Here is a 144,179-nt window from a genome sequence, read left to right as displayed (position 1 = left end):
TGTTCAAGGGTTGGTTTTGGTTGGTTGATGAACTTACTTGAGAAGAGACTCGCTCTGTAACTGATATGTTTTACTTAATCAAAGATTGTTGAAAGCTTGGAGACTGGATTGTTTGATGTGTTGTTAATGGTTCTGAGGAGTGAATGATGGAATTCTTGTGCTGCTATATGAATCAATAAGTGTTGCTTACCTCTGTTATTTCAATTTCATACATGCTCAAGTTACAGAACGAAAGACTGGTTTAGAATTTGCCTAGTGGCACTCTATGCTTAGTTTCTGTGCCTTCTTAATGTTTTCTTCTTGATTTAGGCATAAATATGGATTCCTTATGGCTCATATTTGCTCTAATTCACATATGAACGACTGTTATCTAGGAATTCTTAGCTGCTCCTAAATAGGGCTCGTTTCATCTTTCCTTTGCTTACCTGATTGAGAGATTCTCTGTTGCCTCTCATTCCTTGGCATTCAATCCATCTCCATTTAGCTTGAATATTATTTCATGAGCAGCTACCTTGCTCCTCATTCCTCTTGTGACCAAGAAAACGCACCAGTAGTCCTACTCCACGACTCCACGCCCAATGGTTTGAAACTTACCACACTATGCATTGCCTCTCTACTTGAAAGCATCCTCCTTCCCACCTTCCCACCAAAACACAAACAAACCCCTTGAACCCAATAACCAGCCTAAAATCATCATCAACAAAGCTAAATCACAAAGAGAGAGCCCTCTCTGATTGCAGGTGGGCTAGAACCTGCAGTCCAAAGATTGGTCTGTGGTTACCTCGGTCGTATCCCTTAAGGAGCCAAGGGACAACCTGAGTGTTAACATAATGGCGACTCCACTGGGGAGATCCTCTGAGGAAGAATATGACCTTTAAAAGTTTCTTTCTAACCCTTATATTCTTGAAAAATCCCCAAAAAACAAGCTAGAAGCTGGCTCCCAAGAAGAATTCACATTATACAAGATCAAATCCAGACCCAAATCCTCCAGCTGTTTTTGAAAATCCCAATTTAATCCCTAGAAACCTTAGCAAGCAAAAACAAGAAGACTTTACTGGTTCTAGTCCTGAAACAGTTCAGCCAAGCTGTTTTCCAACCCCTGTTAAAGTTTTGTTTCGTTCAACCCCTACTTCCCCTTGTTCATCATCCACCTCTCCAAGCACCGTTCCCACACCTCCATTCACTGCACATACCACCGTTACTACTCCTATTATCCCAGTTATCCCAGTTGTTCCATTTATCCTTGTTGTTCCACTTATCCCTGTAAATATGGCTAACAGATATGTGCCTTTACAGTTGCCTGCTAATCCCGGGGCTATGCCTCAGGATTACCAGACTAAAATAACTTATTTTGATGGCACAAGTACTTACACAGCCCTCCAGCATACAAAGAAAATTCAGGATTACTTTGAAAGCTATGAGATTGACGATGATAGTGTGAGAATGAAAATTTTTGTCCAAAGTTTGACAGGTGATGTCAGGACTTTGTTCAGGGCACTCCCAGCCAATTCCATAGCAGACCCAGAAGCCTTATACCAGTCCTTTATCAACAGATGGGAGAAAAAGAAAGACCCCTTGCACATACTAGCTGAATATGATACAATTAAAAGAGGCCCTCAAGAGACTGTTTTAAACTATTGTGCAAGATTCAATAATGTCTATAATGCAATACCACAGAACTTAAGACTTCCACTTGACCTTGCCTTGTATAAATTCCCTGATGGATTTGACCCAGACATGGCCTACCAGTTAAAGGAAAGAGCCCCTAACAGCCTTTCCGAAATGCAAAATGTGGCTGTCACTGTGGAAGCAAATTTAATTGCCAAAAGAAACAGAGCTAGAAATGAAAGAAGAACCACCTTCAAGGAAGAACCCTCAGCCTTAGAGCAAAAGCTAGAAGCTATTATCAACAACATGCATAGGATGGGAGACAGAGTAGAGAGTGTTGAGAGGAAATCATCATGGGAAGCACAGCAGCCAAATACCATAAGGAACCCAAATTTCAGAAAAATCAAAACTCAAATGTTGGAAGGGCTAGTCCCGACCATGATATTAGGCCTCCTTTCCAAGAAAACTACACAGAAGCATCCACATCTAGTGAGCCAATAGAGGAGACTCACATGAACTTGATAGATTTGAAGGGTGAGCAACAAATTTTTCAAACTCAAGAAGACCAAGATGACCATGAGATAAATCAATTTCAGACTAAGTCTGGAGAGTCTTTTGATTTTAAACAAGGCTATGATTCTGCTGTGTATGAGGTCCACAAACAATATAAGCTAAGAACTAGAACCATTGATATCCTTGTACCTAGCAAATTAAAAGAGGGCAAATAGCCCAACAAGATTAAAGGCAAGGCTATTATAACAGAACCAACTGATATAACTGTCCCAAACCCGCATCAAGTGACTGTACAGGACATAACAGACATGCAGCCTTCTACTGATCAGCCTCTGCCACCTTCTTCCCTAGAAGAAAATTTGAACAACACTCCTAAAAACCTTCCCAAGACAAAAATACCACAAGCTATCATTCACCATAATGCTGATGATAAAAAAGAAAACACAAAAAATACACTTGAAAAGGAGAAACCTGCTACTGCTAACACAAAGATTTCAGTGGAGAAACCATTTAACTTAGAGGCAGAGATTGCAAAACTTAAAATATCCATCCCCCTCTCATAACTTGCCAAGCATGATGTGTATAGGCAACAAATTCAAAAATCACTTCAAATGCCAGAGGTCAAGGATAATGTAAATGTTTTAGATGATACCCCTGAGCTGTTGTTCGGTCCAGAAGTTAATGGAAAATCGACATATCGATCTGTTCTACCCTTTTATGTCAGTCTGCACATACATGAAAAAATCTTGCATAATGCTATGTTTGACTTAGGTGCCTCACACAACCTTATGCCCAAAGCTGTAATGGAAAAGCTAAACCTTGATATAACAAGACCCTACAAAGATCTATTCTCCTTTGACTCAAGTCGGGTCAAGTGTTTAGGCTTAATCAAAGACCTTTTTGTGTCTTTAGTCCAATTTCCCAACAAGACAATCCTAATGGACGTAGTAGTTGCTGACATTCCAACAAAATATGGCATGCTCCTATCAAGATCATGGGGAGAAAAACTCCAAGGATCTCTTCAATTAGACCTCTCTTATGCCACTATATCTGTCTTTGGGCAACCAAAGAGACTGTATAGGGAAACACTGATGAAATATGTAGTAAGTAGTGAGGAAAAGCCCCAAAACTTCCCTATCTACTCAATCCATTCTGATATGGATTCATTCATTCTGTTTAATGATGATAGCTGTTCTCCAACTAATGACAAGTCGTTGGCTTTAGAACAAGAAACATGCATAAATGAAGAATCAGTTACCCGTACCCATGAAGCTGTCAAAACAATCAATGCGACCAGCATGCAAGAAGAACCTCCCCAAACAGAAAATCCAAATCTGCCCAATCTTAAAATGACTGAAACTCTTAATACTAACCACAAGCAAGAAATCACATGGTATTTAGAGTTTGATGGCTTTGTTAACAAGTTAGGAGCAGGGGTAGGGGTATGGATTCACAATACACATAACAATCATGCAGAAGGCCATGCCTACAGACTAAACTTCAGATGCACTAACAACATGGCAGAGTATGAGGCTCTCCTTTTAGGCCTTAAGCTGCTCAAAGCTTTAGGAGCTGCACAAGTGTCTATTCTAGGTGACTCTGACCTAGTAATCCAACAAATGAAAGGTAACTTCGTTACTAATGACAATAGAATGAGGGCCTATAGGACTGCTGCCACTAATATACTCAATGCATTCACTGAATCCAAGCTTGTTAAGATTTCAAGAGATCATAACATTCATGCACACAACCTAGCAACTTTCGCGAGTACATGCAAACTTCCCTTTGAGCTGAATCACCATTTCACTGCTGAGATAAAACACAAGCCTGCTGTCCCAAATAATGTTAAAGATTGGCAAGTGTTCGAAAATGATGCCCAGATTAATAATTTCCTCACTCTTGAGCATGAGTTTTCAAATATAAACATTGACATGGATGCCATGAATGATACCCAACAACAAACAAATGAAAATCAGCAGGCTGTAACAGCTGTAACAGCAAAACAAATCCTACACCCAACTACTTTTGACAACACAAACATAGAAGAGCTGAAACAGATGCATTTGGAGGAAATAGCTAAAACAGAGGCCGAGATCATTGATCTAAAGGATAACTTTCTCCCTGCTGGCCTAACTCCATTAGAGGATATGTTTGATGCTAATGATGTCCCTAAAAAGCCTAAAATGGAGCCTTTAAACGCTGCTATAGAAGAACACAACATAGGGACAGCAGAGAAGCCCAAAATGATTAAATTGTCCAAAAATCTGCCACCTGATCAAAAACCAAAGTATGTCGATCTGTTCAAAGAGTTCCAAGATGTATTTGCATGGAGTTATGAGGACTTGAAGTCCTATGACACTTCAGTAATTCAACATACCATTCCCTTAAAACCAAATCAAAAACCGTTCAAGCAGAAACTTAGAAGAATCAACCCTATGCTTCTTCCCTTGATTGAGAAGGAAGTAAAGAAAATGTTTGAAGCAGGTATCATAGCACCCATCAGATTTTCTGAATGGGTATCCAATCTTGTTCCCACAAGGAAAAAATCAGGTGAGATCAGACTGTGTGTAGACCTAAGAAATTTAAACCAAGTCTCCCTAAAAGACCACTATCCTTTGCCCAAAATGGATCACATCCTACAAAGAGTAGTGGGGTCATCTAGAATCTCTTTGCTAGATGGATTTTCAGGTTTCAATCAAATACTTGTTCACCCGGATGACCAAGACAAGACAGCCTTTACCACACCGTGGGGAACATTTAAGTATGTTAAAATGCCTTTCAGACTAAAGAACGCTGGTGCCACCTTTCAAAGGGCAATGGATATTGCATTTGCCAAAGAAATACATGATTTCCTAGTTGTCTACCTCGATGACCTCACCCCTTTCTCCAAATCTGATCAAGAGCACCTCAAACACTTAAGGCAAATATTCATGACATGTAGGAAATATGGCATTTCCTTAAATCCCAAGAAATCTTTGTTTGGCCTTGAGGAAGGTAAATTACTAGGCCACATCATTTCAAAAGATGGTATCAGAATTGATCCGGAAAGGATCCAAGCCATTCTCCAAATACCCTATCCAAGAAACATAAAAGAGTTGCAAGCATTCCTTGGAAAGATCAATTTCCTAAGGAGATTTATCCCAAATCTAGCTGAGCTGATAAGACTGTTAAGTAACATGTTAAAAAAGGATGCCAAGGTAAAATGGTCTCTTGAAACCAAGCAGGCTTTTGAGAGTATCAAAACTGCCTTGACTCAAACGCCTGTCCTCACAAGTCCACAATTTGACAAAGATTTTATCATTTTTTTGTTTGCATCTGAGCACACCATAGCTGCTGTCCTTTTGCAAAAGGACGATCAAGGAAATGAAAAGCCAATTGCATTTTTCAGCCGAGCCTTAAGAGATGCACCCTTGAAGTACCAAATCATGGAGAAACAGGCTTATGCCCTTGTTAAAGCAATAAAAGACTTCAGAGTTTACATTCTATACTCCCATGTGATTGCCTATGTCCCAAACTCTGTTGTAAAAGACATATTAACTCAAGAGGGACTTGAAGGAAAAAGAGGCAAGTGGATTTCCAGCATTCTTGAATATGACATTGAAATAAAACCCACCAAGCTGATAAAGGGACAAGGTTTAGCCAAACTCATGTCCGAAACAAATTTTCAAGCCTTAGATATTAACCAAATAGACAATGAACCAGAGTTGGCGACTCCACAGATCAGTGAAACCTTTTTGCAATCCCCATGGTATGCTGATATATGCTTTATATTGTTAAACCTGTGTGCTCCCCCAGGATTTTCCAGAACCAAGAAAAGATTTTTGAAAATGAAAGCTTTAAAGTTTTGTGTCTTAGACGGTGCCTTATTTTGGAAAAATCATGAAGGCATATTGCTTAATTGTTTAACTATGAACGAAACTAACAATATCATGAAAGAATTCCATGCAGGGGACTGTGGAGGGCATTTATATTGGAAGTCCACTGCTAACAAGATTTTAAGGGCTGGTTACTATTGGCCCTCTCTATTTGCAGATGTCAAGAAATTTTCTATTTCATTTCACAAATGCCAAACCTTTGAAGGAAAAAGAAAGCTATTGCCTTTGCCCCTTAAGCCCATCTCAACCGAATAGCCTTTTCAACAATGGGGTCTTGACTTCATCGGAGAAATCCATCCCTCTTCTTCAGGCCAACATAAGTGGATTTTAATAGCCACCGACTATTTCACCAAGTGGATTGAAGCCATCCCATGTAGGCAAGCCAATGACTCCACCATTATCCAATTCCTTGAGTGCAATATCCTTTCTAGATTTGGCTGCCCTGAGAAAATCATCACTGACAACACCGCTGCCTTCAAATCCAAAAAGATGATCAATTTTTTCCATAAATTTCACATTATCCTGGGACACTCTACAACCTATTACCCTCAAGGTAATGGCTTGGCTGAATCATCCAACAAAAGCCTCATCAACATCATAAAGAAAGTGCTAGAAGAAAACAAAAAGAACTGGCATAAAAAGCTCACAAATGCCCTATGGGCAGACAGACTTTCAACCAAGAGATCCATTGGGATGAGCCCTTATGAGCTAGTATATGGCATAGAAGCCATATTTCCTTCATCTTTGGGCATTCCTACTATCAAGCTGTTACAGGAGATTCAGGCTGAACCAAGTGACATTCAACGAAGAATTAATCAGACCATCCATCTTTAGCAAACCAGAGAGCAAGGGTATGACAGAGCTCAAATTTTGCAAGAAAAGCTTAAAAAGATGTTTGATAAGAGAGCTAAGGTTGAAGATTTTTATGTTGGTGACAAAGTGTTAAGGTGGGACTCACGAAGAGAAGACAAGGGCAAACATGCAAAGTTTGATTTTCTATGGAGAGGCCCATTTGTTATCAGCATTGTGCAAGGCAATAACACATATTTTCTCAAGTCTACAGATGGCAGCACAGCTGAAGAAGGCCCTATAAATGGCCAAATGTTGAAGCACTATCACAATCCCTTTTGATAAAAAACAGCCCAGTTGGGTTATATTTGTACATAAATATTTGTATATATAAGCGCTTTGTTTTATTTTTGTATAAGCAGTCCGATTGTTAGAGGAGCAACATCAAAGTTTATGAAGATAGAACCAAGCTAGGACCACCATTTCAGATCTCTGTCATTGCACTAATTTCAGCAAAAAAGCAGGCAGTGCTTCACGGTTCACAAGCAAATCAGTTGAGGGAAAGTGTTGTTCTTTTTCCAAAATTTCAATTATCTTACAGTCAGCACAAAGAAGTGTTTCTAGTCCACAACAACAATAGAAGATCAAGGCAGTTTGACCTGCTGTTCTCGGCTTTCCATATGGAAAGCCATCCCCAAGTGGAGCCACTATTAGCCTCCTGTTGCAACAGGTGTTCATATTTCATGATTGACATTTTTACATGCCAAATACGTCATTCCTTGCATGCTGCAATGCTCCATATTTCCAGAAAAGGCTAAAGAAGAGGCCATGAAAGTGTGTTAGTCTAAATGCTACTGTTGTATTCCAATTTTGATGAGTTATTCCATTTTTGAAGAAATTTTCAGTAGAGGGAGGGCCAAACAGCTTAATCTTGGTCTCCCTAGGTTTCAATTCCCTGTTGTAGAATATAGAGAATTGTTATTTGTCCAAACAGCTCAATCTTGGTAGATTTGTAGATAGGTAGAGAAGCAAGGGTGCGCAACAGCTTAATTTGAGCCCCTGGATGACATAAGTGTAGATGTAGATAGGAGGACAGTAAAAAGAAAAAGTTGAAAAGCTGGGTTTGCTAGCTCAAGTGCACCCAAACCAAAAAGAAGAAAAATGCTAGGTAAGTAGGCTGGGTAAGTAGTTTTGTGGTTGCAGAATCAAGCTATGTGATCCATTTCATGTTTTCAAGTGTTATATTTATTCAGATCACAGTTTTGAGGCACTTTTTCAGTTGGATCAGATCAAGCGAGGCATGTCTAGCTCCCCTTTCTTCTTATTCCACAAATCACTCACTAACATCCCTTGAGGACCTTGGGATCTGCCCAACCAGTCCTGTTATCACTTCATTTGTTGTAAAAATGCTAAGTCAAGCTTTGACTTTCTTCAGTCAAGAGAAGCCACATTTCTTGTCTAAAAATCACTTCTCCGCACTTCATTCACTTCCTATGTCTAAGTTTTGGTTCACAAACTTAGCCCCTCCCCTACACTTCACCTCACAAATTCATATTAACTCCTAACTCTATTATCTAGCTCCCTAAATCATGTCCTTATCCCCTATTATGCAAAAACTATATAAAACTCCCCAAAAATATTAAATAGCCCTTCCCTTTGGCACTATAGCCATATTTATCAAAGTCCGGGAAGCAGTAGTCCATCTGGGGCTTCTACTAACCCATCCGTGTCTTAACTGGAGTTAGTCTGACATCTGGTCAGACTAATAACCTTTTCCCCATAACCCTAACCCTACAGCACCCATGTTTCGCCCTTATCCTAAAGTTTTACATGTAAATATTTGCCCCGCTCGCTCATAATCCCATAAACCCACTTTCCTAAAGTTTTCCCCCCTCGCCGAATTAAACAATTTATTAAAAAACACCGCGGGCCCCGTCCCTTATCCCTCCACCGCCTTATCTGTTCCACCAGCCGTCCGATTGCCCACGCCCGAGATCTACGATGGGCGGGTCTTTTCCCCTCCGAACCTGTCAATGGTTAGCGTCCGGGAGATGGGCGGTTTTCCCGTCGTACTCCCGCCACGCGTCACCCTCTCGACTATGGCGGAGCCCCCTCCTCCCAAACTGCCTGTGCACAAAAGCGGTGCGCCATGAAACCAGTTACCGCCCCCTTGCGTGACGTAAGTGCCACGTCACCTGCCACGTCATCCGTCGTACTGGGTCCCACATGCCTGCGTCATGCTGACGTCACCGCCGAAAAGGGCGCGAAAGGCGAAATCGCTGCTTAGGAAGCCCGGAATCAAAATCTGAGGCAGTTTTTGATGCGCGATTAGCACCCAAAATGGAAAGCCTTTGTCCAGCGCAGGTTTGCAGCAGTTATTTTTGCCCGAAAGAGCTAAAAAGGAGTGATTTAATAGTTTTGAGTACCAGAGGAGCAGATAAACCCCAGTTTCATGTCAAAGAGTATCAGGATGCAGCAAAGAGTATCAGTGAAGATTTTTTCAGCGGCTCGAAGCAGATGAACATTAAAGAGCCCCCCAGCAAAGTCAACAAAACAATAAAAGCCATTTAAAGGCTCTCAAATCACAGTTAATGCACATCAAAGTCACATGAGATCAGTGGATCAAAGCCCAAAGCACAGTTATTGCAGAAGCATTGCACCGAGCCACCAAGGATGCCATATTAACTCATTTTGATGCGGCTGCCTCCGGCGCAACTCAATAGATATTTTCTTGCATTTAATTTCAGCACAAGTTTAGGTTAAAAGAACTTTTTTCCCACATACCTGTTTTAGGTCAGCTTTACTAGATATTTTTGATGTTTTTCTCTATATAAACGACCCTAATTCATTGTTCAAGGGTTGGTTTTGGTTGGTTGATGAACTTACTTGAGAAGAGACTCGCTCTGTAACTGATATGTTTTACTTAATCAAAGATTGCTGAAAGCTTGGAGACTAGACTGTTTGATGTGTTGTTAATGGTTCTGAGGAGTGAATGATGGAATTCTTGTGCTGCTATATGAATCAATAAGTGTTTCTTACCTCTGTTATTTCAATTTCATACATGCTCAAGTCACAGAACGAAAGACTGGTTTAGAATTTGCCTAGTGGCACTCTATGCTCAGTTTCTGTGCCTTCTTAATGTTTTCTTCTTGATTTAGGCATAAATATGGATTCCTTATGGCTCATATTTGCTCTAATTCACATATGAACGACTGTTATCTAGGAATTCTTAGCTGCTCCTAAATAGGGCTCGTTTCATCTTTCCTTTGCTTACCTGATTGAGAGATTCTCTATTGCCTCTCATTCCTTGGCATTCAATCCATCTCCATTTAGCTTGAATATTGTTTCATGAGCAGCTACCTTGCTCTTCATTCCTCTTGTGACCAAGAAAACGCACTAGTGGTCCTACTCCACGACTCCACGCCCAATGGTTTGAAACTTACCACACTATGCATTGCCTCTCTACTTGAAAGCATCCTCCTTCCCACCTTCCCACCAAAACACAAACAAAACCCCTTGAACCCAATAACTAGCCTAAAATCATCATCAACAAAGCTAAATCACAAAGAGAGAGCCCTCTCTGATTGCAGGTGGGCTAGAACTTGTAGTCCAAAGATTGGTCTGTGGTTACCTCGGCCGTATCCCTTAAGGAGCCAAGGGACAACCTGAGTGTTAACAGTAGGAGGGCGCGTCGTTGCACGACCCTTGTGTTGTGGGGAAAAGTATCCAACACGGAATGACCCTATCCCACTCTAAGGGTGACAGTTCCTTAGCAACAGCTGAAATCAAAGCTATCTAAAGTTTCTTCTTTATGACATGCAAGAGATAAAAGGAAGAGATCCACTTACCGATGTCTTGCGCAAATGGTCGATCCAATCTCCTTTGATTGCCGCTTGCTCCCAGCTCCAAGTCTTTTCACAGGCCCAGCTACACGAGATCCTGCAAATAAGACAAGAAAAGGAAACTACAAGAAGCATGCATTCATAATCGATTCAAGGATTAGCATAAATCAAAGACGCAAGTAAGACAATACACTATTGAAACACATGCGAATAGAAGAAACCTCAAATGCTTTATTAATATATGGAAGTAAGGTTCAGGCGGTGATACAACCATGAAAGGTCCAATCCAGCATCACCTTCCTGACGGAGAGAAATCTCTTCTTCACCTCCCTCAAGCAATCACCCAATACCCTCAACTGTAAACCAACAACAATTCTCTGCACAAAATTCCGGCCTCTAGATCCCATGGGATGAGATCCTTATATAGAGTTTTGGAGTGAAGATAAGTCAGCTTGATGTGTGACTTGTTGTCCTCTTCAACTCCAGTTGTTCTTCAGTCCTTCACTCAGAGTTTCTGCCTTCCACTTGGAGTTTTAGAACCTCTTAACTCATCATTAGGCGAATCTTTTGATCCAAGTGTCAATTTAGAAGCTTCCTGGGCACTGGCACATTGAGAAAAGATTCCTCCACATGTCCAAGTACGCTCAGCGCAGGTAGCCTTTGTCCTACCTGCTATGCAACGCAGGTAGCCTTTGTTGTACCTGCTATGCAGCGCAGATGCCTAGTGGAGCAGCTGCTTTGATCCAAAACTGACCTGTTTTTGAGTGTTTTTCAGTGGAGAACTGATTTGTAGTGCTGTGGTTTGCTGACCTTGTTCCTCTAGGGGTAGGAACAACATGTTTAGGGACTTTGGATCCCTCAGATTATTGACATTTCATGCTCTATGCTGTAAGGCACAAAAATGTCTATAACAATTGCCCCCTAAAGTATGAGGTCGTTTATCGGGTGAAATGCTTTATTAGGAGGATCCGAAGTTCATTCAATCGCCGGGAGGTGACCTGTAACAAAGTACAATACAATACATTATCTTTTCATACTTTCTTTTCATGATCTAGCTGATGCGGGCATTTCCCATGCTCAGCTTTATAAATACATTTGCTGTACATAAACAGACGATCGTCTGATAATAGACTGATAATTCTCTGCTTTTAATTATCATCCGTTTAGTAGGATGACCATCTGCTGCACATGTCTATGTCTTTATCTCCTGAATATATATCGCAGCCCGGATGGATGAAACTAGATCCGGGGTCTTCAAACTTCCGATCTTCACACTAAGTACAAGTCGATCCATGTGAGAATTTCTTGGAGTCGAACATGGAAAGACATCGCTTGATTACCAGTCAATAATGTAAACTGTTAACAAGCGCGAGAGGAATCACCGATAATGATGATGACCCTCAAGGTACTACAGCACAATTCACGTGGCGTGAATATAGGATCTGACGTCGAACACCACGCAAAGTCTTCCGGTCGAAGGTCATTAATGTATACCTATCGCCGGAAGTGAGAAACTTGCCATTGAGGCATGCAAGCTTCAAAGTACTGAGGGGGTGTTCCTAGATCAACTTCTTGGATAATGAGCTGATGTCGACAAGAAGTGATCCGTCAAAGGAGGGCCTTAATGAATCCCACATCAGTGACACGAAATGGAGCTAGTGATGATGGTGAAAACGATCTGTGAAATATGATTCAGGGTGGCGGTCATGGAAGGATGAAAGATGATGTATGGTAGTGGATGGGACCCGGTTGACACTTTCTGAATGACATCTCTTGAACATATAACGACACTGATGTGATGGATCGGTAGCATTGCCCCATGTATGGATGGTATGGCGAGACCATGGTGAAGGGACCGGTGAATGATAATAACCCAACCCGATATTTACGGAGGCAAAAGTGTCATGTTCAAGAGCGACCTGCTACCATTAAGCTTTGAGGTTCTTCCCAATTTTTCCCCAGTCATTTCTGACCAGTACCTCTTTATTTTTGTCAAGCTTGAGGAGGATAACATATGCTTGTTCTATAACCTGCCCTTCGGGCAAGCCCATCGCTATGTTTTTAATGAGCTTAGCGATAGGGAAACTCGTTCTTGCCTAAAGACAAGTTTGTCGCTATCTAATATTTTTAACGAGCCCAGCGACAAAGACAACTCGGTCCTTTTCATTTTTAGAGAGTCCGAAAAGGGTACATAAAGTAGACTCCAGGGGTCCTTTTTCGTCATCTAATCCCTTAAGTCCGAAAAAGTATAAAACAATACAGAAGGGATGAATGTTCGATATCTTTATCGAGCCGAACTAGACAAGCGCTCGATCTTTTTGTGCAATAATCCCTCAGGTCCAAAAAGATTAAAATCTAGAGGAGGGATAGCTCTTCCGGTTCTTTTAACGAGCTGGAAGGCCAAAACTCGACAAACTTTTCATATTTTACGAGTCAGTGAAAAGATCTCAAAGAAGACTCGTCTTTTGAGGAACGAGTGATAAACAGGGATAGCAGCAGATTCCAGGTACAGGTTGGAATTTTCCAATCACAGCAGTATTACAAGGCTGGCTAGGTGAAATCACTCTTCGCAGCTGTTCCTCAAAATAGGTAAACAATCAAGTGGATGTGAATGATCGGCCAAATGAAAAGTGGAGGTGACGGTGCACAAACACGACCAAGGCTTTTATGGCTGATGAATTTACGGTCTCAAATGGTTATTTACCGGTTCATTTTTTCTGAATGAGCTTGAACACTGGGGGAAGCCTGCTCACAAGCTTAACATTTATTTTTTAACGAGCATGAACTTCCGCATTAAAACTGCTCGGATCTTGTGTTTATTTTTTAACGAGCATGAACTTTGCCAAAACTGCTCGTTTTTACCAGTCATAAAGTAGTAGGGTCTCATGGAAGATTCCTATTTTTTAAAGAGCTTCATCTTCCTACGCTTTGCTCCATATCCTCTCTTCATGCAAGCTGGGTATTGGCCCATCCTACGGGTTAGAGGGGTTAGTCCTACCTAAAACTGAAAAGCCGCCCGCGCTTGCATTCCAAGAGGCTTGCATGCCCCCAGGTGTAAGTCGAATTTCAAGGTTACCCCTCAATTTGCAGGTAAAACATTTGTTTTACCGGGAGAGGCCTACCTCTTTCTGGTTACCCAAAGAATGGTTTTATTTGCTGCTGCAAATGAAACTCTTTCTTCGGCGATGTCTATCATTAGGGTACACAAAGATGGTTACAATCTGTGGCAACAACAGCGTCTCTATCTTTGGGGGCTGCCCCTACTTATCCTTTAAAACATTTGTTTTAATGGGTGAGGCTGGCCTTTTACCCAAAGCCGGTACCTACTTGCTGCCACAAACGGATTCCCTTCTTTGGTAGAGCCTACCTATTTAGACAAAGGTGAATGACCTTTGTCAAACAAGTAACCTTGACAAAAGAATCCTTTTCCAGAACAACCCCATCCCTAACAGCCCCTTCTGAGAGTCCAACTCTCTCTTTGTCTTCTTGTCCTTCTTCTCCACGAAGATGGCTCAGAGGAAGATTCACAAAGATGAAGGAGGGGGAAGGGGTACGGACTAGTCATATTCTTCCGCGGAAATTCTACTTTACACCTAAGGTTTTTTCTGCCTCCAGAGCAGAACAGGATGCATGCCCCCTGGGTTCCGGCCTTCCTTTCCCGAATCACTCGCATTCATCAGGAAGAAGAACCGAAGGTAGAGACCTTTCTTGACCAAAAAGACCATTGAGGATAGGTATGTGACTACTTACGATGCGTGATCCCGGAAGTGAAAGTTGGTCTACGAGCTTGACCATCCTTCCTTCGTATGGAAAACACATTATTCGAAAGAGTGAGGAGACTATTGCTTCCATGCAATATATGTAGTCTCGTCCAAGGAGTAGGTTATAATCCAAGGGTCCTTGGACGACCATCAAATTCATCTTGATAGCCTTCCCTTTCAAGGTAATAGGCACATTAGGCAGAATCCCTAATGGTCGACTGGTTCCTTTGTCAAAACCCGAGAGGCGCCTTGTCTCGGGCAAAAGCGCCGGGCAACCCAGTGCTTTCCAAGCAATAGAGGACAGGATACTCACAGACGCCCCTTAATCAATGATAGTTCCAGCCATCACCATTTTGTATATTTGGACTATAATTCTAAATGGTATACTGGCTGGTAACCGGGGTCTGCCTAGTTTGTTCCAATCAACGGACACAACCAGGTTGCTTGGTGGTGGGACCGAATATACGGCCGGGTATGATCCTGACGATGCTCCTTCCTGCGATAAAGGAGTGGGCACATTGCCCTGATGTTCATCAGAATCGGTGTTGATGAAGAGAACCTGGACGGTGTCATCTTTACTCTCTTCGGTGAGGGTGTCAACTGAAGATGAATCCTCAGTGACTGTGGTATTTGAAGATGAAACTTCTGAAGGGAGAACCGGGTCAACTGCCGTTTCGACCTTTGGACTTTCTTCCGGTCCGGATTCAGTAGGTTCACTTTCAGTGACTGACACTTCAGCTGGCCCTATGAGCGGGGCCGCTGTATTTTCGACCAACGAAGGACTTGGCGCGAGTTTTCGGTATCCAGGAGGAAGTAGCAACGGTGCAACCGGTTGATCTTCCAAAACTCTCTTTGCTTCGTCTAAAAAGGAACAACGGCGGAGGGTGTGATTGCCTTCACACAGTTCGCAGGGGAATCTCATTCCCCTTCGTCGTCTAGGACCTTCACTTTCGTTGGTCGACGGTAAGCATTCAATCTGGTTGTCAGAGGTTGACGCTTCCGAACTGTGCAAACGAGGGGACCAGTCCCTTAGTATCCGGGGAATACTGGGACAATCACGGTGGAGGTGGTCTCCTCTACATATGACACATGGTGATTTGGGCCCGGTCTGTGCTGTGTGTGGGTTTTCGTTAGATACCTTCTGCTTGCCCCCAGACGCCTTTGGCTCCTTCTGCTTCTTTTCTTTCTTCTTCTTTTCCTTCTTCTTTTCTATGGGAGCCGCGCTTTTGGCGGCTTGACCTTTTGAAGAAGAAGGATCGGAGGAAGGCTCATAAGAAGTGGAAGGCTGGAGGGTAGTTCTAGACTGGTCTAACTGTTGACTCGACTGTTCAGGAACCGTGGTGGTCTGAACTACAGCGGTTGAGAATAGCCAAACTGGCAGGCCAATTGTCAGTCCTGGAAGCGACAATGTGGCCATGTGGGGTGCACCAACTTCTCCCCAAGAGGAGAAAGGGCTAGGGGTCCCATCATGTGGAATCCCTTTGTTGGTGTGTTCCATGTTCTCAATTTTAAGATCAACGTAGGAATCAGGGGTAATTATGTTCCGTTTAAGATGAATTTTATATGACGATGCCTTAGACACAACTTGCTTTTTCACTTTTTAAGAGTCGAGAAAAAGCTAAAGATGACTCTAGTCTCCTTCGATGTATTAACGAGCCCGAAGTGACAAATGCTCGGATGGACTTTTTCAATTATAGAGTTTGAAAAAGGCCAAAAGAAACTACTCTGGAGTTCTAGGCAGAGGGTGTGCCAAACCTTTCGCGAAACCACAGAATACGTTTTACGGTACGAGTGGTTGATCTTCATGAATGCTGTGTTCACTGCATCGTGATCAGTAGGGCGGCAGACACGGTTTCCTATGGATAAAGGCTTTGTTCCTATAGGGGTCTGCCAATATACGCGATGGTACGCGGGGGCACAAATCTGTATTAGCGCTCTCGTCCCTCAGGAGGAATCACCCACCTTCGTAGAGATCGATAGTCACTATGTTTAACGACGCCGGTTCACGTCTCTACCTAGACCTCTACTGTGTTTCGTTATGTTTCAAAGCGTTGTTAGATAAATTCAGTTCTTTTTAGGTTGATCTTGCTTAGCAGTTTGCCTTTAATGGATCACCACGTGATGTATGAGACAACTCCTAAATGCAGTCTAAGAATGATAAGCAAGCTTTTTTCAATTCTTTCAACTTATGAAAACCTTAACTACTGAAGGAAAAGAAAGACATCATCTTTTCAAATAGATCATAGAGCACACACTGATGCACTTTTCCTAAATCGACATGCAAACTGTCAAAATGCACATGCACAATGCAAGTATTTCTTTTCTTCTCTCTTAATGTTTGGTGTATGACAAAAAGAAAGTTGTTGTACGATTTCGAATTCAACTTCAAGCGAAAGCAAACAAGTATTTGTCCAATAATCAAAAGAACACATTAAGATCTACTTGTTTTTACACAATAAATACTGAAATTCAAACCAGATAACGAAATCAAATGTTCAAGCAGCTATGAACAGCAATAAACTAGCTCTTAGAATCACAACGACACTTTCTTACAGGTCTAGATCCAAGAGGTCACAGCAAGACTAGTTTACTTTCGCTACGGGAAACTGTGAATGAAAGCAAGAAATACAATAAGAACAATCATGGTTTCTTCATACAACTGAGGCGGAATGAGGGCAAAGAAAGGTAGTTTCAGCTGGGTATACAGGTTGACAGCAGGCTGCAAAAACAATACTGAAAACTGGGCAACAGACAGTGGAGAATCCAAGTTGCACAAGGCAAAACTGGATCAGCGCAGGTGCTGCACTGTGAATCTGAGATGCAGCGCAGGTAGCCCCTTTGGGACCTGCGTTGCAGTGCAGGTAGCCTTTGTGGCAGCTGCACTAATGAGACAAGTCACGTCTCTGTCAGATTCCGAGTCACAGTTTGCTAAAAAATGAGCGGTTTTTGGCCAAATCAGAAGCTATCAGACAAGTATACACTAGAGGATGATTGAGGAAGATGAACACTATCACAAAGAGCTAAAAAGAGTCCTTGTGGATCAGCTTTTTAAATCATGAACATGCCCAGCACTGGGCTAGAGTAGCTGCCCTCTACTTTGCATTCGAAGGATTCGAATGCAGTTCGATTCGGTACTCCCTTTGTTCAAGAGATAAATAGCAAGAATACACAAGCTACCAACAAGACACGATCCCCAGCGGAGTCGCCAGTCTGTTGTGGGGAAAAGTATCCAACACGGAATGACCCTATCCCACTCTAAGGGTGACAGTTCCTTAGCAACAGCTGAAAGCAAAGCTATCTAAAGTTTCTTCTTTATGACATGCAAGAGATAAAAGGAAGAGATCCACTTACCGATGTCTTGCGCAAATGGTCGATCCAATCTCCTTTGATTGCCGCTTGCTCCCAGCTCCAAGTCTTTTCACGGGCCCAGCTACACGAGATCCTGCAAATAAGACAAGAAAAGGAAACTACAAGAAGCATGCATTCATAATCGATTCAAGGATTAGCATAAATCAAAGACGCAAGTAAGACAATACACTATTGAAACACATGCGAATAGAAGAAACCTCAAATGCTTTATTAATATATGGAAGTAAGGTTCAGGCGGTGATACAACCATGAAAGGTCCAATCCAGCGTCACCTTCCCGATGGAGAGAAATCTCTTCTTCACCTCCCTCAAGCAATCACCCAATACCCTCAACTGTAAACCAACAGCAATTCTCTGCACAAAATTCCGGCCTCTAGATCCCATGGGATGAGATCCTTATATAGAGTTTTGGAGTGAAGATAAGTCAGCTTGATGTGTGAATTGTTGTCCTCTTCAACTCCAGTTGTTCTTCAGTCCTTCACTCAGAGTTTCTGCCTTCCACTTGGAGTTTTAGAACCTCTTAACTCATCATTAGGCAAATCTTTTGATCCAAGTGTCAATTTAGAAGCTTCCTGGGCACTGGCACATTGAGAAAAGATTCCTCCACATGTCCAAGTACGCTCAGCGTAGGTAGCCTTTGTCCTACCTACTATGAAACGCAGGTAGCCTTTGTTGTACCTGCTATGCAGCACAGATGCCTAGTGGAGCAGCTGCTTTGATCCAAAACTGACCTGTTTTTGAGTGTTTTTCAGTGGAGAACTGATTTGTAGTGCTGTGGTTTGCTGACCTTGTTCCTCTAGGGGTAGGAACAACATGTTTAGGGACTTTGGGTCCCTCAGATTATTGACATTTCATGCTCTATGCTGTAAGGCACAAAAATGTCTATAACACCTTGCCCGTAATGCAACCCAAACTTGTTTCAATACTTCAGCGGGCGGGCGCCTTAGAACGCACTCCACTTGCGCCTTTGACCGCCCAACGTTTATGCCAAGTCCTTCGTGCAACTGTGCTCGGCGGGCGGTCACATAGCTCATGCCTATACCGTGCCTGGACCTCTATTCCTCGCACCTTGTGTTGAGATCGCAGTGTGAAGTGTGATGGTTGAAAAGCCTCCCTCACTCGCACATATATACACCTTGCTGCGTGTGGAGGTTGTGCCCTCTGCCGACCTTCGATACTACCTCCCAACCATGCATTCATTAAACAATGTGTGCCTTTGTAGGTCGGCCCACCCATGGCGTGGGACTGCCCCCCATTTCACATCCTTGTTTGCCTTATGCTCCTCAATCGGCTTGTGGAGTGAGCCTTCCCCAGCTTGCCTTATAAATTCGAAATGCCAACTCGTCCACACAATAATATGTCGCGCCCTTGGTCGCTCCTCATGGTTCTTCATGACTTAGTCGCTTCGCATGGCGGGTGGAGGGCGTGCCCGGTCGCCTGTCAACCGCAGGGTGTTACATCCTCCCCCACTCGAAATCATTGTCGCCCTCGACAATCCTGACTGTCTCAGTAGCTTCCTATCATACTTCTTAATCTTCTTCTTCTATCTCCAAAGTGAGTCCTCCGATTCCCAGCTTTCCTCCTCTGATGCATTCTTTCATCTGATAATAAATTCTCGTTTCATGTGGCAACCAATCCCTGTAGTTCTGAAGCTCAAAACCTTCTCCAACTCCAATCTTGGCTTGTCCACAATCCCGGCTGGTCCTCTCGGCAGTTCAGCTCTCTCTAGATGATCAGCATCAAGTCTGCATCTCTTCAACTGACTCATGTGAAAAATCGGATGCTTCATGTGCATATGGTGTGGAAGCTCCAGCTCATAAGCAACTTCCCTCACTCTCTTCTTCACTCGAAATGGTCCCTCATACTTCTGTGTCAGTTTGCTTGTAGTCCCCTTGGCTGGCTGAAACTGCTCCCCAGTAATCCTGAGAAACACCATATCTCCCATACTAAAGTGCGTATCTCGTCTTCCTCAATCAGCCCATTTCTTCATTCTCCTTGCAGCTTAGTGCAATTGCAACCGTGCCAACTCTAAGGTCTCATCCCAAGCTTTCATGAACTTATTTGCATGAGGACTCCTCAAAAAACCTCTTGTCACTATGGTATGCGGTGCAACCGACATCTGCCCATTCACCAACTCAAATGGACTATACCCTGTCGCAGAACTATTTTGAATATTGTAGCTGAACTGAGCAATATCCAAGAGTTCAGGCCAATTCTTCTGATCAGCCATCACATAATGTCTCAAGTAATCCTCCAGCAATGCATTGATCCTTTCGGTCTGTCCATCTGTCTACGGATGGTCACTCGAACTCATCAACAATTCTGTCCCAACTAACTTGAACAATGTGGTCCAAAATCTACCTGTAAAACGTGGATCTCGATCCGACATGATGCTTAATGGAATCCCCCAATACTTCACTATGTTCTTGAAGAACAACTCCGTAGTCTACTCAGCTCCACACGGCATATATGTTGGAACAAAGACAGCATACTTGGAAAAATGATCAACCATGACCATTATCCCATTATACCCCTGAACCTGTGGCAATTGAGAAATGAAGTCCATGGAGACACTCATCCATGGCCTCTGAGGAATCGATAAAGGCTGCAACAGACCTCCTTGCCTCTGAGTATCTGATTTGTCCTAATGACAAATGATGCACGTATGTACATACTCCTCTACATCCTCCCACATCTTCTCCCAAAAGAATCCTCTCTCCAACAATGCCAAAAAACGACGCTGCCTTGGGTGGCTAGCCCATGGTGAGTCGTGGAACTCCTTCAAAACGTCTCCTGATTCCAGATGACTTTGGAACATAGAGTCAGTTTCCAAAGAACAAGAACCTGTCTCGTAGAAATAGCTTTCGTGTCTTCCCCTTCTTTATCTACTTCACTATTTTCTGTGCCAAAGCATCAGTTTCAACACTTTCCTTGAGCTTATTCTGCATCTCTTCTGACATCTGAATTTGACTCCTACTCCTTTCTGCCCGGTCTTCACCTTCCAATGCTGCAAGTTGTCCCTTCCTGCTAAGGGCATCTTCTATTGCTTTGTGCCTTCTCGGTCTATACTCGATAGTCATGTCGAATTCTGCCAAGAAGTCCTGCCAACGAGCTTGCTTTGCAGAAAGCTTCGATTGTGATGCAAAATAACTTGCTGCGACGTTGTCAGTCTTGACAAAAAATCGCTTCCCAATCAGGTAATGCCTCCACACATGAAGACAGTGAATGATTGTATTCATTTCCTTCTCATGAACCGGATACCTCCGTTCTCTATCTTGAAACTTCCAACTCTTGTACGCCACCGGATGCCCATCCTGCATAAGAACCCCTCCTATGGCAAAATCTGAAGCATCTGTGTGTACCTCAAATGGTCTCTCGAAGTCAGGCAACTTCAGTATCAGTGCTGTAACCATCCTCTTCTTCAAGTCATCAAATGTTGCTTGACATTTATCCATCCAATTCCACCTCTTGTCTTTCTTCAATAGGTCTGTCAGTGATGATATTACCTTAGAGTACCCCTCTACAAACTTCCATTGGTAGTTGGTCATGCCAAAAAACACCCTCATTTCATGAACATTCTTCGGTTCAACCCAGTCCTCGATCACCTTCACTCTGCTCGGCTCCATCCGTATGTACCCTTGATGTTGGGTCCCTATAATACTAGTGATTACCCCATTACTATTGTAGTTATACCCCTTATTTATATTGCTGTGCCCCTGTTACCCCCATGTTTTTATTTCTGTGCCCCATAAAATCCCTCTATTGTTATTTTTGTGGCTTTATATTATTATTGTTAGGTCGGCTGGATTATATTGTGACTCCTTAGACTCCTATATATAGAAAGGAGGTTTTGTCATTTGTATCATCCAAGAATTGTTCATTTATGTAATGTAAAGGAGGTTGCCCCCTCGAGGAGGCTGAATTCTAAGGCGTGGATTTATCTTTTCTATCTTTTCTTGAGCTGGTTTCATAACATTTGGTATCAGAGCTTTGGATTCTAGGGTTTCGCTGCTCCAAACAGGTCATCGTGGAATTTTCGCTATAACCTTTTTTCTGTGATGTTTCAGAAGTTGCAAAAAAAACCCATTTGAGAAGAAATCGTGCTGAACCTTGGGTCCGAATTTCAGAGCTTTTCGCGTGATATTTTCGGAGATATGATCTGAGGAAGTTGGTCTTTTTGCAAACTCCTGAATTACATTCAAAACAGGTGACCTGGGGAAAATCGTCATAACTTTCTCTCTGGGGATCAGATTGAAATTTTGTAAGAAGTTACAGAAAGAGGACGGATTTTAGTTTCTTGTATGCATGTTTCAGATCCAAAGGTTGAAACAGTGACTCGTGGCATGTCGTACAAGCTCGCTCTACTGAACTAGTCGAGAAGCAAGTCACTGTGGGAGATTTCACATAACTCTTCCTTGGAGAATCCAATTTGGGTCAGACTTGTGGCATTGGAAAGAGGACGTAGAAGGCTACTACAGATCACAATTTTAGAACTGGATGATCTGAAATTACAGAGATACATCAGATTCAATATCAGGCTTCTACAAAGTGAAAAAAGGTGTGTAGTTTTTTTTTAAATTTTTGTGTAAGCTTGGTTTAACGGAATTCAAAGGGCATAGTAAAGCATTATTATCGGTAACTGATGTCCCGAGGAAAGAAAATGAAAACACCTAGTAAGGAACCTGAAAGCTCTAGCATGATTCATGAAGAAGAGGAAGAAATGCTACATGATATATCAAAATTACAAGAACAAGTGCAACAAATGTCACGGTCACAAAAGCTAACAGAAGCTAAGATAAATGGTGTGGAATCTAAGATAAATGGCGTAGAATCTAAGATAAAGGGCATGGAAGCTAAGATGGATGATTCGATGGCAGATTTGAAGACAGATTTGAAGACAGACATGGCAGATTTGAAGACAGATTTGAAGACAAACATTGTAGATTTGAAGACAGATTTGACAAATTTTCTACAAGAAATACTTACAGAGGGTGAAAAGGTTGTAAAGGAAACTCATGATGGGAACAAAATTAATGTTAATCATGATTCCATAGAATCTAATGTTGGATCGAAGACCCACCATATTCCAAAAATTGATATGAAGAAGTTTGATGGCAAGGATCCCGCCACATGGATATTACAGATGGAGCAGTTCTTCGATCTTAATAATGTGAAAAACACACAAAAGGTACGTATGGCAACTGTATATTTGGAACCAAATCAGTTTGTATGGTATCAATGGCTTTGCTCTCATAAAAATTTTATCACTTGGGCAATTTTTAAAATTGATAGCACATTATGAAGATACAAAAAGCAACACTTTTTTTAGCCAATTGATAAGTCTCAAACAAAAGGGTTCAGTAATGGAGCACATTGAGGAGTTCCAAAAATTGAACATAAGGGTAAAAGATATTCCAGAGGAGCATAGGATTGATGTGTTCATAGGGTCTTTAAAGGATAATATCCAACATGATGTTCACCTTTGGGAACCTAATTCATTAGAGAAGGCATTCAGGTTAGCAAGAAAAATGGAAAGCAAAATTATGGCAACCAGGAAGCATACCATTCACAACTATAAAGACAGAAGTGTTGTTGCCCCTAGCCTTCCACAACCTATAAGGTTGACACCACAACAATTGGAAGAAAAAAGAGCAAAAGGGCTTTGTTACAGTTGTAATAGCAAATAAACTAAAGGTCATAAGTGTGCTGAGAAGAAATTATTCTACATAGATTGTGAAGAGGAAGTAGAAAAGGAGCAAGAAAGGTCAAAAGAAGAGGATATACTCCAGGAACAAAGCCTAGATGAAGAAAAAATAAATCCAACCATATCTTGTAATGCATTGGCGGGAATTACCACTCCTCAAACCATCAAGATAGAAGGACAAATCAAGAAGAAAAAGGTAATAGTGTTGATTGATTCAGGAAGCACCCACAATTTTATTCATTGTAGGGTAGCAAAAGAATTGAATTTCTTCCTATATCCAGCACCAGAGTGTCAAGTGATGATTGCAAATGGAGGAACAATAAATTGCTTTGGAAGGTGCCATAATATCAAGCTATCCATGGGAGAATATGTATTGACTAGCCCAATGCTTTCCATTCCAATGGGAGGTGCTGATGTTGTACTAGGAGTCCAATGGCTACAATCCTTGGGTACAATAGCTTTTAATTTTCAAGCTCATCAAATTTTCTACGGAAGGAAAGGAAGTTGAATTAAGGGGTATTGCAGGGAAACCAGGAAAGATAATTAGCTCTAATGGTATGACAAAGCTTCTAAAAAAGGAGCAACAACTATTCGAGGAGAAACAATTATATGCAAAAAGATCCAAATGTTTCTTTGGAGTCCAGGAGGTGGAATATTTGGGTCATATTGTATCTCATGAAGGAGTTAAGGTAGACCCTAGCAAAATTAAAGCCATTAAGGAATGGAAAATCCCCACATCCATAAAGCATCTGCGAGGATTTCTTGGGTTGACAGGGTATTATTGCAAGTTTGTTAAGAATTATGGGAGAATAGCAGCACCTCTAACAACATTATTGAAGAAAGATGCATTTTCATGGACTCCGGAAGCAACAAAGGCCTTTGAACATCTTAAAGAGGCAATGTGCCAAGCACCGGTCTTAGCTACACCGGACTTCACAAAAACCTTTATTGTGGAATGTGATGCTCCAGGAAATGGAATTGGTGCTGTTCTAATGCAAGATGAAAGACCCATTGCTTTTGAAAATTGTCCAATCAAGGGAAAGTTTTTAAGCAAAGCTATTTATGAGAAGGAAATGTTGGCAATACTCCATGCACTTAAGAAATGGCGACCCTACCTAATGGGAAGACACTTCAAGGTAAAAACGGATCATGATAGCCTTAAATACTTTTTAGAACAAATATTATCCTCTGAAGAGCAACAAAAGTGGGTCACAAAGATGTTGGGTTATGACTTTGAAATCATCTACAAAAAAGGGAAGCAAAATGTGGTGGCAGATGCACTCTCAAGAAAGGATGAGGATGTGGAAGCATTGTTGTGCGCCATTTCTATTATCCAACCAGATTGGATAAACGAAGCAAGGGAGGAATGGAAGAATGATGAAGAAGTGTGGGCACTTATTCGAAAGCTACAACAAGATTCTAGTACGTCTGATACATTTAGCTGGCAAAATGATTCATTATGGTACAAAGATCGCTTATACCTCTATAAGAATTCCCAGCTAAAACAAAAGATTCTTATGGAATTGCACACTTCTCCCTTAGGAGGGCACTCAGGATTTTTAAAAACTTACCACAGGGTTAAGAAGGAATTTTTTTGGGATGGCCTTAAATCAGATATTCAAAAGTTTGTGGTAGAATGTTTGGTTTGCCAACAAAATAAAGTTGAAACAATTAAGACACCTGGTCTATTACAACCTTTATCCATTCCAAGCCAACATTGGGAGGAGGTTTCAATGGATTTTATCACAGGTTTACTCAAGTCTGAGGGAAAGAGTGTCATCATGGTGGTAGTTGACAGACTTACCAAGTATGCACACTTTTGTGCATTATCACATCCATTTAAAGCCAGTACAGTTTCTACTGCATTTATGGAAACAATTCAAAAGCTACATGGAAACCCAAAGATTATTGTAAGTGACAGAGATCCCATTTTCACTGGAAATTTTTGGACAAAATTATTTTCTTGTCTTGGTACTCAGTTAGCTCATAGCTCATCTTATCATCCTCAATCTGATGGGCAAACTAAGATAGTAAACAAATGTTTGGAAGGATATCTTCGTTGCTTTGTATCTGATAAACAAACACAATGGGTCAAATGGTTGCCTCTGGCTGAATGGTGGTATAACACTTCCTTCCATACAGCAACAAAAATGACCCCATTTATGGCACTTTATGGGTATCAACCACCATCCATCACATCATATTTAAGAGAAAATTCTAAGGTGCAGGCAGTGGAACATCACATCGAACATCAACAACAAGTCCTCCAACTCTTAAAGGATAACCTCGTGTTGGCACAAAATAGAATGAAACAACAGGCAGATCAACATCGCAGTGAAAGAAGTTTTGATGTAGGTGATTGGGTATTCCTACGGCTACAACCATATAAGCAAATGTCCCTAAAGCAAGCTAAGAAGGATAATAAATTATCACCAAAGTATTATGGTCCGTACAAGGTGTTGCAAAAGATTGGTACTATGGCATACAAATTGGAGCTTCCTGCAGCTTCTCGATTGCACCCAGTTTTCCATGTTTCATGTTTAAGAAGGTTATAGGCAACAAGCTCCCAGTTCAAACAATATTTCCAGAACTTGATGAGGAAGGAAAAATTATATTGGAACCGGAAGCAGTCATAGAAACAAGAACTCGACAGCTACAAAATCGATCAATTTCAGAGTATCTTATCAAGTGGAAGAACTTATCCGCTGAAGATTCCACATGGGAGGATGAGAATTTTATGCAGAAGTATCCAGAACTACTCAAGCATTGAGGACAACACTTTTTTGAAGGAGAGGGGCATGTTGGGTCCCTATAATACTAGTGATTACCCCATTACTATTGTAGTTATACCCCTTATTTATATTGTTGTGCCCCTGTTACCCCCATGTTGTTATTTCTGTGCCCCATAAAATCCCTCTATTGTTATTTTTGTGGCTTTATATTATTATTGTTAGGTCGGCTGGATTATATTGTGACTCCTTAGACTCCTATATATAGAAAGGAGGTTTTGTCATTTGTATCATCCAAGAATTGTTCATTTATGTAATGTAAAGGAGGTTGCCCCCTCGAAGAGGTTGAATTCTAAGGCATGGATTTATCTTTTCTATCTTTTCTTGAGCTGGTTTCATAACACTTGACCAACTATATGCCCAAGGAATAGAATCTCGATCTGAGCGAACACACACTTAGACTTCTTCAAGTAAAACTGATTCGCCTTTAGTTCCTTGAACACCATTGCTAAGTGCTTCTTATGATCCTCCATGTTTTCATTATACACCACTATATTTTCCAAGTACACTACTACGAACAAATCCAAATATGGTCGTAGGACATCATTCATCAAAGTGAAAAGCGTAGCAGGAGCATTACACAACCCAAATGGCATAACAAGGAACTCAAAGCTACCATACCCTGTTACTATCGTGGTCTTCTTCTCATCTCCTTTAGTTATCCGCACCTGATAATACCCATGCCTCAAGTCCAGCTTGGAAAACACTCGAGCTTTCGCAAGCTTGTCAAAGCAATCAACAACCAATGGCAAAGGATATTTGTTCCTTACCATCTGCTTTTTCAATGCACGGTAATCATAGCACATCCATAGCTCATTCGAATCCTTCTTCCACTGGAACAATACTGGAGCTCCATAGGGGGACCTTGAAGGTTTGATGAAACCTGCATCAACTAACTTCTTTAGCTATCGTTTCAATTCCTCCAACTCAGGTCCTGACAATCGATAAGGTTCTTTAGCTAGGGGTTGCTTTCCTAGCTCAAGCTCATTGCTATGTTCCACTGCACGCCTTGGTGGAAGTTTCTTTGGTAGCTCATCAGGCATCAAATCTGCATATTTGGCTAGTACCTCAGAAATCTTGGCTAGAACAGGCATCCCCACTCCATCGCCTTCGACTCCCTTGAACATTACCTCATATGTCTCCATATTTGACTCCTTCATAGCCTTCTCCAAACTTAGTGTAGAAACATGTTGCACCTTGACTTCCCGCCTTTGCCTATGAGTGGGCAAAGTCCAAGATTGTGACTGTCCAACTAGCACCACCTCATCACAAAAGGGGACAACAATAGCCCTGTTGCCCTTCAAGAAATCTTGTCCGAGTATCATATTTAAGTCATTCATCTCCATCACAGTGAATTCCAACTGACCCTTCCAGTCTTTTATCTGCACAAGCACTTCATGTGCCAAACCCGCCACTTTAGCTCTAGAGTTCACTGCCTTGACTTCCACATTCAATGGGAAGATCATCAGTCCAACCTCTTTTGCCAACCGTGTCGTCGTGAAGTTATGAGTGGCCCCTGTGTCCACCAGAGCTTGAATGGTCTTGCCATGAACCATCAAGTCCACGAAACCCAGACTATTCATCCATAATTCCTCCATAACTTTTACTTGCATACATGTTTGTTCTCTGCATTCATCAAGCAATGGCTTCACTAGCTGTGAACCTGCTCTGATACCACCTGTCATGCCCCCAATTCTTTTTTCGTTAAATTGGCCAGGTGCGACATCGTTTAAGTAATTAGCATCTTCCATTGTTAGCTTAGTTTATGAACTACGCCTTAACATTCATCATTAAACATGAATAACATATTAATGTACGAAATCCATTAATATCAAACATCAACAATGTAGAACAGCAAGAGAACAACAACACATGTAAAATCAATCTTTTATTATATGAGAGAATTTTTACAATGACCGGGAGTATAACTCAATCGGCGTGACACCCAAGTCGGGTGCCCAACCGTGCAAGACTGCACGGTGGTCTCACCACAACCCAACAATATTCATAACACAAGTCTCCTTTGCCAAGGTGGGAGGGCGCGCCTGTGGACGACCCTTGCCCACAATACAACTCGAACTTGTTTCAATACTTCAGTGGGCGGGCGTCTTAGAACGCCCTCCACCCGCACCTTCGACCACCCAACGTTTATGCCAAGTCCTTCGTACAATCGTGCCCAGCAGGCGGGCACATAGCTCGTGCCTATACCATGGTTGCATCTCTAATCCTCGCACCTTGTGTTGAGATCGCAGTGTGAAGTGCGATGGTTGAAATGCCTCCCTCGCTCGCACATATATACACCTTGCTGCATGTGGAGGTCGCGCTTTCGGCTGACCTTCCATACTTCCTCTCAACCGCGCGTTCATCAAACAATGCATGCCTTTGTATGTTGGCCCGCCCATGGCGCGGGACCACCCCTAATTCACCTCCTTGTTTGCCTTACGCTCCTCGGTCGGCTTGTGGAGCGAGACTTCCCCAGCTTGCCTTATAAATTCGGAACGCCAACTCATCCACACAATAATATGTCGTGCCCTTGTTCGCTCCTTACGGTTCTTCATGACTTAGTCGCTTCGCATGGCGGGTGGAGGGCACGCCTAGTCGTTTGTCAATCGCAGGGTGTTACATCAATAGTTGGGCACACGATTGAGAAAAAAACAGCTCTGGTATGTGGTTCATTACTGCGCTTCTTATTTCCTCGAGTAAATCAAGTGGCAATATACCTTAATCTGAACGATGGAAGCATGAAGTTTCCTACCAATTTCCCCTTCCTCCCGTCATAGCATTATTGACCATTCCCATCCATCCGTTCCTATGCGCAAAAAGCGTTTGGCAGACCTGCGTAACTGAGTTGATTTTCCTGCTCAAATCTGCTTTACCACACGGATAATATTTCTTTAGTTGGGACCCAATTCTTTATGCAATTTGGTAGTGGAGCTGTCCATTTGAATAGACCATTCATTTCTTTTGATTGCGACCTGATCTCAATGTGCATAAAAGTTGGCTGGTTTCTCTTCTTATTTTAGTTTTTGACTAATACCGTTAGCGATTGGATTCATCCTTTAGTTTGTACAAATATTCGACATGATCTTATTGGAGACGATATTTTTAAATTTAGGTGGTCTCTTAAAATGATGGTTGTGGTTCTTGCAACCTACCTTTTGGACGTCCTTTGCAAGTAATTGGACACTGTCACATGCTTATAGATATTTTCATTTTTTTGATTTTAATTTAATTTATTTTTTTAAGTTTGGTAGGACATCTCTGTCACGTGATTTACACCGAAAAATCTTCTAAAAAACTTCATATGGATTACAGAAGCCTAAATTCAACTATCCAAGGCCCATGAACAATTTTTATTTTTTATTTTTTATTTAATTATATTTATATATTTTTTTAAGAATATGTTTTTTAAAAGTAAATTTATTTTCGTTAGAAGTTTTATGTTTATTTAATTATATTTGTATATTATTTTTAGGAATATATTTAAAATTAAATTTATTTTCGTTATAACTTTTATGTTTATAACTGTTTTCAAAGATGTTTTTGATTTCTTATTAGAATTTGTTGAATTTAAATTGTTCATAATGCATTTTAAAATATATAAATGGATTTAACACCATGAAAGGGCACCCTATTTCTACAGATTACAACACTAAATGTAAGATTCTAAAATGTCCCTATCAAATTTCTGCCAAAACTAATCAAAATAATTGCCCAGAAAAGTGCAAAAATGTCCAATGTTTAAGTTGCTATGTTATATATAATGAATTGCAATAAATGAAGAGAAAATTTTAATAGAAATAATGAAGAGCATAACTTTGCACATAGCTTAGATTTTGCTTAATTCATTGATCAAGACCATTGATTTGCTTCAAAACTCCATGGAAAATACAAGTTACACTTCAAATAAAAATCTACTATGATTGTTTTGAATTAGATGTTTATTTAAGATGCATTTAATAGGTTCATGTATTAGAAGGAAAATAATGGGTTTCATCTCTATTCTTCTTCCTTGTGTATCATCAGATACCTTCTATTAAATGTTCATTTATGTATTCCATTAATCCCCTCTACATGTCCATCTACCAACTTGTTATCTCCTGCAAAGAAATTGATGTTTTGCTACTCGTCTTCTAATTTACATGTACATTTTGTGATTCGTCCATGTATCAATCTTTTGCCAAGGTCCCTAATAACTAGCTATTCTCCTATATAATCTTATAATGGCTATCAATTGGGATATCATTGCCACAAACATTAAACTCATGAATATTGAATTCTACCATAGTGCAAATATCCATTTAAATAGAGAAGCAACAGTGAAATAAAAAAAAAAATGAAATTTCAACGTTTTTTTAGCTATCCATTGTAGGTACTTAAGACTTGGGAAATCACATGAATTTGGGTCTTGTTTTGCAATCATCCACTAAATTTTTCTGCATTATCTTTTTATCGCAATAGATTTTTGAATGTCTCCAATGTTTACCTATCCAAATTAATTATTGAAATATTAATTCTACCAATCAAGATGTCCAAAACATGGGCATTGATGTTCTCCCTGGAGCTTAATTTTATGAATATGGCATTGGCACTCTAAGAGATGTCAAGCATCATGTCTACATAAACATCCTTGCTTTCCCAGCTAATTTTCCTTCTTCCTCTCAATTTTTTCATTGATAATATCCTCCCACAGTGCATCAAAATATTTGTGCACTTAATTATTCCCTTCAATGTCTACAAATCCAACCACCCTACACAAGGAATGAAATGTGTAATATCAAAAGTACTAGTTACAATGCAAATCTCACATAAATTTCCCCAATCCTTTAATGCCCACGACCTTAGCTACTAAGGAACATAGAAGAGAGTAAAACAAAGTAACATGAGGAGTTGGGCGCAGTGGCTGCACCACTAGTGACATATCTTCATCCATGCAATAACCCATCATCCCTAGTTCTTCGCTTCCATTTACAACCTAGAAAAAAACCCAAACCAATTTATCTTGCTTGAATATTAATAGAGCTTGTGTTTTTATAGTTGAGTTTATTTATTTTTCATTAAAGATTCATGCCTTAGAGCTACTCTTATAACATTGTCCATATCGACAACATATCAAATGTTTGATAATTTTTGCAATCACATGCAAAAGAGTCATCCATATGTCTTAGTGAGGGTTAAACAATAATTGAAAATTAAGCGCAAGAATATTTGTAACTTGACCTAAATAAACGTAACCTTATGTGTCATCTTGAGAAACCTAACACTATTGTCCTATGCAGAATTCAATCCAATTGTGGAGGAATGTGTCTAGTCTTGGAGTAATCATTGAATTTGGAAAGCCTATAGATACAATTCGCAACCTACAAACATCACATGGAGTAAAAAATGTGAGAATGGAAAATATGCATCTCTTTGGAAACAAATGTCATAGTGGTGAAGCTCATTTCTAAAATGAATGACAACACAATGGCACTAATATGCTCTATGTTTATGAAAATGGCATGCTCCATCTTAATAATGGTGGAAAGATAAGAGAGAATGAAAATCTGTAAATTTCGAGTAGGAAGGCCTTAGTAAGCATATCATGATTACATGGTGGGAAATGTTGCAACATATATCACCAATGATGACCTTAACATTCTGATCCCATTCCCTTTTTTAAGTGAGTGGAATTTTCTAAGTGGCAAATTTCATGTTTCTCTCACACTACAAAATGTTGTCTTTGGCATATACTTGTCACTTTTATCACTATAGCTTTAATGCATCATATAAAATATGTCAAATCACTTACACTATATGAGGAGGCAAGTGGAGATCGAATGTTAAAATAGATTAAAAAAAAAAATTAGAGAATGCAAGTGGAATCAAATGTCAAGATATATAAAACTTTGGAGAAGACTAGAAAATGCATCCACTTTATTGATAACCCTAGGAAACAAAATTAGCAACATGTCGACAACAATGGTGGATGAAGATAAAAAAAACTTATTCGAGAATGGGTTTTCGTATAATACCCCTAGTTTGATCCTAGTTGTAAGTGCATATGTAAATATGTTTTATTTAGGCTAGTGTGCCAGTATGGTTTGAGGCTAGAGAGCTTGTGAAGACTAATGTTGGAGAACCTAGCAATGTAAAATGTACATACACTCACATATATCAATAAAATTTTCCTACGCAGCTACAAAACACTAGACCAAAATAATATGAGTGACTAAGACTCCAAGAGAAACGATTTTAACCTAAACTAAGAAATGGTTTTAACCTAAAATCATAACCTTACATTAATCCAAGAACAATTTATGGAAATATATTTCTAGTTAACAAATCCAACCTATAAGTAGCCTTCAAAGAATTAGATCTTTAAAAAAAATTGCAAGCTTCTAAATTTCTATCAAGTTTCTTTTCCCCCATTATTTCTCACTGATAAGCGTAAGGATTGGTTAGCATAAAATTTGAGAACCTTAAGCTCGACATCTCACTATTTCCATAATACAAAATTGTGTGTCACTCGAGATGTTACATTCTTAGCAATACAAAACTTTGTATTGCACCCAAAAAGAACATTTCTTTGTGAAAAGAGCCATATATCATTCCAAAAAGTTTACATCCCTACAATGGAGTGAGAAACAACTCCCTTCCTTACTTTGTCGTCACGAATGTGAATTTATCAATGATGTTCCACTACCAAGTTTGTTCTTGTGTGGTGGATTGCAAAGACTCTCCCTCATCACCATAAATTCCAATTTTTCGTGTGATAAATATTAATTATCATGGAAGATGGTGCATATATGGTGTTATAGATAACATAGATCACTAAACAATGAGATAAATATAATGAATCAGGAGGGCTAGAGGTTCTTGGAAAATTGAGCTTGATTACACCAACATGAAGGCATTTATTTGGCTCTTAGATGTTAATCCTATAGCACTCAAACTCATTTGCCAACCTTCAAAATTGTCAACCATAACATTGTTACGTATGGTATCATTCCCACTCTAGAATATCCCATGCAAGGTATCATTCCCATGTCAAATTCATATTTGTATTCACCCCATTAACTAGTTGAAAAACTTTGATTATCTACGGATGTAACCAACATTCAACCACTAGAGGAAATTTCCTCTAAACAATGAGAGTGTTCCCATAAATTCGATTTCCCATGCTAATCTTTACCAATCTAGCAAAAGCATGCACCCAAAGTCATTTACACCTTAGTTTGTTGCTCAAGCTGAAATATGACCTTAGCCTAGAGCATAGTTTCCTGTTGAGGCTACAAAGTACATAAATTATGGCACCAAGTGTTATCATTTTGTAGTTTTGAGGTTGTCGGAGTAAATACATTAGACAACATCAAAACCACTTTTGAAGCTGGGATCTAGCCCTACCAACTTCAGAGAGGGATCTCTCTTTATGATTTAGCTTGGTTTTTAAGTTGATTTTATGCTAGTTATGATTATGCTTGGTTGTTTGTTTGAATTTGTTTGATTGGTTGGTTGGTTGATCTGATCAAATTACTTTCTTTCCATTGGGCTATGGAGTCAAATTAAGTTGGACACTGCATCAAAAGTTCCAAGGAGTAATCAAAAGGCAAGCTAGTTACATTTACTGGATCTTTAAATTGAATTATGGAATGGAGAAAAGAGGTGATTCAGTAGTGATTGAAAATAATTTAAGAATTTCTCAATTAGACTTCAAAAGAAAACACACAGATTGTAAACGCGGTCCAAATAAGGTGCTCAATAACATATCTTATTTTTCACATCTCTTGTTTTACAATTAGATTTCAGATCATAAACCGACATAGAATAACAATGGAAACACAATTACAGTAAGAAAAACATCACCAATATATCACAACACAAGTCTCCTATGAAGAGTCTTTTTATTAATGATGCTCCAATAGCATGGAAAAGTAAAGTGCTTTGATAAAAAGAGTTACAATGATCAAGGGCCGACCCTCAATACTTCGACTGAATGAAATATTTAAACAAAATTTGCAAAAAATATTACTATTAATGCCTTGTTGACATGGCATTCTATTATTAACTTCAGATTAACAGAAATGAAATAATGTGACCAAAAGAGGTGAATTGGCAAAGCGATTGGACATCGGGCACTACTTTGGTGGAGAATAGTTGCTGAGTGGCCTCTATTTGTGTGTTGCGCTTGTGAAGCTGGCCCTTTCTTTAATCCTGGAATTCACATAGTTTATCCCACCACTCTTCATCTTGACTGGAAATTTTTGTTACTCTATGGTAGATCTCATCTACCTCGGTATACTGAGTGAATGTGGGTTTTACTACAAAATTTGTTTTATCTCATGCTGGATGAAACTCGTATTACCGATAGCTTTGTAAAAAGCTCTCCCTATCATGGCACCTTTGATGTGGGAAGACTTGGTCGTATCCTTTACAATGTCTTTGAGCTTCTTCATATAATCTTCCCTAGTCATCAGCTTGTCATTGATTACAAATAAAGAAGGCATGCCCTTCTTATTTAATGCTTCTATTCTGGTGAAAAACCTATTAACTGCTATCTCCAAAGTGTGATATTTCTCTGTCAGCTGCATAACCAAGTTCTTCTTTGTCAGAACTTTATTTACTTATAAGTTATTTCTATTCTGTCATCTACTCCTATATCATCCAATTCATATTTGTTTTTAGAGTTGATAAATTTGATGATGCGGTTGGTTGTGGTAGGCATTTCTCCCAATTCATTGTTGATAGTGGAAATGATCTGCTTAGCTTTCTCCATCAACTCTTTCTACTCAAATATAATCTGGATACAAGGCTAGATTTCATCCATTGCCTCAATGATGTTGTTCCATATAATTTCTTTGACTTGGGCCAATGTGTGGCCAATAGAGGACTCAGTTGCTGATTTCCTCCATATTTCTATTTGGTTTTGAGCTCTCTGTAGCTTTGTTGCATGGAAAGTCTCATTCTTTGTCTTCTGATCTTGAAGAAGATTGACTTGAGCTTGCAATATTTTGATTTCTTAAGTCTAGAGAGACATGTTTTGCACTGCATTTTCCAACTGATCTACAACAACCCCTATTTTTGTTGTAGAAGATGTAGCTATAGGAATTGCTTTGATAGGGAGTGCTTCCAAAGGGACAACAACCATTTTTGAAGCATGCTCCTTTTCTTTGATTATCTTTCCCATCTCTGTCTCCATTTGCTTCAACTCTGCACTTTGGTCCATGATGAGCTTCATCATATCTGCCTTTTGTGTCTCTGTTTCTTTAATTTCCTTGGCCAAAGGATCTTCTATGGCTGGTAACTTCAATTGTTTCCTAATTGCTACTATATTTGTATTCTTTTCCTCATGAGCTCTTCTACATCATCGATATTTGCAGGATCATAACCTACTTTGATCACCAATTCCTCCAAAGCTTTGATCCTTGTGTCTTTGGCAAGTGCAGAGACCTTCTCCATCTTCAATTGTGATTGAACATTGACCAATGTAACCTGCAATTTAGACAAACTCATAGCAGTGTTAGTGAGAGTAGATGAAATCATCTGCCCAGTCTACTTGTGCATCTCCATTTGGTCAATGGGATGTATGCCTTTCACATCAAATTCAAATGATGTCTTCTTGTAGTCTGATGCTACATTGGGTTGGCGAATCTGTGCTTGGAGGAATGCCATTTTCATTTTACCTTTCTCTGAATCAAAGACTGACAACAACATGCTTTGATAACTGGAAGTCTACTTCCAGAACTTAGTGTATGTGTTGATCTTCAAGGCTTCATTCCTCACTTTAATCTCTTTGAAAATGTCAAATATACTCTTTTTTGTCTCCCTTGTGGTAGATGTGCTAGTCTGCATAACCTGTTGCTGATCTTGTGAAGTTGTGGAGCTAGTGGGAGAAAGTGTCGTCTGATCACCCACTAATGAGGAAATAATTGTTTCTTTAGTAGTGATAATGTTCTCTTTCTCTGAATCCTTGTGTAGGCTTAGTTTAGAATGTAGCTTGGCCTTATTTTTGTACATGATTTTAAAGCCTTCACTAGAAATCTCAGTCAGTGAAGGTGACTTCTTCCCTACTCCTCTTTGTTGTTTTCTCCTTTGCGATAAGAGTTTGAACTATTGAAGATGACACCAACTTTTCCTCTGCCTCTTGTAGGATGTTCTTAGTCCATTCTAACTGGTTTTTATAGTTTTCAATCTATGGTCTCGTTGTGTGAAAATAAGTAGTAGATTTGTTTTCTACCCTCAACTTGGAGATGAACCCCAATGGATTATATGACCAGGTGAAACTGAGGTTGAAATGCATCTCTTTCAGTAGTTTATTTGCCTCTTCCCCTGCTACCCTGTTGTTGCAAATGAAAGGCCCTATTTGAGTTTTGATTTTGAATTGGGATTTCTTCTTGGTAGCTACAAAGTGGATCTCATCCATATTGAGCATTTTCCTGATGTATTCTAGAGAAAAAATCCTCATTGGGAGGAATTTTGGCAGCTTGTAAGGGGCAAGCTCACACCCAAATACCCTCAGCTCTATGTAATTCTGATAAAGGTACCAATCCCCTATCTGGACTTGGTCTGATAGCTGCAAAACTTTCCTAATTTCTTCACTAATCCTTGGCTCTGTCCTGTTTCTTAGGAGACTGAGTGTTGGATGTACAAACATCTCTATGAACTGTTTGTATGAAAATTCCTTTTGTTCCTTCATTACCAGTGTAGTCTAGAAGATGACTGACTGTTGATTTCCTTCTTCATCCAGCTTTTGTAAGGCAAGCTTGAGGTTGTCTCCCTGAAAATATAAAAACATATAAACTAACACAAAAGCATATTTGAATACTTCCTTAGTCTGGAATTTGATAAATTGCTCATGGATAGAATCTGCAAGAAATTGGTTGAAGTTAAACAAGATGGAAGGCTTGGAATCTGTAGAGAAAATGGAAAGAAATCCTATAATTTCCTCATCTACCCACTGATCTGAGTAATAGCCAAGGAGGTAGGAGATGACTGTGATGATTTTCTTGGCTCTCTCTAGAAAAATGGAGGATGGATAGGGAGGATTTTTCTTAGGTAATGGGGCATCTTCAGTCAAGAAAAGTTCAAGGGTTTTGGCTTTTCTAGGAAAGTCCATCTTCCAATACAATTAAACGAATGCTTCATGGGAAAAAGGAGTGGCATTCTCTACTGTAGGGGCTTGCATCATTTGGTCTATAGCTTGAGGAGTGATAGTGAACAAAATTTCTCCAGTGGGGGCAATAATAGCTCTTTGGCTGGGTAGATAGCAAGCATGACACTTCCTAATGAATTCAGGGGTGTTGTGGGTACGGGGAAAGATATAGTGGGGCAAATTGGACTCCCATAGTTGAATATCATCAGATTTATCAATAAACATGTCCTCAAGCCAACAATACATCTCAAAAAGATCAAATTCATAGAGAGTTTCATGAATTTTATAGTCTCTGTCTGCCAAAGGGATGTGGTGAAAATCAATGGGAGGGTGGATCAGAGGACTCATAGGTTCTTCTAGTCCTTTGTCTTTTGGAGGCAACATTGGATAAAGTTAAGGACAATGGTGAAATATGGATTACAGGTTCTTATTCATCTATTTTAATTCGACATCTGCTTGCTTGATACTCTAGATCTCATATAACCCAATCCGCAACGGAAGAGAGGACCAAGGTGCCTTCTTCTTTCGATGTAGTCTAGCTATCAATCTTGCCAAGATGTGATATGCTACTTCCTGCATGACAAGTACATCCAAGGAAAAATTTGGCAGAACATGTAGAGGCTTCTCTGCACTGGACATTCGGATGAAAGTGTCAGACAGTGAGGCATACCAATTTGCAATGCCTATCAATGCCTCCATTTCTTCCTTTGACATGCAGGGTGGATCCTGTTCGAATATCATATTGTACACTGGGGTGACAAAATGATCAGGCAGTTGTGTGATTACTCCTCTAAAGATGCATTCAGACAACAACTTGAAATATGTGTTTACAACAGTCTTCACTAGTGACCATGCCCACTCCAAGCTCGAGAACTCCTTTCGGGCACAAACTGCATCTAAGATGTAGGTGGACATGTAAATATTTGTATGCATGCCTTCGGGTGACTGTCGAGCCTTAGTTACTTGCTCCTTCAGCAGATGAGCCAGTATGCCGGACCAGTTACATGGTTTTTCTTCTCTGTCCAATTGGTTTAGTGCAATCACCCAACTCTGTGGAAAGGTTTCAATGCTTGCTTGGCCATACAGTCGACATGCAAATACGACCAAGTATTGGTATCCCTTCCTCAGTATCTTCATCTTGTAGATCTGGTTGGGTGTCATCCTGAATCGAGCTGGCTCCTTTACCCAGTCCTTCAGAATGTCTCTGGAGTTAGTGTTGTTGTTGGGTAAGCTGAATGGAGTCTTCATGACAGTCATGGGCTTTGACATTTGACACATCTCATCATAATCTCGTGCCCAGTAGGTTGCAAGCGTCATACCACTAGCACTGCTAAGGGTCATAATCTCGGGATCAGTGTGAGAGATGATCCAGTGTATCATGTCCACGCATGGGAACGTGGGGTATCTGCATGCAATCCAATACAGGAAAGACTTGTGAATGTTCATGTACACCTAATGGTCTTTGAGGTCTTCCCAAAAGTGCCGACAAATGTTTCATTGACCTCTTACCACTTCAATTTGATGTCCTTGTCTAGATACAACTTTGTATCTTCATAGATCAATAGACTAGAGGACACTCGCTCAACTGCTGCTCCAATTGCAATTCCATCAATGTCCTATGATCCTGTTCTCTTGGAATCCATTGAGATAGATGAACACCTGAAAGATCTGGAAACAAGTAACATGCATGGCAAGAAATATATCAACAAAAACAAAGCAAATTCGGGGAATGACACAGCACATACCTGGGAAACTGATGAGCAAGATTGTGCAATTTCTTCTCGGAGGCTGGGTGACTGGGGCCAAAACTACACAAAAGGTAGTTTGGGTTTTCTAGGAGGCAAGAATCAATGCTGGATCTGCACAATGCGCAATCCATACTGGTTGTTGGCTATTGGGATTGCACAATGCACAATTCCAATTGGGAGTGACTGTAGGCTGAGGGACTGCATTGCACAATTTTTTGGGTCAACAGTCACTGTCCCTAAAAAATGTGCAAAACAGTCCTGGAGGACAGTGTTGGGTAGAAATGTGCATTTTTAGAGAGGAAGGCAAAGCCTTCCTTCCCGAGATTTCGCAATGTAGTTTGAGTGAAGGCAGAAACTGGGCCAAGGTTGGCCCAACTCACTGATGGGAAACTAAAAGAAAATAAGACAGTGAATGCATGGCAACACTAAGTGATAGCATAAGTGATTGACAATGCATGCAAACATGAATGAAAGATTCAAAAAATAGATCAACATGCATGTGGGTGAAGTGATTCGCCGGATCGATGAACGTTCGTGCAAAACAGTTTCATGCATGTGACATCAGTGAGATAGCAACAAAAACTGAAATAGAGCTAGAAAAAGATAGTATACATGTAAATGACAACAAGAATTCAAAGAAATCAAGCAAACAACACTCACACAAGTGAATACACAAAAAGCGACAGAAATGCTGAAAAAGACAAGTTGAGGCCACTTACCTGTGAATAACTGAGCCGAATGTGTCAAAGAGTCCTGGATGTGCTGTGGGATGTCAGAGCTCCAAGATCGATGTGAAAGAATGAGCTCTGATGCGTCGAATAAATAAGTTTGGACTCATGACGTGTATGCCACAAATCTAGGAAAAAATGATATTTGGAGGGAAGTTTCTAAAACAACTTTGCATGTAACCCCTGACTGCTAAAAATAGCTCCCTGAATCATGGGATGCCTTTTGCATGTTTCCTTTTTCTATTCCTGGAAAAAGAAAGTCATGCATGCATGCAAGTCAAGTTTCCTTGGTCCCTGGTGGAACTGGTCAACTAGACTGCTCATGCATGCAATTGCTCAACTGCTTGAGAAAAATGCACATTTCTTGTTGGGAGATGGGCTGACTGCCTAGGAGGTTTGCACAATTTCTAGGCAGAGAAACTGACTACTGCCCATATTTGCGCAAATTATAAGCTGAGCAACCCTACTAGGGAAAATTGCGCAATTCCTGCTGGGAGTGTTGACTGGTAGAATTGCGCGATCCTGGAGCCCAACAGACTACCAGACAGGATTGTGCAATTTTTGGAGGGAAGGCTGGTTGCCCTCAAAAATGCGCAATTTCTTTAGGGAGCTTCTTAGCCTGCAGCTTGACCAAGTCTGGGTGAACAACCTGTGAGGGGAATGGATCAAGCTATGATCGACACGTTATCTTTGTGCAAGAAAAACACTGAAGCTTGTGTACTTGACGAAGCAAGACAAGGTGATGTGAAATGTTGGTAGGGAGGCTACAAAACGAGGCTAAGGAAAAATTTTGGAGGGTGGTTGTAGCTGCTACAAAACTTGGTGACACATTGGTATAACTCCAACTCTCTGGATGGACATTGTTCATGAAAATCAAGTCTAACACCTCTTGAAGTATTGTTCAGTTCTTAGCTCATCTGGTTTCACACTAGCTTTATTGCAAGATGTAGCATTTGCCAAGCCCTTGGTCGATTGACACACATTCAAAATCAAGGAAACACAGTGGTTTCGATTGGGGTTGAGGGGTATATAGGTGCACAAGCAGCATAATTGTTAGAGTCTTAGTTTCATCTATGGTGTTGCTCCACTAAAAGTAGGCCTAGACATGATCCAGATTTAAACAAGAACGCAATAAATTACAGAGATAACCTTAACACATATATGCAACGGAAATAATACTTCATTTCATTAATGGAAAATACTGGAATATGCTTACAACCAGAAATGGAAATAAACCAGCTAGGGCGATGGCAGCTTATCTCTGAGAAGAGATATGGCGGCTACATGCCTCTGAACTGTTCTGAACTGTGTTACAATGAGGCTCGAAGGCCTATTTATTATTGAGAAACAATGGAAAACCCTTAACATTCCGAAATCTAACCCTAGAAGATGAAACGCCAAATTGTGGGCCCCGTTTGGGTAAATTGGTACATCAATTTCCCGGGGTCGTAACTTTGGCATACGATCTCCGTTTGACGCGTACAATAGCTCGTTAGAAAGATCTATCTGAGCACTACAAATTTGGGAGGCAACATCGGTCCATGGACCCATGTTGCCCCAGATTTCCCAAAAAACGTCATTTAGGGCCTCAAAACAGCTCCGGAAGTTTAGGACCTGAAAAACTGCTAAAAATAGTAAATTGTGCTACAATTTAGGAAACTGAAAAGACTGAAAGAAACAGTTGTGGGGGTCCAAATGGGATAGGTGGGTGGCCACCAACATCCACCTGGATTAAGACAGTACCTCGGTGGAGTCACATATGAACACAAGCATGGCTTCGTTGCCAATGAGCCTGGTCAGCACCCCGACAGAGTTACTTGAATCACGTACCTATGCAGGAAGCCTTTCTCTTCTTTCACCTTATTCATCTTTCATTTTGAATTTTTTGACTTTTTCTCATTTCTTTTATTTTTCATTTTCAATTGTGCATAGCACTTATTCATTTCAAACGCGGAAGAGGGATCCCAACTTATTGAGAGTAGAAGAGGATGTTCTAGTAGAGAAGTAGTTTATTGTATCTCTAATGTGCCTGTTAAGGTTTTTCCCCACCTTACTCTACTTGACTGAGCTGACATGGGTTAAACCAAAAAAAACCAACTAGAGAAGGTGACACTAGTTAGCGTGCAAGCATTGTGTTTTCACCAAGGTTCACTTCGAACAATATGTATTTTCCTTCTACGTATCATGGAATAAAAGTAACAAGCTCTTCATACAAAGGTAAGATGACAGATAACCAAGTAGTGATAGTTGTACAAGCCCTCCTGTACTTCACCCAACTCATTTCAAGAGTCATACGTGGTTTCATGCGAAACTAACCAATGAATGAAACGAGTGAACTAAATGAAACAAGTGAACTAACAAACAATAAAGCAAAGCAAGAGCAGAAGCAAAAGTGAAAGAAAAACTAGTAAGCAAACATGCAAGAAAACAAAAAAACAAACAAAACAAGTAAGAAAACAAGCCTACAAGCAAACTGACTGAAAGCAAACACTACTCCTACTCCTACATTAACAGTACATGGGCCTGATCATGTGAAGTGGTATTTCCAATGTAGCCACCCGTGGATTGGTTGACCCATGTTGGTCAAGGCTTGGATCGTGAGAAACCTAGTTGTGGGAACCAGCAAGTAAGAAATATATAACAATGAAGACAACCACACTTCGGGTTTCAAAGTGTCCACAGGACATAAGTGAGTACAAGTGGATGACGAGTAGTCTGTGGACTTATCATGATGCTGTGTGACACTGCGTGCAACTTTGAAGCATAAGCACACTCTTGACTGTGACATGCAAGAAAACGAAAGAAATAAAGACAACTTGCGTCATGAACAAGTGCTTGCAATGTAAGCTTCCTCCAATGCATGAGTGATAGGATCGTGCAGTTTGAGTGGAGGAAGTATGATCTATGTGTGAGATGGATCTTCAATGCATATAGATGAGTGATGAGGAGCCTTGGGTGATTGAAAATTTTCATGATTGGAAGTGAGACTAACCCCAAGAGAGCGAGGACCTAACATAACCATCAGCTTGGGCTGAAGTGCCTCAACAGTCTTGGGTGTTTCTCAACTTCATCACTAGATATCATAAACTGATGGATTTGAGAGATCAACTATGATAGGGTCATGATCGTGATCAAATATGGAAACAAATGGATCACAACTGCCACAATCGGAAAAATCAATAATTTCATCAGCATCTTCATGATTAGATGAATCAAACAGAGGGGTAGATGAAAATTGAACAAACTCATCCTCTGTGTTTCCGGAAAAGACAGATGAAAGGTCAAGTGGATTTTCAACAAATGACTTATCCTATCCATTGTCGAATGATGGACCATCATCCAGTGCATCCTATGAGTGAGAAACAATGGGTGCATCCGTGGATGAAGACACACATGCGAAATCATGGATGGAAGGTTCACCAAAGATGTTGGGAAAGAATAGAGGGAGCTCAGACGGAAGGGAGTCATCCTTCACTGAGTGTTGATGCTCAAGCTTCCACTCATACTCTTCATGAATGATAACAAATGTTGGTTGTGTAACACCAACTTCGTCAATGGGTTGTTCCTCATTCACAACAAGTGAAGAGTCCAGAATGGACAGACACAAGACAACATCATCTGGAGGAACACCTGAGTGAGAAGACGAAGGTCATAGAACATAATGCATATGAGAACTCAAAGGACTCACAACCAAATCTGTGTGAAAATTGAGTGAAGTCATGTTGGGAGGATGTGAAAGCTAATCAATTGTGAGAGCATAATCCTTAACATCACTCAGCAGTGGTGGAGATGTTGAATGAGAGGAATGCAGACAGTCAGTCGAGACAATGATTGCATCCGCATGAGATTGTGCAGCTCCATCAGTGAAGAATGTTGAGCGAGGCTTGAACTCAAGATTATTTTTAGGATGGGCATATTTCTTAAGGAAATACTCGAACTGGTCCCAAAGATAGGCAAATTTCATCTAGCTCCTCAAAGCTTGAAACTACAGGCCACGGAAGCACTACCAAAAATCAATAACCGATTCATGCGGAGCCTTCCATTGTTGTAAAAGTTTATGGTCAAGATGGTATGGATCAAAATGATAGAACATGTCTTCAATAAGATGAAAAAAGTGCTCAAGTGAGTGCACGTTGTCAACCAGTAGGCTGAGCAGCCATTGACGTGGAGATTCACGAAGTGTGTGTGTAAGCAACAAGCTGGCATATTTGTCAAAACACCCATCTTCCTCATGAAGCATGGAAAGAAATTCATGTAAGTACTCAGTCCAGGCCACTTCACCTTCACCATCACAAGTGTAAGTGGGCAAGAGATCGAAAAACTCCCCCATGATGGAGACATCTTCACGATTCGAAAAACATCGCGGAGGGAGAAGAGTGCAAGAATCCATGAAAGGTATGCAAAGTTTCAAAATTGGATGAGAGGGAACAACTTGTCATCAAGCCCTCCTTCTAGTGCCAAAAATGTTGACAGTGCTAGACCTGCCAACATGTCAAGGTGATCTCCCTGGTAAGAAGTCCCAATTAGGCCTCAGACCATTTGGTGTAGGAGTCCCAGCAGTGGGTCGTAAAGAAATTCCTTGATAGTGATTTCGCATAGAAGCAAGTAAGATAACTCTATTGGTAGCAAGGGTGTGACAACTGCAGTGAGTCAAGGAAGGTGCATGGGAGGCTCTAACACATGTGGGCTGAGATGAGTGCACCCCTTGGAAACCTATAACAATAATCAAATGGGAAGGGAACACACGAGCGAAGATGCATCACAAGCTGGAAAGAAAGTCAGCTGAAAATCCAAAGTGATGGTTAAACCAACAATGCATCTGCAACAAGATTCATATAATTGCATACGAAACAATTCATACACAACTACGTAAGTTAAACAACATACATTGCTCCAGCAACCAGAACAATCCAACTACAATAAAAACATAGGCATGAAAACATGTTGGCTCTTATTATATAAAGAAGTGAGTTCCAATCATACAATATATCCATGTAAACCTGCTAGCCCCAACAGTGGAATGTTACAACCACATCCACCTACTCCTCCAAAGAGATGAACTAGCTCCGTGCATTAGAGAAGCCAAGGCGCGTTACAATACTTGTAAAAAATCTGGTGCAGGTTAACCCGATCATGCAATATAAATCAAATTAGAGTACTATAACCTACTTCTACTATCAATTTGTGGAAGCTTAAATATCGAGTTGAACAATATAACCAGAAGAAGAAGAATCAATCACACAATACACATGAAAATACTTTGGGGAAAGCCTCAGCTAAAAACCCCACTATTTGTATTATCATACAAGGTGGAAATACATAGAGATTATATAAAGCCTTAGCTCTCACAGCTAGCCAGCTCTGAGTACAATCCTCATAGATTCTCACAGGCAATCCTGGCTTCTCTCAAGCCTTCCTCTCTACCCTCCAAGCTCATATTTCCTTGTGTAGTTCCTGTGGGATGATTCTCCTTCAACCAAGTGGAAAACCTCTTCTACCCAGTGGATGATCACCTAATTTCACACACTATTAGAACTGCACAGTCCTCAAGGAATGATGCCTTGATTGCATGCATGAGTTTTCTTTATAAGAAAACACGTGCAACTAATAGTACACTGTCATTGACTTTAATCTCAACTGGGTCTTTCTCAAAATAAACATGAATGAGTTTCTGATGAGGGAATCTTCAGTTAACTGGAGTACACTAGTTGAGTGCATGCATGCATCAACTAACTGTTAACTCTCTATTAGTTCCCCAAACAGTTCAGAACTAATTTAATTGGACTTAACTCAGTAGAATGAGTTAACTAATTACAACTCAAATATAACTCAATCTTATCTCCTTAATTAAAGACTTATCTCCTTAATTTAAAGGATAACTCTTGCATGACTTCAGAAATACTTCTAACTTGAGTTTATCCAACTAATTAAGTCAAAATAACTTAATTAATTATTTCCAAGTAGATGTTAAGATTAAATTCGATTTTAATTCACAATTTAATTCAAGGACAAATTAAATTGGAATATTCTTGTTGTGACATTTCAACACTCCCTCTCAACAGTAAAGGAATTATACTGTAGCAAGATTATCCTGCCATCATCAACAGCTTTCTTTACCTTGTAAAGCCAACGAGAACTTACAATTGACTTGTTCTTTGGTCTCGGAACCACATCCCGAACACTATTACGAACTATGGAGTCATACTTCTCCACAATAGCATCAACCCAAATCAACTGCTGCACTACTTCCTCAAAGGTAGATGGCTCGATCTCAACACCTTCCCCAATAAGAGCCATGTATCCAGTGTACCTCTCAGGTGACCTCCTCTGTCTGTGCTGAGAAGATGGTGCTCCCACATTCTCTCTCACATCCTTCAACAATCTATCAGCTTCTCTTGTGTGCTTTCGTCCATCTCTAGAAGACTCTGCTTGAGTGGATGTCTCCACTCCTAGAACCTATGCATGTAGCTACTCCACATCAGTCTAAGGATCCTCCTCCTTAGGAACCAACAGTTCCTCCATAGCCTGTAGTCGGAGCTCCTCCCATGGGAAACTCGCATGGCCTTTTGCTCATCAAACTTGAGATCTCTGCGAACCACTGTACTCTGACTAGTAGGAAAGTACACCCGATAGTTGTGAGGTGTATCAATGTACCCCACAAGTATCCCCAACTTTGCTATCATCTCAAGCTTCTTCTGTGCATCCTTTGTCACATGGAAATATACCGATGAGCCAAAGATCCTGAAGTGACCCATATTTTGTCTCTTACCAGAGAAAGCTTCCTCTGGTGTCTTCATCGCAAGTATGCAATACCGGCTTCTATTATGCAAATAGACTGTTGTGTTGCATGCCTCAGCCCACAAGTGAAGTGGTAGGCCTCGGTCATGCAGCATTTCCCGTGCCGCCCCTACAATAGTTCTGTTCTTCCTCTCAGCCACCCCATTCTGCTATGGGTTATGAGGTGTTGTCAACTCCCGTTTAATTCCTTTCGCTACACATAAGTCCTTAAACTTTTGAGAGACATATTCTCCACCATTGTCACTTCTCAAGGCCTTGATATTCTTCCCTGACTCTTTATCGACCAAAGATTTGAACTCACAAAAATTTGTGAAGGTTTGGTCCTTCTTTTGCATGAAATAAATCCAGCATTTACTAGAATAGTCATCAATGAAAATCACAAAATACCTTTGCTTCGCTGTGGATGCCATCGAGAATGGTCTACAAATCAGTATGAAATTAGTCTAAGATAGCCTTTGCTTGACTGTCTCGATCATGAAAGGAATACTTGGTGTGCTTTCCAAAGGTACAACATTTGCATGTGTCAACTTGCTCAAGTTTACCTTTGGGAATTCTTGTAGATATCTGCTGCATTATCTTCAATGCCCCATGATGAAAATGGCCCAACTGCCTGTGCTACAACTCGCCAATGTATTGGCTTTGCACCAATTCTTTTTTTGTTCTTTCTGCACAATCATCTACCTTTAGTTTATAAAGATTCTTCACCTGAATCCTTATCCTCTTGGTCTGACCCATGGCTATGTGTCTTAGGAACACCTTTCCTTTACTGAAGACAACATTGTAGCCTTTGTCCTCCAACATCGTGACCAATACCAAGTTCTTATTCAACCCAGGCACATACTTCACATCTGACAAGGTGATAGGAGCTCCATGCTCCCTCTAAAAAGCAACCGTGCCCACTCCCAAAACACTATACTTTTTGTCATCACCCATCTCTATGCACATCTTGAGGTCTTTCTCCTCCAAGGCATTGAATAACTTTTTATCACCGGTCATGTGGAATGAGGCTCCACTATCAAGATACCAAACACAACCCATCATCGATGACACCATACATACAATGAGGGTAAAGTCCATTTCGAACGGAGAGGCTAATGCCTCACCTTCTGATCCTTTCGAGGATCCCTTCTTGGACTTCTTCGATGGGCAATTAGTCACATAATGTCCCATCTCGTGACAATTAAAACATCTCATTTTAGACTTGTCACCCTTCTTCCCTCCATGAGAAGAATTCGATTTGGAAGGAAGCCTTCCCCTTCCCTTTCTTTGCCTTACTTGCTAAGGCCATATTTTCTTCATCATCATCCTTGGATGAAGAACCATCTCTTCTGCTCCTCCTGATCTCCTCCTACATTAGATCTGAACACAATCATTCCCAATTTGGTAGTTTCTCCCTTCCATTCACAGAGTCCTGGTAGCTATTCCAACTCTTTGGAAGGCCAAGGAGAGCAAGGCTCAACATATCATCATCAACAATAGTTATTCCCACACTGCTAAGCTCATCTCTGTAGGTGGTGAGCTTGTTCAAATATGTGGAAATAGTATCACCCTTCTCCATCTTGATTCTTCGAAGCTTATCCTTGAGTGCCAATTTCCTCTGGTCGCTATTGTTTTGGTAGAGGTCCTTCAATGTCTTCCACATTAAAAATGGTGTATCCTTCCCATTGAGACTCGAGACAATATGGTCTCGAACTCCCTCAAGGATGGTCCGTCTCGTCTTCACCACACACTTCTTCAACTTAGCCAACTCTTGTGCATTAGTTGAAGCTGGCTTTTGGATTTCTTGATCAATGAATTCCTTCAAGCCATTGTCTTCTAATACAACCTCCATTATATCTTTCCATGCTATGTAATTCGAGTTACCTTCCAAGGCATACTCGAGTCTCAAGCCATAGAAAGCCATTGGCCAACCTTGAAGTATGATAAGAATTTGATTTTCACCTGCAACCCCAAACTTCAAACTTCAAATTCTCTCCTCAATATACTGTTCACAACTCTCTTACTATGTATAAAATTTCTACACATTAAGCTCCAATACCGTGATGAAAATTTGGTGTAGGTTAACTTGATAATGCAATATAAATCAAAGAAGAATATTATAACCTACTTCTATTATCAATTTTCGGAAGCTTAAAGATCAAGATGAACAATATAACCAGAAGAAGAAGAATCAATCGCACAAAACACATGAAAATACTTTAGGAAAAGCCTCATCTAAAAACCCCACTATCTGTATTATCATACAAGGTGGAAATACATAGAGATTATACAAAGCCTTAGCTCTCACAAATAGCCAGCTCTCAGTACAATCCTCACAAATGCCCATAGGAAATCCTGGCTTCTCTCAAGCCTTCCTCTCTACCCTCCAAGCTCTTATTTCCTTGCGTAGTTCCTGTGGGATGATTCTCATTCAACCAAGTGGAAAACCTCTTCTACCCAGTGGATGATCACCTAGTCTCACACACTGTCAAAACTGCGCAATCCTCAACGAATGATGCCTTGACTGAATGTATGAGTTTTATTTATAAGAAAACTCATGCAACTGATAGCACATTGTCCTTGACTTTAATCTCAACTGGGTCTTTCTCAGAATAGACATGCATGAGTTTCCAATGAGGGAATCTTCAGTTAACTGGAGTACACTAGTTGAGTGCATACATGCATCAACTGACTGTTAACTCTCTATTAGTTCCTCAAACATTTTGGAACTAATTTAACTGGACATAACTCAGTAGACTAAGTTAACTAATTACAACTCAAATATAACTCAAATAATAATAATATTTATTATTATTAATTTTTCAATTACTAATTGTAAATTTCCCTAGATCTATTATTATACTCCATTTGGTAACTTTTCCCTTAATATAACACTTGATAGGCATTGAAATAATTTTTATGTTATCTTATTAATATTATTATAATTTAAACAATTTGAATACTAAAATCTAGTCGTTTCTTAGTCAATTTTAACCGTTTATCCTATCTGACCTAATATAGCCATTTTTTAGGCAAACCTGGCCGTTGGAAGATCTTCTCTCCCTATTTAATATGTAGCCATGATTGGATTCTTCAACTTGTCTTGACGATGAACCAAAATCATTGGTTCGAAACGCGTCGACAAATGTATTATCATGTAATTTATGCCGAAGAACTTTTCATAAACTCAATCTTATCTCCTTAATTTAAGGGATAACTCTTGCATGACTTCAGAAAGAATTCTAACTTGAATTTATCCAACTAATTAAGTCAAAATAAATTAATTAATTATTTCCAATTAGCTATTAAGACTAAATTCAATTTTAATTCACGATTTAATTCAAGGACAAATTAAATTGGAATATTCTTGTTGCCACATTTCAACAGTACTCTCCAAGATAAACTTATCAGAAGCTTGGATGACCAAAAGCCCTTACAATGAGTTATGAGGAACTGTTTATAGCAAAGGGTGGGGGTGATCCTTGACATTCCCCTTTGTGACAGTTCAATAAACCTCATGAATCTTCATCTACTTTATGACAGTTATATCCACTATTGACACTTGACTTACACTTGACATGACTTTACATAACAATGCACATGTACCCATGTGAACAAAATGGCTTGAGAAAGCCATGCTAGACATCACTCTGACTTAGACAACCATAAAATTCCAACTGCTCAACATCCTCATGCTGATCAACAATAACATATTGATGCCAAGATCTGTAGTCCTTGATGGTGTCTGTGTGTTCCGCGGTGACATCCATCTAAAACCCGACCCTTGCCTCCATAGCATCCAGGTACACTACTCGGGCTCCTCTTTCCAACTCATTTGAAAGCATATGCATCATTGTCTTCAATGTGGTCAGACCAACAACATAATTGTGCATGATGTCTTCTCTAATAAGCAAGTCTGGGCTGGTGGCGATGTGCATCAACACGTCGAAGTACAAGTCAAGCTCTAGTTGGACTTGCTTCTTTGTCTTCACCTGGGTGAGAGTCCCAAGTGATGGGATCACATGTGTGTGCACCAAAACATCCATGATCTTGAATAATCGTGCATGGGAACCATGTATGCTAGTGATGAGTTGTGTGAGGTCATCATAGTTCTAGATTTGACTTCGGATATGTGCTTTCAGCTCGACCACATTGGCCCTTATCATCTTTGGCAAGTGAAGCGGGGCTCCCTTGTACTTCATCGTCCATGTTTGCATGTCATCAACAACAACATGCACATTCATCAAGATGCGTGTTCTTCTAGCACATTGTTGCTGCCATCTGTTGAGATAGGCGATTACCTTGTGCACAGAACCAAACTTGGAGTACAATACTCACATAACTGTATCAAGGGACAATACTTCATCCATTATTGCCTTCTTTATTTCAGCTCGAACAGACATTGTCACCAAGTCTCCTCCTTGCTTGGTCACTTTTAGTTCCTTCGCCATTCGCTCATTCTCAACTATCATAAAACAAACACTTGAGCTAGTGGCTTCAGCATACACTCTGATTGCATTGACCAAGGCAGCTAGATGTTTATGCACGTCAATCATGATCACTCGTTCCTCAAATTGCACAAGAGATGTATGATCCTCTAGAGTTGGTACTCTGTGAGACTGCACAACTCTATGATGAGATTCTTCAAATGAGATGTTGTGCATCTCTCCTTCTGGCTGATCACCAAGGATCTCAGTGCCTCCTTGGTCATTCAAAACTTTCTCATCACTAGATGCATTGAAGCAGGTGAGTCGACCTCTTTGTGGTGAGGCATGAGGTTAGTGTCCTATTCCAACTCCTGCTGCTCCATGTCTACATCCAACTGTTGAAGTGCTTGTTCTATCTCATGAGTAAAGTCTCACTCCTATGATGAATCACCCTATTCGCCTGATGCTAGATGTTCAGATGAATTAACTACTTGTATGGGCATTGCTTCGTCTGTCTGCACATGTTGCGCCCCTTGCTATATCTGCTATTGTTGTGCTTCCTCTCTTGTTTGCGTAGTTCTTGTTCCTTTCAAAGTTGCTCCCTCATCTCATGCAAATCCTTCTCTGCTTCTTCCATTCTCTTCTTTTCCCTCTCCCTTTGCACGATTCGCTTGTCGCGCTAGTGTTTCTTTGCCTCTATAGCCATAACTACTTGATCTACAAGTGGATCTGCTTGAAACTTGTAGCTTTGCTCTTCCTCCATGCGATTGACAATCTTCCTCTTCCCTTTTTCGTGCACTGGTATGCTTGGCTTTGCTGCCTCTGTTGCTACTGCTGCTATTACTGGTGCTTTCTATGATGATGCTTCATGTTGCTTCACTAACCACTCCACAGCAAAGCCGAACTATTTATTGGGTCTGGAGTAACTGTAACAATACATCCATGAGTCCTCCTCGGCCTAATGAAATTCCCCATGGATCCAGTTGGACTGAACTCTCGTGCAGTGATCCTTCACAATGCAATGTGGGTGATACAAATTCTAGCTTCAGAGGTCGAACATGTACTTCTTCATCTGTTCTTCTTCAACATCCACTTGCTTGATACTCCAGATCTCATATAACCCAATCTGCAACACAAGAGTGGGACAAGGTTCCTTCTTCTTCCGATGCAGTCTAACTGTCAATCTTGCTGAGATGTGATATGCTACTTCCTGTATGACAAGTACATCCAAGGCAAACTTTGGCAGAACATGTGGAGGCTTCTTCACACTGAATATTCAAATGAAAATGTCGGACAGTGAGGCATACCAATCTGCAATGCCTATCAATGCCTCCATTTCTTCCTTTGACATGCAGGGTGGATCCTATTTGAATATCATCTTGTACACTGGGGTGAGAAAATGAACGGACAATCGTGTGATTACTCCTCTGAAGCTGCATTTGAATAACAACTTGAAATATGTATTTATAGCAGTCTCCGCCAGTGACCATGCCCACTCCAAGCCCGGGAACTCCTGTTGGGCACATACTGCATCTAAGACGTAGGAGGACATGTAAATCTCTGTATGCATGCCTCCGGGTGACTGTTGAGCCTCTGTTATTTTCTCCTTCAACTGATGAGCTAGTATGCCGAACCAGTTACATGGTTTTCTTTCTCTAGCCAGTTGGTTCAATGAGATCACCCAACTCTGTGGAAATGCTTCAGTGCTTTCTTGGCCATACATTCGACATGCAAACATGACCAAGTATTGATACGCCTTCCTTAGTATCTTCATCTTGTAGATCTAGTTGGGTTCCATCCTAAATCGAGCTAGCTCCTCTACTCAGTCCTTCAAAATGTCTTTGGAGTTAGCACTGTTGTTGGGTAAGCTGAATGGAGTCTTCATGACAGTCACAGGCTCTGACATCTAATACATCTCATCATAATCTCATGCCCAGAAGGTCGCAATATTCATCCCATTGACACTGCTCAGGGTCATCGTCTCAGGATCAGTGTGAGAGATAATCCAGTGTATGACGTCCGCGCATGGGAACGTAGGGTATTTGCATGCAATCCGATACAAGCCAACCATTTGAATGTTCACGTACACCTGACGGTCTTCGAGGTCTTCCCCAAGAGTGCCTGCAAATGTTTCATTGACCTCTTGCCACTTTAGTTTGATGTCCTTGTTTAGATACAACTTTGTATCTTCATAGATCAATAGACTAGAGGACACTCGCTCACCTGCTGCTCCAACTGCAATTCCACCTGTATCCTGTGATCCTATTCTCTTGGAAGCCATTGAGATATATGAACACTTGAAATATCTGGAAACAAGCAATATGCATGGAAAGAAACATGTTAGCAAAAACAAAGCAAATTCGAGGAATGACACAACACATACCTGGGAAAATCATGAGCAAGATTACACAATTTCTTCTTAGAGGCTGGGTTACTGGGTGCCAGAATTGCACAAAAATAATTATGGGCTGTTTGGGAGGCAAGACTGGCTACTGGATCTGTGCAATGTGCAATCCCAACTGGCTACTGGTTGTTGGGATTGTGCAATGCTTAATTCTAGTTAGGAGTGACTGTTGGCTCAGGGACTGCATTGCGCAATTTTGTGGGCCAACAGTCATTGTCCGTCATAAATGTGCAAAACAGTCTTGGAGGACAGTGCTGGGAAGAAATGCACATTTCTAGGGAGGAAGGAAGAGCTTTCCTTCCCCAGATTGCAGAATGTTGTCTTAGTGAAGGCAGAGCCGAGGCCAAGGTTTGCCCAACTCACTGATGGGAAACTGAAAGAAAATAAGACTATGAATGCATGGCGACACTAAGTGATGGCATAAGTGATTGATAGTGAATGAAAACATGAATGAAATATTCAGCGAACAGATCAACACACATGTGGCTGAAGTGATTTTCTGGATCGACAAACATTTGTGCAAAATAGTTTAATGCATGCAACAACAATGAGATAGAAACTAAAACTGAAACAGAGCTAGAAAAAGCTAGTATACATGTAAATGACAATAAGCATTAAATGACACTCACACAAGTGAATACACAAAAAGTGACAGAAATGTTGAAAAAGACAAGTTGAGGCCACTTACCCATGAATAGCTGAGCCGAATGTGTCAAAGAGTCCTGTATTTGTTGTGCGATGTCAGAGCTCTAAGATCGATGTGAAAGGATGAGATATGATGCATCGAATAAATTAATTTGGACTCATGACGTGCATGCCACAAATCTATGAAAAAGTGACACTTGGAGGGAAGTTTCTAAAACAACTTTGCATGTAACCCTCGACTGCTAAAAATAGCTCCGTGAATCAAGGGATGCCTTTTTCATGTTGCATTTTTCTATTCCGATAAAACACATGTCATGCATGCATGCAAGTCAAGTTTCCTTGGTCCTTGGTGGAACTGGTCAACCGGACTGCTCATGCATGTAGTTGCTCATATGCTTGAGAAAAATGTGCATTTCCTTTTGGGAGCTGGGTTGATTGCCCAATAGGTTTGCACAATTTCTGGGTAGAGCAGCTGATTGTTGCCCATATTTGCGCAAATTCTGGGCTGAGTAGCCCTATTGGGGAAAATTTTGCAAATCCTACTAGGAGTGTTGACTAAACGAATTGCGCAATCTTGGAGCCCAGCAGGCTGCCAAAAAGGATTGCACAATTTCTGGAGGGAAGGCTGGTTTCCCTCCATAAATGCACAATTTCTTTGGGGAGCTACTCAGCCTGCAACTGGACCAACTCCTGGTGAACAACCTGTGAGGGGAATGGATCAAGCTATGATCAACAAGTTGTCTTTATGCAAGCAAAACACTAAAGCTTGTGTACTTGACGAAGTAAGACAAGGTGTTGTGAAAGGTTTGTAGGGAGGCTCCAAAACGAGGCTATGGAAAAATTTTGGAGGGTGGTTGTAGCTGCTACAACACTTTCCATAGTTTTGTGCAAGACTTTAATGGATGCCTCTACAATTAAGGGAGTATAAAGAGGCACATCCTCTGTTTGTACTCCTCTATCAATAAGGTTATATGGTGGATCTATTTGAGTTTATACTTCAATGAGACTAGGAGGAACATCAATCATCTGTATCTTTGAATCAGTTTGAGTTCCTACTTTAGTAAAGACAAGAACAAAGTCTACCTGGGTACTTGCTTCATTGTGAGATCATTCTGGGTTTCAATCTCTTGAGTTTCCTTATTTCTTCTAAGCTTCCTCACATGACCTTTATGAAACTTCTTATTGCCATGTAGCTAATTTGTTAGATGACATATCTTCCTTCGAAATTTCTTATTTTCATTTTCTATTTATCAATATCCTCATGAAATTTACCTTTTTCTTTATCTCTCACAACTCTGGCAGTTGTAGTCTTATAAACAAAGCTGCTAGCCAAGGTTGCTGGAGAAAAATGAGAAGAAAAACCAACTATTATCTCAAATTTTTCAGTAATAATCTCCTGAGAAGATTCGACTATCAAAGGGTTAGTCAATGAATTATTAACTTCCATTGTCATTACATCAGTTGCAGATTTTAATGAGTCTTTATTAGGAAGATTAACCTGAGATTGAACTGAAAAATTAGTACCACCATCTCGACCTTCACCAACCAGATCGTCAAGGAGGGATTTTTGAGCCATATCTTCCAGAGAGGAGGGCTCCAATATAGTAGCAACAAAATATCCAAAATACTCTTAGAAAGGAATAGATTCAAGGTTTTCATTTGATTCCAAAGTAACAGTAGCTACAGAATCAATGAGAGGGTTTGCAACTGGTGAATTAGGTGAAGTCCCCTTGTCAAAATGGTTTTTAGGATTAGCTACAGGTTCTTCCACTGAATTGGTCATTGCTTCTCCTAAATTCATAGCTTCCAATAAACTCTCTAACCCTTCTAATGCTTGAGTTATTTATATTTCCTGTTTTGTCTGTTTTGGAGCTGGTAAATCTTGATTTGATTTTTCTCCAAGGGATTCCCAGTGTATCTCTTCCGCATTAGAGAAATCTTGGGTCGAATTTCCTTTCGGTAAATACTCAAGAGGATTCAAAGAACTCTTACCTTGTTTAACTATCCTGGTTGACCTTCTTCTTTTCTTGATTGGCAAAGCTAAAACATATTCCATTCTTTTCTTTGCTTTATTGAGTTCTTGAGGTTTTAAATTTTTTGCAGTTCCCCGTGGAGTATCTTTTGTCACTAAAATTTCATTTGAATTATCCTCATTGCCTTTTTCTAGCTACTCATTACTAAATGAAACGTTCCCGGATGTTTCAATAATTCTTTCATTTCCTAAAGGAATGTCTTGGCCAGTGTTAGGGTTTCTAAGGAACCATTCCCAAGTCTGTTGAGGTTGATTGAGACTTATTATGATTAATAATCTAATAATTCTATGGTGACTGATGATTGAGACTTGGTCTTTAGATCTTCTCAACTTAGTAACGGCCTCATGCAACAACAAATTAAGAAAGTAGGGAAGGTTTGGAGTTACCTTTTGCCTTAGGGATGCCATTAATTTGAGATGACATCCCCTCACCACATCATACCTTTCGTCACAAGTAATATATCATTGGATGATACCTTCTACTTCTTTCCACGGCTTCGGTAATGAATTGGGCTTATACCCCTTTCCATTCCTAACCAATTCTTCACTAGTCTTCAGAGAAAAGAGGGCTATTTTTTGGAGCGAATTTTGTATCGTGCACCATTTTTCTCCCTCTGCCAGAAGACCTATTACTTCCACTATTGCACCTTCACTCACTTGTATGTGTGTGTTTCTTACCATTACTATGCCATTGTTGAGATTCCTTGTGAATTATAATGCTACTTCGTTATCAAAGCCCTATAATCGTTCAAAGTATTCCCTCTATCCAACTTGGATCAAAATGTTGAGCAACTTCTCCAAGGCCTGTAATTGAGTAGGTTCACATCAGACCGAATGGCCGCCTATTTTTACTATTCAATAGGACACATTTTGTAGCTAGTGGTTGAAGGGAAAGTACCCCTAGGGTCCTTTGGGCTAAGACTCTACCAGACTGAAAATTGCTTATTCAAAGAAACACACACACACAGCCATCATTTTACTTTTAAGCAAATGCTAACGTTAAGGGCACGTACCTAAGGTCCTACGTTCAAGAAGACCTTAAGGGTTCAAACCCTTCTTGGAGTTCCCTTCTTCTTTCTTTGACCTGCAAGACAAACAAATCAAAGAACACAACAGTACATGTACAGATACTTATGTATAAATCATCTTTATGCTATAAAGTTAGTTATAAAAAATCTTTAAGTAACCACTTTCATAAGAATTCAACACAAGAATCTCATAAGCATAAAGAAAGATTATTCGGGAACAAAGACGTGTTTCTTTATATATAAAGGCAAATAAAGTACATATATCGGAAAGATATCACCTGAACACCTTCAGCAGGCTCCAAGCAAGCCTCCTCCCGGATTCGTTCCAGCCTCAAGCCTCCAACAAGAGCTCCTTCCAAGTCTTACTCAATGATGATATCAAGGATGAATGATCACCAATACACATGGAAACAAGGGTTTCCTATGCAAAAGGGGGAAAGTGCAGAATGCACCAAGGACTTCAGACCTGGTCTAAGGGAAAAATCTCAGCATAATAATCTTGCTCTCCTCTCTCCCCTCTTTGGCCTTCCCTTTGATGCCTTTTTATACCCTCTCCAAAGTAGTTTTTTAGTTAGGAGTTGGTTGGGAACAGTTGGGCCACGGGCACTAACAGGTGATCCAGCAGGTAAACCCGCGATCTCCGCCCGAAAAAGAGGAATTTATTATTTTTTTAAGTGTTTTAATAGATACACGCGGGTTGGGTATGACATACCCGCGTGTACACGCGTTTAACACAGGGCAAAGTCGCGTATAGGGAATAAAACACAGTTTTTTAAATTTTTGGACCAGGTCTGGAAGGAGGGGTTGCCCTAGGCCATAAGTGCAGCATCACAAACCATAAGAGTGAGATTTGGAGCTATAACAGCTAGAAACAACAAAATTCAAAATATATACTAATAGTAATTATGCACATAGTATAAAGACTCAGTGATCATGACATGTAATGATATTTTAAAATTTTGAATAAAAAATCATATATCAGTGTCATCTTGCCACCCCAATTGAATTGAAGGTCGTCTGTGGCTGTTTATTAGTTTTTAATAGGTTGGCACATTTAACATGATTAGAGGATAAGGTGATATTAATGAAGAGTAATAGGGTAACCGTAAAAAATAAAAATAGAAAGCGGAGGGTATTTGTGACATGTGAGAGAATCATTGAGATATTTATTAATCATGAGATGTAATGATAACTCTAATTATTATAATACATGGAAGGTTCAAGCAAAATAAATGCATGCAGATATTTCTATGAATAATAGATGGATGGAAACAATAGTTGCATCAAGTATATCATTAGAGAGAAAAAAATAAAATAAATTAGTTAGAATGTTGAATTTATGAAAAATTGTATCCTTGCTATGTAGAATTATAAATAATTACTCATGGAAAACCAATCATCACCACTTTCTAGGAGGGATTTATAAATTTCCATAATAAAGCTAATGTCATTTCCTTCATTAACTTTGAGGATACAAAATAGGCAACATAAATTGTAATCTTTAAATTTACTTTAATACCACAGGCATGTCCTCTGCTTCCAGCAGGTGTCCGTAGCCTCAACAAGGTATCCTTTTTAACCCATTTAGATGCCATCGTCCCATTTACCAGGAAATATTCATAACTTGCTTTTATATTATTTTTTATCAAAAAATTTACAGAATTCCATTGTTATGGTGTAGTAATAAGTTAATAACAATGCCATTCACCAGAGCTAATAAGGTGAACAAGCCAACTCGAGATGAGACCTCTTGTCCTTTGAATAAGAGACCAAAGGCCATTACCCTAGCTTGGTGACCAAAAGTGGTAATGTCACTCCACTATATTCTATGATCATGGTAGGCCGAATCATGATGAGACCTCCTATCCTCTATTAAATTTTGAGTTTTCTTGTTAAGATTTTGATTAATCAAATGAGATCACTTAGTAAATGGGGTGGCATATAAACTCCTCAAGAGTTATAGATGGTGTAAAAAGTATTATAATAATTACTTTTTAGCTTGATATTTTTTTCCTCAAAGCTTATGACCGTGAAATGATTAGAATTTGAGATGAAATAATGTTCCTTAAGTGATGACGTGGGGAATGCATCATGAGAATTTTTATAGATTTATTATAGTACCAGGGGAGTTAAAGATTATGGAAATTTCAGAATTTTGATAATGATTTCCTATAAATTATTCTCCAATGATAAACATTAGACAAGTTAGTTATCCAACCATCATAACAAAGAAGGGATGAAAAATGTTAGTTACCCTAAACAAATAGAAACATTAATAGGCTAGGGAAATAATAATCGCATCTCAAGAAACAACATTTGTGGCTAACAAAACAACAACCGTTATTAAGGAAACAACATCTATGACTAAGGAAACAACAAGTGTGACTAAGTAAACAACAATTGTAGTTGAGGAAACATCAAATGTGGTTAGGGAAACAACCACTATGACTAAGGAAATAAGAACTTTGGTTAAGGAAAAAACTACTATGACTAAGGAAATAACAACTATGACTAAGGAAACAACAACTAGGGTTAAGGAAACAACAATAGTGGTTAAGGAAACAATGACTGTGACTAAGGAAATAACTATGATTAAAATATTAGTGATTTTCCATATCTATCATAAAAAATAAAATAAAATTATTTACATTATGTACAAAATGAAGAAGATTTCGAAAGAAATTTACCTGGTTGTGACTATGGGGACATTTCCCTGATCAACTACAACCTGCAAATTTGTGTCATTATCAATTTTGTGAAGAAAATATTCTCGTGTAAGTGGTTGGTGATATATATCAATATTTAATTATAAATTAAATATTTAATAAATTAATATTTATGTGTAATTAAAAATATGTTAATAACAAAAAAATCAATTTAATATGCACTAATAAAATGACTCAATGCACATGTTATGTAATTTCTATAACATTCAAAAATGCAATTTAAACAATAAAAAATTACACATTGTTTTTTGCACTCTAAAATAAGTTTCCACGTGAAGAAATTTCATCCCTCTCGGCTTATGTTAGATCCTTAGTTAATATGGATTTTATTTTAATTTTAAATCTAACATTTTATCGATTTAACCATTATAATATATATAATGTGAATTGATTTAAGATTAGTCAAGATTCATCTTAAATCCACATTTAGAGGGATTAAATCTCATTCCACTTTAAACTTGCATATGGAAGCTAAGATGGATCTATTTTAATTTTAGTTTTAGTTTTAAGTAATTTGACCAAATTAAAATGCTTTATCGATAACTATAATCATTATTTTATTTTATTTTGACCTAGCCAAAATGTTAAACATTGCAACATCCCAACAATTCTAGGCTTGAGAGCCCCTCTAGCAATAATTATAATTATTATTTTATTTTTTAATTTAAAATGTTATTTTATTTTGATTGCGCAAAATGTTTAACAAGACATTATAGCATTTGTACCATACTGAGGAGAAGAGCGTCTTTGGAGGCAATAATGATTTTTTTTCAATAAAATTATCATTCCATGTAGAAAACTTCCATTCCCTATCCACTCCACCCCTTTCAATTCAACTCTCTAAATAATTGTTCTCTTTTATAAATAAGATTTGATCTCTCTACACTTAGTAGATGAAGAGTAAAACTAAATCTAAACAAAATTAATCATTAATTATAATAAATTATAATTATAATTTTTTTTATTATAATAATTTATAATTATAATTATTAATTTCAATGTGTGAGAATGTGATTGTGTTATTCATATTTTTGACTCTTTTCGCTTAATAAACAACCAAATCAAAATGTGTGTGAACAACTTAAATGGATCACTCTCGAAATTTTGATTATAATGGTGTTCAAAAATAAAAAACTTTGAAAAAACAAAATCTTCGAGAATACAGAATTCGGATACACCGATATCTTTTTAACATTGAAAATTAGAGTACCAATTTTATTTACAACGAAAATTCAACCTCGAAATTGCCTTAGCTTCCAAATTTTACACTCTGCGCCATTATATTGTGATTAAACTAGAGAGACTGATTATGGCAGAAGATCATCACATGAAAATACAAAAACGAAAAACCTCCATGGTTGAACGTGTCACAAAAACCCTACTCGATATTCACCATAATCACATTATTGATTTCCTCTTCTTTATCTGGGCTTTGATTTGGTCGAACTTGTACACTTTGAGAATACTACTTATAGCGGCGTTTGCAGAGTGGAGCACGACCTCAAACAAAGACTTTGGAGGCCCGTCAGGTCATCCACCGATTCTGAGAGCATCAAGAGATTGAAGCACCCAGTCAAATCAACACTTTGGAGGCCTGTCAAGCTCCCCACCGACTCTGGGAGCCTCCGCAGATTGAAGCAATCGAACGAAGAATTTTGAGGTTCGTCAGGTTCCCTACCGAGTCTGGGAGCATCTGCAAATTGGAACACCCGGCCAAGTGAAGATTATGGAGGCTCGTCAGGTTCCTGAACGACTCTGGGAGCGTTTTCAAAGTGGAGCACCAATCCAAGCCAAGACTTTGGAGGCCAGTCAGGTTCCCAAATGAGTCTGGGAGTGTCTGCAAATTGGAGCAAGCGGCCAAGCCAAAACTTTGAAGGCCCCTTAGGTTCCCGACTGACTCTAGAGCATTTGAAAATTGGAGAACCTGGCCAAGTTAAGAATTTGGATGCCCATTAGATTCTTGACTGAGTCTAGGAGCATCTGGAAATTGGAGCATTGGGCCAGGCAAAGACTTTGAAGGCCCGTTAGGTTCCCAACCGAGTCTGGGAGTGTCTGCAAATTGGACCACATAAGAAAGTTAAGGCTTTGGAGGTCCATTAATTTCCTGACTGAGTGTGGGAGTCTCTGCAGATTGGAGGTCCCAACCAAGCAAAGACTTTGGAGGCTTGTCAGGTTCCCGAATGAGTCTGGGAGTGTCTGAAAATTGCAGCACAGGACCAAGCCTAGACTTTGGAGGTAGGTCAGGTTGCCGACCGAGTTTGGGAGCATATGTAGATTCAAGAACCTGCATAATTCAAGACTTTGGAGGCCTGTCAGGTTCCCAAACGACTCTGGTAGCATCTGCAGCTTGGAACACTCCAAGTGAAGATTTTGGAGTCTTGATAAGTTCCAAAATTCATTTGAAAAAGTTTCAAGATATCCGTTGTGCAGAACAACTTTTACGAGGCACTTAAGCTTGTCAATGGACTTTGGAACTTTTGGAAGGGGGGCATCAATATGCAAGTCCCTCAATTGCAGGTGCCTGCAATGTTCACATGAAATATTAAAGCGATTTTGAACCTCTATAGATTTTTGTCATTGTGGTATACAAAAACAAAATCTCAGTTCAACAATTTTTACAATATGAAAAAAATTAAATAGATCTGTTTAAAGAACGAAAAACAACACTATACGTGAGATTCATGTCGCCAGTCTTTTCAGTCATCACCCCTCTATATGCAACACTCTTAAATTCTTTAATGGAATCGAGTGAGGTAAAGAGACTTAGGACAACACTCCCAATGGAGATATAATAGTGGTGGTGATTGTTCATTGCTCAATACTCGTTCAACAGAATGACTTTCAGCCCTAAGTAGTTGCAACCTGCTTAGATTGAAGCTCTCGACAAAGTTTCCAAAAGATTGTTTAGGGCCATTTTCGTGAACCATGCTAATTCCACGCACCTGAATTGTTCACCCAGAGCTGTTAGAAACAAGATTGAAAATATTGGGAATTTCTAAGATTTCAGAACTTGACAGACAACTTTGATGGCACAAGGCTATTTCAAAAGTCCATCAAAAAATTCAGAATACTTACAAATGATTGGCCAAACATATTATGAAGAAGATTCTCTATGAAATGCCAAAGATGACGTGGATATTCTGGATTCTCAGCGATATCTCTGCTGAGGTCTCGTAGGTGGTCGTGCATTCTAAGACGGTTTGTACTATCCACCTCCACCAGGCATCTATTTTCTAGCTTCCAAAGACCTAGCAACCCTTCCCAGTCGGATCCATCCCAGACTCTTATAACGACATCCCTGTCTTCTCCTATAAAGAAACAGGCAACGTCTAAGAATATTTTCTTCTCTTCATCAAGAGCATCGTAACTAATTCCAAGTGTGCTTCATATATCGTCTGGAAGTACTTTAGAGGTTTTGCACAATTGTGCATTCCAATGCTTCAAATCATCTTTTCCATGAAGAAGCGCCCCCAGCACTTTAAGTGATAGTGGAAAACCATTGGAAACATGCAAAAAAATTTAACCACTTCTTCAAATCCTATAACAAGATGGGGTTGACCGAAGGCATGCCAAAAAAAGAGTTCTTGCGAGTGCTCTGGATTGATGCCTTTCAGTGTGTAAATGGATGACTTTCCAATACTTATGCTTATAAGCACATCCTTATTGCAAGATGTAATTAAAATTAAGCTACCTACATCAACAGTATCTTTAACCAGTCCACATAATGCATCAATTTGATCCATATGATCAATATCATCTAAAATGATAAGAGCCCATTGAGAAACTATTTTGAGCCTCTCTATACCTTCATCGTTAAAAATATTTAGGAAATTAATTTTCATGGAGGGGCAAAGAATTAGGATTTTCGCGAAACTATTTTCGCACAGCTAGCTTCGCGCACCTGGATTTTGTAGACCTAGATTTCATAGACTTGGCTTTCGCAAAGCTTTTACACAGACTCAAAGATGCAAAATTTACTCATGGAAAAAACTGAGAGTAAAACAAGATAAGGTTGGAGCAACACAATAAAAACTTAGTATTGAATTCTAAAACATGAAAATACATTCACATGAGGTTGCGCTTCATTCACCAAGTAAAAGCTCAAATTTCACGTGGAATAACACACAGTAAAATACTGGAACTGTTGTTTTCATGCGCCCACCAAAATTTGCTCCACCATTTTCTCCTCAGAGACTTGTGCTCTCTTTTTCTCTAAGCTCTTACTCTCTAACCTATCAAAATGAATTTTTACATTCATATATAACTCAACATACCATTTTACTTTAATTCATGACAGAGGAAAGTAATTAATATGATGTTGTTGTTTGAGTGTAATTAGAATCACGCAGGTGTTTCTGGAGTGTGGGCAATAGTTGCTGAATGAATTCTTGCCCATATCTATTAACCAAAGTACATTGACTGCTTTAAATTCCTTGTTGAGTTTTGGAATAGTTCACGTGTGGCTTTAGCCCTTCCATATTCAAACAAAGACACAACCAGCAAAAATATGTCTGAAAAGTATGCTGTTGTCAGGTTGTTTATTGCGGTGGTTGGGATTATTATTTCCAACACTCCCCCTTAATCAAAATTGCCGCCATTTACAATTCCCAAACAGTTTCTGAGATAAACAAAACTTTCACCTACCAATGGATTTGTGAAAATATTAGCAAATTGTTCCTCTGATCTGCAGTGCTACAACACAATTTCATCATTGTTAATCAACTCTCTAATAAAATGATATTTAGCATCAATATGCTTGGTCCTTTTGTGCAAGACAAAATTCTTTGACAATGCAATTGCTGAGATGTTGTCACAAAAAATAGTTGTCACGCCCTCTTGCTCATGACGAAGATCCCTCAACATCCTTCTCATCCAAACTGCTTGACACGTTGTTGCTGGTGCTGCGACATATTCAGCTTCTTCTGTTGATAGTGACACTATTGGTTGCTTCTTGGAGGCCCATGAAATGGCTTCAAAACCCAAATGAAAAACATATACTGACATGCTCTTTCTGTCATTGAAATTGCCTGCCCAATCACTGCTAGTGTAACCAACCAGCTTGAAATCACTTGTTGCTGTGTAAAACGACATACTATTTTGTCCCATTGACATACCTCAGAATCTTTTTTGCTGCTTGCCAATGTGTCTCCTTGGGTGTCTCCATGAATCTTGATACCAAATTTACTGCATACATTATATCCGGCCTAGTGGCAGTCAAATACATCAAGCTGCCTATCATGCTTTTGTATAATGTTGGATTGACATTGTTGCTGCAATCTTCTTTGCTCAACTTCAACCCTATGATAGTTGGAGTTGGTGCAAACTCACTGTTCTACCTTTTAAACCTCTCCAAAATGTCTGCCACATACTTCGCTTGAGAGATAAAAATTCCATTGTCTGTTTGCTTCACTTCTATGCCCAAAAAATATCTTAACAACCCCAAGTCAGTCATTTCAAATTCACTCTTCGTGACTTGTTTGAAATCAGCAATTAGGAAATCATCATTGCCTATAAAGATCAAATCATCTACATATAAGACGACGATGAGAATCTTACCTTCACTCTCTTTGATGTAGAGAGTAGGTTCACCGTCACATTTGTCGAAACAATTGTCCAACAAGTAAGCATCTATCCTACGGTGCCATGCGCATGGTACTTGTTTCAACCCATAAAGAGCTTTCCTCAACTGATATACTTTGTCTTCTTGGCATTCAATCTCGTAACCAAGTGGTTTTGCGACATACGCTTCCTCTTTCGGCACTCCATTCAAGAACGTTGATTTTACATCCATTTTATACACTCTCCATTTGTGTTGCACGACAGTTGCCACAACTATGCGTACTGTCTCCATCCGCACGACTGGCACGAACATCTTCGCGAAATCTCTTCCATGCTATTGCTTATATCCTTTGACAACTAGTCTTGCTTTGTGCCTTTCAATCTTTCCCTCAATGTTGCTTTTGGTCTTATAGACCCACTTCACTCCAATGACACCTTTTCCTTTCGGAAGGCTTAACAACTCCCATGTGTCATTCCTTTCTATTGCTTCTATTTCTTCCTCCATTGCCACAACCCATTTTTCTTCTTTGACTGCATCTTCAAAGTGGATTGGGTCATCTATGTGACAAAATAATGCAAATAAGGAATTCAGACCTACGCTACTATCAACTTCATCTTACTCATAAATTTCATTTAAATTTTTGAATTTTGGCTTCTTGTGTTTGTTGAAGATTGGCTTGACATGTCACTTGGTGTTGTGCTTTGCGGTGTGCTTGGAGAAGCACTTTCTTGGCTGCGTGAAACTGTCCTATTATTTGTTGATGGTGTTGCTTGCTGCCTGCTTTGCTGCACTTGAATAGGAGTAAAGGGAGTTGGTGTTGAGGAATTACTTGCTAATGTTAATTCCTCTCTGTCCTCATGTGGTATACATGCTTTGACATTGATTGTCTTCTCTAAACTTCCATCCCATACTTCCTCTTCTATGAACTACACATCTTTGTTGATTATGACCTTCTTGGTTGATGGATTGTAGAGCTTGTATGCCTTGGATTCATCACTGTATCCAACAAATATACATTTCTCCCCTTTGTTGTCCAACTTCTTCCTTAACTCATCTGGGACATGTGCATATGCCACACATCCAAAAAATCTCATGTGAGTGACATTTTTTTGCCTCTTCAAGGACAATGTTCTGGACACTTTTGGTTGGACATCTATTCAAGATATATGCTGCACAAGCAACAGCTTTAGCCCAATAGTCATTTGGAAAATTCTTTGCCTTCAACATATTCCTTGTTATCTCCATAATAGTCCTATTCTTCCTTTCTGCCACACCATTTTGCTGTGGTGTTTTTGGGCAGCGTATCCCCCCATAGCATGTTTTTGGGGCTTAAAGCCCGAGTTTTGGTCAACGTAATGTAAAGACTCCACGAAATGTGGGTGCGGAGCGCGAAAGTTTAGGATGAGTTATAGGGTTGTCTGCCCTAAAATAATGTAATTGAATATAAATTTTGTTGGCCTACCCATGGTTCGGACCATGGACCATGGGATTATATAAATAGAGCGAGGCTCTAAGTGTGAAGATAGTTGGGAGTTTTTGGAAAGAAATAGATAGATGCGAAGGCATGGTTAGAGGATAGAGGTAGATCTGAAGGTATTGGGTCATAGTAGTAGGTAAAGGCTCTGCAGCTAAGTGCGAAGAGGCCTAGTAGAGTCCGTAGTTGAGTGCGCGAGCCCCTGGAGCTAAGTGTGCAAGGTGGAGTTGGGTATGTATTGAACTGAACTTGAAAAGGATCATTAATAAAGCTAAGTTGATTCGGCATATTGTGCATCTGTTTCGTAGATCTATATTTTGTTGTTCGACATTAATGGTATGTATTTATCTATATGTGTGCACTTGTATGTATGTTTATGTATGAAAAATTTCTAAGTAATTAATGAACATAACGTAATTAAGGAAGACTTGGGTAATTAATACTGGTCACACTGCGGCCAGATCTACGCAAAGGCAGTCCCACGGGATGCAAGGAGCCCACTGGTGCGCATAATCTAGTAAGCACGAAGGTTGAATCGCGTACCTATCACCCATATCAAACATCCCCAGGGTGCAGAAACCTGGTTCCAGCACCCTACCATACTACTTCGAGTGAGGCCTCAGTCCGTGCTCCACGGACTGTTGCCAAAAGGGCTAGCAGTACTAGGATTTGCTTGGCTAAACTCACTGTTGAACCTGGGTCAAGCCCCATGTAGCCAACAAATGGTTCTATTGTTGGGACTAGGATCTGCCTAAGGGATGTCTGATGTCGTGCCACTGGAACTCAACAAAGAAGGAAATTGAAGAGTGGTTAGCCAAGAAGATTCACGAGTTCGCGACACTGGAAAACATAACACCGTAAGTATCCAAGAAAAGGCGGCTGGATTGCTATGTGTATAGAGAAATCCATGAGATTTATTCACATCATTTCCTTCTGAACTGTATGAGTGGATCACAAGGTTAGCCGACAACCAGGGAAGGTGTAAGCTTGACCAACCAATAGTGTGGACTCTAGAATTAGTGCAAAGACTAGAGGCATCAGAAGATAAGATCACGTAAGCTATGGACCATTGGCTCGACCGGATAATAGGGGGATTTATCACTAAGTTTGCGGTAGACACAACCATGAGCTACATCGAAGTAGAACGATGGTTTCTCAAGGGCCCGTGAGGTAAGTACATTAAATATTTGAATACATGGATTAAGATGTTGTTATGTGAAAACCCGGTTATGCGAATACATTAATGTTTTGAATGACGCAGAGTGGAAAGATCTACAAAGGTAGCAGGGAATTAGGAAATAGTCCCTTAATTTCACCTTCGCGAGAGAGCGAGGAAGAGCTCGTTTGGGTCTCTCCAAGAAGTGCGGTCAGTTTGATAAGGCAGCACATTCCACAGTTACCACCTCCACCCATCCACCACCCGCTTCACCTCCCTCACCTCCATATCCACCCACCCCACCTCCAGCACCCTCACAGTTCAACATGGCAAGTGCGATCAAGCTACCCATATTCCGAGGAGTAGGGAATGAGGATCCAGACTAGTTCTGGTCCGTGGTAAGAGCAGTGTTGGAAGCACAAGGGGTCATGGACGACAACATTAAGAAGGCTACATTGGTGAGCACACTGCAGGATCACGCATTGACATGGTATATCAAGCACTCTAATGACCACCCAAACACAGGGATAATAGAGATCCAGAATGCATTGAATAGAGAATTTAGCTATCTGAAATCAGAGACACAGTCAATGATCAGGTTTAAAGAGATCGCGATGCTTCCAGACGAGACCCCCCGGTATCTAGATCAGCAGCTGAAGAGTACGATCTGCGAGACTAATATGACGCTAATGGATGCACAACATCGCACATGGTTTGTGGCATCTCTGACACTGCACCTGAGGATGGCGCTGTCACAACAGAAGCTTTCAACCCAGGCCGAAGCATTGGAAATGGCGATGAGGTTGCATGAGACCCCGATACAAGATCTTGGGTTGGGGGTTCAACAAATCCACGCACAACTACAAAATCTCTGCCTGGAAATGTAGAGCTTGAAGTAGGATAGGGCATTGCGGCCAGAGGTGCGCGAGGAAGTATGGTGCATAAAATGCAAAGGCCAGGGCCATGACAAGGATCACTGTCCAGTGTTCGCGAACTACTTGGCAGGAGGGGGACCAATGCCATTGAGACTAGAAGCATAGGCAGGGCCGAGTGCGACACTCGCGTTATGGTGTGCGATCAGTCAGATAGGAGGAAAACACACGATGGATAATTGTCATTTATTGTAGAAGTATACACCGACTCTTCAACAATTTTTTTGTAATTTCTGCAGGTCGGTAGGCCATGACAAGCGCACTTATCGCAGTTATGAGGTAATGATGGATCAGACCCCAGCCTATAGGATGTAGACAGAAACGCGAGTCCTCGACCCAGCTGCGGGGATGTCACACGTTGGATTTCATGGGTGAGGTTGAGGATGAGGAGGAATGGGACCAGGAAGGGGACACAGACATTTGATTTGCTACAATTGGAGAGGACCAAGGCACTATGCCCTCGATTGTACTAACCCGATGAGGATGTCCTGTTCGTACTGTACTCAATTTGATCACGAAATGATAGATTGTCCTACGTTTATCACACAGATGTGTGAAAAAGGGGTGTTGGGTGAAACTATGTTCGTTTAATTCCGTTGTAGTACTTACCCAACTATTTAATTTATCAATCCAAGGTCCGTAGACTTACGAGACACATGCACTATATATGTAGGACTGAAGTGGAACTAATCTAATCTAATCTAATCTAAATTACTGAAATCAAATTAAAGCATTGAAACACTAACTAGGAAAGCATGAAATTGCATACAGGAAAATAAATACAACATGTGAAGAAGTGAATGGCAAACAACAGATATGAGCTCATAACAATAAAACTATGTCAAATTATATTACAATAACTAAATTACAAATCATGAAAGAATCAAAGTTAATCTCCATTCTCTATTATTCATTATTCATCATTCCAATGAAGAGAGAGCACTCTCTTATATACATGAGGAAGATAACCTTTCCATAATTACATATCCAATATTCTCTCAAGCACTCTCAACTAGTTTCCTGTTATTACAAGATATCATCGCACAAATCTCTCAAACATGATCCCACAAATCTCTCACATATCTTGGATAAGATATGTCTCCATGATTTTCTCCTTAGGATAAGATATGCCTCCATGATTTTCTCCTTATAAAAAGATATGCCTCCATGATTTTCTCCTTAGGATAAGATATGCCTCCATGATTTTCTCCATAGAAAAAGGCTTGCATAATTATCTCCTTGATATGGTGGAGGAGATATTAATTCTTCACATATTTCCTACACATCACAAAACTCACATATTCTTGAGATATATAAAAATATGTACATTTTCTAATAATTAATCATAAATTCACTTATAATACAAAAATGAATAAAATGGAAAATAAGAAGGTGTAACCCAAATGTATGTATGAAAGTGATATGATAACAGGTTAATGGGATGATGAAATGTAAGGAAAAAGGTGGATGAAAATATGACATTTTTGAGTCCCAACATCCTCCCCAACTGAACTTGTTGCATGTCCTCATGCAACCATGCATGGGTATCTTTTAAGAACATTTGGCATATTGAACTTTGGCTTTACATGATGATCTCTTAAATGTTTCCAGGATATGTGAGAGACATTGGTAACAATTTACATTTTCTTATGGTTGGTTCTTGTGTGACAACCATGAATACAAAGAATGTTGGTTCTTGTGTTAACAACATTCATTTCATTTTATGTTCTCTTTTCTTCAATAATGTAAACATTCACTGGAAATCATAATGTGTATAAGAAAGCCCTTTTTGTAATATTAATAAAGCATGCCAATATTGCGTATGAAACAAAGTGCAACAAAGTATCATTGGAAAATAAATGTTGGTCAATGGTAAATGGAGTGATAGTGGTGAAGAAATGGAATCATGGAAGTGAATATGTAGTGAATGTAGTCCCCCCCCTCAACTGAATTTGTTGCATGTCCGCATGCAACTTAACATGGCGCATGAAAGGAAATGTAGCATGGTGAGGGAATTTTCCAAAATATTCAAGTTAGCATATAAGGAATTGCATGATTAAAGATTAGAAAACAACATACCTCTACTTACCCAAGAATGATGAAGTATGTAATAGGAATGTAGCTGCTGCTGCTGCTGGATCGGGAAAATGTGACTGATGTAATTGGATCCTGGAGAATGAAGGAATCTGAACTACTGATGCTGAATCATGGAAAAGATAAAAGCTGAAAGTGGTACTGTGGTACTCTCATAGATCAGAATGCATGCTGTTGTAACTGCTGAGGGAGTCATGAAAAAGTGTATAGTCTTCACCCGCTACAAACCCGATGGTACAATTCTAAACATGCGAATGAATGTGTCGATGTCGAGCATGAATAGAAATCATTGGATTACGGCCATTGATGTATGCCGTTAACCAATGCGAGGCAACTCACCATTGATGTCAATGAGTGCCAAGGTACCGGAGTACATCTTGAAAAGTGCGAATGGATGTGTCGAGGTCGAGCCACTTGCAAGATCTGAAGATCAAGGGACATTGATGTATTCCCATGATCTCCAGCGAGAGAACTTGCCATTAAGGCATGCAAGCCTCTAGGTACTCAAAATGAACTCTAGTCTATTTCCCAGATAAGGTGCTGATGTCGATGGGGCAAGACTTGTTGAAAGGTGGGCCTTAAGGAATCCCACATCAGTCAACGCGAGTTTGTACAAAAATATTTGGTAGGACTATAAACGGAAAGAACCCACGGACAAGCAGTGTGGATCAGCATGGATAGGAAATCAAGGCAATGTAATCATGGAAAGGGAATGAGTTTTATTCAGAAGGCATACTAGAAGGCAAAAAGGATAAAGGGATGTATGCGATTCAGAAAAATAGGTGTGCATGAAGTCGTGAAAGATAAGGAAATGGAAGATGGGCTACAACACAAGGAAGGTCTAGGCGTTTGGAAGGAAAAAGGGAAGTAATCATGATGCAAAAGGTGTGTAGTGGAAAATATCATGATATGTGCAGTGAAGAATTAGTTCCTTCAAGCGTCCAATGATGCATGTTTCATTGTGATTTCGAAAAATCACTTTGCATACTCTAATAAACTTAGCACCATTCCTGCATAAAAATTGTCATCTTTGTGTGCCATCTCCATCGATCATTCCTGTATGAAGTCACTCAAAAACAAATTAGCTCATTTTCAAGAATTTACAAAATGTCCATTTTTTTTTTTTTTAATTATTTTCCGAAGTTACTCTAATTGTGGATGAAAAAGGTGTTGCATCGTAATGTTGAGTTTTATGCATAAACTTCTCGTTGTCCTACACAACACCAATCTCATTTCACGTGTTAGTATATGCATCCTACTTTTGCCCACAAATTCACAAAAAGTCCAACATACTTTTATTTCCCCCCAACTAAAATTATTGCATGTCCTCATGCAATTTACTCATTGATTGCACAACACTTTTTCAAAATGTTTTTATTGATGTGTAGGAAAGTTGATCGAAAACATTTGAAAAAGCGTTGTATTTGTTAGGGAACAAGTAGTGAGTGTGACAAGTTTTTATTTTGTTTTGTTTTTTTTTTTTTTTTTTTTTTTTTTTTATTTATTTTTTTAAGTTTGCCAACTATATACATAACAAACAAAATATAGTGGGAAGATTACATGGTCTATGAAAAACGCTGCCCTTCACTCTCAAGTTCATAGCTATCATCCTTGTATAAACACTATGAATAGGCATAGGCATGGTTGTGACTTTGACAAATAACAAAAAGCCAGCACATAAAAACAGACATACACCAAGTCTTTAGGCATTTAAGACTAAACTTGGAACCAATCACTTGATTCATAGTATTGAGATAGGTCAAGTTTCATTGATATAAGTCCATCAATTGCTCTCAACAATATTACAAACCTTTCCTAACAAACAAAATGACTTAGTGTGTTGTCCAGCTCTGCGCCACAAGTTCACGAACCCTTCTGTTTCCCATAAGAGTTTGGCTGGGCGTAAGAAGTGCAGGATCCTTTTTAACATTAAGGCCTGCGCTGTGTGGGATTTCAGTTGAGGGGCAAAGCGCATTCTTTCTGGTTTTACACTGGAGTGTCTTGCGGGCATTCCAAGAAACCGTCGTTTGAAGGCCTGTACTTGCCTGGGAGGCCCCAGAGCAGCGTGAAATTGAGTGCATGAGAAAAATGTAGAGGCTGTGCAGGCAGCCATCTCTACACAAAAGAGCTAAAACTACAGGATCGAATTTGAGACACGAAATATTCAAACTGCTCTGCTTGCCTCTCGGTCAGGTTCTTATTATGATTTATGGGTATATGGAGAGAAAATAAGGTCAGCAGATCCACCAGATGTTGAAAAATTTCTATAAAACCATCAACAATCGACCACCCCTAATTCTCTGTACATTGATTTGAAAACCGTTTTTTACGCAGTCACCAAAACAGGGTCTCGAAGAATCGCGATTCCCTCTCAAACCGTTAGGAATTCAAGCAAACAATTTCTGGGTTTTATAATTCATTCTATTAGGTAAAAAACCCATGTCTTCTTTTTTCTAAATTTGTCCTGGTTTGATCACAAACCGCTTTTGAAAACTGACGTTTGCAGGGATTGCGTATGGATGGCCTATCAAATCCAACAAAATTCAATTGGCTTTGCCAAGCCTGTGACTTGACTAATCAGAATCAGAAGGTTTTCATTGCCATAAGATTCATGCATTTAACTGGAAAACCCCCCCGATTGGATCCTTGGCATCTTGGGCTTGGGTTCTGGGTGAGGATGATGTGTATTCTTTGGACTTGGTGGATGAGAACTAAATTTAAGAACCAAGAACTTAAAGCAGGGAATAAAAACAAAATACAGTACAACCAAGATGAAGGGCGCTGCAACCAGCCAGCCAAGCATCACGTGAGAGACACTAAGAAGAACATCATGAGAAGCTTGACCAGTTATGACCATCCTTAGTGCATCTGAAGTCAAAGCAAAATGATCCCCGCCAGTAATGACTTCACCAAGACGCAAGAAAGGCACCACCAAACTCAGTTCTATGGGTATGGCAACAAAGTTGGCAAGCATCGGGGTGGGTGTGTGAATATTGGATCCAAGCAAATCAGCAGCAATCCCACATAGTATCACTGTTGTACCGCAATTGGGAAAAATAGCCAAGGTAATGCCCACAGTTGAAGACAGGGCTATTTCTTTGGTTCTGCACCCCTTTTGAGAATTACGAGAAGAGGATCTAGCTTACGATGAGCCCAACCAGATCCTCGGCTACTACCCATCCTGAAAATTCCATTATTTTATTGTTTTTTTTTTTTATTTTTTATTTTTTAACAATATGGAGACGCTGGCTTCATTTGGTTTCTCTCTGTTAGATTTTAAAGCCGGGTAATTGGGTTCTTCTGCTTTGAAAAAAAAACAATCATCCCCTCTCTCTGTGTTTTCTTTCCCATCTGTGTCATTGAATTATGCATTGGCTTTTATTGAATGAAGTTTGGCAGTAGGTTATCTTGAAAATCCCACGGTCCATTGATGTGTTTGAAATCATGATTGCTAATATTGATTTAATGGCATGCGGGCTTTACAAATGGATGTCTAGAGTCGAGTCCTCGAAAGAGGATAAAATCCCAGATGGATCCTCCCTGGATTCCACAGTCCAATATGTTTCCTCCCCAACAGAATATTTTACATTTGAGATTCAAATCCTCGATAACAAGAATGTTCGTCGCTGATTTAGAGCTTCCAACTATCAAGCTATAACCCGTGTGAAACCATACATGAGTGCGCTGGTTGACTGTTTTATTATTATTATTTTTTAATTTTTTTATTATTTTTTTTTAATTTTATTTTTTATTTTTTATTTTTTATTTTGTTATTTTTATTATTAACAGTCTAGAAAATGAAATTAATCCTATCTTTAAAAACAAAAATGGTTAGTTTTAAATTTTCTTTTTAACAAATGGACACAAAAATTTGCATATTGAAAGATATTTTTGATGAAGCATATTGCAAAACATTTATTTATTCCTGAAATTGGTCGCCTAAATCATCCCTATTTTCTAATCCTCAAGATCGTACAAAGACGCAGGAGGAGAGCATACTTATTCTAAGCAAAACTGAAACCTATCTTCTGATCCTCGAGATCGTACAAAGACGCAGGAGGAGAGCATACTTATTCTAGGTAAAAGCAGAACTAAAAATGAAAGCAAAAACTAAAACTGAAAGCCTACCTACTCTATACTAATTAGAATTTACAATTTAGCTACGTGTAGTTAAACTTCCAATGAAGCCATTCACGTAGCAGTGACAACAATAAATTCAGTAGCAGGTTTTCAAATGATGGATGAAAATATTTGACAGTGAATGAGTCTGGTTGCTGTAACTGCAAATCAAAAAAATTAAAAGATGAATCTAATCTAATACTTACTTGGAACCATTGTTCGATGAAGCTTTGATATGCACAGTTTCTCTCACTCAGATCATGCTGTAACTCATGTTCTTCTTCTTCTCCAATCTGCTACTCTTCTTCCTCGATCTCCTGTTCGAATGATTGTTTGCCATCAGATACGCAAGATTATTCAAACGTTGAGTCTTCATTTATTTCTTGGGGAGTAGTTGAACCTTTAATTCTTGTCAAGATCTCCTCTTCCAAGGAAGAAGAGATCCCAACTTCTGCTAGGATCTGAGTGAGTAGTTCCAAGCTGAAACTCATTGTTAAATCATGTTGAAAAAACAAAAAAAATCAGCACACTAAAAATTGAATTAAAAACAAAAGGGATCACAGAAATAATCTTGAATTCAATACTCAATTAAACCCTCTTACAAGGACTGCTCATTAATTGAGTAATTGAATGCTTCAATTATAACCATGAACCATGAATTCATCAAACACTCTTCACAGTTGAGAAAATCAAACACACTTGCAGAAATTAAAATTCACACTTGCATAAATGTAAACACACCCTACATGCCCTGATCCATAAGAGGTCGAGCCCATTACGGTATCTCGAATGTGATGCGTAGGTTGTTCCCCACGTCTTACCGCCTTAACACCTCGGAGTTAGGAACATGTCTAAACACACTTGCATGAAAAATCAAACTAAACTTCAATCCATCGTGCCTCCCCGGCAACGGCGCCAAAATGTTGGGTGAAACTATGTTCGTTTAATTCCGTTGTAGTACTTACCCAACTATTTAATTTATCAATTCGAGGTCCGTAGACTTAAGAGACACATGCACTATAGATGCAGGACTGAAGTGGAACTAATCTAATCTAATCTAATCTAAATTACTGAAATCAAATTAAAGCATTGAAACACTAACTAGGAAAGCATGAAATTGCATAAAGGAAAATAAATACAACATGTGAAGAAGTGAATGGCAAACAATAGATATGAGCTCATAACAATAAAACTATGTGAAATTATATTACAATAACTAAATTACAAATCATGAAAGAATCAAAGTTAATCTCCATTCTCTATTATTCATTATTCATCATTCCAATGAAGAGAGAGCACTCTCTTATATACATGAGGAAGATAACCTTTCCATAATTACATATCCAATATTCTCTCAAGCACTCTCAACTAGTTTCCCGTTATTACAAGATATCATCGCACAAATCTCTCAAACATGATCCCACAAATCTCTCACATATCTTGGATAAGATATGTCTCCATGATTTTCTCCTTAGGATAAGATATGCCTCCATGATTTTCTCCTTAGAAAAAGATATGCCTCCATGATTTTCTCCTTAGGATAAGATATGCCTCCATGATTTTCTCCGTAGAAAAAGGCTTGCATAATTATCTCCTTGATATGGTGGAGGAGATATTAATTCTTCACATATTTCCTACACATCACAAAACTCACATATTCTTGAGATATATAAAAATATGTACATTTTCTAATAATTAATCATAAATTCACTTATAATACAAAAATGAATAAAATGGAAAATAAGAAGGTGAAACCCAAATGTATGTATGAAAGTGATATGATAACAGGTTAATGGGATGATGAAATGTAAGGAAAAAGGTGGATGAAAATATGACATTTCTGAGTCCCAACAAGGGGTACTCCAGCCTCCTCTAACTTAGAATATCCAAATGATGGCGTCTAAACCATGCGAAGAAGACCCAAATGTGAACATGGTGCTCAATAGCGGTGTGACCATAGGGGAGGATAAGGGGAAGAAGCCCGAGGAAGATACATGGGTTCGCAAGGCTCCTACAAAGGAACCTGAGTTTGACTTAGAATGCGCAAAGGAGACGTTCATGGAAGCTAAGAAGAGCTTCACGAAAGCCTCTACTTCAGGTAGTAAGGATCAACCAGAGCCGGGGATGGATCCTTCTATGCTTACTACCTTTATGGAGACATGCATGAAACTGTTGCGTGATAATAAGGTAGTTAAGGGACTACAAGAACTGATCACTAGGTTCACGGGGTCAGAGAACCACGCGTAGCCTGGAAATTAGGGAAGCACACATTGCACACTAGAAGGGAGACGAGGTTGACTGCGCAGATTAGTGAGTACGAAATGGATCAGGTCATCCTAGATCTGGGATCAGACGCGAATGTGTTACTGAAGCAAACATGGGAACACATGGGCAGGCCTGCATTGCAGTGGTCCCCTATTCAATTACGAATGGTGAACCAACAAAATATTTTTCCCATGGGGAGTTTGCAAGGGGTAATAGTTGATATCGAAGGCGTGAGCACACAGACGGACTTTCAAGTAATAGAGATTGTTGATGACATCAATCCCTATCCCACGTTGCTAGGAATAGACTGGGCCACAGATATGAATGGAGTCATCAACTTGAAGAAGTGGAAGATGGTATTCGAGAAAAAGTCCCTACGCATAGTAGTCCCACTAGACCCAACCAAAGGAGCATGCTACACTAAACTAGTGCGCGATGATGAGCTGGATTGTATTTACCAGATAACGATGGGAGACAAGGATCAAGTGAACCCGACTGCAGATGGGAGAATCTTGTGGGAGCGTGACAGCTCCTGTACTTCGGATTCAAACAAAGAAGTAGATCGCTGGCAGAACTGGTTGCATGAAGTGACAACGCTATGATCACTATGTTACATGACAACAGAGGCAAGGGAACTGCCAACATATGATGGAGTGACATCGGTGGATGAATTCCTGGAGAAAATTGAAAGCACAGTACTGGAAAAATAGCAGTATGGTGCACTGGAATGGGCGCTGCATGAAACACTTGCACGATGGTGGAGTACACATTAAGAGACCATTGTAAATTGGTGTGAATGTAGAAGGTGGATGTGCTTATGATTTGGAATCCCCCAGCGGCGAATGAGAGCCGGGCAGCCAGGACGAAGCAGCTTGCACGCCCACCTATGTCGTTGGATGCAAACATGTGCTATGCAAGCACACCCCAAACTAAGGATAAAAAATCAGGACCAGACACAGTAGCAGGAGAAGTGACGTACACCACAAATATTCGATGTCGAAGCATTCAAAAATCTATGCAGAACCATGAACCGAGTTCACCAGGCGAGGCGAACTGATTGGGACCTGCACATACCAGTGGTTCGATGGGCCTATAGGGCCATTAGCAAAAAACTGAGTGCAGAAATGACTCAGAAGAGAAGAGACGAGACCATAAGAGCAGAGAAGAATACCCTTACAACAACTCCCACAGTTGGGACAGTACGCGAGGACCCGGGTAAAGGAATTATGCAGTTATGGGAAGCCATTTAGCGAGGGAACTTGAAACTTTGCGAACTTGTAGAAGATCAGGTATGGTTGGGAAAGAAAATCATGTTATTGGACAAAGAAATCACCAAACTAGAAACTGAAATCATGCAAGCATGTTGTGCGAAGAAACTAAGCACAACAGAACAAAGTATAACCATTCATGCTACTGCATTAGAAGAATTTGTGGCCCTGCTACCATGGCTACGACCGCACCTTACTAGACAAAGTAAACAAGGGAGTGCATCATACAAGGAAGAAAACGACACATTGATGGATGTGAAGATAATTGAGGGATGCCCATGGACCAGGCTGGAAAGTAAAATGAAGCCTCGCACTGATGGTGCGACCACCTTGTTAGTGTCGGTATCTTAATCCCTTCGTCAGAGATCAAATTCTCTTGTTGCATTGCATATTAGGTGTCTCACTCAGTCAGCGGAATTCCATTAGGAACATGGATCATCTAACGGTAGTGGCTTGTTGTACATTTTCCCTCATGTCCTTTACCTACTAGCCCATTTCCATTCATCAAGATCATCTGCAGTCAATTTTTGTCTTTAAATTTGCAAGAGTCATTTCTAGGGTTTCAGTTTCATTAGGTCTAGGGTTTCATCAAAAAGGTCTTTCAAATGCCCAATAATAGCCAGCAAGTGCATGAGGAGGTTGAATAAAGTTCTAGAACCAATAAGTTTCATAATCAATTGCTCAGAAATGTATGTTTCCTCAAAACCCTGTTTTGAGGAAAAACAGAGTATTTTAGGTTTTTGTTGTATAAATTCATGTAATTTCAGTTCTCTTGTATGTAAATCACTTCAATGGCAACCCTGGTCACCTTGCCAAGCTTCAATAGTTCCATCCCCTATAAGGTAAACACAAAAATGAAGTCATTCAGTCCATCAAAGGCACAAATAAAGTAAAATTCCCAATAAACTGAGTTGAAAAAGTAAGTCACATTGCAAACATTATAAAAGTGGGTTTCATGAAGGAAAAATCAAAAGCTCTTGTACATAAATCATTTTTTACAATTCAAAAAGCTCATTGGCATTCTAAGAAGAAATATTGAGCAAAGTGAAAGTCGTGTTGGAGAAAGGAAGCAAAATTGCAACAAAGGCTCTCAGTTTTGGAGGCGCGGTGCATTGGGTGGGAGGCACGGCGCATACAAGTGGTGTGGCGCATTGGGCTACCCCCCACAGTGTTAAATTTGTACTGGCACGATGCATATAGGAGCAGCGGCACGTTAGGTTTGTGGCATGGCCCATAGAACTACCAAGCTCGATTTCATCATAAACTCCCTCAAATTGCCAAGATTGCTCAAATCTTCTAGTGTGCAAGTAAGTCAAGCCCTTTTTCTTGCTAGTGAAAGAGTTTTTCTTAAAAATTTATGGTGGCTTAGTGTGAAAAAATTCAAGCCCTACTTCCTTGCAATTTCCCAAAAAATTATTGCCTAGGGTTTGCATTTGTCATTTTGCTGCCAAATCCACTCCACCATTCCCTTACTCTTTGACTACTCCATTTATATTCCCAGTTCATCCACTCATTCCCCTAACTCTCATATTCCTAAAAAACAAATCATTCACCCCTATCCCCAATTCCCATTTTCCCAAGTCCTAACTACAAAATCCCCATGCCCTAATTGTTGTCCTTAAGCCTACATATTATTCCCTAATCCCCTATTTCCCAAAAAATCTGTCATAAAATTCCCAAAACCCCTCATACCCTCTCCCTCCACAGTCCCTCATACATTCTTACCCTTGGTGACTGAAAACTAAAAACAACATAAAAATCTTCATACTCATCAAGAAAACTCACACACTAGCAAAAATGGAGTCTAATCCTTCTTACAACCGAAATGAAGAGACACACAGTGACTCTCCTACAAAAATGCATGCACCAAGGAGACCCCACAAGGGTGGCAAACATATATGAGAGGAGCCTACTACACTTGCCGAGCTGCAGGCCTGCCCTCTTGCCATCACATGCGTCCAAAACCAATCTCGTTATCAGTTCTGTGAGATGGTTGCTAGAGTCCAGTATCATCATGAGTTGGCAAGGTTGTTTGTGCTTCATATACATAATGGCCAAGCCACTCTAGCTGGTGTAACATTCACCTTAACACCGAAGTCTATTTCTCTAGAAAATGGCATCCCTAATATTGGAGAGCAGTGGAATAAAAGGCAGCAAATTGATAGGGAACATTATGAACCATACATTAAGCCCGGTTATTTGAGACAACTCAACAGAGTTTTTCCCTTTTGGTACTTGAAAGATTCATATGCTCCTATGATGAAACTGATAATGAAATATTTCAGCTATGAGGGCCGGTTTTCTCCCCTATATGCCTATCATATCAAATTGCTGATGCACTTTACCAAGGTGAGAATGATGAATCTCCCCTACTTCATGTGCTGAAATATTGAGAATATGACCACCCTAGTACAACAAAAGACTCTTCAGCAGTAGTTTAGTAGTATATATCATTTTGCTCTCATTAAAATTGTGGTCATGCATCAGCTTGGTTTGCAAGGCATCTCATGGGAGTATTTCATTTCTCATTAATTCTTCAGAGCTCCTCAAGGACCTCCAGAGGCTTTTCATGAGACAGGTGGACCTTCACATCAGCAAGAGGGTGATGAGACATAGACCTCTAGTGTGCCGATGTTTTTCACCTATCAAAAGGGCACTAGACGATTGTTTGCAGCAGTAAAGCAAGTATTATCTTCACCCGGGGTGGAAGGGGTCTCACTTCCTTCATCAACACAGTAGGTTTAGGACAAGGGCAAGAGGCCATTACATGATGAGGGGCCTTCAGGTGAGCAGGAGACCGATTTCATCCTCATTCAAGATGATGACACTGATTTGGGCCCACAAAGCATAAAGCTCAAGGAGGTCATCCAAGAGCAACACACAGACATCAATTCTTTTTCCATCAACTTGGAAAGAGCTAAGTGGATAATAAAGTACTTGTAGAAAAGAAACAAGCAAGTAGAGGACCAACAAACCATTATGGAGTTGCAAAACATACAAGAAAACTGCCAAGCTGCCAAGAAGAGGAAAGTGAAGCTCACATCACTTGAGCAAGAAATCAATGCCGATCGAGAATCATGGCTTGAGAGAGTGAACATCCACTTAGAAAGGTTGTTAAAGAAGGCTAACAAGGAGAAAGAAATGTTGAGGCATATGGCCTACCATTACATGGTGAGGAATAAAAGTTACAAGGCAAGAATCAGAAGTTTGAAAGCAAAGTTGAAGAGGGCATCGACAAGGCGAAAGGAGCAAGATAGACTTTATATATTGGTTGAGGCTTAAATGGCCCAACACAGTACCTGATGGAGACCACTCAGCCCAAATTTCAAAAAATTTGGGGCATTTTTTGCATTTTTGGAATTTGGGGCACAGTACCTGGTGCTCGCTTTCGATGGAGGCCTCCAAATGAAGAAAACTTAGCGTTTTTGGATTTGTCTTGGACAAATATGCATGCCTACCAATGGCCAAGAAATTTTGACAAGTTTTGAGCCTCCTAAAAGGTCAAAAACACCCCAAAAATGACCTTTCTGCCCCTATTTGGACACACAGGAAGCAGTGTTGGTAGAACTGAATTTTGGAGGGGAAAATGGAGGCCAAATTCAAAAATTCCACTTGTTCTGGAAAATAGATAGGTGGACCTTTCCAACAAGAACATGTGTAGTAGATTTGGACACTAGGAAGGCCTCCAAAAGTGGCTGCAAATAGGCACTATGCATAGGGAAATCAACACGGCACATTGGGGAAATTTTGCTCAGTTTGACCAAGTATACTCTGTTTTTTGCCTCGTTACTTGACAGTTTGACTTTTCTCCTTCTTAATGTCAAACTTATGATGTAATTTAATGTAAATTGATGGATCTAGATGTAACTATGTCAAATTTTCATTCATGGAGGTAGATTCATCTATCAAAAAGTAGTTTGCAACTGAATGAATCAGTTCCTAGAGGCAAGCTGTTTCACTATCTAATTTTTGTTTCTTAGTTTAGAATTAGTTGGAACAACTCCTAAATTTATGAGCTTGACCCCTAGAGGCTAGGATGAGTTATGGTCTTTCTATATCTTGTGATTTTTCAGTCATTATCATGGTTGGACTTTTGAGAAAGCTTGGAGCTTCATTGTATACTCATATCAACAGTTTTGGCTAGGGAATAGAGACCAGGGTTTGCAACACTCTTTGGGATTCATGTGGAATTTTGTTTTGGTATAGTGATTTCTTTTGTAATTTTGAGTTTCACTTATCTTTTATGTATTTCATTATCTATCTTGTCTCTTCTTAACTAAAACAAAAAAGAATATAGGCAGAATCCATTGAAATTGTAGTGCTCTACCTAGGGTTTGCTTGGTTATTGATGTTTTCAGCTGTTGAATAGGATCCCTGAGGATTTCTTGCCCTCTTCAACTCCTCACCTGTCTAATCTCTCCATCTCATTGAATTTTGAAGTGCCAAATCAGTTTCCTACCTTGCCCCATAGAGATCTCTGCAAAACTGAGCCTCATTCCCCAGATCCGAATCTGCCTTTCCATCTGAGCCAACAAAAACATCATTAAATTCAATCAAACTCTTTTGCAAACATACCTAGCCTAATATTAGTCATCATATCAGTCATCTGAAGCCCTTATTGATCATACTTTGCTGAGATTGATAGGAGAGAGCCCTATCCCAACCCGATAGGGCTAGCTACCAGGTTAAGTGTGGTTTGATGTTACCCTAGATCCTACCTGTCTCAGCCTGAGATAGATTTAAGCTCTAACATAGTGGTGACTCAGCTGGGGAATGAAATTTTTTGTTTGTTACTGTTCTTCGTTTTATAAACTATAGACGGAGCCTTAAGATTAGCCAGGCAGCCTTCGAAATGCTTTTTCTTTGCATTAGCGCAAGTAGATAAAAGATACTTTAGTCAATCTCTAGTCTAGTCTTATAAATGGAACATCTAGCTTACAAATTGCCCCAGTACATCTGATAATTCTAAACTTTTAGATGATAAGCTTAGAATTTGATAGGCTGAAAAAATTGATAATGTCCATTTGATTTCTTGAAAATAATAACACACTGGCTTCCAGAAGATATACCAGAGCGAATCCTGATCCCGATCCACCTCCTGTTTACGAAATCCCAATCTTATTCCAAGAATTCTTTGCCAATAAAGTTCTGTGATTCCCGTGTTCAAATCTCATTCATGTCCTGTCGTTTTTGAGTATCTTCAAGATCTTGAGTTTGACGAATAGTTTGATTTGTCGCTGCTTGAGACTAAATTTGAAAGTGTTGTTGGTTCTACTATTCTAAATCTAGAGTTTGTCAAAGATCTTGAAACTAAAAAGGCTAATAAATCAATTGACGATTATATATTGAAATAACTCCAAACTTCAATTGTGGCTTCAAACATCGCTGATTTTTTAGAGTCTGCATCTGTAACCCTTGGGTCCTCCACAATTACATCTAGCTCTAGAATTCCCTGAAACTCCCTTCATTCCCACCATTCCCGTGCAGCCTTCCATCTCTGATCAAAAATCTACAATGGTGTCACCTCCATCTACTCCTTCTACCCCTCAAACATCCAAAATTTCTTCACCACCCCCATACATTAGTTGCATCCACTCCCCCAACATCCCCAAGACTGATTGCAAATCCACCAAGAGCAATGGTTGCTCGATTTGCACCCCTTGTGCTGCCTCAAAATTTGGATGACATGCCCACTGATTATCAAAGCAAAATTCCTTTGTTTGATGGCACTCCTCATGGTGTTACAGCTCAGCAACATGTGGATAGGATAACAGATTTCTTTGATCTTCATGAGATTGATGGAGAAAATGTGACAATGAGACTGTTTGTACAAACCTTTGGTGGTGAAGTGAGGAAGCGGTTCATAGCTTTGCCGGCTGCAAGTATCACTACATTGACTAATCTTCAGAGACAATTCTTGGATCGCTGGGAAGTGAAGAAAAATCCTCTTCAAATCCTTTTCGAATATGCAAACATCAAGAGAAATGTTGGTGAGTCTGTTCAAGATTATTGTATTAGATTCAATTATGTTTACAATGCAATTCTTGATCATATAAAGCCACCAATGGGATTGGATTTGATTAAGTTTCCAGATGGTTTCGATCTGGATATGGCCTATCAAGTAAGAGAAATAGATCTAGCCACTTTCGAAAACATGCAGAAAATTGCAGTCAGCATTGAAGCAAGCCTACTTGCCAAGAGAGTTAGAACAAAGACTGAAAAGAAGGTAACAATAAAGGAAGAGGTTTCCACTTCAGATCAAATGCTCCAGAAGATGGAGAATATGTTTGACAGATTGACAATTGACAAGCCTAAACCACAAGTCAGAAATCCTAACTTCCATGGTCAGCAGCAACCACAATTTAGAATCAAGCAAAGAAAGCAGCGAGCACAAGACCAAGCAGCACAACAGCAAGTGAAGACACCATTACAGCAAAATTTTGTACATGATCAGAATCAAATGAGGAGGAGAATGTAAGTGGAGAGGAGAATCATTTCTTTACACCTGATGATATGCCAATTCTTATTACTGAAGATGAGGAGTATTCTGAGAATTCATCCGTACAAAGGGACGAAAATTTCATCTTGGCAAATGAAACAGTTCTTGATGAGGAACCTGGTGAATATCAAAGAGGATACATGAATGCTTTGTCAGCCCAGCAGCGACAATATTCACTCAGAAGTAGAGATGTGCCCATAAATCCAATTCAGAGAAGGAATGAGACAGTAGTGCCAAAAAATGACCCTCCCATTGTGTAGAAAAAGGGAAAATAGACAACTGATCCTACCATTAGCAAAACGCCATCAGCAAATGAAAGATCCGATCAACCAAGTGTATCAAAGGAGAAAACTGAAAAGAAGGATGTTTCGGTGAAAGAGGTAGACAAAACTTCAGTTTTTAACTTAGAAAATGAAATTGCCAAGTTAAAGGTATCTATTCCTCTCACTGAGTTGATGAAAAACACTAGCTATAAAGGTCAGGTATCTAAAATTTTGAATTTAGATCCATTATCTGATATGGTAAATGTGGAGGACGATCAACTTGAGTTGATTTTCGGTCCAGCATTGGAAGGCCAGTCTCAAGATAATGATGTAGCTCCTTTTTATATCAGCCTTAGGGTGCATTATTATGTGTTACACAATGCTATGTTTGATTCCAGAGCCTCCCATAATCTCATGCCTAAGGCCATCATGGAGAAATTGGGATTGGATATCACCAGAAAGTACCATGACCTTTTCTCTTTCGATTCTAGTAGAGTAAGATGCATTGGTCTTATTAAAGATTTGGTGGTCAGTTTGGATCAAATTCCGGCTAAAAATGTCTTGATGGATGTGGTTGTGGCAGATATACCTCCTAGATTTGGCATGCTTCTTTCCAGATCTTGGGGAGAAAAGATTAAAGGGACAATGCAGCTTGATTTCTCCTATGCTACCATTCCCGTGTTCAGTCAAATGAGGAAATTATACCAGGAGCAAAAGATGAAGTACATGATTACTAGCAAGGAGAAACCGGTAAATCATCCAATCAACTATGTACATACTGATTTAGAATCATTTGTTTTGTATTCAGATAGCTTTAATGATGTAAATAGCCAAGTAGTTGAAGTAGAATATGTTAGCACTTGGAATTCACCTAGGCTGAGATAGACAAACTCTCAAGGCTACATCAAACCATTTCACCTCGTAGCTAGCCCTACGAGGTATGAGAAGGCTCTCTCGGGTCAGATTCGATAGATCTTTCAATATGATTAGGCTGACCAATTAATAATAAAGATTTTAGGCTAGTAAATTGATAAGGGGGGTTGATTTAATGATTTTTGGGGTTTTTGGTGGCAATTGGTGGAAGTGCAATTCAGGGTGCGGGGAATGAGCACAGTTTTTGCAGGGTGATCTTAGGGGAAAGGTAGGAGTGAGTGCTGATGCCTTAATCTGAGGTGGATGATCAGGAATGATAGAGGAGGAGCTAAAGAGGGCAAACAACCAATTTGAATCCTCTCTAGACAGTAGAAAACATAAATATTGAACAAACTAAAAAGCTGAGCATGTCAAAGCATGAATTCAAACTTTACCACTTCATCTGTCCAATTAGAAGCAAAAGAGAGATGTGGAATACATAAAAAAAACTTACAAGAACATGTAGAGAACACACCATCAACACAACAATCCACAAGAATCCACAATGATGTCTACAAAACCCTGGCCTTCCTTTTCCTTAAATTGCAGAGATAGATGTACAATATACAATGAAAGCTTTCTTCCACAAGAGTCCAACCATGAAAATGAGAAAGAGAGAGCATAATATAGACCATCTAACTCCTTTCCCCACCTCTAGGGGTCGAGCTCAGCTTCCTAGGAGCAGTTTGAACTAATTCTAAACTAAGCACTAGATAATAGGCAGTCCAACAACTTGCCTCTATTACTTAGCTAACTCATCCATGCATTAATTATTCACTTTTTACATCAAGGAAGCTTCTAGAAGGGTAAAGAGAGATAAAATCTATCAATGTGCCATGAAAATTATACCTTCATCCATCATCTACAAGTAAAAATCATCAACCAAGGTGAAAACAGTGTTTTCTGGCCTGAAAAGTCAAAACTGCCAAATTCAGCTCGAGTGGTCGCGCCCCCTGCTCGAGTGGTCGCGCCCCTTTGCAGCAACTTTTGAGTGGGTTCCACTGGTCCAAATCAGGTGCAAGATGGCTCATTGGAAAGCTTGGTCTGTCTACTTTCCATCCCAAGTGGAATTTCTGGATTTGGAGTTGATTTGACCCCTCAAAAGTCAATTCTCCCAAGGTCACTTTCTGCAACTCAAAAAGTGGGCAGAAAGTCATTTTTTTGATGTATTTTGAGCTTTTGGAGGCCCAAATCTCAAAATCAAGCTTCTCCCAAGTATAGGTAATTTTAGTCTTTGCATGCCCTTTCCAAAAATGTCAACTTTTTCTCATTCTGAGCTGTCCCCACGAGTGGTCGCGCGGGGTGCGCGACCACTCCACAGGCAAAAACCTGTAAATTTCCAAAAAATTTCCAAAATGCTCCAAAACTCTCAAAATTTTTAGATTTTGCTGCTGGATCAAGGCTGATGAGTACCATGGTGAGTGAGGGATGCCTCAGCCAAGATACGGAGTGGGTTTGTCCTTTTCTTCCTCTTCCGGGCCTCAGACAGCTTCCTTTGGAGAATTTTCATTTTGGCCTTGCAAACATGCAATCTGGCCCAATAATGTGTTTTCATGTTGCGTAGCAGCTCTTTGTCATGATTTGCCTTCTCCAACAATCTCTCCAAGCGAAAATTTGCTTGGATGAGCAATGACTCCCTATCAGCGGGCAATGGGTCCCCGGGCCTCCTGCGGTTCAAGCCTCTGTTACCGCGGATTCTCCATAATTCATCCAGCTCTTTCTCCGTCTCTAACTGTTTGTTCCGCTGCTCTAAATAAGTGATAGTCCACTGAGCCATCTCAAGCTTCCGCTGCAACACAAGGTTCTCCTCCTCTCTCTGCCTAATGAGCTCATAGAAATCTGAAGAGGAAGGAGAGTGAGCATCAAGATCAGTGAAATCAGGATGTGCCTCGCCAACTGCCTCATCCTCAACCATGGGCTGCTTGCCCTCTCGTACTGCCTCTGCTACTGAAGGATGCGAGGCCCCTTCCACCTGGTGTGGAGATAACACTCGCTGATCTGAAGAGGATGACGAGACCCCTTCCACCTGCTGTGGAGAAAGTACTCGTCGAGCTGCTGCAAATAAGGTCCTATGACCTCTCTGATAAGTGACCCGAGGAGAAGAAGCCATATGTCTCGGAATACTATCCTCGGGCTGATGTGATGGCCCTCCCTCCTCGTGAACTGCCTCTGGCTCTGGCTGTGGCTGTGTGAAGAACTCACGGGAGATAAAATCTGCCCAAGGAATACCCTGCTGGCTCAGCTGATGGGAAACAACCAGCTGGATGAGACCATGATGACACAAACTCCTGAACTGCTGAGCTGGGGTCTGCTTCTGGAAGATAGAGACCATCCTCTGAATGTCATGAAAGAGATAAGCCGGGATGTTCATCATTCTCACCCTGGTGAAGTGCATCAGCATGCGGATGTGACAAGCAAATACTCGTGAGAACCTCCCCTCGCATGTGAAATAGTGCATAATAAGCCTCATGATAGATGCATATTCCTCTCGGAGGAACCTGATAGGAAAGTTCCCTGACAAGTTGTGTATGTATGTTGGCCTGACATATGGCTCAAAGTATACCAAATCCAGCCACTTGCGCTTTGGCCACACCTCACCCACATTTGGTATCCCGGTAGCCTGTGAAATAGCCTCTGGAGAAAACACAAAATTCACCCCTGCAAGGGTGACCTGCCCGTCATGAAGGTGTAGGACAAATAGCCGGGCCAGCTCTCTATGATGCTGAATCTGTGCAAGCCTCTCGCAAAACTGATAGCATGACATGTACTGAAAGCAAGTCACTGCCAATGGGCAAGCCTGCAACTCTGCCAATGATGTGGGCTCTTCCCTCTTGTGATGACCACTCTTGCCACCCTTACGAGGCCTCCGCTGTGTCTCAACCTCCGTGGATGAAGATCGGTCATCACTTTGCTCATTAGTCTCAGTGGTTGACATGATGTTATTGAGCAAGGTGGAACAAATAGGCAAAGATGATTGCTGCCCTGCCTGCAAAATGCTGAGAAGTATGCTGTTTTCAAGGGGAAAAATCATGAGGGAAATATTAGGGGAGGGAATTTACATAAGGAAAGGGAAAATATATATTATCAACAGGGAATTTTGAAGGAAATAATCACACAATGTCAAACATGTCATTCCATTTCTCATCATTTGCAAATCAATACTTTATTAGGGAAAATGTGTTATGATCACCAAGGGAAAGGACAATATAAATTTTCATGATGGAGGGAATGAGGGCATGAGCATAGGGAAATAGGGTAGCATCAACCATGAACAATTTACAGGCTGCTCCTTTTTATTTTGTCTTTGATTGTCTTTTCATGAAACATACTCTGTTTTTTCAACATTTTAAATTGGCCATTGATGCTAATGGGAAACAGGGATCTTGTTTATTTGATCACAAAGGGAGGGGAAGGATTCTTATGACAGTTTGAAAAGGAAATGGGATAGCATGTATCAAGGGTATTTAGGGAAATGAGGGGATAAAGGAAATTAGGGTCTTGGGACTAGGGAACACATTAACAATCTCTGCCAACTATACTTTATAACAGCAGTTCTTTTAACAATGCTGGCAGCTTCATGAATGCTTTTTGTCATAGGTGAAATAGGGTTTCATTTACATGCTTTGACAGAAGGGAAGGGATATCAATTGCATAGGGATTTTTAGGAAGGGATTAATGAGCAATTGAATTAGGTTTTTCATGAGGGGAATAGGTAGGAAAACAGAGTCTAGGGAAAGGGAGATGATACCATGTTAATGCACAAACCCTAGCACAGCAAAACTGCTCCTTTTTGATAGCTAGCAGCTGGTACATTTGATAAACTTTGTCATGATTTTCACACAGCTTCTAACCTTTGATATTTCTAGCAAGATGACATTTTTCTTTTGTTTTTTATAAGGCTATGCAAGTTATATTTTTACTCTGTTTTTTATGATATTTCATGTGCATGCCTTTGTCATCATTTTCCTTTCTTTTCACTATGTTTTCTTTTTCATTATGCTGTGCATTTTACATATGATTTTGCTGTGTGTCATAGTGTAGGGTTTAAGCATGATGCATGGTAGAAAACTGAGGTTTGAAATAGGGTTTAGGAGGGGTTAGGTTTTCATGGAATTTGGGGTAGGGTTTGAGTATTTTCTTTCAAATGAGATTAATGAAAATGACACTCTAACACATGTGATTTTATATTGGGGAAATAAATGGAGGGAAATAAGGAAAAATTACCTTGAAAAACAAACAAACCATCAAAGCATAAGCTTGCAAAAACATCAATCACTTAACCTATTTTTCATTAATTTTTGCATGATGAAATGACCACAAGCATCTTATTCATCCATGGCATGATCATAAATATGTGAGGGAGGCATACCTTGAAAGATCCACGAGCAAATTCGAAGAATTGGCGAAGTTTGGGTGAGTTTTGGTTAACACAGGACGAGTGGTCGCGCCCCTCGATGGAGTGGTCGCGCACCTTTGGAGTGGTCGCGTGCGACCAAAAATACACTGCGAAAATTAGATGGAGTGGTCGCACACCACCCAGGTGGTCGCGCACCTCTGTGGAGTGGTCGCGCACCCTCCAAAGCCTGGAATTTGCTGGAAATCGCCCAAATTCGCCCTCTTTGCCTCTTGCTTGTAATTTTTCGCTCTCAAATGCACAATGAAACTTTGCAAGGAGGGAATTTACCTTTATAGGGTCATTTTAAAAAAAAATTGACTTTAGAAACCCACTTTATAATGTTTTCATTTTGCATTCTCTTTTAACACTGTTTTGGAGTCTTTTGTCCTGAAATTAACTTTTTGAGGCGTTTGACTCCATTCTTTTTGCAGGTTGACCATCTGATGGACTGTGACGAAGGAACCAGGGTTGTTGCCGGCACTTTTGCAAACTTTTGAAAATTTCTCTATTTTTACAAATTTGACATGACCTTGGACTTAAAAAACAGGTTTTTTTAAATCCAAGGCATAAAATGAGCTGTAGCTGATGAAAATAATAATGAAACATATGTACATACCTCCTTCTGGCTTGCTGGACACTCACTGACCTTGAACTCATGACCTTGCAGTGATTTTGACTCAGAATCCTAGACCTAAGACCTGGGACCTCAAGACAAAAATAAAAACAAACATGACTCAATTTCATTGTGGTATGACCTGACCCAGCAAAGCCAAGAAGGGAACAAAGACTAGCCCTCCATTTAGTTTTATGGCATGCCTAGCGGGATGCAAAACTGACACTGATGAGACACCTACTTATGCATATGCAAAGAGCTATTGATCACTGATGGAGGACTCAAGACCGACACTAACAGAATACATTCTAGAGATCACTGAAAATTTCAGAGAGGTCTTAAAGCAAGAAAGACAAAGACTTGATAATACCACTAAGCAATCAGCCTTCCGATAGCAGCAACATATTGATGGACAACAAATAGAGTTTCAACATTTGGAAGAGGATGAAACAGGTTTGTGGAGCATGGATTTTGATGGCGCCATAGGGAGGGAAGGTGCTGGAATTGACATTTGGATACTCAGCCCTATTTTTTCCCCAAACAAAGTGCCAAGCAATGTAAGGGTCTGTTCTTATAAACTACCTTTTGACTGTTCAAATAATGAGGCTGAATATGAGGTGTTAATTGCTAGTTTAAAAATTCTTAGAAAGTTAAATGCTAAAAGGATTTCAGTGTATGGAAACTCCGAGTTGGTTATCAAGCAAGTGAAAGGGGAATACCAAGCTAAGAATTCTCGAATGCGAGCCTACCACAATGCAGTATTAGATATCTTGAGAATATTTTCAGAGTACACTTTGGCATGTGTCCCTCATGTTCAGAATGTCATTGCAGTTTCGCTTGCAACAGCAGCAAGTAATTTTAAAATTCCGATGAATTCAAACAACAAGTTTGAGATTCATGTGAAACATCGCCTAGCTATCCCCGACAATCAAAGGTATTGGCAAGTGTTTCAAGATGATGAAGAGATCGATGAATTTCTGCAAAATGAAGGTAAATTCAAAGACACTTCTATTGATGTGGAGTATGATGATGGTGAGTTGGATATAGAAGTCAATCAAAGGGAAGTTTTATAGCTAAAGGACAATTTCATTCCTAAAGGTCTAATACCTTTAGAGGAGCTGTTCGATCAGGATGATGTTGCCCGAAAACCGAGCTTGTTGCCCATAGAGAAAAGAGTTGAGGATGTGAAAATTGGATCAGCTGAAAATCCTAAAATGGTGAAGTTATCAAAAGCATTGCCTCCACAGGTAAAATCAAAGTATATCAGTTTACTATCTTTTTTTACTGATGTATTTGCTTGGGTTTATTCAGATTTGAAGGCATATGACACAAGCATAATTCAGCATATCATCCCGATCAAGCCAAATCAAAAGCCTTTTCGTCAGAAACTAAGAAGAATAAATCCAAAGTTGTTTCCCTCAATTGAGAAGGAAGTGAATCGGTTGTGCAAAGTTGGTATCATTGTCCCCATAAGATTTTCAGATTGGATTTCAAATTTGGTGCATGTGCGTAAGAAAACAAGGGAGATTTGGTTATGTATTGATTTTACAAATCTGAATAAAGTATCTTTGAAGGATAATTATCCATTGCCTAAGATGGATCACATACTTCAGAGGGTAGTTGGGGCATCCCGTATGTCACTACGTGATGGGTATTCGAGTTATAACCAAATTCTGGTCCATGAGGATGATAGAGATAAAACAGCATTCACCACTCCGTGGGGAACTTTTCACTATGAAAAGATGCCTTTCGGATTGAAAAATGCTGGTGCAACCTTTCAATGGGCGATGGAAATCGCATTTGCTAATGAAAAATATGTTTTTCTAGTTGTTTATCTTGATGATCTGATAGTTTTCTCTAATTCTGATGAAGTGCACCTTTATCATTTGAATATTGTATTTTAGCAGTGTAGGAAGTATGATATATCTCTCAATCCAAAGAAAAGTCTGTTTGCCATGGATGAAGGCAAGCTTCTCAGTCATATTATATCAAAGGAGGGCATCCGCATTGATCTAGCTCAGGTGGAAGCCATTCAAAAGATTGATTTTCCACGAAGTAAGAAGGAAATCCAATCATTCAATCATAAGATGAATTTCTTCTGTCACTTTGTGCCCAATCTTGCAGAACATTTAAGGGAAATCACAAATATGCTCAAAAAAGATAGTGGATTGAAATGGACCAAGGAAACAATTAAGTTTTTCAATTTGGTGAAATTGGCCCTTTCTTCAGCTCCGTTTTTTATCAGCCTGGACTATACTCAGGATTTCATTTTGTTTTCATTTGCCTCCGATCATACTATAGCAGCGATCTTGATGTAGAAAAGAGACCAGCTTGAGAAACCCATTTCTTTTTCAGCAGAACCATAAGGGATGCGGCATTAAAGTATAATATTATTGAAAAGAAAGCTCTCTCTTTGGTAAAGGCATTGAAATATTTTTGGGTTTATATTCTGCATTCTCACATCCTTGCTTATGTCCCTAACGCTAATGTTAAAGATGTCTTAGTGCAAATAGATCCATAGGGGAGAAGAGGCAAATGGATTGTTACCTTGTTGGAATATGATGTGGAGATCAAACCGACAAAGCTCATCAAAGGACAGGGGCTAGCTAAACTAATGGTTGAGTCAAATTTGCACGCCTTGGACATTAATCTCATTGCTACTATGTCCGAGGAAGAAGAAGAGTCTGCCCACTCAAGTATTAGAAATTTTTCTTCTTTCTCCTTGGTATTCGGACATTGTTTATGTACTCCAAAATCTATCATCACCACCGGGAATGGCTAAGAACAAAAGTAGGACCCTGAAATTGAAGGTTGCCAAGTTTTGTATCATGAATAATGCACTCTATTGGAAAGATCCCAGTGGTGTCTTTCTCAATTGTTTGGTTGAAGAAGAGGAAAAATATGTTGGGTCCCTATAATACTAGTGATTACCCCATTACTATTGTAGTTATACCCCTTATTTATATTGTTGTGCCCCTATTACCCCCATATTGTTATTTTTGTGCCCCATAGAATCCCTCTATTGTTATTTTTGTGGCTTTATATTATTATTGTTAGGTCGGCTGGATTATATTGTGACTCCTTAGACTCCTATATATAGAAAGGAGGTTTTGTCATTTGAATCATCCAAGAATTGTTCATTTATGTAATGTAAAGGAGGTTTCCCCCTCGAAGAGGCTGAATTCTAAGGCGTTGATCTATCTTTTCTATCTTTTCTTGAGCTGGTTTCATAACATTTGGTATCAGAGCTTTGGATTCTAGGGTTTCGCTGCTCCAAACAGGTCATCGTGGAATTTTCGCTATAACTTTTTTTCTGTGACGTTTCAGAAGTCACAAAAAAAACCCATTTGAGAAGAAATCGTGCTGAACCTTGGGTCTGAATTTCAGAGCTTTTCGCGTGATATTTGCGGAGATATGATCTGAGGAAGTTGGTCTTTTTGCAGACTCCTGAATTACATTCAAAACAGGTGACCTGGGGAAAATCGTCATAACTTTCTCTTTGGGGATCGGATTGAAATTTCGTAAGAAGGTACAGAAAGAGGACGGACTGTAGTTTCTTGTATGCATTTTTCAGATCCAAAGGTTGAAACAGTGACTCGTGGCACGTCGTACAAGTTGCTCTACTGAACTAGTCTATAATCAAGTCACTGTGGGAGATTTCGCATAACTCTTCCTTGGAGAATCCAATTTGGGTCAGACTTGTGGCATTGGAAAGAGGACACAGAAGGCTACTACAGATTGCAATTTCAGAACTGGATGATCAGAAATTACAGAGATACATCAGATTCAATATCAAGCTTCTACAAAGTGAAAAAAGGTGTGTAGTTTTTTTTTAATTTTTGCGTAAGCTTGGTTTGAAGGAATTCAAAGGGCATAGTAAAGCATTATTATCGGTAACTGATGCCCCGAGGAAAGAAAATGCAAACACCTAGTAAGGAACCTGAAAGCTCTAGCATGACTCATGAAGAAGAGGAAGAAATGCTACATGATATATCAAAATTACAAGAACAAGTGCAACAAATGTCACGCTCACAAAAGCTAACAGAAGCTAAGATAAATGGCGTGGAATCTAAGATAAAGGGCATGGAAGCTAAGATGGATCATTTGAAGATAGATTTGAAGACAGACATGGCAGATTTGAAGACAGATTTGACAAATTATCTACAAGAAATACATACTAATGGTGAAAAGGTTGTAAAGGAAACTCATGATGTGAACCAAAGAAATGTTAATCATGATTCCATAGACTCTAATGTTGGATCGAAGACCCACCATATTCCAAAAATCGATATGAGGAAGTTTGATGGCAAGGATCCCGCCACATGGATATTACAGATGGAGCAATTCTTCGATCTCAATAATGTGCAAAACACACAAAAGGTACGTATGGCAATTGTATATTTGGAACCAAATCAGTTTGTATGGTATCAATGGCTTTGCTCTCGTAAACAATTTATCACTTGGGCAATTTTTACGGAAGAATTGATAGCACATTATGAGGATACAAAAAGCAACACTTTTTTTAGCCAATTGATAAGTCTCAAACAAAAGGGTTCAATAATGGAGCACATTGAGGAGTTCCAAAAATTGAACATAAGGGTAAAAGATATTCCAGAGGAGCATAGGATTGATGTGTTCATAGGGTCTTTAAAGGATAATATCCAACATGATGTTCGCCTTTGGGAACCTGATTCATTAGAGAAGGCATTCAGGTTAGCAAGAAAAATGGAAAGCAAAATTATGGCAACCAGGAAGCATACCACTCACAACTATAAAGACGGAAGTGTTGTTGCCCCTAGTCTTCCACAACCTATAAGGTTGACACCACAACAATTGGAAGAAAAAAGAGCAAAAGGGCTTTGTTACAGTTGTGATAGCAAATACACTAAAGGTCATAAGTGTGCTGAGAAGAAATTATTCTACATAGATTGTGAAGAGGAAGAAGAAAAGGAGCAAGAAAGGTCAAAAGAAGAGGATATACTCCAGGAACAAAGCCTAGATGAAGAACAAATAAATCCGACCATATCTTGTAATGCATTGGCGGGAATTACCACTCCTCAAACCATCAAGATAGAAGGACAAATCAAGAAGAAAAAGGTAATAGTGTTGATTGATTCAGGAAGCACCCACAATTTTATTCATTGTAGGGTAGCAAAAGAATTGAATTGCTTCCTATATCCAGCACCAGAGTGTCAAGTGATGATTGCAAATGGAGGAACAATAAATTGCTCTGGAAAGTGCCATAATATCAAGCTATCCATGGGAGAATATGTATTGACTAGCCCAATGCTTTCCATTCCAATGGGAGGTGCTGATGTTGTACTAGGAGTCCAATGGCTACAATCCTTGGGTACAATAGCTTTTAATTTTCAAGAACTTTTCATCAAATTTTCTACGGAAGGAAAGGAAGTTGAATTAAGGGGTATTGCAGGGAAACCAGGAAAGATAATCAGCTCTAATGGTATGACAAAGCTTCTAAAAAAGGAGCAAAGAGGTGTAATTGCACAATTATGTTCGCTAGATGTTTCCACATTGGAATCATCTATTTCTCCAGATCTCCAAAAAGTCCTGGACAATCATTCCAAGGTATTTGAGACTCCCAAAGGTCTCCCACCTATGCGTGATCATGATCATGCTATTCATCTGATTCCAGGAAGTGTTCCTCCAAACATCAGGCCGTACAGATATCCCTATGTCCAAAAAAGTGAAATTGAACGTATGGTTGCAGAAATGCTAGAGGCTGGTATAATTCAACCGAGTCAAAGTTCTTTCTCTGCTCCAGTAGTATTGGTGCACAAGAAGGATGGATCATGGCGCATGTGTCCAGATTATAGGGAGCTCAACAAGCTCACTATTAAAGATAAGTTCCCCATTCCTGTCATTGATGAATTACTGGATGAATTGCATGGATCAATTTACTTCACCAAGTTGGATCTTCGTTCGGGATATCATCAAATCAGAATGAAGATTGAAGACATTCCGAAAACGGCATTTAGAACTCATGAGGGTCATTATGAATTTTTGGTCATGCCTTTTGGCCTTACCAATGCACCTTCAACATTTCAAGGTTTGATGAATTCAATTTTCAAACCATTCCTTAGAAAATTTGTGTTAGTATTTTTTGATGATATACTAATCTACAGCAAGTCTTGGAAGGATCATGTTGAACATGTTGACAGGGTGCTACAACTATTGGAGGAGAAACAATTATATGCAAAAAGATCCAAATGTTTCTTTGGAGTCCAGGAGGTGGAATATTTGGGTCATATTGTATCTCATGAAGGAGTTAAGGTAGACCCTAGCAAAATTAAAGCCATTAAGGAATGGAAAATCCCCACATCCATAAAGCATCTGCGAGGATTTCTTGGGTTGACAGGGTATTATCGCAAGTTTGTTAAGAATTATGGGAGAATAGCAGCACCTCTAACAACATTATTGAAGAAAGATGCATTTTCATGGACTCCGGAAGCAACAAAGGCCTTTGAACATCTTAAAGAGGCAATGTGCCAAGCACCGGTCTTAGCTACACCGGACTTCACAAAAACCTTTATTGTGGAATGTGATGCTTCAGGAAATGGAATTGGTGCTGTTCTAATGCAAGATGAAAGACCCATTGCTTTTGAAAGTCGTCCAATCAAGGGAAAGTTTTTAAGCAAAGCTATTTATGAGAAGGAAATGTTGGCAATACTCCATGCACTTAAGAAATGGCGACCCTACCTAATGGGAAGACACTTCAAGGTAAAAACGGATCATGATAGCCTTAAATACTTTTTAGAACAAAGATTATCCTCTGAAGAGCAACAAAAGTGGGTCACAAAGATGTTGGGTTATGACTTTGAAATCATCTACAAAAAAGGGAAGCAAAATGTGGTGGCAGATGCACTCTCAAGAAAGGATGAGGATGTGGAAGCATTGTTGTGCGCCATTTCTATTATCCAACCAGATTGGATAAACGAAGCAAGGGAGGAATGGAAGAATGACGAAGAAGTGTGGGCACTTATTCGAAAGCTACAACAAGATTCCAGTACGTCTGATACATTTAGCTGGCAAAATGATTCGTTATGGTACAAAGATCGCTTATACCTCTGTAAGAATTCCCAGCTAAAACAAAAGATTCTTATGGAATTGCACACTTCTCCCTTAGGAGGGCACTCAGGATTTTTAAAAACTTACCACAGGGTTAAGAAGGAATTTTTTTGGGATGGCCTTAAATCAGATATTCAAAAGTTTGTGGCGGAATGTTTGGTTTGCCAACAAAATAAAGTTGAAACAATTAAGACACCGGGTCTATTACAACCTTTATCCATTCCAAGCCAACGTTGGGAGGAGGTTTCAATGGATTTTATCACAGGTTTACCCAAGTCTGAGGGAAAGAGTGTCATCATGGTGGTAGTTGACAGACTTACCAAGTATGCACACTTTTGTGCATTATCACATCCATTTAAAGCCAGTACAGTTTCTACTGCATTTATGGAAACAATTCAAAAGCTACATGGAAACCCAAAGATTATTGTAAGTGACAGAGATCCCATTTTCACTGGAAATTTTTGGACAGAATTATTTTCTTGTCTTGGTACTCAGTTAGCTCATAGCTCATCTTATCATCCTCAATCTGATGGGCAAACTGAGATAGTAAACAAATGTTTGGAAGGATATCTTCGTTGCTTTGTATCTGATAAACAGACACAATGGGTCAAATGGTTGCCTCTGGCTGAATGGTGGTATAACACTTCCTTCCATACAGCAACAAAAATGACCCCATTTATGGCACTTTATGGGTATCAACCACCATCCATCACATCATATTTAAGAGAAAATTCTAAGGTTCAGGCAGTGGAACATCACATCGAACATCAACAACAAGTCCTCCAACTCTTAAAGGATAACCTCGTGTTGGCACAAAATAGAATGAAACAACAGGCAGATCAACATCGCAGTGAAAGAAGTTTTGATGTAGGTGATTGGGTATTCCTACGGCTACAACCATATAAGCAAATGTCCCTAAAGCAAGCTAAGAAGGATAATAAATTATCACCAAAGTATTATGGTCCGTACAAGGTGTTGCAAAAGATTGGTACTATGGCATACAAATTGGAGCTTCCTGCAGCTTCTCGATTGCACCCAGTTTTCCATGTTTCATGTTTAAAGAAGGTTATAGGCGACAAGCTCCCAGTTCAAACAATATTGCCAGAACTTGACGAGGAAGGAAAAATTATATTGGAACCGGAAGCAGTCACAGAAACAAGAACTCGACAGCTACGAAATCGATCAATTTCAGAGTATCTTATCAAGTGGAAGAACTTATCCGCTGAAGATTCCACATGGGAGGATGAGAATTTTATGCAGAAGTATCCAGAACTACTCAAGCGTTGAGGACAACACTTTTTTGAAGGAGAGGGGCATGTTGGGTCCCTATAATACTAGTGATTACCCCATTACTATTGTAGTTATACCCCTTATTTATATTGTTGTGCCCCTATTACCCCCATATTGTTATTTCTGTGCCCCATAGAATCCCTCTATTGTTATTTTTGTGGCTTTATATTATTATTGTTAGGTCGGCTGGATTATATTGTGACTCCTTAGACTCCTATATATAGAAAGGAGGTTTTGTCATTTGAATCATCCAAGAATTGTTCATTTATGTAATGTAAAGGAGGTTTCCCCCTCGAAGAGGCTGAATTCTAAGGCGTTGATCTATCTTTTCTATCTTTTCTTGAGCTGGTTCCATAACAAAATAGGTTATAGAAGACTTTCAAAATGGATATTGCGGAGGCCATCTTTTCTGGAAGACAACAACCAATAAAATTTTGAGAGCGGGATACTATTGGCCAACTCTTTTCGCTGATGTCTATAAAAAAGTAGCAAGTTGCCACGAATGTCAGATTTTTCAAGGTAAGAGGAAATTGCGGCCTTTACCTCTCACCCCCATTGAAGTAAGTGCTCCATTTCAGCAGTGGGGTTTGGATTTTATTGGCGAGATCCATCCTTCTTGTTCAGCACAGCACAAATGGATCCTCACAGCAATGGATTATTTCACCAAATGGATTGAGGCGATTCCCAAAAGGCAGGCGACTGATTTGGTAATCATTTCATTTCTTGAGAACAACATTTTGTCTCGTTTTGGCTGTCCAAATAAACTGATCACTGACAATGCAGTAGCCTTTAAATATAAAAGAATGATTGAATTTTTTCATAAGTATCAAATCACTTTGGGGCACTCAATTTCCTATTACCCCGAACGTAATGGATTGGTAGAATCCTCAAATAAATCTTTGGTCAACATTATCAAAAAGCTGCTGGAAATGAACAAGAAAAGTTGGCACAAAAAGCTGGTCAATGCACTTTGGGTAGACAGAGTAAGTCAAAAGAAATCTATAGGCATGTCTCCTTTCAAGCTCGTGTATGGTGTGGACACAGTCTTCTCGACCTCTCTTGCAGTCCTAGTGGTTAAACTCCTACAAGAAGCAGGCAGCGAAGATGATCATTTGCAGTGGAGAATCAATCAAATGATTCATTTGCAGCAAACTAGAGAGGAGGTATTTCAAAACACTTTCAAGCTGCAAGAGAGAATCAAGAAGATATATGATCGAAAGGCAAAGGCAGACAAGTTTCAAATAGAAGACATAGTGCTGAAATGGGATGCAAGGAACGAAGACAAAGGTAAGCATGGCAAGTTTGAAAATATTTGAAAAGGACCTTTTAGGATTGCTGCATATCGAGGCCAAAACACTTTCCTTTTGCAAGAAATGAATGGAGAAGACTATCCCGGTGGGCCAATCAACACTCAGCTACTCAAACGGTACTATTTGTGAAGTTTTTTATGCTATCATATATATCATTGTATAAACTGATTTTTTAAAATTCCATTACAAGTGTGTATTGTTTTCATTCTTTCAGTTTGGGGCCCGAGGTGAAGGCTATAAAACTGAGGTTTGATTTTAGTTTTGGTTTGGTTTGTTTGAGTCAGGTCTTTCAGACAATTTCAGTATTGAAATTGGGTCAATTTTGAGTCACATTTCAGTCCTGAAATTGAGTCAAAAGTCTGGTTTTGGTTTGTTGAAGTTATTGACTCCATAGCCCAATGGGTGAAGGCACTGCCTACTTTCCCAGAGACCTGTAGTTCTTGGCACCTCCAAGGAGCTACCATCCCCATTGGGGCCAATGTTAGTGTCAGTATCTCCATCCCTCCGCCAGAGATCAAATTCTCTTGTTGCATTGCATGTTAGGTGTCTCGCTCAGTCAGTTGCATTCCATTAGGAACATGGATCATCTGACGATAGTGGCTTGTTGTACATTTTCCCTCATGTCCTTTACCTGCTGGCCCATTTCCATTCATCAAGATCATCTACAGTCACTTTTTGTCTTTAAATTTGCAAGAGTCATTTCTAGGGTTTCAGTTTCATTAGGTTTAGGGTTTCATCAAAAAGGTCTTTAGAATGCCCAATAACAACAAGCAGGCACATGAAGAGGTTGAATAAAGTTCTAGTATCAATAAATTTCATAATCAATTGCTCAGAAATGTATTTTTCCTTAAAACCCTATTTTGAGGAAAAACAGAGTATTTTAGATTTTTGTTGTATAAATTCATGTAATTTTAGTTCTCTTGTATGTAAACCGCTTCAATGGCAACCCTGGTCACCTTGCCAAGCTTCAGTAGCTCCATCCCCTGCAAGGCAAATGAAAAAATCAAGTCATGCAGTTCATCAAAGGCACAAATAAAGTAAACTGCCCAAAAAACAGCGTTGAAAAAGTAAGTCACATTGCAAACATTATAAAAGTGGGTTTTATGAAGGAAAAATCAAAAGTTCTTGTATATAACTCATTTTTTACAATTCAAAAATATCATTGGCATTCCAAGAAGAAATATTGAGCAAAGTGAAAGTCATGTTGGAGAAAGGAAGCAAAATCGCAACAAAGGATCTCAGTTTTGGAGGTGCGGTGCATTGGTCCACCCTCCATAGTGTTAAATTTGTACTGGCGCAGCACATACAGGAGGCACGGTGTGTTGGGTTTGTGGCGCGGCACATAGAGCTGCCAAGCCCGATTTCATCATAAACTCCTTCTAATTGCGTAGATTGCTCAAATATTCTAGTGTGCAAGTAAGTCAAGCCATTTTTCTTGCTAGTGAAAAAGTTTTTCTTAAAAATTTATGGTGGTTTAATGTGAAAAAATTCAAACCCTACTTCCTTGCAATTTCTCAAAAAACGATTACCTAGGGTTTTCATTTGTCATTTTGCTGCCAAATCCACTCCACCATTCCCTTACTCTTTGACTCCTCCATTTATTTTCCCAGTTCATCCACTCATTCCCTAACTCTCATATTCCTAAAAAACAAATCATTCACCTCCTATCCCCAATTCCCATTTTCCCAAGTCCTAACTACAAAAGCCCCAAACCCTAATTGTTGTCCTTAAGCTTACATATTATTCCCTAATCTCCTATTTCCAAAAAAATCTATCATAACATTCCCAAAACCCCTCATACCCTCTCCCTCCACAGTCCCTCATACATTCTTACCCTTGGTGGCTGACAACTAAAAACATCATAAAAATCTTCATACTCATCAAGAAAACTCACACACTAGCAAAAATGGAGTTTGATCCTTCCTACGACCAATATGAAGAGACACACAGTGACTCTCCTACAGAAATGCATGCACCAAGGAGACCCCACAAGGGTGGCAAACATATATGAGAGGAGCCTACTACACTTGCTGAGCTATAGGCTTGCCCTCTTGCCATCACATGCTTCCAACACCAATCATGTTATCAGTTCTGTGAGATGCTTGCTAGAGTCCAGTATCATCATGAGTTGGCCAGGTTGTTTATGCTTCATCTACATAATGACCAAGCCACTCTAGCTGGTGTAACATTCACCTTAATACCAAAGTCTATTTCTCTAGCAACCGGCATCCCTAATATTGGAGAGCAGAGGAATAAAAGGCAGCAAATTGACAAGGAACATTATGAACCATACATCAAGTTTGGTTATTTGAGACAACTCGATAGAGTTTTTCCCTTTCAGTACTTGAAAGATTCATATGCTCCTATGATGAAACTGATAATGAAATATTTCAGTTGTGAGGTCCGGTTTTCTCGCCTATATGCCTATCATATCAGATTGCTAATGCACTTTACCAGGGTGAGAATGATGAATCTCCCCTACTTCATGTGCCAAAATATTGAGAAGATGACCACCCTGGTACAACAAAAGACTCCTCAGTAGCGGTTTAACAGTATATATCATTTTTCTCTCATTAAAATTTTGGTCATGCATCAGCTTGGTTTGCAGGACATCTCATGGGAGGATTTTATTTCTCATGAGTTCTTCACAGCTCCTCAGGGACCTCCAGAGGCTTTTCATGAGATAGGTGGACCTTCACATCAGCAGGAGGGTCATGAGACACAAACCGCTAGTGTGTCGGTGTTTGTCACCTATCAAAAGGGCACTAGATGGTTGTTTGCAGCAACAAAGCGAGTATTATCTCCACCCGGGGTGGAAGGGGTCTCGCTTCCTTCATCAACACAACAAGTTCAGGACAAGGGCAAGAGGCCATTACATGATGAGGGGCCTTTAGGTGAGTAGGATACTGATTTCATCCTCATTCAGGATGATGACGCTAATTTGGCCCCATAAAGCGCAAAGCTCAAGGAACTCATCCAAGAGCAACAGGCGGGCATCAATGCTTTCGCCCTCAACTTAGAAAGAGCTAAGTGGATAATAAAATACCTGGAGCAAAGAAACAAGCAGGTAGAGGACCAACAAACCATTATGCAATTGCAAAACATACAAGAAAACCACCAAGCTGCCAGGAAGAGGAAAGTGAAGCTCACATCACTTGAGCAAGAAAGCAATGCTGATTGAGAATCATGGCTTGAGAGAGTGAACATCCACTTAGAAAGGTTGCTAGAGAAGGCTAACAGGGAGAAAGCAATGTTGAGGCATATGGCTTACCATTACATGGCAAGGAATAAAAGTTGCAAGGCAAGAATCAGAAGTTTGAAAGCAAAGTTGAAGAGGGCATTGAGGAGGCGAAAGGAGCAAGATAGACTTCAGATATTGGCTGAGGCTTACTTGGCCCAACACAGTACCTGATGGAGACCACTTAGCCCAAATTTCAAAAAATTTGGGGCACTTTTTGCATTTTTGGAATTTTTGGGCCAAAACACAGGTTTTTTTGCCCAATGTGTCGCGCCACCTGGCGCTCGCTTTTGATGGAGGCCTCCAAATGAAGAAAACTCAGCATTTTTGGATTTGTCTTGGAAAAATATGCATGCCTACCAATGGCCAAGAAATTTTGACAAGTTTTGAGCCCCCAAAAAGGTCAAAAACACCCCAAAAATGACCTTTCTGACCCTATTTGTACACACAGGAAGTAGAGTTGGGAGAACTCAATTTTGGAGGGGCAAATGGAGGAAAAATTCAAAAACTATACTTGTTCTGGAAAGTAGACAGGAAGAGCTTTCCAACAAACACACTCGCAACAGATTTGGACACCGGGAAGGCCTCCAAAAGTGGCTGCAAATAGGTGCTACGCATAGGGAAATCATCGTGGCGCATTGGACAAATTTTGCTCAGTTTGACCAAGTATACTCTATTTTTTGCCTAGTTACTTGATAGTTTGACTTTTCTCCTTCTTAATGTCAAACTTATGATGTAATTTAATGAATTTATGGATCTAGATGTAATTATGTCAAATTTTCACTCATGGAGGTAGATTCATTTATCAGAAAGTAGTTTGCAACTGAATGAATCAGTTCCCTAATTTCTAGAGGCAAGTTGTTCCACTGCCTAATCTTTGGTTCTCAATTTAGAATTAGTTGGAACAACTCCTAAACTTTTGAGCTCGACCCCTAGAGGCTAGGATGAGTTATTGTTTGTCTATATCTTGTGATTTTTCGGTCATTAGCATGGTTGGAATTTTGAGAAAGCTTGGAGCTTCATTTTATACTCATATCAACAGTTTTGGCTAAGGAATAGAGACTAGGGTTTGCAGCACTCTTTGGGATTCAAGTGGCATTTTGTTTTGGTATAGTGCTTTCTTCTATATTTGTGAGTTTCACTTATCTTTTATGTATGTCATTATCTATCTTGTTTCTTGTTAACTAAAACAAACAAGAATATAGGTAGAATCCATGGAAATTGCAATGCTCTACCTAGGGTTTACTTAGTTATTGATGTTTTCAGCTGTTGAAGAGGATCCCTGAGTATTTCTTGCCCTCTTCAACTCCTCACTTATCTAATCTCTCCATCTCATTGAATTTTGAAGTTCCAAATTAGTTGCCTACCTTGCCCCATAGAGATCTCTGCAAAATTGAGCCTCATTCCCCAGACCCAAATCTGCCTTTCCATCTGAGCCAATAAAAACATCATTAAATTCAATCAAACTCTTTTTCACACATACCTAGCCTAAGATCAGTCATCATATTAGTCATCTCAAGCCCTTATTGATCATACTTTGCTGAGATTGACAGGAGAGAGCCCTCTCCCGACTTGGTAGAGCTAGCTACCAGGTTAAGCGTGGTTTGATGTTAACCTAGATCCTACCTTTCTCAGCCTGAGGTAGATTTAGGCTCTAACACACCTGACTATCCGTAGGAAGCATAGTCTCAGGGCACCAAGTAGTTGAAAGAGAGCGCAAGACTATTAAAGAGTCTGTATGGGAGCTGCACGACAAGGAGGTTGCGCGCAGGACCAGTATGACACACGGGTTGCATCCATGCACAAGGGGCTATGCTGCCGCATGGGTAGGCTGGGAAGTGACCGTTGGTGTCACTGTTCATGACAAGATGTCCAAGTTAAGGCAATGAGGAGTGGGTGGCGGGCAATTAAGCCATGAAGTCAGAACTGGATTTGGGACTATCTGCTCCCAAGTTCACATTAATGAGCTGAATAAGGGAGGAATGGTCGAATTTGAATTCAAAATGGCCTATAAATCACAGGTGGCTCTCCACCGAACAACCCTTAGTATTTTGAGAATTCGATTGTTACACTATCAATTGGGTATGGACCTGACGAATTTGGAGGCTTTGAGAGCAAGTTCAGTGTTTGAGACATTGTCGAAGGAGACACAAGATTTTCTGAATAGAATGATGTCAACAACTGAGGGAGTCATGTAGAGCCCTATGCCGCCAATGGGGGAATGCACCAGAAATTCCTAAATCACCCCAGACGCCAAGGCCCAAAAAGGATCCACAGGCAGCAGGACCGGTCTGTATGTCTCTGCGAAATCTGTTGTTCGATAAACTGTTTATGGAAGACAAGGGCAAGATTGTTAATCTTGAGACAGATGACGAGGAGGAGGATCCTCAAGCGTTCGTAGAAGAAATCGAGGCAAATGAAGAAATGGAGGAAGACATTGAGTCAGTGTGCACTAAAGAAAAACTACCCAAGTATGTTCCTCCGCGGAAAGGGAGAGTAAAAGTACCTAAATATTTGGATGTCGTTAAAAGCGCACTCCAAACCCTATTTCTCCTAGATTAAATTATGTTTGAAGGATCAGTTCTGGGCCGCATGCCCACGATGAAATTTGAAGATTGGGACCTCGCAGACAGTGAAAAGTTCCCACATTTGGAGACTAGCCAACTCATGAAACAGAGCAAGGAGGGGTCAGTAACAACACTAAAGCCACAAAAATGGTTGCACGATGTGGAGGAGGCCGGGCTACTCCACCTACTATGGATTCCACACTTCACCGAGCACCAATCACGATCTTTGTCTTCAGGTAACTGCTTTTCTTATTGCATGATGGGTACTTGTGGCTGGAGGAGCCTATTCCTATCACGATAGAGCTTATTCATAGGATTTCTTGGCTTCCCTTTATGGGAAGGCACCCCGCAGAAATAACAGGAAAAAGCGGAGATTTGGTGCTCGCAAAGGCCATGAAGAAGAGATACAAGCTGGAAAAGAAGCAGAGAGGCTACATAATCAATAGCATTCAAGACAAAGGGGTGCACGTAGCAACCCAGTTGCTGGCTGGGAAGGTGATGAGAAAATGTCGCAGCAATGAGGTACCAACAATAGTCATTGCACTGGCCGAACAATGCGCAGAGGGGGTACAGTTCAATTGGGTGCAGTTCCTCTCTAAGGAGTTTCTGACGAACCGCAAGGAGGCCCAGGAGTAGGGTAAGGCCTAACACTACACGTGGTTACTCTTATCCATCTTGTTGGTTGCAGGGGAATTGCCTGAGGACAATCAGTTACCTCCCCTTGACCAGGACTTGCCAGACGTAGCAAAATACGCATCATTTTGGGCGACAAAGGAAGCCACATAAATCCGCGAGACCAAGATCTTCTGGATACTCATGGAGGCAAGCGTCTGGATGTGGATAAAGAAAAGGTTGCGCCTATCCCCCACAATGTACGACAATCTGCAGAGCCTTGCAGACTTTAAGGCAGATATGCACAATGTGTATATTAAGGCATGGAAGGATTCAGAGCAGAACTGGACCAAACTCCCTTTCATCGCAATTGACGACACTGTTTTCACGATGCTCGACTCAAGGCCACCCAAATGGCGCACCCCATATCTGGCAATGCACAATGAGGTAATGATACAAAGACAAAAGGATGCCACTAAGATGTTGGCACAACAGAAGCGGAATGAGCAGTTCGGCGAGGAGGTGAGGGCTTCCCACGAGGTAGCGAAGGTTGTAGCAAAGCAAACCAAGGCCGCCAAAACAGCGGCAGCATTTGGGGCCACCACGACGTAGGAGGAAAGAGGCCTGGACCAAACCACAGGATAGGGTATAGACAACACGATAGAAGGAACGAACTCGAGCACAACATCTACACAACTGAAACGACACACGATACAGAACGAACAGGGCCACAAAAGAAGACCAAAGCTTCCAAGCTGGATGGGGAACCGATTACACTGATAGAGGGTGAATTTTACGACATCGGCAACATTGTTCGCGAGGTCACCAGGGAAGCACTGCAGGAGGCAATGTTGGAGCAGCAGAATGTGTTGGGGGCACTCAGGGCACAACTGTAGGGACTTCAGGTGCGACACCTACAAGAGGGAATGGTAGCTGTATACAGTGCTACGAGAACATCGGCAACAGAGCAATTGTTGTGGGTCAAAATGGCCAACACCGTCGCACTGCCGAAAGGAGCACTGACAGCAGACAGCATGGAGGATAGCCCTGCGGTAGGATGAATCAAGGGACTTGGCCTAAACTTGGTTGCCCTTCCATGGGATATTTTATACCAGCTGCAGGACGAAGCGACAACAAAACTCCGCGCTAGGGAAGGATGCATAGTGCAAATTCTAAGTGAACAACGAATCAACATTGAGCAGCTTAACATACCATGCAATGAAGCAGTGGCGCAAAACCAACAGTTGGAGCAGATCGTAGAGGAAGCAAGTCGCCGCACCCCATAGCTGGAAATTGCAATAGACCTACCAATAGGAATGTGGATCCACAAATTGGCTAGTGGATTCCATGAGGAAAAGGACCTCAACCTGCATATTGCGAAACTGCGATTAAAGGCACAGTCATCCATGCCCCCGGAAGTTCGAGAACAGCGCGCTGGCAATGTCCAAAAAGGGCTGGAAGAAATTGAACAGGCAGTGTAGAGCGATACCACTTTGTTGGAATAATCCTTCAGGGTCCTCATAGCCTTACAAGAGGACCCCACCATACAGCGGTTGGAAATAGAGGTACGGGAGCTTCAAATGCAATATGATAGTGTGCGCAGGATGACGCAGACAATAGTCCTAACTCAGCGGCTCGCGAGGCTACAACAGGTGAAGGCATTGAAGGAGAAAGTGGATGCAGCATGCCAAAAAGAGGTAGTACTTAAAGCATGCGTCCAGCCTTGGATTGATGAGGCCTTCCTCATCACCACCACCATCGAAGGAAAGCTCGCACAAATGAAAGTATTGCATGCTCTTAGATAGGGATTTTCCCAAGACAACGAGTATTCAGCCAAGCGGGTAGAGAAAATCTAGCAGACGATAGAACAATGCGTTGTGGACCTTCGCGCAGCTCGAGAACAGTTGGAAGTGCTTCATGCTAAGATCATTGCACAGTGACTCGAAACGAGTCATGATGATTGTGTTGGGGGCCTGTTGGGAAGTGGACCCCCCCATAGCATGTTTTTGGGGCTTAAAGCCTGAGTTTTGGTCAACGTAATGTAAATAATCCGCAAAATGCGAGCGCGAAGTGTGAAAGTTTAGGATGAGTCATAGGGCTGTCTGCCCTAAAATAATGTAATTGAATGTAAATTGTGTCGACCTACCCATGGTTCGAACCATGGGATTGTATAAATAGATCGAGGCTCTAAGTGTAAAGACAATTGGGAGTTTTTGAAAAGAAATAGATAGAGGTGAAGGCATGGTTGGAGGATAGAAGTGGATCTGAAGGTATTAGGTTGTAGTAGTAGGTAAAGGCTCTGCAGTTAAGTGTGCAGAGGCCTAGTAGAGTCCACCGCTGAGTGCGCAGACCCATGAAATTGAGTGAGCAGGGCAAAGTCGGGTATTTATTGAACTAAACTTGAAAATGATCATTAATAAAGCTAAGTGTTGGAAATAATACTGAGAGGGGGGTGAATCAGTATTATCAAATTCTTTTCAATATACCTTCCAAATTTATACTTTAATTTATTCTTCAGATATTGATCATTAACTTGTATGTCAGTACCATATAATAATGAACAAGAACATGAAAAATAGACAGGCACACCAAAGAACACCAAATATAAGGTGGAAACCCAATGTGGGTGAAAACCACCTGCTGCAATATGTCTCTATCTTCTTTCAATTAGAAACTTCTTTTACAATGATTTTGTACTGGTGCAGTCCTTTACCAGTACACAGGCTGTAACCTGTAGATAGCTACAACCCTCTCTCGTTTTCCAGTCTCTCCTGGAAGGGAGCTACAACCCCCTACTTCTTTTCTTCCAAGGACCACTTTTCATAAATTTTCAAACTGGTTCCATGAACATCAAATAATCATCAAGTACATGTGAATCACCCAATCAAATTTTTCAATCAACCAAAGAATCAACCAATAAATTCTCAGAATTCAGTAACCAGATCAGCAATACCAGTAATCTAAACCCAGAACTCTTCAGTAATAGATAAAAGACAGCCAACAAATGTTTTAAGAGAGATCCGCAGTTTTTCCTTGTCTGGCCTGCGCAGCTCCGCACCTGTGCCTTCTGCTGCACTGCGTACCTCACATTGTGCCTTCTGCTGCACTGCGTACCTCTACTGTGCCTCCGCACCTGAGCCTTCTACTGAGCTGCGTACCTCCGCACTGTGCCTTCTATTGCGCTGCGTACCTCCGCACCTGCGCCTTTTACTGGACTGCGTACCTCCGCACCTGCACTATGGATCACCTGCGGACCTCTGATTAGAGCCAAATTAACAGTCCTCCAATGTGCCACTGACAGTCAGATCCACAAATCTAATCATGCGCCCGAGAGATCACGACTTATCAATAGATTCGCCTTCAATTTCACCTTGATTTAGATCAAGCTTTTAAAACCGATAACCCAATATTTCATATCTTAAGATATTCAAATTTCACAAGTGACTAGCCAAATGATCTCCTTTCCTTTTTATAGGCAAGCCCTTACTAAAACCATGAAGCAAAACCATAGAGAACTAATACAAGGGACCCAAAAACCTGGGGCTCAATAATTTAGATGCTATACCACGGGCCAAAACCATAGGATCATAAATGACGGGCTAAATACCACGGGCCAAACATAAGAAACCCCACGTGAGCGCGCTTCTCTGCATTGGAGTGAGTGAACTGGGGTCCGCACCTTCTGAACGGAGCACCTGCGGGTATGTCCGCACCTCTTGGTCGGGGTACCTGCGGGTCCGCACCTTTTGAACTATGCACCTGCGAACCTCTTATTTTCCATCATTTTGAGAGCCTGATCAGAGTTTTGCCACTTGAATGAGTTGCCATCAAGTACAACACCTGTACCATAGAGCCAAACCAAAATCATAATGCCAACAATCTCCCCCTTTGGACTTGATGGCAAGCTCAAGATCCTCAACGTCATTCTCCCCCTTTGACATCAAGGGCAAAGGGTTATGCTCCCCCTGAGAACATGCTTAAACCAGATTTGCAAAAGGAAAGAAATTTATGCAAGGAGAACCATAATCCACCAAACACCATAAATGACCATGAAAGAGATAGAGACATATTGCAACAATATTCAGATCAGCATCCATGATCTCCTTCTGTACTTCCTCCAAGATCTTCTACCATAATGCCAACAATGCATTATATGCTCGCCCTGAACCTGTGCCATTCGATCTTTGACCAATCCGCAACCCAAGAAATGTACGCGTATACCCCATATGAACTAGCGTACAACCAACAACAGATGAGATTCAACAACAAGATGATGCATCAACAACCGCCAGCTTTTGCCTGAGGTATTCAAAGGTCTCCCTGGGCAATGGTTTGGTGAGTATATCAGCAACTTGTTCCTTAGAAGGAACATACTCCAACTTGACCTTTTGTTCAAGCACTTGTTCCCTGAGAAAGTGATACTTGATCGGTATATGCTTGGTCTTTGAATGCATGACTGGGTTCTTTGAAATGCTAATTGCACTTGTATTATCACATAAGATGGAGATAGGTGGTGTACAAGTGATTTGAAAATCCTGCAAGGTCTGCTTCATCCAAAGGAGTTGAGTGCAGCAAGATGCAGTAGCCACATATTCCGCTTCAGTTGTAGATAAAGCAATCGAACTCTATTTCTTGCTGAACCAAGATACTAATCTGGAACCCATAAAGAATGCACCACCACTTGTGCTCTTCCTGTCATCCATGCTTCTGGCCCAATCTGCATCTGTATAAGCATGAAGTGTGAGATCTATATCTCTAGGATACCATAAGCCATAGCTTTGAGTTCCTTGAAGGTACTTGAAAATTCTCTTCACTGCCTGAAGATGAGTTTCCTTTGGATTTGCCTGGAATCTTCCACCTATTCCCACTACATGCATGATGTCTGGTTGGGTACCTGTCAAATAAAGTAGACTTCCAATCATAGATCTGTAGGTTGGTTGATGTACTGCTATTGATTCATCATTTGCACTAAGACTGCATCCTGTAACCATGGGGGTACATACTGGTTTTGCATCTTCCATGCCATATTTCTTCAAGATCTGCTTGAGATACTTGGTATGAGACAAAAAGATACCGTCTTCATTTTGTTGGATTTGCAAACCAAGAAAATATGTCAGTTCTCCAAGCAAAGACATTTCGAATTCTTTCTGCATCACTAAGGCAAAGCTTTGACTCATAGCTTCTTCATTGCTGCCAAAGATAATATCATCTACATACACAACAAGTATTAGCAATTTGTCATTTTCAATTTTTATATAAAGATTGCTATCTGCTGATCCTTTTGAAAAACCTTGTTGATGAAGATATTTGTCCAAGCGGTAGTACCAAGCCCTTGGAGCTTGTTTAAGACCATAGAGGGCTTTTTTCAGTCTGCATACAAGATTTGGGTCATTCCCAAGAATGAAACCATCTGGCTGCTCAATGTATACTTCTTCTTCTAAGTCTCCATTCAGAAAGGTTGATTTCACGTCCATTTGAAATACTTTGAACTTTTGAAAGCTTGAGAGAGCAAGGAACATTCGGATGGCTTCAAGTCTAGCAACGGGAGCAAAAGTTTCTTCAAATTCTATTCCTTCTTGTTGAGCATACCCTTTGCAAACAAGTCTGGCCTTGTTTCTGATTACTTTCCCATTTTCATTTAACTTATTTTTGAAGATCCATTTTGTCCCTATGACATTCTTGTCTTTTGGTCTAGGAACCAACTCCCAAGTGTTGTTCTTTTCATTCTGCTCAAGTTCTTCCTCCATTGCCTTGACCCAGCATTCATCTTTGCATGCCTCTTTTACATTTTGTGGCTCAGTGGAGGAGAGCAATGCCAAATAGCTTGAGGCTTCTGCAATTGTTCTTCTTGTTTGTACACCTGCCTCTTTCTGCCCCAAAATCTGAGATTCTGGATGATTCTTCTGAACGTACCTAGATGGAGTCTTCTCTTCTATCCTTATCTATTCCTCTGGTGCCTCTTGAGGTTCTTCTTCATTATCAGTCTGATTTGAAGGGTAGTCTTCATCCTCTTCAATATTTTCATAATTTACTTGCCAAGGAATGTATCCTTTTTCATCAACCACTACATCAATGCTGTCAACAATTCTTCCAAGTCTTTTATTGTAACACATATATGCCTTGCTGTGGGGAGAATAACCAAGGAGAATGCCTTCATCTGCTCTAGGTTCAAGTTTGCCAAGATGTTCATCATTGTTATTAATATAGCATTTGCTTCCAAAAATTTTGAAATGCTTTACCGAAGGAGTCTCGCCATACCAGAGCTCATGAGGAGTTTGAGTGTTGTTCACTCGGACATTTGTTTTGTTGAGAATGACAACCGCAGCGAATGCAGCTTCACCCTAGAAGGTTGCGGGAGTTCCAGATTCATCAAGCATAGCACGAGCCATTTGTTGAACCGTTCTGTTCATCCTTTCTACCACTCCATTTTGCTGAGGAGTCCTAGCTCTAGAGAATTCCCTTCTTATTCCATGTTCTTCACAGAAATCGAAAAATTCATTTGAGGTAAACTCCCCACCTCTGTTAGACCTGAGGCACTTAATTTTGTGATCTGATTCGTTTTCAACCAAGGCTTTGAAAGATTTGAATTTTTCGAATGCTTCGTCTTTATGCTTCATAAGTCCTAACCAAACCATCCTGGAGAAGTCATCAATGAATAAAATAAAGTATTCTTCTCCTCGAGGTGACCTTGTCCTAAATGGACCACATACATCTGTATGGACTAGTTCAAGAGGCTTGCTAGCTGATCCTTCCTTCTCAGGGAAGTTAGTTTTGGTTTTCTTACCAAATTGACATGATTTGCATATGGTGTTGTCTGGAATTTTGATATCTGGAAGACCACGAACTACCTAGTATTTGCATGCTTTCCTTATTTGTGAAAAGCTTGGATGCCCTAACCTTCGATACCATAACCAATGTTCATCATCCCTGCTCAAATATCATTGTTGTTGTCCTTCTTCAAATATGTATAAATTATTTGGAGTTCTTCTACCTTTGATCACTGTTTTTCCTGTATCAAGATCACGAACACTAAATCCATTTGATCGAAATATTACCTCGGTTCTTTGATCACACATCTGACTGACACTCAGTAGATTATGCTTCAAGCCATCAACATACAAAGCACTTCCAGCTTTGACCTTTTCTTTCAACTGAGCAGTGCCTTTTCCTTTTATGGCTACAGGGGTATCATTTCCAAAAGAAACTTTCTTTCCCTTTTCTAAAGCAGAATATGGTTCAAGTTTTTCTTTATCACCTGTCATATGCTTCGAAGATCCACTGTCGATGTACCATAGATTCTCCTGTCCTTCTGCATAAAAAGCTATCCCACATCTTTCTAGTTGTGGTTCCTTTATTCTCCATGTTATGGTGCTTGTGGCTTGTTCCTTTATCTGTCGAAACCTGCTCCTACATTCAAAATCTTCATGACCGAAGTTATTACAAATAGAACATTCAATTTCATTTTCAAGTGCCGAAAAGTTGTTATAGGTCCTTTTCGTAATTCCAGTCATACTTATTTGTTTTTGAGATTCTCTAGTCATGATTGTCTTATAGGCAACACATTGAGCTGCTTTGTGACCAAAGTTATGGCAAGAGAAACATTGGCCATTGAAGAAACTTCTGCGATTACCAAATCTATCAGCCAAATGATTGTAGTTTCGATTGTCATCTATTCTTGAAGCAAATTGAGAAGTTTTTACCTGTGGCTGGTCGTAGATTTTGTTCACCCTTAAGATGGATTGCCCCTGATTTACCTGGTAGTCTTTGTTTGTTCTTGATGTAGCTCGTCCCTGCTTTACCTGGTGATCTTTATTGGGATTTTTCTCATTCCTCCTTGCTGCATCAAGATAACTCTTTGAGGTGGATGCTTGAGATGTTTCTCCATTATAACCCAGACCTGTCTTGATTAGTGGAGAACGTTGTATATTGATAATCTCATCCAGAGTTTCAGATCCTTTAACAAATTTAAGATTAAGAGCCTTTCTTTTCTCAATTTCTTTTCTAAGGCCAACAATTTCACATTTTAACTTCTCAAGAAATTTTTCTTTTTCATCAAGTTGAAATTGCAGAGTATCAATGATCACATTCTTTTCTTCTAAACATGTCTTGAGTCTAGAAATCTCTTCATAAAAGCTATCCACATCTATAGCATCCATGTAATCATCATCTTCAAAAGCCATTAAAAGTTTATAGTCATTACCTCGTTCATCTTCATCACTATTTGATAGACCATCACTATCTTCATGAGTGTAATAACTTTTCTTATTTGCATTTTGTTTCTTGTTCCATATAACAGGTTCCTTTCCCTTGTCGATCTTATCCTTATGAGGACATTTGGCAGCATAGTGACCTACTCTTCCACAAGCAAAGCATTTGAAAGGTAACTTACCCCTGAATCTTCCAGTTCCGCGTTGAAGATTTCTGACAAAATTTGATTCTTCTTCTTCTTCTAACACATGTCCTGACTCATAGTACTCTCCTTTGCCTGAAGCCTTAAAGGCAGCTTCTCTCCTGTCTGATGGACCTCCTTTCCTCATTTCATAAGCAGTTAGAATTCCGTGCAGCTGTGACATTTTAAGGTTTTGTAGATTCTCTTTTTCTTCTATAGTAGAAACTTTAGATTCAAACCTAGGGGACAAAGATCTTAGAACTTTTTCAACCACAACAGCCTCTTTTATTTCTTCACCCAGATTTTTCATACAATTAACAATCTCATCTACACGAAGAAAATAGTTAGCCACACTTTCATCATTATACATCTTGAGATTTTCATACTGAATCCTGAGGGTTTGAAGTTTTGCATGTTTTACCTGATCATCTCCTTCATAGCTCAGAACAATCTTGTCCCATATCTCTTTTGCGGATTTAAACTGCATTACCTTGATAAATTCTGATTGAGATAGGCATCCTAATAGAGTATTGACCGCCTTTGCATTTGTTTCATATTTCTTCTTCTCAGCCGGATCTATAGGAGTTGTTGATGGAAAAGTATACCCTGTATCTATGATATCCCAGACTTCTATACCAAGAGATTGAAGATAGGCAGTAACTCTTACGAAGTTTGTCCCATCAAAAATCGGTGGCTTGATTGATGCTTCCCTCTCGCAGTTGCTCATGATGAAAGATCTTTCTTCAAGCGATCAAGCTTCTTCTGAAGAACCTGCTCTGATACCAATTGTTGGAAATAATACTGAGAGGGGGGGTGAATCAGTATTATCAAATTCTTTTCAATATACCTTCCAGATTTATACTTTAATTTATTCTTTAGATATTGATCATTAACTTGTATGTCAGTACCATATAATAATGAACAAGAACATGAAAAATAGACAGGCACACCAAAGAACACTAGATATAAGGTGGAAACCCAATGTGGGTGAAAACCACCAGCTGCAATATGTCTCTATCTTCTTTCAATTAGAAACTTCTTTTACAATGATTTTGTACTGGTGCAGTCATTTACCAGTACACAGGCTGCAACCTGCAGAGAGCTACAACCCTCTCTCGTTTTTCAGTCTCTCCTGGAAGGGAGCTACAACCCCCTACTTCTTTTCTTCCAAGGACCACTTTTCATAAATTTTCAAACTGGATCCATGAACATCAAATAATCATCAAGTACATGTGAATCACCCAATCAACTTTTTCAATCAACCAATAAATTCTCAGAATTCAGTAACCAGATCAGCAATACCAGTAATCTAAACCCAGAACTCTTCAGCAATAGATAAAAGACAGCGAACAAATATTTTAAGAGAGATCCGCAGTTTTTCCTTGTCTGGCCTGCGCAGCTCCGCCCCTGCGCCTTCTGCTGCGTTGCATACCCCCGCACAGCGCCTTCTGCTGCGCTGCGTACCTCCGCACTGTGCCTTCTGCTGCACTTTGTACCTCTATTGTGCCTCCGCACCTGCGCCTTCTACTGAGCTACGTACCTCCGCACTGTGCCTTCTGTTGCGTTGCGTACCTCTACACCTGCGCCTTTTACTGGACTGCGTACCTCCGCACCTGCACTGTGGATCGCCTGCAGATGTCTGATTCGAGCCAAATTAATAGTCCTCCAATGTGCAACTGACAGTCAGATCCACAAATCTGATCATGCGCCCGAGAGATCACGACTTATCAATAGATTCACCTTCAATTTCACCTTGATTTAGATCAAGCTTTTAAAACCGATAACCCAATATTTCAAATCTTAAGATATTCAAATTTCACAAGTAACTAGCCAAATGATCTCCTTTCCTTTTTATAGGCAAGCCCTTACTAAACCCATGAAGCAAAACCATAAAGAACTAATACAAGGGACCCAAAAACTTGGGGCTCAATAATTTAGATGCTATACCACGGGCCAAAACCATAGGATCATAAATGACGGGCTAAATACCATGGGCCAAACATAAGAAGCCCCATGTGAGCGCGCTTCTCTGCATTGGAGTGAGTGAACTGGGGTCCGCACCTTCTGAACGGAGCACCTGCGGGTATGTCCGCACCTCTTGGTCGAGGTACCTGCGGGTCTGCACCTTTTGAACTATGCACTTGTGAACCTCTTATTTTCCATCATTTTGAGAGCCTGATCAGAGTTTTGCCACTTGAATGAGTTGCCATCAAGTACAACACCTGTACCATAGAGCCAAACCAAAATCATAATGCCAACTCTAAGTTGATTCGGCGTATTGTTCATCTGTTTCCTAGATCTATATTTTGTTGTTTAGCGTTAATGGTATCTGTTTATCTATATGCGCACACTTGTATGTATGTTTATGTATGAAAATTTTCTAAGTAATTAACGAATAGAACCTAACTAAGGAAGACTTGGGTAATTAATACTGGTCGCGTTGCGGCCGGATCTGCACGAAGGCAGTCCCACAAGATGTAAGGAGCCCGCTAGTGAGCGTAATCTTGTAAGCATGAAGGTTGAATCGCGTGCCTACCACCCATATTAGACATCCCTAGGGTGCAAAAACCTAGTTCCAACACCCTCCCATACTACTTCGAATGAGACCTCAGTACGTGCTCCGTGGACTGTTGCCAAAAGGGCTAGTAGTAACAGGATTTGCTTGGCTAAACTCACTATTGTACCTAGGTCAGGCCCCACATAGCCAACAGGTGTATATCTTTTTGTAAATTTCTTGTGAATTCCATGCTCCCTGCAAAATTGAAGGAAGTCATTTGAGATGTATTCTCCACCTTTGTCAGTCCTAAGGACTTTGATGTAGTGTCCACTTTGCTTTTCAACAAGAGCTTTGTATTGGCGAAAGCACTCAAAATGATCCACAATGGATTTTGGATAGACTCCCAAGTTTGAGTGTTCCTCACAGAGGAAAATGAAAGTCCAAGGAAGTTTCTAGAAATAGCCTCATTGCAGAGATCCTTTCATTTTGAATCCACTGCAACTTGAATGGGAAAAAATGGACTTAGGATGCAGAAGTTATCACCAAAGGAAGTTGCCATTTGTTCTTTAGAAAAAGAGGCAAAATCCCTTAAAATGGGAAAAAAACCCTTATGAAGGGAAATCGCATCGGAAAAAGGCAAAAAAGTCTGGACTTAAGTGGAGGTGGAAGAAACCCTGATCGGTCGATCCGATCAATCGGGTTGGAGACGGGGCTGCAGGTGATATGGAGACCTTGGACTCAATGATTATGATCATGCGATACACTGATCGTCGATGATTGGATTGGAAAAATGGCATCGGCGATGTACAGAACCCCTGGGCCGTATGCGACGTGATATGCGATAGTGATTGCGATGGGCAATCTCAGCCATTAGATCGCAAAAGGAATGGACGACCAGGATCAAATCGGTGACATGCGATCGTCAGACCCGATGGGTTTTATAAACCCGGCATCATAATATTTGAGTTCCAGAAAAAGGGACTTTCCCGTGTATAAGAGCATTTTAGCATAAAAACCAAAATACAAAGGAAAAAGCCCCCAAAGCGATACAACTGGACCTGAAGGGGAATTAAAGGCGCGATATATAAAATTTGAGTTCCGATAAGGCAAGATTTCGGGCGGGCCTTAGGCGGAAAGTGGTTTTGGGCTGGCTCCGCCCAATCCCACAGACTGGTTGACACGTGGCTAGCAGAGGAGAGAGGAAAATTGCCTTTTCAGGCAGGTAACCTCCCTACTCCTAATTCACCCAAAATTGAATGATGACCGTTGGATCGGAGATCCCATAAATCGATGGTGGGGATTGCACTAACAGCAAAAGGTGGACCCAAAATGATTATAAGGCACATCTGATACATTTTCAAATCTGATACAAAGGATTTTGTTGGGTTTTTGAAGGTTTTCCCATGTATTAGGGATCTCGCCCAACACATTAATGTGATGCGATATAATGCCTAATGGCGGACCCGATAGGGATTTAGGGGCGATTGAATGGGATTTCACATCTGGAAATCATGCCCGATAGTGTATTTTACAAGCCTTCCCTGTGTAATGAGATTTTCTCCATTTTTCAGATTTTTGCCTATGAAATAGCCCCGATTCCTTCTGTAACCACTCCTGATCATCATGCCATGCTGCAGTAGGAATTTTTTATGGGAAATGATGCATTTTGAAGCAAAAAATCCACAGAGGAACAATGAATCATAGGAAACGGCCAGGGAAGCCAAAAAGCCGGGGAGATGCCTCAAAAGAGCCAGAGAGCACAAGTGAGAGGAGGAGGAAGAAGCTAATGTAGAAGGCAGAAGCAGAGAGCGAAAGCTACTACGCAGAGCAGCCGAGGGAGTCACTTGGAGGTCAAGTGAAAAGCTAGAGAGCTGTAAGTTAAAGAGAACCAAAGAAGCCAAAGTTGAAGAGCTAGAGCCAAGAGCCAGAGCCAGAGCTGAGAGCCAGAGCCAAGAGCCAGAGCCAGAGCTGAGAACCAGAAAGCTGAGAGCTTCAAGAGCCAGGGATAAAATGGTGTCTAAACCCATTTTTTCTGTGTAAAACAGTGGAGTTGAGCCAAGAGCTTGTAAAAAGGACCTTGCCATCATCCCAGAGAATCTAGTTGAGTTGACTAGAGCTCATAGAGATGTAGCCCAAAAGTTTTGGGTGAACTCCTAATTAAATTGTTGTCTTATGTGTTGTTCTATTGCTACATTGTCTACTGTTATATATGTGTGTGTGTGTGTGTGTGTTGTATCAACATAAATAACAGAATTTTAAAAGCACATAAACAGTTCTAAAATAGACATAAGCATACACCTATATTTTCAAGCATATTATCAATTCCGCATTGGTTAATCAATTAGACTTGGGAATATTTAAGCTTTGGAAATGGGAGAGGTCCTTGTAAGTCAAACAAGAAGCTTAAGTGCCCTATTTTTAGATTAGGTGGTATCGGAGCCAGAGATTGATTAACCCCACCTTCAAAGAAGGTTATATCATAATTCTTGATTGACAGAGCAAAGATTGCCTGTCTAAAAGGTGTTTAAACAGTCAGAGGTTGATTGTATGCTTATTTGCAGACTAGCTATTGTTTGAGTTTGTGGAAGTGAAGGGAAATTTGTTGATAGCTTAGTCCACGAAGGACAAAAACTTGGAAGAAGGGCTAAAGGCATTCTTCTATTCCAAAGGACCTCAAAACAATCCTTGAAGCACAAGAGGTTTGTTGCAAAAGGTTGCTTAATAAAACCCTTTATTAATCTTGTTTGAAGTTATTTTGTTCATTGATATAATGAAAACTTCTACAAGTGAATCCTCAAATTCCTCCTTCATCACAAGACTCTATGATTGAGACTTGAAGCAAGACTTGTTCATCATGATGGACAAGGTGAGAGAATTGTATGAGGAAGGAAGGAAGAGCAACATACTTAGAGAGTAGTTGAATTCCATGAAGGAAGAGAAGCAGTTGCTTTCTGACAGACTGCAGGAAATGGAGAGGCAACTTCATATTGCAAATATGAACCTGAAAAGGATGCATGAGTTGGAGTCACAGCTCTTTGTTGCCAAAGAAGCCTTGGTCAAATATCAGCTTGAAGAAGAGGTAAACCATTCTAGTTTGTCTTCAAATTCCTCTAAGAATGCTTATATTGGTTCTTTTGAAAAACATACTAGAGGCATAGGTTCCAAGCTAATGTCCAAGATGGGCTATGAAGGAAAAGGCTTGGGAAAGCATGCACAAGGTATTGTTGAACCAATAATGGTTGAGGAAAGGCCTAAGTATTTGGGTCTTGGCTATGGACAGTCTTATGGAGAGAGTTCCAAAGCTGCCATGAAGGCCATTGAAACAGTCCCAAGAAGGAGTTTCATTTCATGTCCTCTACCTCAGAAGTGTGAAGATTGTATTTAGGAGGAATGCAATGGCTTGAAACATCACTTGCAGGATGTAGATGTTCAGAAGCACACACTTGAGCTAGAGAGTTGTGGAAACTCTAACAGCCTTGAAGAGATTGATGGTGTTCCAAAGGGAGTCACTTCTTCATTTGCTTCACCTCCTCATGAAGGCAATAAAGGTGAAAGAGGTAGGTATAAATTTGGTTCTAATCATCTTCCTTTTGATTTTGCAAAGCATGATAAATTTCCACATAGAAATGGAAAAAGAATTTCATGTTCTTTTTGTGGTTTGGATAACCATCATGTTTTGAGATGTTGGAAGAGAATGGCCACATACAGGAAACTTTTGAAGGAAAAGAAGCAAGAAGCCAAAGGTCCATTGGACAAGACAAATCATGATGTCAAGAGGATGCACATGTGTTGCACTTACTGCCATAAGCAAGGGCATCTTGCTGAAAGATGTTGGACTCTAAATCCAGCAATGCTTCCACAAAAGCTGAAGAAAGTGGAAAGAGAAGATGGAAGAAATGGAAAGGAAGATTCCATGAATGATGTGTCTCAGGATGATTCACATGTTGATGCCAATGTGCAGACAAAGGTAGTACCTTTGAAAGGGATTGGTGAGAAATGGCTAGATTTCTTATCTAGTTAAGGTTGCATGTCTATTGATGCATCTATTTTCATTTCTTTGTTAATGAGAGGCAAGTTGCAGGTTCTTACCAAAAAGATGAATGGAAAAGTTGAGTGGGAGACTCACTTTATTGCTGCAACATTATATTTCATTTCAACTTCGAAAGTACAGTGTACTTACGAGAAAGTTTAAGGATGAAATGCATGCATGAGCATGATGTGCATGGACACAGGGATGTTGATGTTTTCCTTGTTTTGAACATGTATGTGTAATTAACTTGTAGGGTTGATTTATTTGATAGGCATGTGATGCAATGTTGACTTGGGAGAAGTTAATTTGGTCTCCAAGACAGAGATAGTGATGAAATGTTTCATCTTTTGAAAAGAGTCCTAATGGTCTTTTTCTACATGCTTGACTTGAAGGGTCATTTGTTTTAAAGGCATGTTTTGTGGTCTTTTTGTCTAGTCCATCATTTGTATCAGATGTAAGACATGGAGTTGTTCACAAGATGTGAAAATTTGTTTCTTTTGTTGAATCAAGAGGTTAGGCCATCTAGTTATTGTCTGTATTTCTGTTATTGTTAACAGTTGTTGTTGACAACTTGTTAAACAGGTATAAATGAAAGTTTTGTGGAGCAGGTGTACTTCAAATTTGTTTGAGCCACCTTAGATCAATGATCAAAGCAAATAAGTTCAGACTACCTTCGATGACCATTTAAGCAGGAGTTCCATAGGAAGGCAAGGAGGAAGGTAGTTCTTCCCAGGAGGACCAGCACATCTAAAAAGGAAAGTGGTCAAAGGCTTTGGTTCAGAAGACACTATGCAAGACAAGTGTGTGGAGGTTGAAAGAAGAGGGTGTTATTACTCTCATTTACTGTTCAGATCAATATATCAATTTTTTGGAGACCAAAAGTTCTTTTAGTGGGAAGGCATGATCCAAAATGGATTTTTGATAGACTCTCAAGTCTGAGTGTTCGTCACAGAGGAAAATGAAAGTCCAAGAAAGTTCCTGGAAATAGCCCCATTGCAAGTATATTTTCATTCTGAATCCATTGCAACTTGAATGGGCAAAAATGGACTTAGGATGCAGAAGTTATCACCAAAAGAAGTTGCCATTTGTTCTCTAGAAAAAGAGGCAAAATCCCCTAAAATGGGCAAAAGACCCTTATAAAGGGAAATCACATCGAAAAAAGGCAAAAAAGGTCAGATTTAAGTGGAGGCGGAAGAAACCTCGATCGACTAATCTGATCAATTGGGTTGGAGATAGACCCGCAGGTGATATCAGGACCCTGGACTCGGTGATTGCGATCATGCGATACGTTGATCACCGATGATCGAATCAGCATCAACGATGTACAGAACCCCTGGGCCATATGCGACGCGATATGCAATAGTAATTGCGACAAGTAATTTCAGCCGTCAAATCGCGAAAGGAATGGATGACCAGGATCAAATCGGTAACATGCGATCATCAAACCCGATGGGTTTTATAAACTTGGCATCATAATATTTGAGTTCCAGAAAAAGGGACTTTCCCGTGTATAAGAGCGTTTCGGCAAAAAAACCGAAATACAAAGGAAAAAGCCCCCAAAGTGATACAACCAAACCTGAAGGGATATTAAAGGTGCAATATATAACATTTGAGTTCCGATAAGGCGGGATTTCGGGCAGGCCTTAGGCAAAAAGCGGTTTTGGGCTAGCTCCGCCAGATCCCATAGACTGGTCGACATGTGGCTGGTAGAGGAGAGAGGAAAACTGCCTTTTCGAGTGGGTAACCTCCCTACTCCTAAGCCGCCCGAAATTGAATGATGACTGTTGGATCGGAGATCCCGTAGATCGATGGTGGGGATTGCGCTAGAGCAAAATGCGGACCTGAAATGATTATAGGGTAGATGCAACACATTTTCAAATTTGATAAGAAGGATTTTGTCGAGTTTTTGAAGGTTTTCCTATGTATTAGGGATCTCGCCCAACACAATGATGTGATGCAATATAACGCCTAATGGCAGACCCGATAAGGATTTAAGGGCAATTGAATGGGATTTCACATCCAGAAATCACATTCGGTAGTGTATTTTGTGGGCCTTCCCTGTGTAATGGGATTTTCTCCATTTTTCGGATTTTTGCCTATGAAACAGCCCTGATTCCTTCTGTAACTGCTCTTGATCATCATGCCATGCTGCAACAGGCGTTTTCTACAGGAAATGATGCTTTTTGAAGCCACAGAGCCGGAGAGGGACAATGAATCACAGGAGAAATGGCCAAGGAAATCAAAAAGTTGGAGAGATGCCTCAAAAGAGCCAAAAAGTCGGAGAGATTGAGACCATTCGTTTCCTTTGATTACGACCTGATCTCAATGTGCATAAAAGAGTTGGCTGGTTTCTCTTCTTATTTTAGTTTTCTAACTAATATCGTTAGACATTGGATTCATATTTTAGTGTTTACAAAGATTCCACATGATTTTATGGACATGATATCGATATTTTTAAAGGTAGGTGGTCTCTTAAAATGATGGTTGTGGTTCTTGCAACCTACCTTTTGGACGTCCTTTGCAAGTGATTGGACACTGTCACATGTTAACCATGTTATAGCTATTTTTTTTTTTAATTTTTTCCTCTATTTAATTATATTTGTATATTGTTTAAAAGACTATATTTTTTTATATAAATTTATTTTCATTATAAGTTTTATGTTTATTTAATTATATTTGTATATTATTTTTAAGAATATATTTTTTTAAATAAATTTATTTTCATTATAATTTTTATGTTTATACATGTTTTCACATTTAATTATAAATGAAGAGTTTAATTATTAGATGTTTTTTATTTTCCTTTTAGAATTTGGTGATAAAATTTTTGATAATATGTTGAATTTAAATTGTTTAAAAAGCATTTTTAAATGTATAAATAGATTTAACATTCTCAAAGCCCCTGGAATATTCTATTTCTACATATTATAACACTAAAATTTAAGATTCTAAAATTTCCTTACCAAATTTTTGCCAAAATTAATAAGAATAATTATCCAAAAGAGTGTAAAAATGTCTAATGTTTAGGTTGCTATGTTATATATGGTGAATTGCAATATATGGAGGGCATATTTTGATAGAAAGAATGAAGAGCATAACTTTGTACACAACTTGGCTTTTGCTCAATCATTAATCAAGGTCATTGATTTGTTTCAAAATTCCATGGAAAATACAATTTACACTTCAAATGTAAACATGTTATGATTGTTTTGAATGAGATGTTTATTTACAAGCATAGATCCATCTTAAGTAGGGATCCAAGAGGACATCCATGAATGATATGAGTAATCAAGTGTAGATAGAAGTCGACCAATGCATCCATGTTTGACAACTAGAGATGATGAACAACAAATTGTCCCCACAAGTGGAGAAGGCCAGGGAGAAGGCAGTCAAGGAGATTTAAGTAAGGATCCAGTAGTAGTAAACCAACATAATGAGCATGATCATGAGGGGCGACATCGCAAACATAATATGCAAGATGGGCCATTTCCAGAGAGTTGGTTAAAGGCTCAAGTTGAATTTGTGATAGTTGGGCATCTAGTGCAGACAAATGCAGAGACATTCAACGGGGCACCAAAAGCTCTAGGAGAGGATTGTTGGGGGAAATATTAACCATTTCAAGAAATATCTTATGATGTTGAAGCAAAGGATTCAAACAGTCTGAGGCATTGTCTTACAAAAGAACATGAAAATTGAGGAGCCCATAAGAGTATGTGTCGAGTTAGCATTCAAGTTGTCTAGTGTTGAGGAATGACTCAATTCCCTCACAAGGAAGCAAGAGGAGTATAGTTGGGAGTTCCAAAGTAGCCCTCTACAAGAGTACATAGATAGAGCTTGCAGCACTACCAACCCACTTTTATACATTGGGGAGTGCAGGGTAGATTTTTCCAAATGGATCATGTTGAGTGACTAGGTGGAGCAACATGAGTTGGGCATCAAGCAACATCAACAAAGTAGATGTATTCTATGTGCAGGTATTCATCCTTCCCATGGGGTGGATTGGTGAGATATTATGAGTAGTTACTATATTGATGGGATGATCTTAGGAGGATGCTCTTATCCAAGGGCATATCACATCATGGGCCCTTAGGCATAGGATATTATGGAGGGATGAGGTGGTATCATAACCCACAGGCCCTGGGACTTAGGTGGCATTGTGATCTAGGTGGATCTATTGATGGCAATGTTGTTCAGAGGATTGTTTGGGATCTTGGTATCAAAGGATCCATTCATGTTCATTTAGTAGGAAAGAATAGGGTAGTATAATGGTTTGTATGGTATCTTCATATTAGTATACAAATGTGTCTTTTATGGATAAATGTGGATTTCTTGAGGGAAAGCAATTTTGGAGTGTGAGGATTTGTAATATTCCCTCTTCTTGATATGCTAAAAATGGACAAAATCGGCCCATGGTATTTACTGTGGTATTTGACCATGATATCTGCCCATGGTATTTGCCTTCATTTTTCAAGGGAAAACAATAAAATAAGGTTTCTAGAGAGTGCATCAAGCCTATAAAAGGGGATATGAGCTAGGCATTTGAAGTATCATGAGTTGTCTATTTATTTTGTCTTTGTTGAGAACTTGGTGAGGCCACTTCTAGTTTGACCCTAGGGATGAAAATCCTGTGGGTGTAAATTTTCTAGTGGATCCATCTAGGGTCCACGATTGTGCTTCAGTGTTTTTGATTTCTCATTTGATGAAAAATAGTGCATGTAATTGTAGGGGCTTCGATATTATTGTATGTGATGAGGCCCATCATTAGGTACATTTTGAGGTTCATTGTGTTATCCTCCAACCCTTAAAACTCTCATTTTCTCACATTAATTCACATTTTTAGCCATAATATGCTTAGTAAGAAGAGTAAAGGGTGTTTGTCATATTGTGTGGCCTAATGTGGTCGATATTCAAGAAAATGAGGCATTTTTGGAGATGTTCACCATGCAGGGGCTTGATGGAGACAACTAGAGAGAATATAGGGGGTTTGTCCACCTCATTCACTCCCTAACTCAGTTTTAGATCAAAACATCTTCACCAACAACTTGAATTCACTAGCAGTCAAGGAACTCCAGGTGCATGATAAGGTCAAGAGGAACCAAATCCACAAATTATGAGATTTTGGAGGGGAGAATTCCTCCTTTCAAGGAAGTTGTCCCTCAATTACTGTTGTATAAATAAACCAATTGAAAGGCTCATTAGGATTCGATTTTTTGTTGTAGCTAGGAATAGCTACTGAGACCCTAGTGCTTGAAATTGTTATTCTTAACTTTTATATGTTGTATGAGGCTATTATTTTATGTTAATGAGAATTTTACCATTGATCTACATCTGAGTTAGTTTTGGAAGGCTGAATCCCTTGGGTTTGGGCCCAACCCAGAGGCTTTAGTCCATCTCTTGTACTTATTTCTTGTTCTTGTTCAAGGTAGTGCAATTCCTTCCTTGTTTTACTAGAAATTATATCACAAAAACTTGTAATTGCAAACTTTCCTATCACCTCTCTTGTCGGAAAAGTGATTCAAAAATATCTACAATCACAATCCAAAAATATGTGTTTATGATTTCTTGGAAATGGATAAATGTTAGTTTGCGATCCTTTTACATGCTTACTTTCTGAAACTTAGGAGTTAGTATCATTATCTTGGTGATTAGAGTAGTGTTGTGGGATAGAATATATTTTAATCAAATTTAGCTCATCTTTTCCATGTTAATTTGTCTCACTGCATTATTGGTCATTTGATGCATGTGTTTGACTAGTTGCAGGAACTTTGTTGATTTGTAGGGGTGGGTACACCTTTCCACATTCACCTGATCCTTTCTATATTCCTCCTAGGCACCTCACCTTGCTTCCCAAATCTTCCTCTGAAGTCACTATGTTAAAGTAAATGAAGGACGTCATGGGCATCAACTTTTGTGCAAGATAGACCTCTAAGAGGTCCTAAGATTGGATAAGGGGCTCCCACACCCTTCATTCACCTCCTCCTACCTTCATCCACCTTATTCTACCTTAAAGGCACCATTTCTACCCTCAAAAGGCTATTTTACCCCCCCTTGTGTAGCAAAACAAGACCTTCGATAGCAATATAGGACCTCATGTAGCAAACTTGTAGCATTGTTTTCTTCAACCAATTTTGCTCCATACTTTGCACCTAGCATATTTAAGTTAAATAATGGCCCCGAAAATGTGATTTGATGATTAAGGAAGACTCTAGGACTACTCCAACCTCATCCTTTCCTCACTGCAACCATCGTATAGAAAAACAGAGTTAGAATTAATAATTTTCTTCATAGGCGTGTTAAATATTGGATTCCTTATTTTAAAGCAAATGTGAGTAGATAAATGATGCATACAAGTAGTTTATTTATTTGATCAAATGTTCCAATAGAGTAGCACGATTTACTTTTTCAAATAAACTAGCCTTTTCTTTTCATGCAATTTCAATTAGCATTTACATTTAATGAATGGAAATTTCACCTTTGTAGTTAGAATCATTCTCATTTATGCTTTCAATCATTCTTTGAACACCTCGATCTGATTTCATGATTGAGGGAGACATGAGTAGAACCTAACATGTTGTGCATGTAGCACTGTCACCTCTAAGTTTGTATGAACCTCGGGTTGATAATTTGAGTTGAGAAGCCCTTCGGAGTTGCAACATCCTTGGTGCAATACTAGGGCTCATCCCTTTTTGGCATTTTTGCGGGGGAGGTGTCTAAGTAGTTATTGTTTCTACTTATAAGTTGTTTTTTTTGCATCAATCTTATTATTTTGAAATTTTTGAAAAAATCCTAAAAACAAAGCTAGTTCTTTCATGCCTCATAGGAGTAGGGATAACCAAGGGAAGTTATTTCCAAAAACCCCCACTCCCTCAAGTAGTCAACCTTCATTCTTCTTCGGTGACTGTGAAATTCCCTCTCTAACTACAAGGGAGTTAGAAGACCCTTTAGGTGAAAAAATTGAAATTTTTGAAGAACCAATAGGGTAAGAATAACCTATCTCACCTACCCAAACCATCACTAAAAACAGGAACAATGAGTTTTTCCCTATTAGAGAAACCAATGGAGAGGCTAGAATGAAGAATATGAGCCCTGCTGCCCTTCCACACTTCCATGGCCTAACCTTTGAGGATCCTAACACCTTCATGTTTGATTTAGTTGTTGTATGTAAGAACTATGACTACACCTCTGATGAACAGAAGCTGAAGTTGCTTCCATCTACCCTCAAAGATACAACCTTGCTCTGGTTTATGGGATTACCTAGAGGCAACATCACTACCTGGGCCCAAATGCAAGAAGTCTTCAATGAAAAATACAGGGATTATTGTAGGTCCAAAGAGACAAAGGAGGAAATATTTAAGATGATTATTGGACCTGATGAATCCTTGGAGGACTATGAGGAAAGATTCCAACTCAATTATAGGAGGGCCAATTGCACCCTTGATTCTGAGTCACTCAATCTAGTTCTTCTCTGAGGGATTAGGGAATATGTAATGGAAACCCTCAACATGATGTCTGGAGGACATATCTACTAGTTTCCTTATGATGGCATCAAAAGTGTATTCAAGAATCACTCCAGGGCTGCTAGGAAAAAGGATAGGTCTAGCCAAGGCTTGGCCAGTTCCTCTCCCTCAACAACAACGATTAAACATGCGATAAGAAGTATGTTGGAGGATTTTAAAAGCGAAATGTTTCATACCCTTTATTTTTAAATGGATATTATGAAAATAAAAAGGAAGCAAGAGAAGGCAGAAAGGGCACTAGCTATCTTTTGTCCTAGATGCACTAAGAGACACCCTAGGAATGTGTACCCTCTAAATGTCATAGAAGTCTACTCTGTCTGTGAAGAAAATCATGCCACATACAAATATCCCTCTCTGTCAAGTATGAAAGTTGTATACCAATGGGCAGAAGATAGTGCAAAGTAGCTCTATTTCATTAACCAAAGGAGGCCTCAATGTCCTCGGCCATATCAACAAGGCATGCAAGGTGCACACTATCCTCATTACAACCCAAATCAGAATGCACCTTTTCAGCCTTGGTACTCTTTCAATCATTTTTCATGTCCCACACTACCTCCTTGGATTTATACCCCTTAGTATCCTCCTCATCCTATTCACCCTCCTTTCCATCCATATCCACCTCAATCTTTCCAGTGGGGTAACCCCTCACAAGGGTGGAGGCCTTAGACAACCCAACCTCCTACTTTACTGCCTCCACCACAACCTCAACCACAAATAACTCACCACACCCCACCTAAGCAACCTCAAATTCCTACTCAACCTAATCTGAACCCGAACAATAAGAAGGCACAACAGGTCTATAGTGGGGAGACATCCTATCCTGCCTATGTTGTGGAAATTCAAGAGATAAACCTTCAGTTTGGGAAGGTACTCCCAGATAATCAACCAACTTCGCCACCTGAAGAGCTTGAAGAAGAGAAGGAAGAGAGTGCCCCTCAAGTTAATGCACCTCCTTATCCTGAAAGTTTGGTCCACCCTAAACAACACACCCGAGAAGAGGATGAAATTCATGGAGAATTGAAGAACTTTTGTGTCAAGATACCCCTTCTCAAGGCCATCAAAGATGTTCCCATTTACAACAATATTATTAAGGAGGAATGTTTCAAAAGGCCTAGGAGAAGAAGAAGAGATACCCCCATAAAAAATGTTGTTGGACATCTATCTAATATGATGCTAGGAAGAGTATCTCCCCGGAGTACTTGGATCCTGGTATCCCAGTAGTGGATGTGCACGTTGATGGAATTATGGTCCCTAATACCTTGATTTATCTTGGGGCTGCAATCAATATAATGACCAGGGAAACCATGTCGAATATCAACCTCCAAGGGGCTTTAATAAATACCACTACAATACTGCATCTTGCAAACAGATCCACAATATCCCCTGAGGGAGTTATTGAGGATGTGATGGTCCCAATTGACTCTTGGGAATACCCTAGTGATTTCCTGGTTCTCCAGCCCAAAACCAAGTTTAATGGCTATCCTCTCATCCTAGGAAGACCTTGGATGGTCATTTTTGATGCCTAAATTAGTTGCAAGGCTGGGAACATGACTATTAATAATGGACATTTATCAAAACAACTTGTGTTGTATCCTCCTGCCCAACCTTCTATTGAGCATGATTTACCCTTATGTTTAAAGGATGAGGAAGAGGAATAATTTTATCAAGCATCCCTCTACCAAGTCTGCACTCTAAATATTGTTATAGGAGTGGGGCAACTTGATGAAGATGACCTTATTGATCATATCTTACAGAATCATCCTCCGACTACCATACTAGTTGATGAACTATTGAAAGAATATGAGAGTAGTCCTTGGACTGATTTTTTCTCTATTGACTCTATCCTAGAACATGCCAAGATTATAGAAATTGGCCCATCCATAACTTTAAAGATCAACCCATCTCTCTTTGGTGAGAAGGAATAAAAATTATGCAATGTGTTGAGGAAAAACCTGGATGTTTTTGCTTGGGATTATAAGGAGATGAAAGGTGTGCATCCTTTAGCCCATACTCATCATATTTACATCAAAGAGGGATGCAAGCTTGTGCACCAACCCCAAAGGAGGATGAAACCAACTCTTAAGGAAATAATGAAAGAGGAGTTACAAAAACTACCAGATGCGGGGTTCATATACCCCATTTCAAATAGTGAGTGGGTGTCCCCTCTCATTTTAGTCCCAAAGAAAAATGGGAAATGGAGGATGTGTTGACTATAGATAAGTTAACAAGGCTACAGAGAAGGACCATTTTCCTTTGCCCTTCATTGACTAAATCCTAGATGACCTTGCAGGGAAGAAATTCTTCTCTTTCCTGGATGGATTTAGTGGATACAACCAATACGGATCAACCCTGAGGACCAAGATAATACCACATTCACATGTCCTTGGGTACCTTTTCTTATAGGGTCCTTCCATTCGGTTTGTGCAATGCCCCTACTACTTTCTAAAGGGAAGTTCTAAGTAACTTTGTTGAACTTGTTTATGACAATGTTAAGATAAACATGGATGACTTCACTCCTTATGGATGTGACTTCTAGGAAGCTCTCTCTAATATTTGCAAAGTCTTATAGAAATTCATTGACATGAATCTGTCATTGAATCTCGAGAAATGTGGAATTTTGATGAATGCATGGATTTTCCTTGGCCATTGTATATCCAAGGAATGGATAAATGTTGACCCAAACAAAATTTCCACCATTAAAAGGGCGCCTATCCCTCAAAATCAAAGGGATGTCAAGAGTTTCCCGAGATTAGATGGGTATTATATAAGGTTCATTAAAGACTTTATTAAACTGGCTTCACCCTTGTTTGGATTACTAGCTAAATATACAGATTTGTGTTGGAAAAAAAACTATCAAGAGGCCCTTGAAGTGTTGAAAGACAAGTTGACCGCTACACCCATCCTTAGGGGTCCCAATTGGGCATTACCTTTTCATATATACACAGATGCATCAGACAAAGTTGTCGGGGCGACCTTAAGACAAGTGGAAGATAAATTGCCTTATGCTATACATTTCATTAGTAAGAACCTTTCTAAAGCTGAGTTGAATTATACAGTCACTTAAAAGTAACTTTTAGTTGTGGTACATTCTGTGAACAAGTTTAGGCACTATGTCAGTGGTTATCAAACTTTTGTTCACACTGATCATGTAGCCATTAAGTATTTAATGAATAATCCTGATGCCAATGCTAGGATAATTAGATGTTTTTTATTATTACAACAAGTTGATTTGACTATTATTGAAAAAACAGGGAAAGAAAATGTGGTTGCAATTTTTTTGTCAAGACTAAACCTACCTGCAGAAAATGAGGAGACGGTAGATGATCAACTTGCAGATGAACACCTCTTTTCCATATCGATACTTTCTCCTTGGTTTCTTGACATAACCAACTACTTGGTTGTTGGGAGGTTCCCTCCTAATATTTCATCCAAGGAGAAAATAAATATTGTTAAGAAAAGTGCCCTACTCACTTGGATTGGGGGAAATGTTTTTAGATTGGGACCAAATCTAATCCTAAGGAGATGTGTGAGGGAACAAGAGGTATTTGACATCCTCTCAGCATGCCATGATGGACCTTATGGGGGCCACTTTGCAGCTAAGAGGATAACCTTAAAAGTTCAACAAGTTCGTTACTATTAGCCCACTTTACATCAAGATGCAAGGAGGTACACCACCAGGTGTGATCAGTTCCAAAGGATGGGTAATCCCACACTGAATGATGAAATTCCCTTACAACCTCAAGTGACCCTAGAGCCATTTGATAAGTGGGGCATGGATTTAATTGGACCTATTTAACCCCCATTAGGACAAAATAAGTATAACATTGTGTGCACTGATTACCTGACTAAATGGGCTTAAACAAAGGCAGTTAAGGCAAAAAATGAGCAGAAGGTGGCTGATTTTTTATGCGATAACATCTTCTGAAAGTTTGGTTTTCCAAGGGAGTTAGTCACTCTTCAAGGAGCACAATTCACCTCAAATCTGATTGAATATCTCATGAAGCGGTACCACATCAAGAACATGACATCCACTTCTGATAATCCTCAAGAAAATGGGTAGGTGAAGGTCACAAACTAAGAATTGGAGAACATTATAAGCAATGTTGTTAGCAAAAACAGAAAAGATTGGGCATATACACTTGTAGAATCCACCTAGGCCTACAACACCACTTGGAAGATGACCACTGGATTCACTCCATTTGAACTATTTTATGGGAAGAAGGACATGATGTCTATTGAATTTAAATACAACACCTTAAGGATGGAAGCTCAATTAGACATGAAATTCATTGCACCACAATAGGAGAGGCTGCTCCAACTTAATGATTTAGATGAGTTCAGACTACAAGCTCTCCTACACACTAAGGTAATCCAGCTAAAAAGGAAAATTTCACATGACAAACACATTAGGGAGAAGAATTTTAAAGAAGGAGATTGGGTCATGTTGTATGATTCCAAATTCAAGGATTTCAATGGAAAGTTAATGACAAGATGGTTGGGTCCCTATCTAGTAGAAACATATCATGAGTATGGGCCCGTCCAAATCAGAACAATTTATGAGGAAGGTATTATCATACTTGTCAATGGTTACAGGTTGAAGTTGTATAAAATTCGTATGTCCAAGGAAGAATTTGTTAATTCAATCAGTAATGAATTGCATGTGATTGGGAGGATCACAACCCTTATTCCACAAAACTTATAAAGAAAAAGAAAAAAATTAAAGGGCCTAGAAAAAAACCTCCATGAGGCATCTAAGGCCAACTCTAGGGTTGAAAACCTCTCTGAGGCAGCCCAAGAGAAAAAAAATAGAAAAAAAACAAAAGGAAATGAAAAATAAGATGAAATATCCCGGGTGAAAACCTCCTTTGAGGCGCCTAGGGAAGACATGTAGGTTGAAAACCTCTACAGAGTTAGTCTGTGTGTCTCAAAACAAACAAACACACACACGCACACACAAGAGAGAAATAAAACACAAGGAAGGAGTTCTTACACTATTTTTTCTAACATCTTTCTTTTGTAGGACTCCATATAGTCAAGAGAACCATGTATATAGAACATATTCTACAAATTCATTTCTTCATTTTTCCAGCCACCCATTGCATTTTCACCCTCTTCACCCACCTCCCTACCTCTTTGTTGAGCCAATTAATTGTTCCTAAAGGACCAACTAAATACTGCACATTAAATCGTCACCCTGAGGTTTCTTTTTTCAATTTCAAGGTTATCGACACAATTTATGCAAAAGAAATGCTGGTATGACTAATTACTACTACCTTATTAAAAAGAAAAGTTGCAATGTTAAAGGAATCAATCTGTAATGCATTTTCTAATTTAAGCAAACCATTCAAAACATTAACTTCTAAATACTTTATGAAGGAAACAACAAAGGAAAACTTATCAAGCATCAAGTTGTTACTTAGGGAACAACAACTACAGAATGGAAAAACACTACGAAATCACATCAGTGAAAGAAATTGAGTATGCAAGATAAAGATCCTATGATATTCTATAAGAAATAGTAGGAAATGATGATACTTCTAATGAATTAAATAAAGAAACTCTACTTTGTAACAATCTCTAGAAATCCTATTTAAAATAGAGCATGTAATTTAATGAGCGAGTAACAATAAGCTAAAATAAATTACACAGATTAAATAACTAAAACAAGAGAACCAAGCACCAATTTAACAGTACAGGTAAAGACAATTTTGCTTCTAGGATCGGGCCCAAATCACGAGAATTGAACTTCCTTATAGAAGAAATCAACACAACAAATTAAATTTGAATAATAAATGCTTCCATTCATTTACAGAGAGTTAATTACAATCAATGCCTTCTCAAGTATGAACTTATATCAAAATAATATTACAATCGAACAACCCCTTTCGAGGCTCAATGTCAAGTTTTTATACTATGTTGGTAAAATATAAGAATTATGAATCTATTTCTGATAAAGAGCGATCCTGAGAATCTGAAGATTCTTAGGATGCTCATTTTAAGTTATAAGAGGTCTTAATATATCTAGATGACCAAGTGGGAAGCCTATGCTTAACTGATTTACTCTAAACAAGGTTCAAGAGCTTGAATCTATCTGATCTCCTATGATCATTCCAGGAAACAACATTGGGTGCCAATTCATTAATAGATTCCTATCCAAATTAAGGATCCAATCATAAGTAAATAATGCTTTAGTGGTCAGATTCGTTCACAAAGGTAATGAAATAATAAATATGTATAAAACACTTCTAGAATCCATACTTCATAAGTTATCATATTTGAATTACAAGAAAGGCATAGAAATTAATATAAAAACTAAGGAATAAGGTAAGGAAATTATAACAATTATGAGGCCCAACATCACCCCCCAAATGACCTTTTTGCATGACCTCATGCAAATAAATGATTAACTTGCAAGGCAGTTAAGGAGTAAACTTCACAAGATTCCTCTCCTTTATGTCTGAAGGCATTCCTACTTTTGAGTTCTTGAAAGGCCACATACTTACCTACCTTTGATAAGTCATTGTCAGATTTATAAAAAGACTAATGGCACTAGATCATGGGACATCTATAGCTGCACCCTATCTAATTGATACCTCTTTCCAATATGTGAACATAGTCTTGTACTCTAGATATGGAATATTGAAAATTATGGTAGCCAAAGGGTTCTCTATTTTTTATTTCATTAGATGATGCCTGCCATCTCACTTTAGCTCCACGAAGAGCCTTGTCCTTGATATGTTCCAAATATTCCAGTCCTGAATGTAAAACATCATCATGAATTTGTGCAAGTGCAGAAGCAACAACAAGTTTTTCTATGAAGATACCATGACAAATTTGTATGCGAAAAGGGTTATTAGGTTCCCCTCTGACCCAAAGATCAAGACCATGCTCTCTCCTCTAGAAGGTGTGATACACTTTTTTCCATTTAACCTAGTTCCTAGCAAACAATATGAAGGCCTCAAACTGAATGTCCCTAATAAATGGAACAACATTTTCTTCCACATGTTCTTCCAAAAATGAATTATGCATATATAATTCACACAAAATATAATGTGTGTACTCATCATGTTTATGGAAAGTAATAATGAAATCCAATAGATTTTTAAACTCATATAGTTGTCCAGATTCTATAGCTTTAACTTTGAGCAACAAATGTTTCTTAAGTAAATACAATGCATCATTCTGGGTTGGGGACATATATGCCAAGACATTTGAATAAATGGAGCATATTTCCCTTGTTTTCTATGAAGCCTTATTAAGACAATCCTTTAAATTCTTTATTTTCTTCTCAGATGATCTTAGTTGTGCACAAGTCTCATCCTCAGTTGTTGTCAGTGCCCTGAATCGTTGAAGAAATTCATGATGTTCCTTATGAGGCACTGCTTCTTTCTGGTATCTTGCAATAGCCTCTTGCTATCTTTCCATAGTTTTATGCAAGACTTTAATGGATGCCTCTACAATTAAGCGAGTATAAAGAAGCCCATCCTCTATTTTTACTCCTTTATCAATAAGGTTATATGGTAGACCTATTTGAGTTTCTATTTCAACGAGACTAGGAGGAACATCAATCCTCTGTATCCTAGAATCAGTCTAAGTTCCTACTTTAGTAAATACAATAACAAAGTCTGCCTGGGTACTTGCTTCATTAGAGATAAGTGTGAGATCATTTTGGGTTTCAATCTCTTGAGTTTCCTTCTTTCTTCTAAGCTTCCTCACATGACCTTTATGAAACTTCTTACTACCATGCAGCTAATCTATTAGATGGCGTATCTTCCTTCAAAATTTCTTATTTTAGTCTTTCAATTTATCAGTCTCCTCATGAAATTTACCTTTTTCTTTATTTCTCACAACTATGTTACTTATAGTCTTCTAAACAAATTTTCTAGCCAAGGTTGTTGGAGAAAAAGGAGAAGAAAAATCAACTATTATCTCATATTTTTTAGTAATATTCTCTTTGAGGAGATTCGACTGTCAAAGGGTCAGTCAATGAATTATCAACTTCCATTTTCATTACATCAGTTGTAGATTTTAGTAAGTCTTTGTCAGGAAGATCAACCTGAGATTCAACTGAAAAATCAGTACCACCATCTCGGCTTGCACCAACTAGATCTTCAAGGACAAATTATTGATCCATATCTTCTAGAGAGGAGGACTCCAATATAGTAGCAACACAATATCCATAATACTCTTAGAAAGGAATAGATTTAGGGTTTTCATCTAATTCCAAAGTAACAATAGCTAAATAATTAACGGGAGAGGTTGCAACTGGTGAATTAGGTGAAGTCCCCTTGTAAAAATGGTTTTTAGGATGAGCTACAGGTTCTTCCAATGAATTGGTCATTTCTTCTCCTAAATTCACAATTTCCAATAAACACTCTATTCCTTCTAATGCTTGAGTTATTTCCATTTCTTGTTTTGTCTATTTCGGGGCTGGTAAATCTTGAGTTGATTTTTCTCCAAGGGTTTCCCAGTGAATCTCTTCTGCATTAGAGAAATCTTGGGTCGAATTTCCTTTTGATAACTACTCCAGAGGATTCAAAGAATTCTTACCTTTCTTAACTAGCCTAGCTGACCTTCTTCTCTTCTTGGATGGTGAAGCTAGAACATATTTCATTCTTTTCTTCGCTTTACTGATTTTTTTAGGTTTTAAAGTTTTTGCAGTTCCCGTGGAGTGTTTTCTATCACTAAAATTTCATTCGAATTATCCTCATTGCTTTTTTCTAACTGCTCATTACTAAATGAAATATTCCCAGATGTTTCAATAAATGTTTCATTTCCTAAAGGAATGTCTTGGCCAATGTCAAGGTTTCGAAGGAACCCTTCCCAAGTCTCTTGAGCTTGATTGAGACTTATTATGATTAATAATCTGATAAGTCTATGGTGACTGATGACCCGAACTTGGTCTTTAGATCTTCTCAACCTAGCAGTGGTCTCATGCAACAACTAATTGAGAAAGTAGGGAAGGTTTAGAGTTACCTTTCGCCTTAGGGATTACATTAATTTGAGATGACATCCCCTCACCACATAATACCTTTTGTCACAGGTAATATATCACTGAACGATACCTTCTAATTCTTTCCATAGTTTCGGTAATGAATTGGGCTTATACCCCTTTCCTTTCCCAACCAATTCTTCACTAGTGTTTAGAAACAAGAGGGCTACGTTTTGGAGCGAAGTTTGTATCTCGTTCCATTTTTCTCCCTCTGTCGAAAGACCTATTACTTTCGCTATTGCACCTTCACTCACTTGTATGTTTGTGTTTCTTACCATTACTATGCCATTGTCGACATTCCTTGTGAATTATAATGCTACTTCGTTATCAAAGCCCTTTAATCATTCAAAGTATTTTGTCCATCCAACTTGGATCAAAATGTTGTGCACCTACTCCAAGGCCTATAATTGAGTAGCCTCATATCAGACCGAATGATCGCCCATTTTTTTACTTTTCGAAAGGACGCAATTTTGCAGCTTGAAACAACAAAATTAAAAATATATACTAATAGTAATTATGCACATAGTATAAAGAATCAGTGATCATGACATGTAATGATATTTTAAAATTTTGAAAAAAAATCATATATCAATGTTATCTTTCCCCCCCAATTGAATTGAAAGTCATTTGTGGTTGTTAATTAGTTTTTAATAAGTTGGCAGGGTTGACACAATTAGAGGATATAGTGATATTAATGAAGCGTAATAGGGTAACCGTAAAAAATAAAAATAGAAAGCGGAGGGTATTTGTGACATGTGAGAGAATCATTGAGATATTTATTAATCATGAGATGTAATGATAACTCTAATTATTATAATACATGGAAGGTTCAAGCAAAATAAAGGCATGCGGATATTTCTACGAATAATAGATGGATGGAAACAATAGTTGCATCAAGTATATCATTAGAGAGAAAAAAATAAAATAAATTAGTTAGAATGTTGAATTTATGAAAAATTGGTATCCTTGCTATGTAGAATTATAAAGAATTAGTCATGGAAAACCAATCATCACCACTTTCTAGGATGGATTTATAAATTTCCATAATAAATCTAACGACATTTCCTTCATTAATTTTGAGGAGACAAAATAGACAACATAAATTGTAATATTTAAATTTACTTTAATACCACAGGCATGTCCTCTGCTGCTAGTAGGTGTCCATAGCCTCGACAAGGTTTCCTTTTTAACCCATTGAAATGCCATTGTCTCATTTACTAGGAAATATTGCTAACTTGTTTTATATTATTTTTTATCAAAACATTTACAGAAGGTCATTGTTATGGTGTGGTAACTAGTTAATAACAATGTCATTCAATAGAGCTAATGAGGTGAACAAGCCGACTCGTGATGAGACCTCTTATCCTTTGACCTGAAGACCAAAGGCCATTACCCTAGCTTGGTGACCAGAAGTGGTAATGTCACTCCACTAGATCCTATGATCATGGTAGGCTGACTCGTGATGAGACCTCCTATCCTCTATTAAATTTTGAGTTTGCTTGTTATGATTTTTATTAATCAAATGAGATCACTTAGTAAATGGGGTGGCATGTCAACTCCTTAAGAGTTAGAGATGGTGTAAAAAGTATTATAATAATTAATTTTTAGCTTGCTAATTTTGTCCTCAAAGTTTATGATTATGAAATCATTATAAATTGGGATGAAAGAATGCTCCTTAAGTGGTGATGGGGGGAATGCATCATGAGAATTTTTATAGATTTCTTATAGTACCAGGGGAGTTAAAGATTAAGGAAATTTCAAAATTTTGATAACGATTTCTTATAAACCATCCTTTAATGATAAACATTAGACAAGTTAGTTATCCAATCATTATAACAAAGAAGGGATGAAAAATGTTAGTTACCCTAAACAAATAGAAACATCAATAGGTTAGGGAAATAATAATTGCATCTCAGGAAACAACAATTGTGGTTAAGGAAACAATAACTGTGAGTAAACAAAACAACAATTGTGACTAAGGAAACAACAATTATGACTAAGTAAATAACAATTGTAGTTAAGGAAATATCACATCTGGTTAGGGAAACAACAACTATGACTAAGGAAACAACAACTTTGGTTAAGGAAACAATGACTATGACTAAGGAAACAACAACTGTGATTAAGAAAACAACAATTGTGGTTAAAGAAATAACAATAGTGGTTAAGGAAACAACGATTGTGACTAAGGAAAAAACTGTGATTAAAATATCAGTCATTTTTCCATATCTAACATAAAAAATAAAATAAAATTATTTACGTTATGTACAAAATGAAGAAGATTTCGAAAGAAATTTACCCAGTTGTGATTGCGAGGACATTTCATTGATCAACTACAACCTACAAATTTGTGTCATTATCAACTTTGTGAAGAAAATATTCTTGTGTAAGTGGTTGGTGATACAAAAAAATTTGATGCCCATTAGTAAGGAAAGAAATGCCAAAATTATCAATTGTAGTAAGGCACATTGTTCCATTGTCATGAACTTCAGTAACTTTTTAAGGGCCAATCCATATTGTTTGGAGTTTACCTGGAAAGTCTTGAAATCTGGAGTCATATAACAATGCCCAATCCCATTTATGAATTTTTTTTCCTTTTAATAAACTGATCATTCCATTTAACTCGTGGTTGTTGGACTATGGCAATACGTTGTAAGGTAAGAAGGAAATTTTAATCAAGTTCATTGAGTTACTATAAGTTTTTCTTTTGTGCTTCTGTGAGATCTAGTCTGATTTCCTTGGCAGTTCTAAGAGTCGTAACTTCAAACTCGATCGAAAATATAGGTTCATTAACAAAAATGAGTTGATAAAGTGAATAGTGAGTAGTGTTGCGCCAGTTTGTTTGATAAGCCCATAAGGATTCCAGAAGCTTGGCGGCCCAATCTCAGTGATTTACAGATACTGTTTTAGTATCTGTAAAATCCAAAAGAAAGAGAGTTATTAAAGGCATTAGAATAAGAGGGGAATAACATTTTACTCATCATTTGTTTATCAATGATGTATTACTTTTCACTAATGGTTCTCTAGTATAAGCGAAAATGTTACAATATATTTTTCATTTGTATTGGAAGGCCATGGGAATGGAAATTAATGTGCACACATCTACAATTAGTTTTAATAATATAATTGAAGAGGTACAATATTTTTTTAGGCAATTGTTTCCATAAATAAATTTGATTTAGATGCTTTCCTCAAATACTTTAGCTTCATTCTGAAACCAAATGGTGATAAACATAGTTGGCATTAGATTATTGGAAAAAATGAGAGAAAAATACACTTATGGTGTAGCAATTGGTTGTCCCAGGGAGGGAGATTGACTTTACTTAAGGCTATATCGGAAGCAATTCAAGTATATTGGCACTCTTTAGTGCACATTCCCAAGGGGATTCTTGATAAATTAAGGAAAACATATTTCAAATGCCCCTAGAACAAGAACTTAGAGTAGGGAGGTTATGATCTTTTACAATGATACACCTCAGTGCCACCAAAGAGTGAAGGGCATTTGGGTCCTAACATATTCATCTATTTGGAAATGCTCTATGTAGCAAAATCCTTTAGAATTTTGTCACAATAGAAATTCTATGGAAAAAATTAATTGTGTAGAAATACATCATTCTAATATTGCTCTTGAATGGATTAGAAGTGATAGAAAGAATGTTAAAAACGTCTCTAATAATTAGAAATCCATAGTTTTAGTCTTTCCCTTTATTTGCCAGTTTCTGCCCTAGAAGGCTAGTAACAGAACATTTAGTCTTATTGGAGTTGATGTCATATTAGGCTATGAAAATGGTAACTTTCTTCCAAAGAGACAATTCAACTTTTACATTCAAGATCAATTTACCTTAAATCAAATAGTTGATCGGGATCCTAAATATATATGGCATTAAAAATGGTTGTTCAATAGAACATTAGGCGATTAAGGAAATTTTTCAAATTGATGGAATTCATATTTGGAGTCGAAAAAGGGCCATATTCATATCAAGTACACAATGCATTTTTTGGGCTAGTTAATAAACAAGGTTGGGAGATTGTACAACTAGTTTTGGTAATATTGTTATGCATTGTGGGGAAAGGAAAGACGCAAAGTCATGATGGTATAAACTCTTGAAGATAAGGACTCCCAAATATCTATCATACACATTTGGCTTCCTTTGAGTAATGGACTATTCACTTGGGAACTACTTCATAAGGGATAGGTACATGGACCTAGTTATTTAATTTTATGCAAAAATTTTGAAGAAACCATCCTACATCTTGCTATATTATGTCCTTTTACTTGCCAGGTATGGTGGGATATTAACAAGACTTATGGTTATGGAAATTTTTAGTCTAGGGACAATATATAATATTACATATGTATCTAGTTCTAAAGGGGGCAACTAAATGAGTTTAGAGCTATTCCAATACTTGTATTTTGAGACATGTGGCTATCTTATAATGCACTTTTGTTTCAAAATAGAATCCACACCCCATCATTTCATGGTTTTCCTTAGGATGATGTTATATGTCAAAGTTCAAAATATGATTCTAAAAAGTGAGAATACTCAAGAACTATAAGTATTTCAGGTTGATAAGGGATTACCTAAAAGCAAAATATCATAAAAGCATTTTGGAAGGGCTTCTATTTCTAAGTAAGACACACTACTATAAATTTAAAGCATGTTTGGGTATGAAATCTAATAATTTTGTTTAGCTTATATCTCTTAGGTAATTAATTAAGTTGATAAGTGCATAAAGGTTCAATAGATTACAAATCTATGATGATTCATGCTAATGACTAAATAGATAAATGATAATCAATTCAATATATTACTCTTAACCTCTAGCCATGCAATTAAAAGAGAATAAATCATAGCATGAAGTGTTCATTTTTACTTACATATACATAAAAAACAACATTGAAACTCACACACTATAAACAAAATTGGTTGCAAAATTGGTTTCCTCCATTAGAAAAAACTCTTAAACTCTTAATGGAATCCCAAACAAAACTTTTCTTAAACTCTTAATGGAATCTCAAACAAAACTAGACTGATATTTAATCAAATAAGTAATTAGATAATAAAGAAGGTTTGTAAATCAATAATTAAAGCTTATTTAGTTTTGGTAATTTCTATTTTTTTTATAATTTCTATTATTATCATTTTAAATACAACATGACAAGCCCTTGCCCATGATAAATGTTTTCTCTTTCCCAGGCATTCG

The 144,179-nt window shown here is 39.5% G+C and overlaps 1 pseudogene; it reads right to left on the bottom strand.

Annotated features, from left to right (window-relative positions):
• Window positions 1–73,728: 73,728 nt before the first annotated feature.
• Window positions 73,729–74,291, bottom strand: LOC149214668 (uncharacterized; annotated as a pseudogene).
• Window positions 74,292–144,179: the final 69,888 nt, after the last annotated feature.

The sequence above is a fragment of the Pinus tabuliformis genome, chromosome 1_1, assembly GCF_031772625.1.
Source record: "Pinus tabuliformis cultivar Carrire ecotype Pingquan chromosome 1_1, CPIR1, whole genome shotgun sequence".
Lineage (NCBI taxonomy): Eukaryota > Viridiplantae > Streptophyta > Pinopsida > Pinales > Pinaceae > Pinus > Pinus tabuliformis.
The sequence above is the reverse complement of the archived record's forward strand: the minus strand, read 5'-3'. Positions and strand labels throughout refer to the sequence as shown.